Genomic DNA, 118,399 nt, shown 5'->3' with positions numbered 1-118,399 from the left:
ATTTTTCTACAGAGAAACTATAGCCACCGCACTCCCTTAGTCTTAAGAGTTGGGTGATTATAACCACCTTACAGTCATAGAGTTATACAGCCCAGAAACAGACCCTTTAGTCCAAATCATCCATGCTGACCAGATATGTTTAACTGATCAAATCCCATTTGCCAGCATTTGACCAATATCCCCCTCAGCCCTTTCTGATGAAGAGCTTATGCCCAAAATGTTGACTGTCCTGCTCCTCGGATGCTGCCTGACCTGCTGTGCTTTTCCAGTGCCTCATTCTGACTCTTCCTTTTCATATACCAATTCAGATGCTTTTTAAATGTTGTAATTGTACCCACCTCCACCACCTCCTCTAGCAGCTCATTGTATACACCTTCTGCATGAAAATGTTGCCCTTTGGGTTCCTTTTTAAAATTTTTACCTCTCGCATAAACCTATGCCCTCTAGTTTTAGATTCCCCTACCATGGGAAAATGACCTTAGCTATTCACCCTATCTATGCCCCTCATGATTTTATAAACCTCTAAGGTCACCCCTCAGCCTCTCGCACTCCAAGGATAAAAGCCCTAGCCTATTCTGCCTCTCTCTATAGCTCTAACCCTCTAATCCAGGCAACATTCTTGTAAATCATTTCTGAACCCTTTCAAATTTCACAACCTCTTTCCTAAAGTAGAGACACCAGAATTGAATGCAGTATTCCAAAAACAACCAATGTCCTGTGCAACTGCAACATGATGTCCCAAATCCTCTACTCAATGCTCTGACCAATGAAGGCAAATGCCAAATGCCTTCTTCACCACCCCGTTTACCTTTGACTCCACTTTCAGTCTCATTGTTCGGCAACACACCCGAGGGCCTATCGTTAAGTGTATAAGTCCTGCTCTGATTCGCCTTACCGAAATGCAACACCTCCTATTTATCTAAATTAAACTCCCTCTGCCACTCCTCAGCCCATTGGCCCATCTGATCAAGATCCCGTTGTACTCTGAGATAACATTCTTCACTGTACATACCACCACCAATTTTGGTATTCAGCAAGGTTGACTGGAAACAGAATTTTAAATGAAATGGTGCTTTTTTTTCGATTTCCTATATATTTATGACTTTTACCTGATACTTGAATCTCTGTAATCTTTTCCAGGCCTATAATCCTGAGAGCTCCGGAATCCTGCAATTTTGGTTCTTGCACATCCTCCAGTTTGATAATTCCACTCTTTGTGGTCATCCTTTAAACTATATAGGTCCTAAATTCTGAAATTCTTCCCTAGAATATTTTCATTCTCTCTAGTAAGCTTCTCCTTGAAGGCATTCTTTAAAATGTCCTATTTGGTCACATAATATCTTGTTTTCTGCTTGGTGTCAAATTTATTTGATCTCAGTTATGTGAAGTGCCTTGGGATGTTGTACAATGGTAAAGACATTATATAAATACAAGTTATTATTAAAATCTCACAACCATTCTAATATATACAAAAACGTATTCAAAATATACACATGGTGTTACAAATTTTATGTACACTAAACAGACAAAAACCTAAAACATGCTTATAAATTTTGATAATTGAGATAAAAGCAAACATAAAAGTGCATCATGTCCATTAGTTAAACTTACAATTTTCCAATAAATTAAGCATTAATTCCCAATTGTAGTGACTTCCTTTTTTCCATAATTTTTATAGGTCACATTTTTAAATGTGGAAATTGACCCTCTGTAAAGTGGATTCGTGCCCTGAAAATATAATGATACGTTATGAAGTAACAGAAATTTATGTACTTACTTATATCAAGTTAACCCATTATAAGTGAATTCCTCAATTGCCATGGCAGATTGAAAGCACACTTGGTATTTGTGACTTTCTTTTCATTGTCATTTCAACTGATTGTAATGCCATGTCAATGGGAATAATAATCACAAACCTAATCTGAAAGTTACAATTATCCATGTTCATTTAACAACTAATAGCATATTTCCATTCTACCCATAAAAGCTTTATCTATCCTGCTTATTAGTATTACAAAATATGTACTGCATCTCTCTTAATTTCTTAGGCTTTTACATATTTGCTGTCAGTATTAAATTCAAAATGGAAATTAACAGTGAGACATTATATAATTTTAAATGCATACCGTTTGCCACTTAGCTTTTGCTCGTTCTGCTTCAAATTTGGCCACTTCTTTGCGATCATGAATGGATATAAACATCTTCCAGATACTGAGGATAACCAAACCAACCACAAGGATTGCCAAAGATATTCCCAAAACTATCATAATTACATTTGGAGGCAAGGGGCATTCTGTAAAAAGACACAATATTTCAATGTGTGAGAATTGTTAAGATGCAGGATGTTTATTTTTGTGTTGAAGTTGTCATAAAGTGAATGAGAGAAGGCAAAATCGGATGTAATGGTGTTACAGTTAAATAAAGGTAATTGTGAGGGCATGAGAGAGGAACTGACAAAAATAGACTGGAAGCAGAGCCTAGCGGGGAAGACAGTAGAGCAAAAATGGCAGGAGTTTATGGGTATAATTGAGGACACTGTACAGAGGTTCATCCCCAAGAAAAAGATTATCCGGGGAGGGATTAGATAGCCATGGCTGACAAAGGAAGTCAGGAAGTGTATTAAAGAAAAAGAGAAATCCTATAAAGTGGCCAAGAGCAATGGGAAATCAGAAGATTGGGAAGGCTACAAAAACAAACCGAGGATAACAAAGAGAGAAATAAGGAAGGAGAGGATCAAATATGAAGGTAGGCTAGCCAGTAATATTAGAAATTATAGTAAAAGTTTCTTTCAATACATAAGAAACAAACGACAGGCAAAAGTAAACATTGGGCCACTTCAAACTGATGCTGGAAGCCTAGTGATGGAAGATAAGGAAATAGCAGGAGAACTTAACAAGTACTTTCCGTCAGTCTTCACAGTGAAAGACATGAGTAATATCCCAACAATTAAAGAGAGTCAGGGGGCTGAGTTGAATATGGTTGCCATTACAAAAGAGAAAGTGCTAGAAAAGCTCAAAGATCTTAAAAATTTATATATCTCCTGGCCCCGATGGGATACACCCTAGAATTCTGAGAAAGGGGGCTGAGGAAATAGTGGAGGCATTCGTTGAGATCTTTCAAAAGTCACTGGAGTCAGGGAAAGTTCCGGATGATTGGAAGATAACTGTTGTAACCCACTTGTTCAAGAAAGGATCAAGACAAAAGATGGAAAATTATAGGCCAATTCGCCTAACCTCAGTTGTTGGTAAAGTTCTAGAATCTATCATTAAGGATGAGGTTTCTAAATTCTTGGAAGAGCAGAGTCTGATTAGAACAAGTCAACATGGATTTAGTAAGGGGAGGTCGTGTCTGACAAATCTGTTGGAATTCTTTGAAGAGGTGACAAGTAGGTTAGACCAGGGAAACCCAGTGGATGTGGTCTATCTAGACTTCCAAAAGGCCTTTTGATAAGGTGCCACACTGGAGGCTGTTGAGCAAGGTGAGGGCCCATGTTGTTCGAGGTAAGCTACTGGTATGGATTGAGGATTGGCTGTCTGACAGAAGGCAGAGAGTTGGGATAAAAGGTTCTTTTTTGGAATGGCAGCCGGTGACAAGCGGTATCCCGCAGGGTTTAGTGTTGGAGCCACAGCTGTTCACATTATATATCAATGATCTGTATGAAGGGACTGGGGGCATTCTAGCGAAGTTTGTCAATGATACGAAGTTAGGTAGGCAGGCAGGTAGTACTGAGAAAGTGGGGAGGCTGTAGAAGTATCTAGACAGTTTGGGAGAGTGGTCCAGGAAATGGCTGATGGAATTCAATGTGAGCAAATGTGAGGTCTTGCACTTTGGAAAAAAGAATAAAAGCATAGACTACTTTCTAAACGGTGAGAAAATTCGTAAAGCCAAAGTACAAAGGGATCTGGGAGTGCTAGTCGAGGATTCTCTGAAAGTAAACATGCAAGTTGAGTCCGTGATTAAGAAAGCGAATGCGATGTTGTCATTTATCTCAAGAGGGTTGGAATATAAAAGCACGGTTGTGCTACTGAGACTTGATAAAGCTCTGGTTAGGCCTCATTTGGAGTACTGTGTCCAGTTTTGGTCCCCACACCTCAGGAAGGACATACTGGCACTGGAACGTGTCCAGCAGAGATTCACACGGATGATCCCTGAAATGGCTGGACTAACATAAGAGGAACGGCTGAGGATCCTGGGATTGTATCCATTGGAGTTTAGAAGATTAAGGGGAGACTTAATAGAAACTTACAAGGTAATACATGGCTTGGAAAGGGTGGACGCTAGGAAATTGTTTTTGTTAGGCGAGGAGACTAGGACTCGTGGACACAGCCTTAGAATTAGAGGGGTCAATTCAGAACAGAAATGCGGAGACATTCCTTCAGCCAGAGAGTGGTGGGCCTGTGGAATTCATTGCCGCAGTGTGCAGTGGAGGCCGGGACGCTGAATGTCTTCAAGGCAGAGATTGATAGATTCTTGATGTCACAAAGAATTAAGGGCTACGGGGAGAATGCGGGTAAGTGGAGTTGAAATGCCCATCAGCCATGATTGAATGGTGGAGTGGACTCGCTGGGCCGAATGGTCTTCCTTCCACTCCTATGTCTTATGGTCTTAAACATAAGAGTTAATGACAGAGAGTGGGAAATCAAAGTGAAATGAAATGTTGGATGCAGTACACTGTCAACATAATACCAATGTAGTGTAAGTCTTATTGCATCACTTATTACTTAAAGATTATGGTGAATTATTATATGTACTCATGTAAAAGCCAACCCTAGACTGTCAGAATGCCAAAAATGTCAAAACCAAAGTATAATTCAGGAGATGTTAATGTTACTTTGTGTATACATTTTAATAAAAATGAGCACGAGTAAATAAATGTGTAAAACACTTCTATATTTCAGTTTTGCTTTTATTTATTCAAATTTTTAAAGTGCTCAAATTACAGACAGTAATTAATACAAATTATTTTATTGTTGTTTTAATTTAATTCATTATGTTGGGCTTTTTTTAAAATTTGATTTAGGCCCAAATCAAATATGCATATCAACCACATCACCTTTGATCTGAAATCTTGGTCTTAAACATTCACCTTTTACATCTATATATGCAGGCAGGAATTGTCTCTGATAATTAAGGCTGCCAATGCTGGTTATATATGTTTCTGAATCACAATCTCCTGATGTCAATGTCTCCCTCACACTTCTACTTTGGGTAGTCACATCACATGTCTGTTTTCATGGTGCATTCCTGCCATGCCAAAAGTGAAAACATAGACTTTTTGTTTCCGAACTGAATGATTCACAGAATCATCGAATCCCTACGGGGTTGAAGCAGGCCATTCAGCTCATCAAGTCCACACTGATCCTCTGAAGACCATCCCACCCAAACACACCCCCCTACCCTAACCCTGCATTTCCCATGGCTAATCCATTCCGCCTATAAATCCCTGGGTACTAAAGGCAATTTAGCATGGCCAATCCACCTAAACTGCACACCTTTGGCTCGTGGGAGGAAACCAGAGCACCCGGAGGAAACCCAGGTAAACACAAGGAGAATGTCTGTGGTGTTTGCACAGTCACCTAGGGGTGGAATCAAACCCAGGCCCTTGGCGCTGTGGGGCAGCAGTGCCTACCACTGAGCCACCATGCCACTCTATTTTTGACTGTTAGTCATGAAGTCTTTTTTTTCCCCCATATCAGATTTCCTACAAATATGTTTGCACAATATTTTCATTGTTTCTATAACCATTTTCCTGATTGCTCTTAGTAATGTTTTAGACATTAATCTTTTTCTCCTGGAGATGAAAAGGAAATCCTTGAGCCTGAACAATTCTTATAAGAAAATCAGCCTGATTAGTTGAAGAGGTACTTGATCAGGAGAAGAGATGATGTTGATGCGTGTCATAGTTAGGCATTCATTCTCTCAGCAATAAGATTTCCTGAGTGTCAAAAATAGTTGGTACCATTTCTGATTAACATGATTTGCTACCTTTATTCTGAATTTGATTGACAATTCTCTGCTAAAAAGCTATCTGATCCTGGTAATAACTTTGGATAGCCTGTTAATTCTTTAGTCGATGCACTTTACTCATGGGTATCAGATATCCAGATCACTGGGGTGATGGGGCACTATGCACTAATTGTCTATTTTTATACAAACATAGATATAAAGCCTCTGGCAAGAGACTGGGACTTATTTTTCTGTCAGTTCAGGAAACCAGTTAATGTTCCAGTGAATGTTAAGTCATTTATTAATATCTAGAATTAAATTCTAGATTTTGTTTCACATATATACAATTTTATTCCTTCTAATAAATATTTTATTAAAATTGAGTTACAGAATAATATTGTACTGTTTGCTAAATAAGAGAGATTTAAAGGACACCAGCTTGGCAGTACTGTGCAAATGGGAGTTTATTATTTATCTTATGCACACTGCCTTGCATATTTCATGCAAAATAAGCAGGCTTGTCTATGCAAGCTAACTATTTCTCAAGAACAAATGGAGTTGGAATAAAGGTTGAACTGTAAAACATATAATGTTGTAGTACTAGGACCAGAAATTTAAATTGATTTCCTTTATAACTATTGTATTTGATGCCCAACATGAGATCTCACGTTGTTACTGACTGTAATCTGTGGTCTGCAGCATAGCCTTAAAATACAACTTCCTAAATACGGCTGCACTTAACATCACCTGTCCCTTCAAGGCAATAGGTCACTGAAATTAAATAGCATGTTAAAAAATTATGCTTGGAATGTCGGAGTATCCACACCAGACATACAGCTTTTCTATGCCTAATGTATGAAGTACATAGGTTTGAGAGTGGGACATTTTTTTAGAAACAAGAGTGTGGTGCTGGAAAAGCACAGCCGATCAGGCAGCATCAGAGCAGCAGGAAAATCGATGTTTTGGGCAAAAGCCCTTCGTCAGGCTTTTACCCGAAACATCGATTTTCCTGCTCCTCAGATGCTACCTGATCGGCTGTGCTTTTCCAGCACCACACTCTTGGCTCTAGTCTCCAGAATCTGCAGTACTTACTTTCGCCAATTTGTTGGGAAGCCAAGCAGTTGTGTAGAGAATGCAGTATGGTTATGAAATAGAACAGGCAGGTGAGGTAGGAGCTAAAAAATGATTGAGAGGACAAGAGGCACAGATTAAATCAATTGCAAATGTGAATTGCAGATGACACAAAGATAGCAGGAATGTATGTTGTGAAACTAATATAACAAGGATAAAAAAGTACAAACTAGGAAGAAGAATAGTCCATTTAGCCCTTTAAGTCTGCTCCACCATTTATTGGGCCATGGCTGGTCTTCTAATTCAATGCTGTAGTCTGGTTTTCTCCTCTTGATGCTCTTAAAATCTAGAAATTTATCTGTTTCTTTTCAGGATATATTCAGTGATTTAACCTCCATAATTGCAGATTGATGATGGATAAAGTGAATTGGTAAAATTTTAGAAGATGCAGTACAATGTAGGTAAATGTTAAGTTGCTCACTTTCCAGAAACAACAAAAAGGTAGACTACTACTTAAACATTGATCAGCTGCAGAACTCTAAGGTACTGAGGAAACTGGGTGTTCCTGTATATGAGTCATAAATGGTTAGTATGCATACAGCAAGTGATTAAGAAGACTAATGGAATGCTTTACTTTAAAAGAAGAGGACTTGAACAAAAACATAAGGGTGTTCAGTACACAGGGCATTTGTGAGATCACATCTTTATACTGTGTACAGATTATTTAATGAAGGATACAAATGCATTGGAGGTTATTCGGACGAGGTTTACTAGAATATCTGGAATGAGTGGAATAAAAACAAAGTGCTAGAGAAACTCAGCAGGTGTTGTAGCATTTAATATGTTGACATTTCAAGTCCGATATGACACTCCTCTAGAATTGAAATCAGTTGCAAAATGGTAGTTGTTATACTTTCATTAGAGTGAGGGGAACAGGTGGTGCAGAGGCCCTGTGCAAAAGACAAAGAGGGTGCACATTGTGGTGAACAAGAAACAGAGATGCAGTGTGGTTGGGAAAAAGATGGGTCTTCTCTGCTGTGAACAAAGTAAACAAGGTGGATGGGGGGAGAAAAATGTCAGAAAAATGAAGGATAGATACTATGCGAAGTTGTGAGATTCAACATTGAGTTCTAGAGGCTGTAAAGTGCCTCAGAGATGTCATTCCTAAATCTTGTCTTGTGCTTTGTTGGAACATTGCAGCAGCCCAAGACAGAAATTTTGCACAAAGAGGAGAATGGTTTATTGAAATAACAAGCAACTGGGAAGTGTTGGTCATTCCAATAGACAGAGTGGAGGTGTTCTGCAAAACGATCACTCAGGCTGCATTTCATCTCATCAATATAAAGAAGACCATAATGCTAACAGTGAATACTTTAAACTAATGAAAAGGACAAATGAAATGCTTCTTAACTTCAGAGTCTGACTAAATAACATCTGTCCTCAATTTTTCTGACATTTTTCCTTGCCCTTCCCATTCCACTCACTGCCTTATCTTTTCACAGTTCCTTTCTGACTTGATTTTGCATAGTCTTGAACATGGTGGACATCGAAAGGATATTTACTGTTGTGGGTGGGTCCAGAAAAGAAAACATGCTTGAAAACTAGAGCTTGCCCTATTAGGACAGAAATGAGGATGATTTTTTTTTTGCTCGGGTTGTGAGGCTTTGGAACTCTCAGCTTCAGAAGGCAGTGGTGGGAGGGTCACTGAATATTTATAAGGCAGAAGTAGATAGATTCTTATTAGTCAAGACAATCAAAGGTTTTTGCGGATGGATGAGAACATGATATTCTGAACACAAACTAATTAACTATGATTTTATTGAACATCTGAGCAAGTTGAGGGACAGAATGGTCTACATCTGCTGGTCATTCATATGTTTTTAACATTAGAGAGGGATTTGTTAGGTTATTTAAAAAGTGTAGACAGGGGTTCATTATCTGATACCTGCGAATGGTAAGTTTTAGGCCTGTGATAAGTTGAGCTAGTGATTTGCATTTATTAACTAATTGACTGGATAGATATTAAGAGGAAATTGGTGCTTGTAAATCATGTTTTTAATTAGAAACATGGATGAATTGGTGGTGGTAAAACACAATCAGAGGTAGCTAATAGCATCTCTGCACAGAAAAAAAGAAAAATGTCAAGGGAAAACCAGTGGGACTGGTGTGTACAGAAAAAGCGGTATGATTGAGTAGTTCATAAACTTTGTCCATGGACAAATTGTCTTGGTTTCTGTTTCACTAACTGGCCCGGATCCAGACTGACAATGGAGGACTATCTGGGGCAAAAGCACTTATGAAAATGATAAGAATCTTTGGAACTGAAGAAGGGTCAGTGAACTCGAAACATTAACTTTGCTTTCTCGCCACAGATGCCACCAGACCTGCGGAGTTACTCCAGTAATTTCTGTTTTTGTTTCTCACGGATGTTGTCAAGCTTTTTGAGATTTATTGTAACCACATCGAAGCAAGTGGAGAAAATTCAATCCCACTGAAAACACAAAGTGCCAGAGATGACAGCGGGTCATGCAACATCCATGGAGGGAAAGCAAGCAAACGTTTCGAGTCTAGATCACTCTTCTTCAGAGCTGAAGTGTGGAGGGGGCAGCAGTTATGCAATAGTGGGGAGTGGAGGTGGTTGGATTGTTGTGGGAGAAAGAATGTTAATAGTTCAGATTGAGTGATCGGAATGTGAGAAAGGCAGAAAGTGTATCTAAGTGCCCGACTAAGAACATACAGTCTCACTGAAGTGGAGGGAGGATTGAGAGATTGATGGAGAATGTAACAAGCACAGCAAAAAGGAAAGGGTTCACAGTCTGAAGGTGTTGAACTCCATATTGAGCCCCGAAGGTTGTAAATTGCCTAGTTTGAAGATTAGATGTTGTTCCTCCAGTTTATGCTGTGATTCACTGGAGCATAAGACATAGGAGTGGAAGTAAGGCCATTCGGCCCATCAAGTCCACTCCGCCATTCAATCATGGCTGGGCATTTCAACTCCACTTACCCACATTCTCTCCCTGTGTAGTTCCTTGTGACATCAAGAAGCATCTAAGGAACACTACATTATTCTTCAAATCGAACTTAAAAGATTTCTCTACAGGCATTACTTTATATCCACAGATTCAACAAAACACTCGAGCACAGCAATTGTTTATTTACTTAGAAAAGGCAGAGAAGGTTTCAAATGGGAAAAACAAGTGAAACAGATAGAGTTATTTATTTCTGTTTCTTTGTCCATATTCTTTTTCAGATATCAGATCTGGCAGCAGACAGCAAAATTGCTGATGTATTTCAAATGAATGGACAATTTCATGGGTAAGCTGGAATATTGTTTAGCCTTTTTTTTTGTTAGAAATTGGATTTGCGAGTTACATTTGTTGTGTTCACTGTGACTGAGGAGACAATACCCGACAGAAATGTGTGGAAAAATTTGTTTTCCATTCTGTTCCTTGCTAATGTTTGTTGTGATGGTTGATTATTGAGAGAAGTTTTCTTTAAATTGTCATTATTAGTAATTATCAGTACTAGCTTTTGCTCACAATGTGTTAATTAGTATATTCATTGTCTGTTCTCTAGGAGTTTGTTGCTGTTAATCAAGAAGACATTTCAGCTAATCAATGGCAATGGGACTTGGAGAAATGCTGCTTAAATGTGATACAGCATATGACAGATAAAACTTGTACAAAGTGCAGGATTCATATGTTATAATTTGCTATATTTTCATTTTCCAGTGATTTAACATGCAAATATTTTCAGCTCCATACTGGAATGTGACATATGATGTACTCTTAGAGTCATAGAGATGTACAGTATTGAAACAGCTCTTTCGATCCAACTTGTCCATGCCGACTAGATATCCTAAATTAATCTAGTTAAAAATCACACAACACCAGGTTATAGTCCAACAGGCTTAATTGGAAGCAGTGACTTTCAGACCACTGTTCCTTCATCAGATGTTTGTGGAGTACACAATTATAAGATACAGAATTTATAGAATTTATTTGCTATAAATTCTGTGTCTTACAATTGTGTACTCCACAACCACCTGATGAAAGAGCAGCGCTCTGAAAGTTAGTGCTTCCAATTAAACCTGTTGGACCATAATCTGGTGTTGTGTGATTTTTAACTTTGTACACTCCAGTCCAACACCGGCATCTCCTAATCAGAATTTAATCTAGTACCATTTGCCAGCATTTGGCCATATACCTCTAAACCCGAATATTTATCAACTCATGTAGATGCATTTTAAATATTATATTTGTCCCAGCCTCCACCACTTCCTCTGGCAGCTCATTCTTTACACACACCACCCTCGGCATGAAAAAAATTGCCTGAGGGTCCCTTTTAAATCTTTCCCCTCTCACCCTAAACCTATGCCCTCTAGTTCGGGTCTCGCTCACTTACTATCCTCCATCATCACTTGTGCACTTATTTAAATTATCTGCGATTAAATTATCTTCAAAGCAAATCTACGGGAAACTATAAACCCCTAAACCCTCTCCAAGCATCAATTAATATTTAGGATTTTGGCAATTCTCAAAGCAAATTGGGACTGGGGTTTTCAGAAATATTGGGAATATTTGGTAAGAACTTGCAGCTGATCTGATTTGTGAACCATCAATAATAAGATTGTAGGGGCAGAGTTGACCTCCAGTGGTGCAGTGGTAGTGTCCCAACCCCTGAACCAAGAGGCCTGGGTTCAGGACTCACCTGCTTCAGAGGTGTTGAAGTTGATTGGAAAAATAGATTAAATTTAAACAAAAAATAAGAATGTAAATTCCTTTTGTGGCACAGTGGTAGTGCCCCTACCCATGGACAAGGTTCAAGTCCCACCTGCTCCAGCATTGTGTAATAATATCTCTGAACAGGTTGATTTAGAAAAATAGATTACATTTAAAAACAAAATTGCAGATTTGTGTGAGACTAATGAATTAGGAGTGCAGAAGGGTTGAGCTTAGAAAGGGAAAGATTTTTCCAGATATTTTTGTCACATTTTGTATATTTCTCAAATAATAAATATGAATGTCAAGGGATCTCTTTTAAAGCCTTGATTTTTCATGACATAAATCATGAAAATTTGTGCCATAAATGAGCACAACCATAAAACAGCAAAACAAAAATTCAGCTTTATTTCTAGAGTGATAACATTTAAAAGTAGAGAAATTATGCTAAGGCTGTATCAAACCTCGCTTAGATTACCACTGCCACATTGTGCGCTGTTCTAGTTACCATATTTTAAAAAAGATATAGAGGCACTGGAAATAGTGCAGAATTTTGTAGAACTAATATCATAAATTTGTGGGTATAAAGAATTGGCAGCTCCAGCTCTTTGTTCTTGACAAAAATCTAGGGGTGTGACCCTCTTAATAGAGGTATTTTAAAACATGAAAGATTTTGATTGCATACAAACAGAGAGAATGCTTCCTCTTTATGAGGAACAGCATAACCAAGCCATCAACATAAGGCTTGTCACCAAGACATCTAATAGGCAATTTAGAGGGAACATCTTACCTCTAGTTGAAGCTAAGAATGTGGAACCATGCAGAGTATTTGATGTGATTATAAATAGTAAAGATTTATTTGAGGGAAAGCTGGACAAGCTTATGAGGGAGAAGAAAATAGACTGTTGTGATGATAGATTTAGGAAAGGAGATGTGGGAGGTTGTGGTGAAAGGTGGTTTGAATGGAGTTTAAACCGAGGCATGAGTTCTTGGGTCAAATAGCCTATTTCTGTTCCATATATCCAAAGCAATCCAATGTCATCCTGTGACTTGAATATACAACTCTATCCTTCCAGTTAGGTTCTCAAAGATCAATATGCTAGGAAGTACAATAAATTCGGTTGATGGGAGCAGGAAACTTTAAAATATATAGGATACAGTATGGATCCAAAAGTGATGATAAATTGGAGTACTTTTATGTGATTGGAAAGTAGTAACTGTGCAAAGGAGTTCACATATGTACATCCCTAAAAAGCATCTGTACAAAAATAATCTTAGGCTAATGGGTTGTTACTCTCTATATCAAAGAAATTGGATACAAAGGAAAGGAAGTTATGTTTTAAATGTGCAGAGATCATCTGGAGTACTCTATTTAGATCTGGGCATCAAATCTCAGGAAGAATATTTCAGTCTTGGAGGGGGTGCAGCTCAGATTCACCAGAATGACACTCGGATTAAAAGCATTTATTTGAGGACAGGTCATAAAAACTTAGTTGAAAGAAATTTTATTTTATTATAATGTCAAAGATGGCTTCATTGAATCCCTTTAACATTTTAAATGCTTCAATGCATAACCACAGATGAACTACTTGTATTCATGAAAGAAGCCAGAACAAGAGGCCACAACCTTTAAATTAAAGTAAGGTTTTATGAGGGACCTCCCATTTTACGGACAGGGAAGTACAAATCTGGAATACTTTCCCTCCAAAAGACTGTAAATGCTGATGTCGTGAAATTTCGAAGATTGCCATTGACACTGTTTTATTAGACTATAAGATCGTAAGAAATAGGGACAGGAGCCGACTGTTCATCCCTATAATCCCGCTGCACCATTCAATAGGATCATGGCTGATCTAACATTCCTGATGTCCACTCTCCTGCATTTTCCGCATAACCCTTGATTCCCCTATTGATCAAAAATCTATCTGTCCCAGCCTTTTCCTACATAAGGACTCTGTCCCCATAGCTTTCTGTGGCAAGGAGGTCCAGAGACACTCAAGACTCTGAGAGAAGCATTTCCTCCTTGTCTCAGTCTTAAATCGACACTATGCTCTCTGGCCCTATATTCTCCCATGATGGGAAGTATCCTCTTAGTATTTACCCTGTCAAGTCACTTAAGAATCTTATGTCTCAATGAGATCACCTCTCGTTCTTCTAAACTCCAGTGAGTAGTCTCACAAATTGTTTAGCCTTTGCTCATAAGGTAATCCTTCTATAACCAGGGATTGTCCTACTGAATCTTCTCTGAATTGTCTCCAGTAAAATGATGTCCTATTAAATAAGGGGACTAAAATTGCTCACCGCACTCCAGATATGGTCTCACCGCGAACATCTAGTACACTTGCAGTAAGACTTCCTCATGCTTATACTCCACCTCCTTTAAAATAAGGCTCAGCATTCCATTACCATTAGTTAGGTGAGGTTATCAATGGATAAAGATCAAAGTCAGGGAAGTGGAGATAACATGTAACTGGAGTCAATTTAAGGGACTGAATGGCCTGTTGTTCTTAAGTTCCTTATCTGATGGCTCATACTAACTTCATAAAATTCTGTAACAAGTTACATTGTCATCTCCTCACTTGCCAGTTGGGATCAGTAATTCTTTAAAATAATTAATTTTGTTGTCAGCATAATTCTTCATTGGTCCCATCAATGAAATTAAGTTATTTTTGAATGCTCAGTATTTAATTTGAGATACTTAATTTGAAATCAATCAGATTATTCCACAACCTAACAGGTTGCTAAGTTTTGCCTTGCAAATGTGTAGCATCCAGTGATGTGAAAATGAATGAAATAACTCAAGTCAAAGTATTACACAGGTATAAACTCATGTATTATCCAAGCTCACCTGTTTGTTCAAGATCATATAGAAGTGATCTTCCATGTTGATCATTAACAATACGGAATGATATTGTGCAGTCATTGCCACTTTTCAAAGAACAGTAGATTGATTGGTTTTCTTCGAATTCTGTGAAAATAGTTTGAAATATATGAAGTTTCTTTTTAATTTAAATCTGTGAAATCACAACTATTGCGCACTGAAATAACTGCACAGGGGCTGGTATCCCATCACCAAGTCACTCTTTATTTACTTGTACACAGTACGGTGGCTGTGACCGGCCTGCCAACCAGTCAGCTCAGTGTCAGTCCCCTCAACTTCGGAGATTCTGAATTCCTTCTTATTTTTTTAAAATAATTTTATGAAATGGTACAAAATACAAACAGTTAACAATAAATGGTAAGCAGTGGTTCACAAAAGACTATTTACAGGGGAAGGGGCAGCAAGGCCAAACCCCAAACTCCACTGTTGGGAAATGACGGCGAACCTCAAATCCCACTGTAAGTCAGCAAAAAGGAGACAGTAACAAACTCATACAATACAGTCCAATCAAACAAACAATAAACCAGCTATAGAACACAGATACCCCAGGCAACTGAAGAAACCCCCTACACCTCCCATCTTCCGGCCACAAGGCAGCCTGCCTCTCCACCTCTTCCGGCTCTCAGTCCACCCTGATACTCCTGCCGGCTCTCAGTCCACCGTGATACACCTTCTGGCCACCTCCAAAGGCAGCCTGTTTATATATTTTTTAATTTTATTAACCAGCACAAATTATAAGCAAACAGTTAACAGTGAACAGCTGTATACCAGAAACAGCAATTTACAGGGGAAAGGGGCAGTGAAGCCAAACCCCCAAACCCCACCCTACTACCAGTTCACAGGGAAAACAGGGTGAACTTTAAATCCCACCTTATTATATCAAAAAGGAAATAGTAAACACAATTACATACAGAGTTCAGTAAACTGAATAATAAAACCGTGCATACATCACAGACACCCCTGGCAACCCAGCAAACTACCCGTCCCTCTCGGTCTGGCCACAAGGCAGTCCGCCCTGATACCCCTTCCGGCTCTCGGTCCGCCCTGATACCCCTTCCGGCTCTCGGTCCGCCCTGATACAGGTTCCGGCTCTCGGTCTGCCCTGATACACCTTCCAGTCACCTCAAGGGCAGCCCCCATTTATATATTTTTTTCTAATGGAGAGTCCTGGACACTGATCTAGCTCCCTCAGAGCCAGCTCTGAGTCAACAGAACTCCTGTTTTCTTTGTTTTAATTTTCACATTTCCCCCCCCTTTTTTTGTTTTCTCCCCTACACTACTACCTAACAGCAGAAGTACCTTTTGGTCAGCCAGGGCTTCCTGATTGGCCCAGGTTAGCAACCTTAACCAAGGACCTCGTAGTCAACAAAGACCACCTGTTTCAATCACTACACACACTGATCATAATCTTGGATGATTGCATTTGACTTTTCAAAAAAAACCATGTAATATTTCTTCACAACCCAACATTTATAAAATTTCATTTTCTACACAAATGCTTTGTAACAAAGTGTTCTCAACTATGTTTAATTTCAATAATTCCCATGGGTAGTTCATCAGCATTTGCATGTATCAACTTTCTTCAATAAAATTCTATGTCACGTATAACATAAGATGTAGAAGTTGAATTAGGCCATTCTCTTGCCTTATCACTGTAAACCTTGATCCCCTTACTAATCAAGAACCTATCTATCTGTGTTGAAGGCATACAGCTCCACAGTTCTTTGAAAGTAGGTAGATAGGTGGTCAAGAAGGTGTATTGGCATGCTTGCCTTCATCAGGGAGGGCATGCAGGTATACACAACTTTGGAAAAGCCACATTTGGAATATTGCACACAGTTCTAGTTTCCACTCCACCAGAAGGTTGTGAAAATTTTGGAGTACAGAAAAGTAATGGTTTGGAAGGGATTAGCTATGCGGAGAGATTAGAAAACCTTGATTTGTTTTTAGTTAAATGCTGGAGGCTGAGGGGATAACCTGATAAGTTTTAATAAGAGGCATGAATAGTTAGAGTCCTTTTCTCAGAGTAGAAATGTCAATTGAGGGCACATAGGTTAAAGGTAAAAGGGGAAAAGGTTAAAGGATAAGTGAGAAGCAAGAATTTTAAACAGGGATGGTAAGTGTCTGGAATGCATTGCCAGCAAAGATGCTAGAAGCAACATTTAAAAGGCATCTTGACCGGTACATGAATAGGCAGGGAATAGAGGGCTAGACTGTGTGGAGACAAAAGGCTTTATAAAGCTGGCATGTGTTGGCACAGACTTGGTGAACTGAAGGGTCTGTGCTTTACTGGTCTTTGAAAAAAAGATAACAATGACTTGGCCTCCATAGCCTTTTGTGGCAATGTGTTTCACAGATTCATCACCCTCTGGCTCAAGAAATTCCTCCTTATCTCAGTTCTAAAGGGTTGCCCCTTTACTCTGAGGCTGTAACCTTGGGTCCTAGTCTCTCCCCCTAGTGGAAACATCTTCTAGATTAGATTACTTACAGTGTGGAAACAGGCCCTTCGGCCCAACAAGTCCACACCCACCCACAGAAGCGCAACCCACCCATTCCCCTACATTTACCCCTTTACCTAACACTACGGACAATTTAGCATGGCCAATCCACTTGACCTGGGAGCAAACTGGAGCACCCGGAGTAAACCCGGGTAGACACAGGTAGAACATGCAAACTCCACACAGTCAGTCGCCTGGGTCGGGAATTGAACCCGGGTCTCTTGCGCTGTGAGGCAGCAGTGTTAACCACTGTGCCGCCCACTCTACGTCTATTTTAACCAATGTTCTGTAAGTTTCAATAGAATCCCCCATATCCTTCTAAACTCCATCGAGTACAGACCCAGAGTCTTCAATATTATCTCATGACAAGCCATTCATACCAGGGATCATTGTTGTGAACCTCCTTTGGATCCAAGCACAATCTTCCTTAGATAGGGAACCCATAACTGCTCACAATATTCCAAATGTGATCTGACCAGAATCTTATTCTGCCTCAGCAGTTCATTTCTGCTCTTGTATTTTCGCCCTTTTCAAATGAATTCTAACATTCTGGGAGTGCGTATTAACTACTTCAGAAACAATTTTCTTCAGTGCCTAATAGCCCACAATATCCATGATATAATACTGTCTACACTTTGTTCAACTAATATGCCCAGATTATGTTACATTGAATGGATGTTCATACAACCAAATGACTGGGAAACCTTTTGAATAGTCTAGGTGCTGTGATTGTAATGAGGTCAGCCAGTGGACCTCATGAATTCCCTGATTGGGGCTGTTAATCTGGTCCAATCAGGGAGCCCTGGCTGACAGATAGAAACAGATTCTGACCCCGGGCGGGTACCGGGGCGGGCTGTCCTAGAGGTGGTCGAAAGGTGCGTGAGGGCGGACCGAGAACTGGAAGGGGCACGGGGTGGACCGAGAGCCAGAAGGTGGGTAGGGGCGGGCTGCCTTAGAGTGGTCGAAAGGTGGGAAGGGTGGGGGCTTGCTGGGTCTGTATTGTCTGCACTTCTGTATGTAACCGTATTGTTTAATGTACAAATGTCATTGTCACTGTCTTGTTAAATGTGGAACTGGGATTTGAGGGTTGTCCTCATCTCCCTGTAAAATGGTCAAACGGTAGGGTTTGGGGCCTAGCTTTGCTGCTTCTCTCCCTTGTAAATTTGCTGTCTCTTGTACAGCTGTAAATGTTTATTGTAAACTGTTTTGTAATTTGTTTAATAAAATAAAAAAAAAAGAAACAGATTCTGTTCACTCTGAGAGCTGCCTCTGAGGCAGCTGAATCAGTATCATAAAAGGTAAATAAAAGGTGACTTGGTGATGGAATACCGGCATCTATGGAGTTATTTCACCGAACACCCTCTGTGTGGAAAAAAAGGTTTTCCTCCCATCTTCTCTCAGCTGAATGCCTTTACCTTAATCTCTGACACTCTCGTTTTTTTTTATGTTCACTCTGAGAGCTAGCTCTGAGGAAGCTGGATCAGTGTCAAACGCTTTCCATGTGTAAATTGAGGGTGACTAGGTGACAGAATATGGGCCTCTGTAGAGTAACCTCACCAGGCATTTTCAAAATAAAAAAAGGCTAAAATGCTTAAAATGTTTTCATGTCAGAACTTCTGACTGGAAAATAAGCAAAGAATTATAATGTTGAAGTCAAGTTTGTTTTTAACTTGTGTGACTGTCATTCCATTTCAATGAAAGCTCTTTACATCTATTTGATATTTGTTCAATTACAAATTTTGTACAATATTAAATTTATATTGATTTTCTTAAGTTACGGACATTTCAAAACTTTATTCATTAGTCAAAATAATTAAGTTCAACATTTGTCTGTTTAAGCATTGTATTTAATTATCTCCTTTGCTGTTACCATATCAATTCTACTCCTATTTTATCAATGCAAATTCAAACAAAGTACATTTACAATTCTTCAATATTCATAGTCATGTATGAGATGCTCAGTGGGATTGAACATTTATAAAATTAACCTTATGCTTTCTATCATATTCTGTTTCATGAGGAAGTATTTCTTGGTCACAGACCCCTTAACTCTGGGAGTAGATCACGGTCAGTTCATTGGCTTTGCAGCGAAAAAATGAGGGTGAAGGGCCAATGCACTTCAGGGATATATAGGAATCAGTCAGGGAGCTGGGCACATTTTGCTTGGGGATGTGCAGTCATTTCATTTGAGGAGACAGGCCACATCAGTCTGTCTGGTGCAGACTGTCCACACAAACTAAGGTGGGGTGAGGGTTGAGTGAGGCTGTTGTCACAAGCCTGAGCCTTGACAGGTTAGTTTTTGAGATTCAGGGCTGGGGGCTTTGAGGGTAGCAGAATTTATGTGGAGGTGGTGGGAAATATGGCAAAGCATGGCTAGGAAAGGTGTAATGACAGGGGAGCCAGAGTGGGGGGATCATCTACAGTTGGGAGCACTGTACCTTCCAGAGAGTTGTGAAATTTTGGCGGGGTCTACGAATGACCCTCAAGGCATGATCACCTCAGCTGCCAGGGACTAGGTGGGATAGGTAAGCAGGAGGTGGATGGGGATTTGTGACGTGTGAAGCCTGTGGGGTTAACGGGATTGTCTATAAGGAACAGGCCAATAAGTCCTCACAATTGGTTTCCACCTTCCTCTGCCTCCCAATATGTCTTAATGTAATCCCAAACTCCATACGTGAGCATTCTGAGCCTGCTCAGATGTGGAGTTTGTTGACCCTGGAGGTTTGGTTGATTGGCTGTTGGGGTGCTGGAGGAGGGGGGTAGTGCTCTGCCTATGCAATTCAGGCAGTTTGAGTGTATTGTTGCCAGGAGAAATGTGATCCTTCTTGGGTTCCAAAGATAGATCAAAAAAGGCAGGATGGAGATCTAGGGCCAGGCCACTTCCACCATGTCATGAGTGGAAACTGCAGATGGACCTGAATATGGTTCCACCTCTGGCACGATGCCTCCTGTCACTGCTCTTTTGCCTTGTGAAGAGGACAGGTATCTTGCCTTCAGTCCTGAGGATCAATGGAGTTGCTGGAATGCCAACACACATGGCTCTCCAGCCTTACTCTCCATGGCAGCTGCTAATTTCTCCAAGGAGATAAAAGTAAAATTAAATCTGAAATGTAAACATAAATTATTGTAGAAACTCAGCAGGTCTGGCAGCTTCAGTGCTGGAGAAACAGAGTTTATATTTTGAGTCCTGCATGACTTCTTCAGAACTGAAATGAGCTGGAAAATGGTCATTTTTACACATTTTTGTGACAAGAAAGAGCAAGTGGAACAGATGGTGAGTGTGCCCACAGCAAAAGACAAGGACATTAAGAATCGTGGAAAAGGAGACACGGAGGTGTAAAACAGGTGTAAATGTTTGCTGTGAAAAGCAAAAATGTGTTTGCTCTCCCTGATAGCAAAGCCAACAAGGCACAAAGACGACATTGTCCTGAGGAAGGATCAGTGGACTGAAATGTTAACTTTGGTTTCTGTCCACACATTCTGCCAGACCTGCTGAGCCTTTCCAGCAATCTCTGTTTTGTGACAAAAAAAGACACAGCTGAGGGAGGGTGGGGCATGTAAGAAGATGCTATGCAGGCAGATCACATCATACAAAGTGGATCACAATGTTATAGCCACAAAGAAGCTGGAGTGAGAGAGAGAGAGCAACATTAACATTTGAGAGGTCTGTTCAAAAGTCTGGTAACAATGTGGAAGATGCTGTTCTTGAATCTGTTTGTACATGCATTCAAATCTTTATATTTGCTGCCTGATAGAAGAAGGTGGAAGAGAGTACAACTGGGGTGGGAGGGGTCTTTGATTATGTTGGTTGCCTCCTGAGGCAGTGGGAAGTATAGATGAAGTCAATGGATGGAGGGCTGGTTTCTGTGATAAGTTGGGCTATGTTCACAACACTGTAATTTCTTGCGATCTTGGCAGGCCAAGGATAGGAATTGTAGCATGAAGGCAGGGCGGCTTATTCCAGTGGTACACTGAGTGGCCATTCAGTTTCTGTTTGGTTGCATTAAGCTTATATGAAGCTCAACACAAGCTGAAAGTAAGTAAGTACTGAATCTCACCTCATTGATATGCAATTTCCAATCCTCCAATACACAGGATGACTACAGTGATAATTCCCAAGATGAAAGTCAAAGCTAGCACCTGACAGTTGCAGCTTGCCACTTGCTCCTCCAGGTCTCCATCATGGACAGTAATCCTCAACATCTCTGTCACATTCCATGGCCAATGACTGCCTTCATGCCCATCCACAGAGGATGGCATTGGTAGCATTGCATTCTTGTGGCACATTTCTGACCCACTTAGAATCCAATGCTGCACTTTGAAGTGCACCAACACTTTTCACTGCATGCAGGGACAAGTGCCTATCTTGTAGATTAGGCCAAGGTACATCTCAGAGCTCCGCACATGTTCTCTTACTGCTCATTTGCTTTCCATCTGGTTGGAAACTCAAAGCCTTGCCTTATTTTGTGGTTTGCCACACCATCAAGAACATAAAGGCTCTTACTTTGCTATTTAACACAGTTACAAAGCAAGGTAGCTTGTCCTGATAGACAACAGTGATCAATCAAGTGGGTAGACATGTTGTACAGCACTGTGTCATTTCAATGTTACACCAACAACATTTGCTTGCCTCAAATTCTAAGCAGTGTAATTCTCAGTCAGGTCAAGGGTGACAGTCTACTGTGAGAGGGTCCTGACATAGTAAGTCTTGTTGATATTAGTCCAGAGGCTTAGACAGCACATGGGATGGCCATGTCAGGGTGTCCACATCTTTACATTCCAGGGAGTGGACCATGTTCAGTGCATCAGGCTGGTTCAACCAGTCTTGGGATCTGTGGGCAGTCAGTCAGGCAGTTACAGATATCCGTTAGGGGTCTGTTCATTCATTAGTCATGGCTGTTGGTCAGGGGCTGGATAACAGTCAGTTCTGGAGGTCTGTCAATTGAAGGTCAAGGAAGGTTATCAGTATCCACTGCAGTGCTAGGAAAGCTGGGGAATGTAATGGTGGGGTTTGGAGGCAGCTCGCTGGCATGCAGGGTGGGGGGCAACTCAGCATATTAAGGAGGAGGGTATATTGACAGTGGCCACTCCCTGGGCTTCAGTAAAAACATAAAGAACTGTGGATGCCGTAAATTAGAAACTAAAACAGAAGTTGTTCAGCAGGTCTGGCAGAATCTGTGAAGAGAGATCAGTAACGGTTTGGGTTCAGTGACCTTTCCTCAGAATCGATGGTAGCTTGGAAAATATTGGTTTGTATTCAGAAGATAGGGTGGACAGAAGGGGTAGGGAGTAAATGATAGGAAGGGATAGAACCCAAAGAGAGAGAAGAACAATTGGACAATCAAAGGAGCCAATAATGATTTGCCTAGGAGGATGAATAACTGTTAATGGAGACTGTTTGTGGCTAACAATAGACAGCGTGTAATAGCAGAATGTGTGATAACAAGGCCTGATGTGTGGGGTAGGTGGTGAGGGCATGGGGGAGTTCAGGCCCTAAAATTATTGAACTAGATATTGAGTCCGGAGGGCTGCAGGGACCCCAGGTGGGAAATGACATGCTGTTCTTCCAGCTTGCGCTGAGCTTCACTGGAGTACTGCAGCAAGTCTGAGACAGACGTTGGTCAGGGAACATGGTGGTGTGCTAAAGTGGCACACAACTGGAAGCTCAGGGTCCTTTTGGGGGCAGAATGTAGATATTCCACAAAGCAGTCACCCAATCTATGCTTTGTTTCCCCAGTGTAGAGGAGACCACATTGTGAGCAGCGAATGCAGCAGACTGGATTGTGCGTGGTCCAGGTAAAGTGCTGCTTCACCTGGAAGGTATGTTTGGGCCCTTGGATACTGAAGAGGGTGGAAGTAAATGGACAGGTGTTATACCTTTGGCAGTTGCAGAGGAAGGTGCCATGGGGCTGAAGGGGGGTTGTTGGGGGTGAAGCAAGGATATTGGTACAGCGTATGGCACTAATTGGCATGAGTAAGCTATATGCCTGGGTCTCCGAGGTTACAAGATGAACATGCCAATCAACAGGTTGTCTGGGAACACAGGGAAGATCAAATTTGATAGGGCTGACAGGGAAAGCAGGGAAGAACAGAATCTGAAGATGTGAGGGGTCACCCAGAATGACGAGCTGAGCCTGTGATTCACTCTCAGAAGCATGATTGCTGTCATCTTCCATCCTCACCAAAATGCAATTGTGCAATGGAAATGAAACTGGCCGTTGGTGGGTGGAGTGAGTGTTTCATTCTCTGAAGGAGGGAGAGAAATGCACTTTCGTGTGATGTCAGACCCTTTAAAAGGCAAAAACATTGAACAGCTACACAGCACAAGTGAAATATATCCATGAACAAAAAATGGACCTTATACATTGACATACCGAATCAATGAAAAATCATGACCCTCAGCACTCTTGGCCACATTATTCAATATTATAAGTCAATCCCAATAATGGCTGAGGCACAAGCAATATAATACAGCTTGGAAAGATTTCCCTTAATTACCTGAGTAGCAATCTTCATCTGAGTTCCCATAGACTGCAGGAAATGCTCACCATACCTTGAACTATAAAGCAGCTACACTATTATCCTATATACGATGTTGCCTTTCTTAGGTAATGTGAGGAACAGGGGTAGACAAAGCGGTCCTCTTGATTGTTACCACACATATAATGTGGTATGTGTGGAAAAGGCTTGAGCCACCAATGTATAATCAGGGTAATGATGTACAATGCCCATGTACAGCATCCCACTAGACTCTTTGTCAGGACCCTCCATGTCCCAGTGTTTGGAGGGTGCTGTTCCAATGTTATCTGTGTGTGCTTTGACTGCTGTATGATCCCCGATAAATTTCTGGTATCATACACATAGGCTCGACAGATTCCAGTGTCCCCAGTGGATTCAGGCACAGAGATGCTGTGGTTGTCCATGTGGCCACTTCACCAAGGGTTGCGACATGAGGATGAGGAACGGAGCCATAGGAGCCCTCACAACGTAATGTAGATACAGGAGAGCCACAGTCACTCATCTTCCATGGAATGCTGTGCAGAAAGAGGCATCATACTCAGTCACGGGATACAGGTCAGAATGCCATGTCATGACATAGTGCATCTATAATGCAACACCTTAGTCCTCAGGGGCAAACCTGCATGATCAGGTTTCCATGCAGGTTAAGTACTGGTATGGGGCATTGTAACAGTTCAGCCCAGAGAGAGGAGGCTGCTTGATCCTTGGAATCTCTGCTCAAGACAATGTGAAGGTACATTGAGAGTATGGAATGGATGATGTGGATTCTAAAAGTCACAGAGTTGTGTTGAGTAAGAAGATGAGGATGTTCTTCAGGCAGAACAGCAATTTCCCCCAGGTAGGACTTCTCTGTTCCATGGAACTGAGTTGCAGGAATTAGTCTTTCATTACAAATCTTTTGATGTTGCTGAGGCCAAACTCCCCAGTGTAATCCTAATTGGTTAATGCTTTAAAATGTAGTGCACTTCATGCTGTTTAATAAAGGTTAAGGTTGCTAATGGATGGAAACCTTCATAACATCCAATGCTCCATTATTCAATCTTGACAAAGCCTTGTGCTCAGGTGGGTTCTAAATACCAATGGCTAACATAATGGAATGCAGGATTGTGCATATGCTTGCCTACTTTGGATACAAGCATCTGCAGTATTTTTGTCTCTAACCTAGTGTGTATATCCAGCAGACATTGTGTGTGCTAAACCTGAGTCTGCATGGCAGCTGCCAACCCATCTAGGAGGCAGTCAGATGCTTGCATGCCAGAGGCAGCTTGGTACAAATAATGTTCATGGCATGCTCCCATCTTTGCCCAGTGCCTTTGGCTGCCTGCTGCTCCTGCAACTGTTTGTGCAGTTGGATAAATTTGTTCATGCTCTCCTGTCTGGAACTGAGGAGGTGCCAGGCCATTGGCAGTCCTCGAAGTGCCAGCAACCTGGGGCATTTCTTTCTTGAATAGCTGTGGAGATGTGGGATGTGCTTACCAGCATGTACTCCTGACTCTAGTCTACCTAATGTACCCACCGAGGTGTCAGGATCTGAGCTGCAGGGTGAGTGCAGAGGGCACCCTTATTGTTGCATCCTTTGAGGGATCTGTGACTTCTTCCTCAGATGTGGAGGAGGGGGATGATGTCTTGCTTGGCTGCTTTCACTTAAGGTGCAAATTGTACAGATTCTAGTGGTACCTACAGAAGATGAAAGACAACAGACTTGCAAAATATGGGTCGAGGTTCAGGCATGTTCGGAATCCATTCACAGTGCTGGTATTGGATGAACAGCAGAGCACTGCACAATGATTCTTTCTTAGTCACCTGGGCATGGGTGTTGACATCACTGCATGAATGATCTCTGTCTTTGCCTGCTAAGGCAAGGATCCTCTCCTTACAGGGGATAAGCAAACAGATGTTGGCTCTGATGCATCCGACTTGGCCCTATTCTGGGCCATTTTCTCCTGGAATGAGACAAAGGGAGGGATTGAGTGAGATGAAAGTGGAGAGTCCAGCTATTAGTGCAGGTGAAATTAGGGGAACTGTGGTGTAGTGTCCCGATTCAGTGAGAAGGCAGCTCAAGGGACATGCAGGGTAGGTAGCAGGTGGGAGTGGATGCTGGAGTGGGTGACAGTGAATGCTTGCTCTCTGTTCTGAAAATAATGCCATTGTCAGAAATCTGAGGAGAGCCCTGCAGTGGCAAATACTTCCAGTGATGGTGGAATGAAGATAATGTACAAGCAGTGCTATAGAGTTATGGTGCAGAGCTAATGAGGCCAACTTAAGAGAATAGCATGAGAAAGATCATTGGCGTAGGGAGAGAAACCCACAGTGAAACTCTATAAAATTATCATTAGACAATCTCTGGTAAAATGCAACCCTATATTCCATAGGTGGTATTATCTTTCTGGTAGTGTATGCAAACAGTCAACCTACATTTATTTCACAATTGCTATGGCATGGAATGTATACTTTTGAAAGGGCCCCGGATGATGATCAGAAATGTGAACTCTAATGGAGGTCTCTTTAATGTTCCTACCACTTTCTTGGCTGAGATTAATGGCAAGGTGCATCTGCCAAGCACATGTTCTGGTTTCCTTTTTGATTGTCCCTACATCTAGCTTCTTTGGTGTGTTTGGTAAAATGGGAGGCTGAACATTAATGTAGTGAGTTGGAGCATTAACAAGGTGCTTGACAAGTGTTAACCCTTGTTAATAGGCATCATGCCATTGTCTAGTGAGAATCTCACCATATCGCTTGTAAAAGGTGTAAAAGATGGTACAAGATAATCTTGATGTTGAACTGGGCTTCAGTGGACTTTTTATCCAATTCTGCCAGAAATCCCGCCATAGTCCATGATTCTCAGACCCTTTCGAGGTTCTGTCATGAGATTAAAATGAATATTTCCTTATGATCACTGGAAGGTTGAATAAAATATAAATTTATCTCATTTTCATGAAAGGCCATTTTGTATAAAATGATTTGCAATAGATTTGAAAGAGAAGGCGATCCTCTGTCTTGTTTTGTGGTAGCTCTGCATATTTTGACTTGATTCAGTCATACCTCTGCAGAATCAAAAGATTAAAACAGTGAGGTACATCAAACAGTGAACTGAATTCAAGCAAAAACAACTCCAGCTTGTTTTGGTTTTAGTTTTCATTTGAAAGTAGTATTTGTTACCTGCGGTTTGATTGACTGTGGAATCAACTATCATGCATTTTTCTTGGCATTCTTCTACTGATCCACCCATGTTAGAAAGGTAACATTCAACACAGCTCCTGTAAGAGAAATACAATTATGCTCATTAATATTTGCCAGATCTTTGATAAAACATTTATGCTTCCTAAATTTTAGAAATCAACACATTAGTACTGAAGACAATATTCTGGCAACCCTCGCCAAGCTGTTCCAGTACAGTTACAACACTGGTATCTACCTGACAGTGTGGAAAATTGCATGGGTATGCCCTGTACACAAAAAAACAGGACAAATCTAAACAGGCCAATTACCACCCCATCAGTCTGCTCTTGATCATCAGTAAAATGATGGGAGGTGTCATCAACAGTAATATTAAACAGCACCTGCTCAGCAGCGCTCAGTTTGAGTTCTTCTCAGGCCACTCAGCCCCTAACCTCCTTACAGCCTTGGTTCAAATGTGGAAAAAACAGCTGAATTCCAGAGGTGAGGTGAGCTCTTGACATCAAGGCTGCATTTGACCAAGTGTGGCAACAAGGAGCCCTAGCAAAACTGGAATCAATGAGTATCAGGAGCAAACTCTCCACTAGGTGGAGTCATACTTGATACATAGGAAGATGGTTATGGTTGTTGGAGGTCAAACGTCTCAGCTCTAGGACATCTCTGCAACAGTTCCTCAGATTGTGTCCTAGGTTCAACCATCTTCAGCTGTTTCATCAATGATCTTCCTTCCATCATAAACTCACAGTGGGGATGTTTGTCGACGATTGTACAATGTTCAGCACCAAATGAAACTCCTCAGACACTGATGCAGTCCATGTTCATATGCAACAAGGTCTGAACAAAATCCAAGCTTGGACTGACAAGTGGCAAATAACATTCATACCACAAAATACCAAGCTACGACCATCACCATTAAGAGATAAACTAACCACTGACCCTTGACATACAATGATGTCATCATAACTGAATTCCCCCACTATCAACATCTGCATGGTTACTACTGACCAGAAACTCAATTGGACTCAACGCAAACACAATGGCTACAAGAGCAGGTCAGAGGCCAGGAATACTGCAGCAAATAACTCACCTCCTGACATCCCAAAGTGTGTCCATCATCTGCATAGCACAAACCAGGAGTGTGATGGAATACTCCCCACTTGCCTGGATGGGCACAGTTCCAACAACACTCAGGAATCTTGACACATCCAGGAAAAAGCAACCTGCTTGATTGGCACCATACCCAGAGACATCCACTCCCTTCACCACTGATGCTCAGTAGCAGCAGTATGTACTATCTACAAGATGCACTGCAGAAATTTACCAAAGATCCTTAGACAGCACCTTCCATCCCACCACCACTTCCATCTAGATGGACAAGAGCAGCAGATACATGGGAGCACCAGCAGCTGCAGGTTTCCGTCCCAGCCACTCATCATCCTGACTTGGAAAGATATCACCATTCCCTCACTGTCATTGGGCCAAAATCCTGGAATTCCCTTCCTAATGGCATTGTGGGTCAACCTACAGAGGTAAACTGCAATGGTTCAAGAAGGCAACTCACTATCACCTTCTGAAGAGCTCTACCAACAGACAATAAATGCTGGCCAACCAGCCATGCCCACATCCCTCGAGTGAATTTAATAAAGTTTGCACAGTGTAAATGCAAGACAAATGCTCTACACATAAAACTTTTGAAGATGTTTAAAGGCAAGTATTAGGGAAAATATTTGCAAAGTTGATGCTTGACAATCATTATGTTAAAAAGAATGTTTCTTGGAGAAGCCAAAGTATGAATCAAGAAGCATTCCTGGCTTATCCTTTTCAGATGTGAAAACTTTAAAATTCATAGTTTTTTAAAAGAAAGCATTTCATATCACATTGCATAATGAAGGATGTTTTGAAAACAGCGACAGAATCCCTTTGAGATATGCAATCCACATGCAAATTTTCTTTGAGACAAAATGGTGCCAAAGGGTTATTTAAAAAGAAAGAACTGTTGAAAAATAATAGAGAACAAATGACATTCAACTATTTGGGAACAAGGTGTGTTATTTCTAACTGTAGAGGTCTTCTAACTTATTAAAGCATTAAATGGAACCAAAGCTATGATTAATGTTGTTGGAAGAAGTCAGAAAAGTGGTGGAGGGTGCTTGACATAAAGCTTTTCACCCATTATGAGCAGAGAATCCTGGCCCTTGCAGGAGGAGACTGTGACTGCTCCTATGGAGATGCCGAGACATCCAGGTCCTGACAATTGAGTGAGTGTCACTCTTCATTCTACTACAACTCTCACAGTATGCCCTCCTCTGTAAGTCAGTCTCATTCATTACTATACATTTCTATCCAGAGGCCACAACATTGTCTGTCTGTCGCTCTCTCTTGTTTTGCAGGTGCCAGTGGGATGTCTGTAGAGATCCACCTTGCTACACCAGAAACCACGTCTTCAACCTCTGAGGACAAAACTACTGAGGCCTAGAAAAAGCATCGGCAAGGCTGCCTCCTGCACCCCCCATCAGCTCAGGTGCTGACACCCACTGGGACCATTTGCCTTGGAATTATGGAAGCTCAATCTGGGTAGTTTCTCACAGTGACAGGTTTGCAGCTGGCCAAGGAAGAAATGTCACAGGTTGCTCACCCACTTTCTCCCCCAGCCTTCAGGCCCCAATCTTGAAGAATAGTTTGCTGAGTTAACTTCACATGTTAGCAAACCCTTATCCTCCAGAACACCCATTACCCCACATTTTCTTTGGATGGACTGTGGTCCTTTCCAGAATGACCTAACCAGACAGCCTTGGATGAGAAGTGCCCATACCCCAAGTGATGTAAGTGCAGTACATCACCCCAACCACCTGCAACGGAGCCATAGAACTGACCAAAAGCGCAAAGTGCAGAGACACAGCCCCCTGACCAAGAACATCCCAAGTGGACTGTGTCACAACTCCTTGAGTAACAGACGCGTCAATGGGTTTCAGAGAAGATTATTCCCTTGAATCTTTGAGACATGGCTGTTTGCTTGCTGCACATGCCATATGTTTACTGTTAGCACATGGTGAAGGTGTGAGATTAACAAAGCACATTGCCCTGGAGTAAGATGCATGCCCCCTTGACTATTAATTGCTGAACAGCAAAGCACACTGGTTGCATAACTGTGCTGACTGGCATAACAAAACAAGGCAAGGCTCAGATAGTGCTAGGGGAGCAAGTGACCAGCCCTGCTCTAATCCATGAATTGGATGCCTGTCCCTGCATTCAGGATTCCTGCTGAAGCCTTTCAACGCTCGTTGCCAGTGCACCCTGCAATACAAGTCTATTAATATAGAGGGCGCTGCAGTGTTATCAAAGTGCTGTCATGGTTATGAAGGGTTGGCCAGTTTCAGATGCCTATTTCTGTGGATGAGGTGGATGTGGCTAGTACCTGTGGATCATGCCTACAGAATTTATTTGGTCATTAGCAACGTGAAAGTCCTTTAGGGCAAGCAGTGAGTCAAATTACCAAATAACTGCTCTGATTTCCATGTCAACTTTTCTTGATGTCCAGCTTGTTCAGTGTATTTAGTCAGCTGAGATGGGTCATTAGCAAGACAATAATCTCCCTTAACTGGCTGCTGCCTAACACTATGCCTTTTGTCAAACGCGTAAAAGAATGGAGTGAGATGCTTCTGATGTTATGATAGGCCTGCCATAATTAGTATCATCATCTACATCACTCTGATCCCTAGAAGATTCCAGCTTATGTTAAAATGATACTGTCGAACAAATCTGTTGAAAGATCGGATAATTGAGTTGACTTTTTTTTGTTCCCATGAAAACTATATTGCTCCTGTCAGATTTTATTGTACCTGAAGCTTTTCAGTACATTGGAGTACATAAACCTTTAAAACTTTCCTCTTTATGGATGCTTATTTATGTTTAATTCTGTAGTTAGCTTTATTGACTCAATAGTTTTCCATTTTGACTGTACCAATAACCAAAATAAATTCAAACTATATTAGGTTCAACATAAATCATTATTGGTATGCAATTTCTTTGTTAACAAATTTAGTGCTGAATAATAAATATTAAATATAGATACATTTGGTAAAAATAAACAGAAACCTTATTTATTATTACAGCTATGCCATCATACTGATCCATTTTAATAATGAAAATAAACTACTAAATTATTTAATTATGCAATTTAATTTTGTTTAATGAAAGTGGCACCAGTAGGGCAGGTGTGTTGAATACAGCAGTAATCACTCTTGAGAGTTATCAAGTTATTGAATTTAACAAAGGTTAAACCAGATTCCTGTATCATAAATACCAAACATTTTTAATTAACCTCAAAAATACAGTCTGTAAAATCAGAATGGTTGGAAATTCATCAATTGCATATTTTAAAAAGGACCTGGGAATCTAGAATACATGGCACAGTCTCAGGAAAACTGGTCAATCATTTAAGACAAAAATGAGGACAAATTCCTTCACTAAGAGGGCTGTGAATCTTCAGAACCATTTACCTCAGAAGCCCAAGGATGCTTCATGCATGAGTACATTGAAGTCTGAGCTAAAGTTTGTGTCTAGTGAGAAAGAGGTGTCATGACAACAGATTAGCAAGTATCATCGTGAATGGTGGGTAAGTTCAAAGAACCATATGCATTCCTATTCCTATTTCTTATTTACTTTGAAAAAAAAGTGTTGCCTTGAGTTCAGTTACCAAGTTATCAATGTTGTAAGTTTGAAACACAAATGCATTTGTTCATTGACTGTGATTGCAACAGACATTGGTTCACAGTTTGTCTTTGTATGAATAACATATGCTGCCTTGGAAAAGTTCATTCCTCAACAGGGAATGGGAAAATTGGGAGAATCTGTAGCCCTTGTTTTCTGAATTGCTTCCATAACAACTTTACAGAGCAGAGATTTCTCCAAAGCAATGATCAGCGTACTCATAGGCCTTCAAGTCATTGCCTCAATTATTGTTTATAGTTAAATGTGAATACAATGTGTTGACAGCAGTTCATTATCATCCCAGATGCATACCTGGGACATCTAGAAAAGACAGTTAGCCAAGTTCTGAACATATTCACAGGTGAACAAAAGGGACCAGTGTAAGCAGGTCATTACTCTGCTTTTTGTTATTGGTATCATTGCAGTCAACATGTTGACCGGACAAGGGATAATTTAAACTTCATCTTTTTGTTTTGACGTTTTGAAAACTTTCAACACATTTTTCAGTGTCTGATAAGGTCTAATCATCAACTGCATTAGCTTTAGCGAATGAAGGCAGAGGCCTGGGGAGACCACTGATTCCTGAATCAATGATCTGCACAGATTAGTAGGCAAATGTGCATATGGCCATTTAAAACTAAAAATAATAAGTGACCACATATTTGTTGGTGTGATCGATGAGATTTGTCAGATTTGTATGAGTTAAAAGATGACTTAACTCTTGTGAAAGGAATATAGTTCACATGGCAGTCTGGGATCTACATACAAAACCAAGGGATAATTCAAGGCAAGGCCCAGGCGCCATGGAAACTAAGTCTGTGCAGTATGAGTGCTCGAAACCAGAAAGGATACCAAGAGGAATGTCCACAAAAGTACTAAAAGCATGTGCACTGCTATTTCGAAATGTTTTGGGTGTTGTGGGAGCACGTGAAAAAAATGTTTGTATCTGAATGCTCCAATTATGATAAATGTGTCATTTTATGAAATTTTGTTATTTTAAACCTGCAAGTAATGCAAGTAAATAACAACAGAGTTTAAAATGTAATCAGATCCAAGAAGGAATAGAGTTAATGCCACAGAGGTTAGATATCAACAATCCAGAGACTAGAGATTGGTCAGTAACTCTCGGTGAAGAGAAACATTTTACTGAATTTAAGCTGGATACTCATGCAGGAGTTACTATATTGTCTGAGAAGTTAAAATGGTTAAGACAGATCAAGTTAAAACTTCTTTAAAACAGCATTGCCCAAAAGCAAAAGTTTGAAAGCTAAAAGATCAGAACATGACAAGATTTTAAAAAAACAGAAAACAGATAATAATCTGAACCACTTCTATCTTACAGAATCGTTGTCAGCAAGCAAGCATGACTATGTTTAAAGCTGATTGTAAAATAGATAGCATTGCTAAGGGAGACAGCAATACAGAACTTAGAGAATATCATGTGAGATTTTCAGGACAGGGTAAACTGAAAAATGAAAACCATACTACATTGCAGCCCAGTACAACATTAATTTCTCCTTTTACTACAAGAATAATATCACTCACACACACACAAACACAGACTAATGGATAAAGTGCAGGTAGAAATTGAATGGCTGCAACAACAGGGGATAATTACAATGATCATTGTATCCATCAATAGTGTACATTTATGGTAACTGTTCTTAAACCAGATGGGAATATCAGAATCTGCATGAACCTGACACAACTTAATAAGGCTGCAACAAGGGAAATCCATCCAATACCATCACTTGATGAGACTTTAGGTAAAAATTTGTGAAGAGCAGAGTTTCCACATTAGACAAAACAATAGATTCTGCCAGGTAACTTGAGAGCAGGAATTAAGATTGTCAACTACTTTGACAATACCTTTTGGTCAATCCCATTTTAATTAATTGTCATTTGGAATAGCTTGGCAATAATTATTCCAGATGACTATGTTTAGTATACTCCAAGAACATGAAGAAATAATATGCAACAGTGTTATCTTCATGCACAATTCAACAAAGGAGGAATATAATTGGCAAATGAAGCAAGTTCTGAAAATATTCCACGAAGTAGGCATAATATTAAACAGCAAGTCTACATTTGCAAAATCCATGGTTAAATTCTTAATTCACCTGGTGCAAGCCATGGGCATAAAAGTTGAATTTCCTCAAAGCAAGGATATAACACAGCTACAAAGATTTCTAGAAATGGTCAATCAGTTAGGGAAACTCATTAAAAATCTGTTAGCAATCAATGAGTTATTGACAGAATTGTTTACATAAGGCTGAAAATGATTCAGGAATGATGTTTAAATAAATTGTTTCAAAGAAAGTTAAGACTTTGATCAGTTCTTCAAAGACACCAACACACTCCAACTTCCAGTTAATAAAAATAAGAGTGGCTGTTTGACCATCCATATGTTTGGATGCAATGTTGAAACAAGTTGAAGAAGATGGTAAAAGAAAAACAATGTATATTGCTTCAAGGTCTGTAACAGAAGCTGAGAAAAAGTACATTCCATTTGAAACCGAAACCCTGCTGGGAATATCAGTGTGAGAGAAAATTTGGGATTACTGCAATGGGAATAGATTGAAACAGTTCACAAACCATTAACTTCTCTTCTCAATATGAGAAAAGGTTGTGAAGATGTCCTCTTGCAGTTAGCATCCAAAGTGAGATATAACTTGATCACAAAGTACAACCAAGGAAAGTATCAAAGAACAACCGATACTTGATTCTGAGCATGTGTTTAAGAGATAGAAATGCAAGACTTGGTTGATGCTAGAATGGGTGTCCTTACATCCTTAGTACACCCAAGCTTGTTGGCATGAAAGAAAGAATTGCGTCAGATCAATGAAGCTCAAAGGAGGGATGAAGAATGTTTACAGATTAGAGATATTGTTAGAAAGAATAGATAAGATACATCTCTAATAATGCTATACTGAGACAATATTTTGAACAACAAAAATATCTCTTTTATGTTATAGTTGATTTGGTAGTCTTTAGTGAAAGATTAGTAATGCCTAAAGCACTCTGAAGTTTATGGATTTTTGGTAGTCCATAGAATCGTGGGGTGTTGGTCCCATCAGGTTTCATTTTCTGGAATTCCGTCTTGTTTAATTGTCTGGAATTGTGTAATTTTCTTAGGAGATATGTAGCTGAAAATGTGTTGCTGGTTAAAGCGCAGCAGGTCAGGCAGCATCCAAGGAACAGGAAATTCGACATTTCGGGCAAAAGCCCTTCATCAGGAATTTTGCCCGAAATGCCGTATTTCCTGTTCCTTGGATGCTTCCTGACCTGCTGCGCTTTAACCAGCAACACATTTTCAGCTCTGATCTCCAGCATCTGCAGACCTCACTTTTTACTCTTAGGAGATATGTAATTTTGTTTCCTAATTGTGGGGTCGGGTCTAGCGCCACCTTTTGGTATGTGTTGGTGTCTGCGAGTAGTGCATTGGCTTTCTCTATGTAGAAAGACAAACTTCGAAAAACAGAGGAGAACCACCTATACGACGTATTCAAGAAGAACGGATACTCAAAAAACACAGGGTGCAGATTCCTCAAGACCAAACCACGACAAGCAGACAAAACACAGCCAGAAACCCTAACCACCTTACCATATATCAAAGAAGTTTCAGAAATGTCAGCCAGACTACTGAGACCCCTCGGAATCCTAGTAGCACACAAACCCACCAACACTCTCAAACAAAAACTAACAAACTTAAAAGACCCAGTACAAACCCATGGATAAAACCAACGTCATCTATAAAATTCCATGCAAGGACTGCCACAAACACTACGTGGGACAAACAGGAAGAAAGTTAGCCATCAGGATACATGAACACCAGCCAGCCACAAAAAGACACAACCCCCTCTCCCTCATAGCTCTATACACAGATGAAAAAAAACACCATTTCAACTGGGACAGGCTAAGCAAAGACATGCCAGAGAATTCCTAGAGGCCTGGCACTCCAACCACAACTCCATAAACAAGCACATAGATCTAGACGCCATCTATCAATCCCTCAGAAAATGAACAGGAAATGACATCACCACAAACCCCAGGAACCCCATGCAAAAGAAAGATATAAATAGAAAGCAGGAGACAACAGCTTCGCTTCACTTGGAGGTTGCCACTGATGATGTTACCTAACCAGGTAATGAAACATCTGGATAACAAACCTACAGCTCAGCGAGCAAATCTACACCCTAAACCTCAACCTGACTTACAAACCTTCACAAACCTTGTTTACACAGTAAATTAGCATGCAGTGACAAAATCATTGAAAAGAATCAATTAAACACATGATATTCCTGATGTAATGTGTCATTCACAAATGAGAAATTTACAGGTTTAGCCAAGGAATACAACTTCATTCTTTCACGAAGTTTGACTTATTACCCTCAAGCAAGTAGAGAAGCAGAACAAGGAGTCACAATTATTTTAAAAATCCCAGGGTATAATAATAATAATAATGTTACTCTATTAATTGCATTTCGTCACCATTGCAAAATGGATTATTGCTAACAAAATTGTAAACAGGGAGAAGGTTACAAACATATGTTTCCTTCACTGTCCAAAAGATAGAAGCCTTCATATTACCATGAGAGACCATAACCTCATGAGAAATCATGAAGGGGTCCACAAAAGAAAACAAACCAGTAACTTCAATAATTGTCATCAAGCAAGAGTTATCAATTCTTCATCTAGGATGTACGCCCAACAGCTAGGAAGAATTATTATTGAGAAAACAAAATCGCCAAGATTATATTCAGTGGAAACATTACAAGATATTACAAGAAGAAATTGAAGAGCTGTAATATCTTTGAACAGAGAACATTGTTATAACTGATCCTAAAGAAGACAGAGGAACCACTGCAAGTTCTACACATATCAAAGAATGAACACTCAGAGTAAAGGGAAAGTGCACCAGAACATCAAACACAAAACAAAATCCAGAAAAGTTTAAGTTGTGTTATAAAACTGCCACAAAGGCTGCCCCCATGATATTCAAGACTTTGGAAAGAAATAGGTGTATCTGGAGTAATGATGGGACGAATTTTTGGCTCTGAGGTTTTTTGGGGTATTATCTCTGCTAGAGTCAGTGAGATCTCTTACTGTATTTTACCAAATATGCCTCATTAACCACCTACCATGCGCTGATGGTGTTCCTTACATACCGACTCTAATCCCAGCTTGCCACCCACTGTTTACAGAACAACTAATTACTCAGTAGATATCTGCTGAAAGACCAGCATTCCTTGTGCCTGTGCTATCTTAAAAAGGCCATTGTTCACCTGGAATTAGCTGTCCAGAACTATATGCCTAATTCCTGACATTTTCCCCAAATGTTTCAGACAGGAGGAAACGGCATTGTGTTTTGCAGGCAGAAACCTGGAGGTCCTGCTCGATGGGGTGACACACGGCCAAACTCTTCTCTTTCCCCAAGGACCTACAGTGAAGGCCACGACACTAGGCTAAGCCAGCCTCATCTAAGGTTGTCACCCAGGTTAGTATTCTCTCAGGAGAAATGCACAGCACTGTGGGAAGAAGGTCAAGGATCTTCTCCACTCTGCCAGTGTAAGTACCACCATCTTCTCTCTGTTATTTCTCACTCATTCTGTTTCCATTATGTCCATCTCCCACCCAAGGATCATGCTCTGCTACTCTCACTATTGTCTGCAAAATCTTTTCCATTTGCTCTCCACCTACCCCAATCCCCCCAGTACCCAAACCCTCAACACTGACTACTCACTCACTAGGGATACCTAGTGACCTGCACTGACAGTAACAAGCATGCCATCCACTTTCAAGTCCTATAATACCTGTGTCTCTCTCATAAGGAAAATAGCCTACAGTAGGTCAGAAAAAGTCAAGACAGCGTGGGTTGCCCAACATTTGGCTTCTCACCCCTAATATAGACAGCATCCTGATTCTAACCCTGAATGGCTGACTGAACATATCCAAGACCTGAGATTGGTACTAGAGGCTGTCTTGACTTACTGTGCCAGAATCTCCTGAGAAAAGGCTATCCCCTTGACTTGACTGAGGACTGCTGACAACCGTGACAACCTTCCTTCCTATGTGTTTGTCTAAAGTGCAAGGCAAGACAGAAGTAATGTGAACCTGGTACCTGTGGTTGAGATAATAAAGTGAATAAAGGCAAGAAAAAGCAATGCAAGTCAGGAATGCGGTGAGCATCTGGGGAAATTCAGAGTGCATGAGTGCTATGACAGCATTCGTAAGCAAACTGATGTAACGGGTCCAATCCATGAGCAAGGAACGTGTCCCTGAGTGCTTAGTGTTCTTGCTGCAGCATTACAATGGACCAATGGGCTGAGGAGTGACAGATGGAGTTTAATTTAGATAAATGTGAGGTGTGCATTTTGGAAAGACAAATCAGCAAGACTTATACACTGAATGGTAGAGTTCTGGGGAGTGTTGCTGAACAAAGACCTTGGAGTGCAGGTTCATAGTTCCTTGAAAGTGGTGTTGCAAGTAGGTAGGATAGTGAAGGCAGCATTTGATATGCTTTCCTTTATTGGTCAGAGAATTGAGTACAGGAGTTGGAACATCATGTTGCAGCTGTACAGAACATTGGTTAGGCCACTTTTGAATATTGTGTGCAATTCTGGTTTCCCTCCTATCGGAAAGATGTTGTGAAACTTGAAAGGGTTCAGAAAAGCTTTACAAGGATGTTGCCAGGGTTGGACCATTTGAGTTGTGGGAAGAGGCTGAATAGGCTGGGCCTGTTTTCCCTGGAGAGTCGGAGGCTGAGAGGTGACCTTATAGAGGTTTATAAAATCATGAGGGGCATGGATAGGATAAATAGACAAGGTATTTTCCCTGGGGTGGGAGAGTCTAGAACTAGAGGGCATAGGCTTAGGGTGAGAGGGAAGAAGTTTAAAAGGGACCTAAGGAGCAACTTTTTCACGCAGAGGGTGGTTCATGTACAGAATGAGCTGCCAGAGGAAGCGGTGGAAGCTGGTACAATTACAACATTTAAAAGATATCTGGATGGGTACATGAATAGAAAGTGTTTAGAGGGATATGTCCAAGTACTGGCAAATAGGACAGGATTAATTTAGGATATCTGGTCGGCATTGGACTGAAGGGTCTATTTCGTTGCTAAACTATGATTTTATGATAGTTGTTGTGTGCAGCCCAAGGTACAGTAGTGACGTACAGAAGCACCCTATAAATGGATTAGAGATGTGCCATAGGGTTTTTAGGGGCTGGCATATATTGGATGCCAATGTCTATAGATATATGGTAAATGTAGCCAATATCCATGCAGTGCGCCCTGACATGTTCCGTGCCCAATGTCCAACATTGAAGTCTGTCAGAGCAAGATGTAAGCCAAATTCACCAGGTACTCATTCTGACTTCTCTGTTGAGTTTTCTTGACATCTAGCTTGTTCGGCACATTTGGTAAAATAGGAAGCTGAATATTAATGAGATAAGTTGGGTCGTTAATAATGCATTTAACAAGATATAATGCCCCTTTATTGGCAACTTGCTACTGCCTAGCAAAACACTCACCATGCCACGCAGAAGATGGTGCATGATGCTCCTGATGTCAGAATCAGATCTGTTTGATTTCTCAAATTATTCTGGCACAAAAGCTCGAGCTTGCTTTGATATTCAATAAGATCGTGGCTGATCAGGTTGCAACTTAAAATCCTCATTTCTGCTGACCCCTAAAAACCTTTCAAGCGCTTGCTTAACAAGAATATATCCTCCTTTGCCTTAAAAATATTCAAAGACTCTGCATCCACCACCTTTGCGGCAAAAGATGCATAACCCTCTGAAAAAAAATCAACTAAGCTTTGTTTTAAATAGGCAATCTCTATTGTACAACTTTTGTACAGTTCTTGACCTTCTGTTCCAAATTATTTCACAAAAAGAAACATCCTCTGCATATTGACCCTGTGAAGACCATTCATAATCTTACATGTCTCCTTGACTCTTAAAATCTCCAGCAAATATAAGCCTAACCTGTTCAACTTTTCCTCATAAAACAACCCAATCATTCCAAGTATTATTCTGTTAAACCTTCTCTGAGCTGCTTCCATCACATTTACACCCTTCACTAAATGAGGTGAACAACGCTGTGCGCATAGCACTCCAATTGTAGGCCCACAGGTGGTCTGACTAACGGAAGCATAACCTTCCTACTTTTATTCAGGAAGAATTTGTAACTGACACTTTAAAATAGGTTATGGAATACCAGATGTTATTCTTGAGGTGTTTTTTTTTCATAACAAGCTACTGAGATTACCGTTTCGAAGTGCAGGTGTCACCACAAGTTGAACATTTTTCACATTTATCCCCTGAGGATCCTGCATGCGTGCAGACACATTTCCCACAGATACATTCTCCATGGCCACTACATATTGCACCATCTTCAGAAATGCAAAGATCAGTGTTGGCTGTACAATTGCAGTATTCACCACTCCATCCGTGGTGACAGTGACATTCTCCACAATCACACTGCCCATGACCTAGGAAAGAAAAATGACCATTACACATTTGCTGAGATTCAACGTCAGTATTTTACAGGAAGTTATCTATATTTTCGCCACATTATATGTTTAAACATGCAGCACTGGAAATACCAATTAGAAGTCTTCATAGTTATTAATAATGAAACCAAGTATTAATTCAATGGATTGATTTAAACCATGGAGTCATAGACAGAAAAAAAAATACCCAAAGAACAGTAGATGCTGGAAATCAGAACCAAAAGCAGAAATTTCTGGAAATGCTCAGCAGGTTTGACAGTATCTGTGGAAACTTCATAGCATTGACAGCTTGGGTCCAAAGACCTTTCTTCAGAACACAAAGAGGTCATTACCACAGTAAAAGGCCCTTCGATCATCAATTTTGTACCAGTCAAAACAGCCACCTTACTATCACAATCCCATTTTCCAGCACTTGGTTTCTAGCCTTATTTACCTTGACATCACAAATATACATCGAAATATTTCTTACAAATAATAAGGGTTTTTGCTTCTTCTACCCTTAAAAGCAGGAATTCCGAATTCCAAATTCCCACCATCCTTTGGGTGAAAAATGTTTCCTCATAATTCCGCTAAACGTCCTGCCTCATACCTTAAATCTACACACAAGAGTTACTGATTTCCTCCAGTTTCTTCTTGCACCCCCCCCCCCGTCTATACCCCTCATAATTTTGTATATCTTCTTTTTGTAAATATATTTATTTGCAAATTTTTTCAACTTTACAAACATATAAAATTATCGAAAAATACAATCAATAACAAATATCAGTATAATAAAAACAAAATAAACCCCACAAATTACAATACAGCTACTGTCTACAAACCCTAACGTACCCTATAATACAAAACAAACCCTAACACTGTGCGAAGCAACACCAAAAAAAAAGCAAAGCAAAAAAACCCACAAAACACAGAACAGCTATGCTCGGCGCAAAGCTCTTAAACAAAGGAATGGGAGCATTGTATACATACCCATATTAACTCGGGAGACTCCCTCCAGGGCCCAGGGCTTGACAACCTGGTTAGACAAATGCCCTAGTTAGGATAACTAACAAGTCTACATCCAAATAACTCAAGTAGGGCTGCCATGTCGTATAAAAATGGTCTGTTGCGTGGTCCACCATGTTTGTAAAAAAGTTCAAGGGAATGTGCTCCATAATTAATTTCTACCATCCCAGCAGGTTCTCAAACACCCAATTCATCAGAATATTCTTCCATGCACAGTGTGCAAGATTATTAAATAGTTTCTTCCCCTGCCCATCTAAAGATGTACATTCAGTAGACCTAAGAGGAGAGATATCAGGTCTACTTTGACTTCAGTCCTCAATACCCTCGCTATCTCTCCTGCCACAGCGTTCCACTAAAAACGGAGCCTGTGGCATGTCCAGAAGTAATGGGTAAGAGTGCCTACACTTATTTTACACTTGGGGCACACTGAAGATGCCCCTTTTTAAACTTCGCCAGACGGCCTGGTGCCAGATGAGCCCTGCGCAGAACTTTTAACTGTGTAGCGCATGAGCTATTACAGATTGAGATCTTTCGAGTATTCTCCCATATGTTCTCCCATGTTTCAGAAGAGATCGCCACTCCTAACTCTTGTTCCCAGACCTCACATGACTAGTTAATATCCTGCCATGCCCTGCCATTAGCAGGTGATAGAGGGCACTAACTGAAAGGGTGCTTGTGGAACGTAGCAACAACCTCTCTGTATCGGGCTTATAGGGCTTAGTGAGTAGCATAGTCTTATTCTGGATGAAGTCTCTAACCTGAAAAAAACGGAAAAGATCTCTGCTGAGTAACCCGTATTTGTGGCTCAGTTGCTCAAAAGACAGCATTACCTCTCCCTCAAACAAGTCTCCCAAACTAGAAACTCCTCTCACTACTCATAGTTTGAACCCGGAATCCATCATCCCTGGTCGGAACTCTGGCATGTCAACTATAGGCGTTAAGTGGTGAAGTCTTGGATAAACAACCCTCACTCTGATGCATTGGTCTCCATGCCTTGACTGTACTAATGACAATGGGGTTCCGGCAGTGGTCCATAACTGTCCTCACCTTACCCACTAACAACAGGTGAATAAGAGGGCACTTTGCCTGGGAGGCCTCAATATCCAGCCATATTGAGTTTAGATCGTTGCCTACCCAATCGCAGACAAAAGACAGCAGGGAATTCAATTGATACTTTCTAATGTCTTGGAAATCAATGCCTCCTCCTCCTTGATGCAACTGCAATTTAGTGAGTTTGATGAGGGGCCGTCCACGATGCCAGACAAAGGAACCAAACTACCCCATAAGCTTCTGCAGCGTTGACCTGGGAAACATTATAGGGAGCTTATGCATGGGATAAAGCAAATGAGGAAGAACATTCATCTGAATGGGAGATATTCGGCCCAGCCATGAAATTGGAAGAGCCTCCCATCTCTGGAGATCTCGCTTAATATTGTCGAGCAAGTGAGCAAAGTTAGTCCGAAATAACAGATCAAACTTGGGGGTAATAAAAACGCTTAGGTATCGGAACTCTGCCCATGACCACTTCAAAGGGAACTTAGGGCCACCTTCAACTTCTGGCACATCCTTAAGATTCCACAAAGGCATAGCCTCCGATTTTGAAAAGTTAATCTTATATCCTGAAATAGCCCTAAATGAATTGATACATTGTATCAAATAGGGTACGGAGGTCATTGGGTTTGATAAAAACAGAAGGACGTCATCCGCATATGGAGCAATTCTGTGGAGGTTCTGCCAAATGGCCTCTGCCAGCGGCTCTATCACCAACGTAAACAACAATGGTGAGAAGGGGCAGCCTTGTTGACTACCCCAATCAATCCTAAATTACCCAGATTTCACCCCATTGGTCATGACCATGGCCATAGGGTGGCGATATAAAACCTCCACCCACCTAGCAAAGACCCCACCCAACCCGAATTGTTCTAAGACACAAAAAAGATACGGTCATTCCACCCGGTCAAATGCTTTCTCTGCATCTAAGGAAATCACCAACCCCTGAATCGATTGTTGCTGACAAACTTGGACCATATTCAGCAACCTTCTAACATTATTAGAGGACCTACGGCCCCTTATAAAGCCTGTCTGGCCCTCTTTAACAATATAGGGCAATGCTCTTTCCAATCTCAGCGCCAGGATCTTAGACAGAATCTTGAAATCTGAATTTAATTGAGAAATGGACCTGTATGAGATACAATCCTCAGGAACCATCCCCTTCTTAAGAATTAAGGAAATATTAGCTTCTCTCAAAGATGGTGGTAGGCGTTCATGCTTATAGAAGTGATTGTACATCTCCAACATTGGCCCTGACAGAATCCCTATAAACTCTTATAAAACTCACCTGGAAGACCACCAAGGGCCAGGCGCTTTCCCACTCTGAAGTTGCCTAGCTGCCTCCCGTATTTCCTGAACTGTCAAGGGGGCATTAAGGAGAGAGGTCTGTTCCAAGGTTACCCCTGGGAGGTCCAAGTTTTTAAAAAAGGTCTCCATTTTAGCCTTCCTGTCTTCGCAACCTTCAGACCGATACAATTCAGAGTAAAAGCTCCAAAAGGCCTCATTAATCTTTTTAGCGTCGTATGTAAGGACTCAGGCGCTGTCTCTGTTGCAGTAATGGATTGGAGAGCACGCTTTTTCCTAGTCAGGTACACTAAATACTTCCCTGGCCTATCCCCATATTCGAACAGCCTTTGTCAAGCAATAGCAAGTTCTACCTTTGCATTTTGTGTCAGTATTGAATTCAAGGCAGCCCTGAGGGCCGTGATCCGCTGTAGCTTAGTCACCGAAGGCTGCGCAAAATGTGCCACCTCGGCGGCTTTCAACCGCGTCTCAAGTAAACGCTGTTGTTCCTCCTTCTGTCGTTTCCGGCTAGCCAAATAGGAAATAGCTAATCCCCTAGCAAATGCCTTAGCAGTCTCCCACAGCACAGACTGACTACTAGCCATGCCTGAGGTGATAGTCAAGAATTTCTGAAACTCCTTCAAAACGTATTCCACAAATTTGGAATCCTTAAGGAGAAAAGGGTCCAAGCGCCAGTGCTGCAGACCTAGCCCTTCACTCTTGGCCTTAACCTCCAAATACACTGTCATGTGTTCAGAGATAGCTATATTCCCAATTTTACAACCCATAATTGAATCCAGAAGGGCCGAGGGAGCCAGAAAGAGGTCAATCCTCGTGTGACATTTATGTGGGTTTGACAAAAAGGTGAAGTCCCTGCTGGTAGGATGAAGACATCTCCAAATAGCCCCCAGCCCCAAATCCTTGCATAAGTCAACCACCTGCTTGGCCTGCGAAGAAATAGTTGGGGAAGGACAGTAGATGTTTAAAATGCCATATTCCTCCCCATGTATCAGGGCTTTAAATATCACAAACCGTCCCTGCTCATCTTTCACCTGCTCTAATAATGTGAACGGCAGATTTTTCTGGATAAGTACCGCCACTCCCCTACTTTTAGTAGTAAAGGATGAAAAGAATATCCAGTCATAACCCCTCTGTTGTCACTTCAGATGTTTCGCATCATCAAGATGGGTTTCCTGCAACAAAGCGATATCAACCCTTTCCCTCTTAAGGCTAGAAAGCACTTTTTTTCCTTTTAACAGGTGAATGACTTCCCTTAATGTTCCAGGTGTACCATTTAATAAGACACTTAGCCATATTCCCTTTCAGAGACCCTTGAACCTTTTGGAGGGAGAACCCTGCTTACTGAGTATAAGTAAATAAAGACTCATAGAATCGACAAACTTTACATACAAAAACTACTCCATCATAACTATAAACAACCATTACTACCAAAAAAACTACAAAGAAAACCAACTATAAAACCTTGAATGGAAGGCTCTTCCCCCTGCCCATAGGGGGCACTCACCCTACTCATCCCCTCCTTCACTGCTCCTTCAAACCCAGATTGTGCTCCAGCCTTAGGCCGGGGGGAAAAAAAACAAGGAGATGATCCTTCAATCAATAGAAAAAAGACAAAGTCAGGATTAGCACTCCAGCCGCCCCTGGCTTCATGGACCCCAACTTGTGACTAAACGAGAAACAGAACAAACAAAAAGGGGGAGAGACAACAAAGAACTTTCACAAAAATTCCCATCAGAAAATCCAGTTATTAAAAAAAAGGAACAACTTATTCCAAGGTCTTTTTGCCCCTTTCCAAAAAGGAAATTATTAGGGAAAAAGAAAGGAATAAAAAAAAGGAGAAAACATAGGGAAAGATAGAAAAGAGAACAAACATTAACCGTATTCTTCAGGCCAATCCATCTATTTTAAAATGTCCACAATGTTTTTAGTTTTATCCACTGAGTGAAATGTATAAACTGAGTGCTCGTGGCTGAAACGAGGCACTGTGGGGTATCTCATGGAGTACTGGATGTCCAGGTTCCTCAGGCTCTTTTTAAGTTCATTGAAGGACTTCCTCTTTCGAATTAAAGCTGCAGAGAAATCCTGGAAAAACATGATTTTTGATGCCTTGGATCTTTTCTCAAGGATCTCGAAGCTTCTATGACTTTTTGCTCGTCCTTATACGAGCGGAAGTGCACTAGGACCTAGCGGGAACGCTGCACTGGGCCTGACCTGTGCATTGTAACCCAATAAGCCCTTTCAATTTGTAGCCTGCTGGACTCGATGTGAAGGCCCAAAAACTTCATCAGCCAGTTTTCAAAGAAGGCTGCTCACCTTCCTCACCTTCAGGAAGCCCAACAGTTCAGAGATTTATCCTCCGACCTCGATTTTCTAGGTCGTCGATATAGCTTCGCAAGGCCCGCACCTCTCGTTCCAGCACCTGGATCCGACCGAATGAGGACTCCATCGCAGCTTCCAAGGCCTTAGTTCAACCCTCCACCTCCTCCAGCCTCTCCCCAAGGCCCTGAATCTCCTGCTCATGCTTCTGCAGCATGGATGCGATAGGTTGGACCTGGGCACGAATATCCCCACGGATCTTCTCAATCGCAGCCCCAACTTTCAAGCGAAGTCTCTCCATCACCGCAGCCAATTCCTGTGAGTCTGTCAGGTCCCCGGGGGGGTTCAGGAGAGGCTGCTGCAGTCTCTGGTGTGGTAGGTGCTGCAGGGGTGTGTCCTCCCTGCTGCTGTTTGTTTGCTCCTTTACCCTTTGGCATCCTTCCCACTCCCAAATATTGTCAAATATGTGTTCTGTAAGGTTTTAAACTCATACTTCCACCACATAAGTTGGCCAGGGATGGCAAACAATTTTGTATATCTTAACCATTGTGCCATCTCCATCTCCTCTGCTCAAAGGGAAACAACCCCAGTCTACCCAATCCCTCTTCATAACGAAAACTCTCCAGGCCATTCAACATCCTGGTAAATCTCTTTTAAACCTGCTTGTGTGCAATCACATCCCTTTGATAATCGGATTCCAGAACTGCACACAATAATCACACACTGCATAACCAATATTTTATACTGGTGCAGCATAAACTCCCTGCTCCTTAACTCAATGCCTCAGCTAATAAAGTCAAGTATCCCGTATGCTTTCTTAACCATTTTATCTATCTGTCCTGCTACTTTAAGGTGTTCCTGATCCTTGGTGCTTCCAAGGGTCATATAGTTCATCAGGTATTCCCTTGCCTTGTTTGTCCTGTCCTACAGAATCACCTCACATTTCTCAGGGTTGAATTTCATTTACTGTTGACCAACCCATCTGACTACCCTGTATATATTCAACTGTAATCTAAGACTATCCTCCTCGCTATTTATCATTCCACCAATTTTTATATAATCTGCAAATCTACTGGTCCACCCTCATACATTCAAGTCTAAATTGTTTAAATACACCACAAATAGCAAGGGAGGATTCTGGGTAATTCAAGATGGAGAATGGGAAAAATATTTCTGGCTGTAACAGCTGCTCCTTTGTTGAGGTATATTAGGTGTTGGCGGTGATTTCCTCAAATTCCAGGAGCAGCAATTATTGTTTCATATGCTGTTGCATTGTTTGGAACTTCAGAGAAAAAAAAGTCAAACAACAGCACTTTTAAAAGGGAGAGGAACAGACAAAGGAAGCACATGGTTAGGTCAGTGCAAGAGAGAGAGAGAGAGAGAGACAGACAGACAGAAAACCCATACTGCTAACTGACAAAGCAGTGAACCTGCAGAGTTACTGTCTTTGCTGTTTGAATTCATGTATTGCTGGACATCAGAGTGCATCTGGGAAAATTAACCAACAGTGAAATTCACAACTAATCTTGGAGGAACCTGTTTGGGAGAGGTCGCAGCATAGAAACAGATAAGTGACTATATTAAGCATAGCCTTACAGTAAGTCTACAGTAGTGAGTAGAGTGGGTTCCTTCCTGATTATATGTTTTATTGAGAAATGTCTCGATTAAACTTAAAATATAAGCCATTAGTATTCATTTAACGTGGAGCAGTGTTTTGTTGAGGAATAAGACAGTGCTATTTTCTGGGTTTGTAAATTGAAAGAAGCAAAAATGGCCTTTAGTAGAGCAATATGCTCTTCTTGTCAGATGTGGGACATTAGGGAGAGTTTATGGGTTACTGATGATTAAATCTGTAATAAATGCCTTTGGTTGTGAATCCTATCAGATCAAATGGATTGGTTAGAGAGACAGTTAGAGGCAATGAGGAATTTACAAGAGCAAGGGGATGTGATACATGGCAGTTATTTGTTCCTAAGATGATGACGTCAGCTTGTACGAGGGGGCATAACTACAAATTGAGGAGTGATAGATTTAAGACTGATGTCAGAGGCAGGCTCTTCTCTCAGAGAGTGGTAAGGGCATGGGGAATGCCCTACCTGCCAATGTAGTCAACTCAGCCACATTAGGGAGATTTAAACAATCCGTGGATAAGCACACGGATGATGATGGGGTAGTGTAGGGGGACGAACTAAGAATAGTTCACAGGTCGGCGCAACATCGAGGGCCAAAGGACTGTTCTGTGCTGTATTGTTCTATGTTCTATGTTATAGGAAAGGGGAAAAGTCGCAGATAGAGTCACATAGATGTGTTAACTCCAGGAAAGGCAAGAGAGGTAAGTGGTTAGTCCTGGAGTCTTCTGTGGCTATCGCTATTTCAAACTGGTATGCTGTTTTGGAAAATGTAGGGGGTGATGGATTCTCAGGGGAACGTAGCACGAACAGCCATGTTTCTGGTATTGAGACTGCCTCTAATGCAATGAAGGGTACGTCGGCTTCCAAGAGATCAATTGTGTTAGGGAACTCTCTAGTTTGAGGTACAGACAGATGTTTCTGTTGCCAGCAGTAAAAAAAATCAGAATGGTGTATTGCTTTCCTGGTGCCAGGATCAAGGATGTCTTAGAGAGAGTGTGGAAAGTTCTCAAGGGGGACAGGGGCCAGCAGGAGGTCATTATACACATTGGAATCAATGACATAGGAAGGGAAAAGGTTGCGATTCTGAAGGGAAATTACAGAGAGTTAGGCAGGGATTTAAAAAGGAGGTCCTCAAGAGTAATAATATCTGAATTACTCCCGGTGCTACGAGCTAGTGAGGGCAGGAACACATGGCTCTGGAGCTAGTGTGTGGGAGAATGATTCACATTTTTGGATCATTGGAAGCTCTTTTGGAGTAGAAGTAACCTGTACAAGAAGGACAGATTGTACCTAAATTGGAAGGGGAATAATATACTGGCAGGAAGATTTGCTAGAGTTGCTCAGGAGGATTTAAACCAGTAAGGTGTGAGGGTGGGACCCAGACAGATAGTGAGGAAAGACATTAATCTGAGACTGGTACAGTTGAGAATAAAGGCAAGTTAAACAGTCAGGGAAGGCAGGGACAAAGCAGAGAACAAGGTAAGACTGATACATTAAACTGCATTTATTTCAATGCAAGAGGCCTAACAGGGAAGGCAGATGAACTCAAGGCATGATTAGGAACATGGGACTGGAATATCATAGCAATTACAGAAACATGGCTTACAGATGGACAGGACTGGCAGCTTAATGTTCCAGGATACAAATGCTACAGGAAGGCAAAAAGGGAGGCAAGAGAGAGAAGGGGGAGTGGTGTTTTTGATAAGGGATAGCATTACAGCTGTACTGAGGGAGGATATTCCCAGAAATCCATTCAGGGAAGTTATTTGGGTGGAACTGAGAAATAAGAAAGGGATGATCACATTATTGGGATTGTATTATAGACCCCTAATAGTCAGCAGGAAATTGAGAAACAAATTTGCAAGGAGATCTCAGTTACCTGGAAGAATAATGCAGTGATTATGACAGGGGATTTTATCTTTCCAAACAGACTGGGACTGCCATAGTGTTAAGGGTTTAGATGGAGAGGAATTTGTTAAGTGTGAAGAAGAAAATTTTCTGATTCCGTATGTAGATGTACCTACTACAGAAGATGCAAAACTTGACCTACTTTTGGGAAATGAGGCAGGGCAGGTGACTGAGGTGTCAGTGGGGGAGCACTGTGGAGCCAGCGACCATAATTCTATTCGTTTTAAAATCGTGATGGAAAAGGATAGACCAGATCTAAAAGGTGAAGTTCTAAATTGAAGAAAGGCCATGTTTGACGGTATTAGGCAAGAACTTTCAAAAGCTGATTGCGGGCAGATGTTCGCAGGTAATGGGATGGCTGGAAAATGGGAAGCCTTCAGAAATGGGATAACCAGAATCCAGAGAAAGTATATTCCTGTCAGGGTGAAAGGAAAGGCTGGTAGGTATAGTGAATGCTGGATGACTAAAGAAATTGAGGGTTTGGTTAAAAAGAAGAAGGAAGCATATGTCAGGTATAGATTGAGTGAATCCTTAGAAGAGTATAAAGGCAGTAGAAGTATACTTAAGAGGGATATCACGAGGGCAAAAAGGGGTCATGAGACAGCTTTGGCAAATATAGAGTTAAGGAGAATCCAAATTGTTTTTACAAATACATTATGGACAAAAAGATAACTAGGGACAGAATAGGGCCCCTCAAAGATTAGCAAGGCGGCCTTTGTGTGGAGCCGCAGGAGATGGGGGGAAGATACTCAATGAGTTATTTGCATCAGTATTTGCTGTGGAAAAGAACACAGAAGATATAGAATGTAGGGAAATAGATGGTGACATCCTGAAAAATGTCCACATTACAGAGGAGGAAGTGGTGGAAATCTTGAGATGCATAAAAGTGGATAAATTCCTAGGACCTAATCAGATGTACCCTAGAACTCTGTGGGAAGCTAGGGATGTGATTGCTGGGCCTTTTACTGAGATATTTGTCTCATTGATAGTCACATGTGAGGTACCAGTAGACTGCAGGTTGACTAAAGTGGTGTCACTGTTTACAAAAGGTGGTAAGGACAAGCTAGGGAACTATGAGCCTGATATCGGTGGTGGGCAGATTGTTGGAGGGAATCCTAAGGGACAGGATGTACATGTATTTGGAAGGCAAGGAATGATTAGGGGAAGTTAACATAGCTTTGTGCGTGGGAAATCATGTCTCACAAACTTGATTTAGTTTTTTGAAGAAGTAACAAAGATGAGGGCAGAGTGGTAGGTGTGATCTATACGGTCATTTGGTATGTTTTCCTTTATTGGTCAGAGTACTGAGTACAGGAGTTGGGAGGTTATATTGTGTCTGTACAGGTCATTGGGCCACTGTTGGAATATTGTGCGCAATTCTGGTCTCCTTCCTATCGGAAAGATGTTGTGAAACTTGAAAGGGTTCAGAAACGATTTACAAGGATGTTGCCAGGGTTAGAGGATTTGAGCTACAGGGAGAGGTTGAACAGGCTGGGGCTGTTTTTACTGAAGCAGAGGCTGAGGGGTGACCTTATAGAGATTTCTGAAGTCATGAGGGGCATCGATAGGATTAATAGACAAAATCTTTTCCCTGGGATGGGAGAGTCCAGAACTAGAGTGCATAGGCTTAGGGTGAGAGGGGAAAGATATAAAAGAGACCTAAGGGGCAATTTCTTCATGCAGAGGATGGTATGTGTATGGAATGAACTGCCAGAAGAAATGGTGGAGGCGAGTACAGTTGCAACATTTCAAAGGCATCTCGATGGGTATATGAATAGCAAGTGTTTGGAGGGATATGGGCCAGGTGCTGGCAGGTGGGACTGGATTGGGTTGGGATATCTGGTTGGCATGGAGAGGTTGGACCAAAGGGTCTGTTTCCATGCTGTACATCTCTATGACTCTCTGACTCTATGACACCAACAATGATCCCTGCAGAAGCGCACTGGACATGGGCTTCCAATTACAAAAACAGTCCTGCACCATCACCTTCTGCTTTCTGCCACTCAGCCAATTCTGCATCCAAATTACCAAATTTCCATGCATCTTGCTATCAGTTTCCCAAGCAGGACCTTATCATAAGTCTTACTGAAGACCAAATAGACAATGTCGAATGCACTGCCACTTCAAAAAATTCAGTTAGGTTTGTCAGACTCCCTTAACAAACATTACTTCTACGAGGCAAATACAAAGGCATTAAAGAAGAATGTAGCCTTTTATCAACAGTATCTTCCTCTGGTAGCAACTGATCATGGCTATCCAGAGATAGGGTTTTAGCAGTTATATTTCGATTTGTCAGACTTACAAATATTGACCAGATACGTATTCCCCTCGTGGGTTAGTGACAGGTCATACTTTTAAGCTAAGGGTTGTAGACTTAAAATGGACATGAGGAGGAATTACTTCTCTCAAAGGGTTGTGAATCTATGGAATTTACGACCTCAAAATATGGCAGACACCCGGACACTGAATAAATTTAAGGAGGAGATAGCTTTTTAATTCTTAACAGGTTAAAGGATTATGAGGAGTGGGCAGGAAAATGAAGGTTAAGCCAGGATGAGATCGGTCATGCTTGTGCTAAATGGTGGACTAGGCTCGAGGGTTGAATTACCTACTCCTATAATCCTAAATCTTTCCAGCTTAGTTTGACATTTTGCATTTCCTTATCCAACTCAAAGTTACCTTTAAGATTAAATCCATCCTAACAGAATTAAGAATTTTTTTTTCCACTTTCAGATAACAAATATGATCAATGCATTACCTGATATCCGTGTAAGATCCTTTCAGAGTATTTTCATTATTTTCTTACTTTATTTCATAGGTGAAGAGGGATGAACACCTATTTAATGTCTGCAATTACTCCACAAAAATCCATTTTGCTACTTTCCTAAAGGACAAAATAAAATCTCTTCCACATGATCTACTCTTAGCTTAATGACTCAGCAGTCAATCAGGGTGTGGAGGTTAATTGCAGTGACAGTACACTGGCATCTCAACCAACACCTAATATTGTCACTTATTACTTTGCTGATTGAGGGAATTTACTGTATGCAACTTGGCTGACCTATTTCCTGTTTTACAATCGTGAGTACACTTCAAAATTATCTCATTGGCTGTGAAACATTTTGGGATGCTCTGCTCATGAAAGATACTGTATAAAAGCAAGATTTTTCTTTGTTAATGATTAAAGGATGTGGTTGTCTTGCTGCTGAAAAAAGGGAAATAAAATTTCAAATTTGCATTTCTTTGCAAGTGACTAAGAGAAGGAAAGTAATAAAAATGTTCTGTGGTTACATGAAGGCATGATTGAAATTGTAGAAGACAAACAGCAGGAAACAACATCTGAAGGAACGTTTGTATATCAGACTGATGATGGTATCAAAAACAACATACTTTTGGTCTGGATTTCCCAATGTGTTGGAATGATATCAAGGAACAAAATAGTACACTTGATGGATGCAGGCTGAGACTGCATTATTTTATAGAGTTCACTCTCCTGGCGCAGATCCTTGCATGACAGGAATGCATATAAAACATTCAGGCAAAGAGCTCAATGACCTAATTTACAGCATGAATCAGTTTCTAACCATTAAGATCAAAATCAAACGTCAATATCAAATAATACCCAATACCAACTAAATAAGACTGAATGAGTTCTGAAAAATTCAGTTACACACCTGATTGAAATGTATGACTTTAGACATGCTAAGCAGATTTGTCTATCTATAATGGAAAATAGAATTGAAATGAGGACTAAACAAGACTCGTTTTTTAAGAGGTGTAGGAAAATAACACTGCACCGAAACACATTGCAATTGCAAAGGGAAATTGAGCCTAACATTCCTTCTGTGTTCATACATGCTTTATAATTATTCATATGAGTTTTTTTATATGAATTTTGTTTGATTCCAATGATAGCCAATCACTCAGTCTCCAACAATTGAGAAATTCACAAACAAGCATCAGTTCAATGCAAAACAAAATCAACATATGACAATAAAATGTGTGAATTACTAAAATATGGCAAATCACTAAAGAACTAGATAAGAAATCACTTTGTTTAAGAATTTAATTATCAGAAATAGGTTTCAACAAATTGCTACTATTACATTATTTGGGCTTTCAATCATTACATTAACATCTATATTTGAATAATTTAAGTATTCTCTTTGAACTTTCAGAACTTTATAAGGACCTGCATAATAGAAAGAACTTTATAAAGAACATGCAACTTACTGGATAACAGAAGTATGTTTCTGTTGTGCATCAGCCCTGCCATGTCAAGAAATGCCAATGGCTTCACAGATAAAATGAGTCACTATACTTATCAAAATTCCTGATATAAGGTGGACAAGGTCCTTAATCTATACATCAGTCAATGCAAGCATGATTATGGTGGCATTTAGTACAGCTTGCCACCTCCACCATAACTGATACTGAAATTATTTGTCAACGTTATTTTATAGGAAAACACTACATTATTCTACTCTTTTATTAAACAATCTCGCTCAACAGAATAAGATAGACTGAACACCTTGTACAAGATTAAGTCTTATGAATGCAGCATTTGCCTTTATTCACCAGGGAATTGGGTACAAGAGTCAGGATGTCATGTTGCAGCTTGATAAGACTTTGGTTAGGCCACACTGGTTGCCACATTACAGGATGGATGTGAATGCTTTGGAGAGGGTGTAGAATATGGTTTACCAGGATGCTGCCTGGATTAGAGAGTGTGAGCTATAAGGAGAGATTAGAAAAACCACTGTGGCTCAATGGTTAGCACTGCTTCCTCACATTGGCAGGGACCCAGATTCAATTCCTATCTCAGGCAACTGTCTGTGTGGAGTTTGCACATTCTTGCTATGTCTGTGTGGGTTTCCTCTGGGTGCTCCGGTTTCCTTCCACAGTCCAAAGATGTGCAGTTAGGTGAATTGGCCATGCTAAATTGCCCTTAGTGTTAGATGCATTAGTTAAGAGTAAATGTAGGGGAATGGGTCTGGGTGGGTTGCTCTTTGGAGGGTCAGTGTGAACTTGATGGGCCGAAGGGTCTGTTTCCACACTGTAGGGAATCTAATCTTAATAAAAAACATAGGTTGTCTTCTCTGGATTAGCGGAGGCTGAGGGAAGGTAGAAGTCTATAAAATTATGACATGCATAGATAAGGTTGACGGTCAGACTATTTTTCTCAGAGTTGATATATCTAATACTAGGGGGCATGTATTTAAGGTGACGGGGGGTGAGTTCAAAGGAAATGTGAGGGGCAAGTTTTTTTTACATGGACTTTTAGGAGTCTGGAACGTGCTGCCAGGTGGTGGAGGCAGATACAATGGAGATGTTTAAGGAACTTTTGGAAAAGTACATGAATGTGCAAGGAATGGACGGATATGGACCAAAGCCGGCAGATGGGATTAGTTTAATTTGGTGTCATGCTCGGTCCAACATCATGGGTTGAAGGCTTCATTTCAAAGCTGTACTGTTCTATGTTCTATCTATGTAGAGGTTTCTGAAGTGCTAACTTATGTTTATGAATCATTCTTCACAGCTAAATGATAAGTCAGTTCAGGATCATTGATTTCAGGTTAATATTAAGTCTTGAATTTGAGTTTTTTATTTATTGCGAGTTTAGTGACAATTATGATTGTGGTTAAACATGAGAAATAATTGTATAAATGGCAATTTGTTTAAGATAGCTGAATTCAAAGCAAAACTTTACATACCTGCACACTGAAGTCCTTTAAATCTCACACAGGAAAAGTCATCACATTCACAATAGGCACCATATATTCGTCCAAATTCAGAAGGATGACAGACACACTGCCCGCAGTAGCAGTCTCCTCGACCATTGCAGGAAACGTTTTCTGCACTGTGTTTGCAGCTACCTGTGTTTATGTTCTCTTCTGTACATTCACAATGAGGACCTAATCGGCCGACATTGCAAACACATACACCACATTGGAAAGAGCCACTGCCGTTGTTGCATCTTGAGCTATTGTGCTCTGCATTTGATTGGCAGCTGCAGCTACAAGCTGGCTGTATCTCAATCTCTAGGCTGTCTCTGAATCCAAAGGGCTTGATTACGATATGCTTAGGTTCATTCAGACATTCTTCCAATTCTACAGTCACATTGAAAGAGACCTACAGTTAAATAAAAATAATGCATTAATATCTCATTTGTAAATGTGTGTAAATAAGTTATTAGAGGATAGTGTGCAGCCAATCATCTATTACACTGTTTATACATTTATTTTACACATGATGTTCAAATAATCTAGGATTTCTATTTGTTAAAGTTAACTGTAATTATGAATGTTTATTTGTTACCATACAAAAGACTCATGAATGGCATCAGAGAATGTAAAGTCAGGGTCAAGGAGCAGAATGGACACCTAACTGATTGCAAAACAGAATACAGAAAGACATGGTAAAGGGTAATTATTCAGAATGGCAAAAAGTCGAAGGTGGAACACCACAAAGATCAGTATTGGGATCCTTGTTTATAATTTATGTTACCGATTTAGACAATGAAATCAAAATACAATTTCTGAATTTCTAAATGACACCAAATCAGATGGGATAGTTAATGCTACAAGTTACAAGAAGAAATTAATAACCCTGCAAATTGTTCATATAATTACCAAATGACTTTCATCATAAATGTCAGCTAGCATATTTGGCAAGAAACATGAGGATTTAATTTTGTACTTAGAATTTAGGAAGGTCTGGGAGTAAATTACACAAATGAAATGCAGGAAGGAAGCAAATATACTGTAGCTACAAAACTGCTGGAAAGTTGCGAGAGGGATACAAACAGTTTACAGAGAGAATTAAGTAAGTGAGCAAACAGTTGGCAAATGGAGTTTAATGCGGTAAATTGTGAAGTTGTTCATTTTGAAAGGGAGAATAAAGGAGCAGAGGACTATTTAAATGGAGAAAAACTGAAGAAATCTGCAACACAAAGATTGTTGTGCAAAATAGAGAGAGCTAGCAAACAGGTATAGGAGTGACCAGGATGGTTCAGGGAATGTTGGCCCTTATTTCAGTGTATAAAGTCGGCAAGTTTTACTGCAGGCAATAACCACCTCCAAAAGAAACAACCTTACTAGTTCCCCTTGACATGCAATGGTGTCACTGTCACTAAATCAACCGCTATCAACATTCTTGGGGTTACCATTGATCAAAAACTCAATTGGACTAGTCACACAAACACAGTGGTTACAATAGCAGGAACTGCTAGGAAACTGCAGTGAGTAACTCACTTCCTGACTCCCCAGTGTCTATTCAACATCTAGAATCTCAAGTCAGGAGTGTGATGGATGACTCACCACTTGCCTGGATGGGTGCAGCTCCAACAACACTAAAGAAGGTTGACACCATTGAGGTCAAAGCATAGAACATAGAACATAGAACATTACAGCGCAGTACAGGCCCTTCGGCCCTCAATGTTGCGCTGACCAGTCATACCAATCTGAAGCCCATCTAACCTACACTATTCCATATACGTCCATATGCTTGTCCAATGACGACTTAAATGCACTTAAAGTTGGTGAATCTACGACCGTTGCAGGCAAAGCATTCCATACCCTTACTACTCTCTGAATAAAGAAACTACCTCTGACATCTGTCCTATATCTATCACCCCTCAATTTAAAGCTATGCCCCCTCGTGCTTGCCGTCACCATACTTGGAAAAATGCTCTCCCTGTCCACCCTATCTAACCCTCTGATTATCTTATATGTCTCTATTAAGTCACCTCTCAACCTTCTTCTCTCCAAAGAAAACAGCCTCAAGTCCCTCAGCCTTTCCTCTTAAGACCTTCCCTCCATACCAGGCAACATTCTGGTAAATCTCCTCTGAACCCTTTCTAAAGTTTCCACATCCTGTAGTGGTTTTGTTCGCCGAGCTGAGAGTTTTTGTGGCAAACGTTTGAGGGGACGAAACGTTTGCAACAAAAACTTCCAGCTCGGCGAACAGAACCACTACAACAAGCACCCGAGCTACAAATCTTCGCACAAACTTTTCCACATCCTTCTTATAATGCGGTGACCAGAACTGTACACAATACTCCAAGTGCAGCTGCACCAAAGTTTTGTACAGCTGTAGCATAACCTCATGGTTCCAGAACTCGATCCCTCTATTAATAAAAGCTAAAACACTGTATGCCTTCTTAACAACCCTGTCAACCTGGGTGGCAACTTTCAAGGATCTGTGTACCTGGACACCAAGATCTCCCTGTTCATCTACACTACCAAGAATCTTACCATTAACTCATTACTTTGCATTCCGGTTACTCCGACTAAAGTGAATCACCTCACACTTGTCCTCATTAAACTCCATTTGCCACCTTTCAGCCCAGCTTTGCAGCTTATCTATGTCTCTCTGTAACCTACAACATCCTTCGTCACTATCCACAACTCCACCAACCTTAGTTTCGTCTGCAAATTTACTAACCCAGCCTTCTACGCCCTCATCCAGGTTGTTTATAAAAATGACAAACACCAGTGGACCCAACACCAACCCTTGCGGTGCACCAATGGTAACTGGACTCCAGGATGAACATTTCCCATCAACCACCACCTCTGTCTTCTTTCAGCAAGCCAATTACTGATCCAAACTGCTATATCCCCCACAATCTCATTCCTTTGTATTTTGTACAATAGCCTACTGTGGGGAAACTTATCGAACGCCTTGCTGAAATCAATATACACCACATCAACTGGTTTACTCTCATCTACCCCTTTGGTCACCTTCTCAAAGAACTCAATAAAGTTTGTGAGGCACGACCTACCCTTCACAAAACCATGCTGAATATCCCTAATCAAATTATTCTTTTCTAGTTGATTATAAATCCTATCTCTTATATCCTTTTCCAACACTTTACCAACAACTGAAGTAAGGCTCATTGGTCTGTAATTACCAGGGTTGTCTCTACTCCCCTTCTTGAACAGGGGAGCCACATTTGCTATCCTCCAGTCTCTGGCAGTATTCCTGTAGACAATGACGATTTCAAGATAAATGTCAAAGGCTCGGCAATCTCCTCCCTGGCTCCCCAGAGGTTCCTAGGGTAAATCCCATTCGGCCCAGGGAACTTATCTATTTTCACACTCATAGAACATAGAACAAAGCAGTCGGTTTGATTGGCTTCAAATCCACTACCTCCACCACCAATGCTCAGTAGCAGTAGTGTGTAATATCTACCAGATGCACTGCAGGAATTCATCACAGATCCTGAGATGGCAGCTTCTAAACCCATGATCACTTCCATCTAGAAGGACAAGGGCAGTAGATACATGGGAACACCACAACCTGCAAATTCCCCTCCAAGCCACTCACCATCCTGACTTGGAAATATATCACCATTCCTTCACTGTCGCTGGGTGAAACTCCTGGAGTTCTCCCTCAAAGAGCATTGTGGGTCAACATACAGCACGTGGATTGTGTTATTCAAGAAAGCAGCTCACCACCACCTCCTCAAGGACAACTGGGATTGACAATAAATGCTGGCCACACACACACACACGAGTAAATAACAGCAGAAGGTGCTGGTGAGAGCACATCTGGAGTATTATGAACAGTTAAGGACCCCTTATTTAAGGAAAGACATGATTTCATTAGAGGCAATTCATAGAATGTTCCCTGGGATGATCCCTGATATAGACGAAAGTGTGTTGCTGGAAGAGCACAGCAGGTCAGGCAGCATCCGAGGAGCAGAAGAATCGACGTTTCGGGCATAAGCCCTTATCCCCTGATATTGAGGGATAATCTTATGAGCAAAGGCTAAAAAAACTGGAAGTCTACTCATTGTAGTTGAGATAATGAGAATGAGAAGTAATTTCATTGCAAAATAGAGGATTCTTGAAGTCTAAAATGAGAAAAAAATTCTTTTCTTAGAGGGTTGCAAGTCTTTGGAACTATTTGCCCCTGAGAGCTGTGGAGATAGAGTCTTTGTGTATATTTAAGGTTGAATTAGATTCTTGATCAGTTGGGGAATAAAGGGTTAGAGGAAAAGGCAGGAATTTGGGGAAGTTTGATTCAGCCAGGATCCTGTTGAATGATAAAGCAGACTTGAGGAGCTGAATGGCCTACTCTTCCTATTTCTGATGGTCTTATAATCTTAAGTTCTAAATCACTAATAGGAAGAGATGAAATTAACAAGACCTTAAGAAAGAAAACAAAATATTCGGGTTGAATATAATCATAATGAGCCAAATTGAAAAGTAAAATAAAATATGTTAAACTTGTATCAGACCACACCTGGTGTATTGCATATAACTGTCATTGCTATTTGACAATAAATATACAGCTGAGAATGTACAATAAAGATTTACAAGGATATTTTAAGGAGGGTATACCTATCAAAGAAAGATAAACAGGTTGCCTCTTTCAGCTTGTAAAATGAAGGCTAAGGAGTGATCTATCAGAGGTCTTTTAAATTATGTATGGTGAATAGATGAAGCGCTATATTAGTTTTTGGAGCTATGGAAATTTTAAAGATCTTTACAAAACTGGGTGAATCCCAGATAAAGATGTCCCATCTGCATTTTTGACAGAGTAAAAAGTGAGGTCTGCAGATGCTGGAGATCAGAGCTGAAAATGTGTTGCTGGTTAAAGCGCAGCAGGTCAGGCAGCATCCAAGGAACAGGAAATTCGACGTTTCGGGCTTCTGTATCTCCCAGCAGAAGTAAAAGGGCAGTGCTTGAGGAAATAAAGTAACTTTGAGCAATGGCTATTGTTTTCCTTCAGCTTTTTTGTCTTTTTTTCCCCACACTGACCCACTGAATTCTATTTCTAGTTCAATACATGTGACTGAGTGACAGAGGTTGAGTTTCAAGGTATTAAAATCAACACTTTAAAAAAGAATTTTTGACAATCAGACATACAACATTCTGACTTGTTTGCTCAGTTAGGAAAATTAAGGCATACTGTGTCTCCAATGTAGAGATGAGAACATTTTTTCTGTCCTTGGAGGATAGCACCATCTTGACAGATAGCAGTGAAATAGAACCGCACTCCATCAGTATCTCCTGTCACTTCCAGCTCCACCTCTGATCGCAGTTCCTGAAATGGCAGGGAAGATATCAGAGAATCATACACCACAAGGTGTCATTCCACTGTGTCTGCACTAGTTATCTTTTTCATTCTATTTACGTGCCCTATTCCCACATGCTTTACTTTTTTTTTGCGAATACTGGTCTACATTCATTTTTAAATGTGCTATGAATTTTGCTCCATTAACCTCCTCTAACAGGGAATCCCAAATTGGATTGTCCTATCTATTGTGGGGAGGGAAAACTTGGGCAATTTTCCACATTGTCAGGTAAATTCATTGGGGTAACATGTTATTAAATTGAGCCTCTCATGAAGTTTCCTTGCACATCCCAACCACTGTATCTAGTCAATAGAAATTCTCACCAGCAAGATCTTGGCTTAAGTGCAGACTTGCGAGAGTAGACTTTGAATTCAGCTAATTTAAGTTTACTCTTTATCATTGTTTATACAAAAATAATAATATATACACATTGTATTTTTATATCAGCTTACAATACCTGCGTAAAGCATGTAACTTAAGAAGTATTGAGACATGCAAGAATTTATTTTACGTTTCTGTGAAAGACACTGACAATTATTTAAGTGGAGAATCCAACACTATAATCCCTCATTGGTATGCAGGTGGTAGCAACATGTTCGCATTGAATAAACAAGTCTCTCATCCTGCTCATTCCAAGCACAGTGCAGCAGAGGCTTGCACAAACCTGCCACCTCCTTTACCTGCAGACTGTGAATCAGACAATGTTCGAAGCCTGCGGAAACTTCGTCATTGTGGCAAAGGAATATTTGTTTACTTCTCGCATTTATTATACAGTTGCCTACGCAGCACAAACGGGCAGCTCCTTTTGCATTAGTGGCAAAACTTGAAAGTGCACCTGGAAGAAATTTTAACAAGGGCAAACATCCTTACAAAATCTGACCATAGTTGATGAGCCCACAGAAAACCAAGTCAATTTGTGTTGGCAAGATAAAGAGCAAATCTAGAGTTTAATGCATGCTTGAACAAATCTGATCCAGCAGGTGATAGTTTACTGTATATTCAAACTTCAGAATGAAGGGAAAGATTAAGTTTCACTTGATAAATCTTTCAGGAATGTAATTCAAAAGGTAGAAGAATTAGTCTTGAATCTTTTTTACTGCGCTTTATTTGGACTAATCTAAAACACTGAAGTACATCTGAACCAGCTGCACATTCTTCATATTAACTGTAGGATCCAATTTAAGTGTTTATTCCATTCACACCATGTAATTGTTTACTGGAAGTCAGATTTTTCAAAGAGATTGACTCTTTACTCTGAAGTGGCTTAGAAAGTACACTATAGTATATCAAGAACAGACAAATTAGGGATGGGCAATAAATAGAAGCCTTGCCAGTGGCTTTAACATTTTAAGAATCAATTATTGATTGACTGAAAAAGGTTTGTTAAGGTAGTACCAAGGAGACCTCATGATATAATGGGTAAGGAGACAGGAAGGGGATCAGCTGGTGGACACTTAACTGATTACTAGTAATGTTTGACTACAGACTAATGCATTGCCCTTCTGGATCTTTTCCATGAGATTGAGGAAGGTCCAATAATGTCATTCGGATGATGATGCAATCTTTACTGCTGATTCCATCACCTTTCCCATCTATCTGCTCCAACCTCCTCTCACCTTCTCCCTCACCTTCATCTATCTCTTGTTCTCTCAGCTACCTTCCCCACCAACCCCACCCCCCTCCCATTTATCTTTTTTGTTGGATTACTTACAGTGTGAAAACAAGCCCTTCGGTCTAGCATGTCCATACCGACCCGTCGAATCGCAACCCATTCTCCTACATTTCACCCCTTCACCTAACACTACAGGCAATTTAGCCATGTCAATTCATCTTGCACATCTTTGGACTGTGGGAGGAAACCGGAGCACACCCACGCAGACACGGGGAAAATGTGTAAACTCCACACAGTCAGTGGCCTGAGGCGGGAATTGAACACGGGTCTCTGGCACTGTGAGGTAACTGTGCTAACCACTGTGCCACTGTGTTGCTCAGTCCTCCAAACCACGGGCATCATTCCTGGTGAATGTCTTATGCTGGAATCGTTGATTGTACTGCTCCTCAGATGCTGCCTGAACTGCAGTGCTTTTCCAGCACCACACTCTTGATTCTGCAGTCCTCATTTTCTCCTTGCTGACTGATGTGTCACTGCCTCCACTGCTAGCTCCTCCAGTGAAAGCTGACAACAAATACTAAGGCCTCCAATGAGAAACCCAGCTAATTTCAACATTCCTGTGCACCAAAAGGAGTGTTCCTCTGGGCTCCACAAAGAACTCCAGATATTTTCGGCATTTAAACTTCCCTGAGACAGACAGAAATGTTGTCACAGGAACACGGTGGTGTGTTGAAGCTTGCGTCATTTGAATGAACCAAACATAAGTGTTTGGCAAGGCGGTCAGGTGACCACCGTACTCCCTTGCCAACATTTTTGATTCAGGAATTCTACAATGTCCCAGTGAAGCTCAACACAAGTTGGAGAAACGACACCTCATCTTCTTCCGAGGCTCCTTGCAGCCTTAGGACTCAACATTGAGTTTACAATTTCAGAATGTGATCTGCCTCCTCCATGGTTGTTATTTTCCCCTCACACCCCAAGATCCTGCATTGTGTGGGTTGCTCCCTGCGCAGCCAACCCACTTTCAATTATTCACACTTCTCCTTAGCACCCTACATAGCATTTAGCACTCTCTCAACTTCTCATCAGATATCTCTTTGTTTGCTATGCCTTTTTTCTCTTTCTTTCGCTCTCTCTCTCTGGACTCCATCCTTATGTACTCTATTCACTTCCCAAACACCCCCTCCCTATCATCAGTACAAATATCAGCCTTTCACAGCTATCTTCAGTTCTGACAAAAGGTTACTTGACTTGAAATGTTACTGTTTTCTCTCTACAGATGCTGCCAGACCTGCTGTGTTTCACCAGCACTCTCTGCTTTTGTTTCAGATTTGTGGCATCCACATTATTTGTGTTTATTTTAATAAAAGTAGACAGACAGGTGCAGCAAACCATTAGGAAGGTATATTGATCTTCATTGCAAGTGGATTTGAATTCAGAAATCAGGATGTCTTGCTGCAGTTATACAGGACTTTGGTGAGACCATCCCTACCGAAGAGATGATACAGGCAGGTAGAGAGTGCAGTAGAGATTTACTCAATTCATACAGGGATGGTTCTATTGAGTCTGTAATCACTGGTGTTTCAAATAATAAGAGGGGATCTGATTGAAATGTATAAAATTCTAACAGGGATAGACAGTCTAGATACAGCAAGGACATTTCCTCTGATTGGGGAGTCTTGACCGGGGACACGGTCTCAGGATACGGGATAGATCCTCTCGGACTAGGATGAGAAAAATTTCTTCCCTCAAATGCTAGTGAACCTGTGGAATTCTGTATCACAGAAGGCTGTGGAATCTAAGCCACTAAATATTTTCAAGAAGGAAACAGATGGAGTTATTGATTTTAAAGACATCAAGGGGTATAGGAAAGAAGTGGGAATATGACACCTAGATAGAGGACCAGCCATGTTGAATGGTGGAGCAGGCTGGAACTTCCTATTTTGGTCTGGCTCCCATGCTGGTGCTGACATGGATGCTGGCTGTTTAATCCTGATTCACAAAATGTCCCGATATTTATGAAGAAATGAGTAACTAATCATAAATGTTATCATGGTAATTGGTTTTGAGTTTCTCCTTTTCTGTTCAGTGACAAAAATACAAAAATGTACCTTGTAGGCCTTAATAATCAATTGAAGGATATTTCCAGAATCACTTGCGAGTCGCCCCACTGTGGCACCAGGTATCAGTGTTGCATAATTCTATAAGAATGGAACAATTAGGTGAAAATTAATTTTAAAAGCAACAGATGCTCCCATAAAATAAATTGCTGTGTAATTGTAAGTATGCACCTTTATTCCTAAAACTGATAAGGGCAATGATAAAATCTAATAATAATGGAGGGTAACTAATGCAGTCACAGTTTCTGTAAATCAATTGACTTTTGTTGGAAATACTGTAGCTACTTATTTGAACATTTTACCTGTTCTCAAACTCGAATTTAATTTAATGATGTCAACGGACATAGTTTTCTAAATTGTAATGATGTGAAGTGTAACACTGTCAAATCTAGAACTGTTAGGAGTTTTCCAAGTACTTGGAGACTAATGCATATCATGTGCAATATAGTGGTGACTAAAGTGACATAAATATTAAATCAACCGACGACACATTGCAAAATGTAAAAAGGCTACCACCATTAAGCCAGAGAAATACAAGTGAGCAACAAAAACCTTGTTTAAAGCAGCAGTAATTATTATATGTTTTTTCTCGTCAACTAGCAATTCAAATAACAGTACAAATATAAAAAGAGAAATTATATTGAACACTAGATTCCAGTTCTTCAATGCACACAGTGAATATAGAGCGAACGGGAATTAATCTATTTAAGTTAATTGAGTCAATTGTTTCAGTGTGTGTTTCAACATATCTGTAAACATTGTCATGTTCAATTATTCTGTTTAATTATAGGAGCCTGCTTATGATGCTTGTTTGGTTCACACTGAGTGTCGACTCAGAAATGGAAATAAAGCTGTAGAAAGTGCTGGAAGCTGAGCCTTGGAATAAACATTTTAAAGCACTGTGAACAAAAACCTGCTACACAGATAGAACTAGTGTCATCTCTGTATAGATCGGAGATACAAAGTACATAATATCAGTATGTAGTTGATGAAAACGAGTGGGCAGAAAGCTGGAGAGTGTCATCAGTAAATGTTACTTCAGCAATGCAAATAGATTGTGAAACACTGCACTCTCAAAATGGTCGAGGAGAAAGTGAGGACTGCAGATGCTGGAGATCAGAGCTGAAAATGTGTTGCTGGAAAAGCGTAGCAGGTCAGGCAGCAGGTCAGGCTTCCTGAAGAAGGGCTCATGCCCGAAACGTCAATTCTCCTGCTCTTTGGATGCATTCCTGAAGAAGGGCTCATGCCCGAAACGTCAATTCTCCCTCTCTCAAAATGGTAGCAATATAATATTTATCAACTGCAAAAATGGTCCTCACTTTAATGAGGAACATGCTTTAGCTACAACATACATACACAGAAGCCCAACATAATGGAGAATTTCCACTCAGTTGCACTTATCCAAACACATGTATTCATTTGTCTTTTATCAAGTTACTCTTGCTGTTTTGGGGAAGAGTCAGATTATGTATTTACTAAAGCACTCACAATGAGGTGTGATGCTACAGGAACACAAGATCTGTAAACATCTCAAAGGACTACACAAAATAAACAAATAGGATTTCGAGAAGATTTGTAGCTCAGGTTGGGGTTCTGGATGTAGGTTTGCTCGCTGAGCTGGAAGGTTCATTTCCAGACGTTTCGTCACCCTACTGGGTAACATCTTCAGTGGGCCCCCGGCGAAGCACTGCTGATAATTCCTGCTTTCTATTTATATGTTAGGGTTTCTTTGGGTTGCTGCTGTCATTTCCTGTGGTGAAGTCATTTCCTGTTCTTTTTCTCAGATGGTGGTAGTTGGGGTCTAAGTCGATGTCTTTATTGATAGAGTTCCGGTTGGAATCCTATGCTTCTAGGAATTGTCGTGCGTGTCTTTGCTTGGCTTGTCCTAGGATGGATGTGTTGTCACAGTCGAAGTGGTGTCCTTCCCTGTCTGTATGTAAGGATACTAGTGAGATAGGGTCATGTCGTTTTGTGGCTAATTGGTGCTCATGTATCCTGGTGGCTAGTTTTTTGCCTGTTTGTCCAAAATAAAATACCATGCAAGGAATGTAACAAACACTGGACAGTAGCAGATCTTAATGAAAATTAAGATTGAATGGGAGAAAAACTATTTTTATTGGTGAAAGTTGAGGTTATAAGTTAAAACAGGTCCTCAATGTGCCATTCAGCACTGAGCAGTGTTCACTGGTTGAAATCATTCAGTCTGCTGACCAAAATCAATCTTGATGACAGTAAAATTCTGTTAAAGTGTTGTAATCTAAAATAATGTGTTGTGTTTAAGTCAGAAACTTATCGTTGATCTTTAGAATGCTCATGAGAGAAATTACAAACCAGGTCAGATGTCAACTCGTAGATCTAAAAAGAACTTCCAGGAGGGAAAAGGAAAAGGAAATTACCCATGATTCCCTCTTGACAGCCACACTTCCAAATGCAACTTTAAAGAGAGAGCATTTTTCATTTCTTTTAATATAACTTATTAATTTCTCTTTTTCATTGCTCAGTTGCATGAACTACAGGTATCCATTTTTTAAAAGAAAAGAGAAATTTGACGTCAAACAACTGAATTCATAATCAATCAAACAGTTCAGCCATAAAATCAATGGCCCGCCCAGCATACCCGTATCATAGCAGAAGTTGAATTGTAATGGTTCGAGTCCAATTGCATGAACTAGGCTAATATTTCAATATATTGTTGAAAGAGTGTTGCACCATAGGGAAGACCTTTCTAAATTGGGGTCAGGACCCCCAAGTGGGATTCATGAGTTAACATTTTGAATGTGAGATCTGAGGCAGAAATGGCTGCCAAGTAGTTCAGATCAAGTTACAACTGCAGTGCTCCCCCTTTTATGGACCTTTACTCTCACAGATCTCATTGAGAGGATCATGTCAATTTTCAAGCCTCAAAATGGGGACACATTCAGAAAAAGTTGGAGAAGCACTGTTGTAGAGATGTCAGGGTCAAATGAAATGTAAAATAAAGCCGTGTCTACTTCTTCACGTGATATAAATGGTCCTGTGGTTATATTTGAAGGAAAAAAAGGAAGTCCTCTTGATGTCTAGCCAAAATGTATATATCAATCAAAAGAGCAAAATAAATTATTTGGTTTTTTGGTTTTTTGGTTTTTGGATGTAGGTTTACTTGCTGAGCTTGAAGGTTCATTTCCAGATGTTTCATCACCCTACTAGGAAACATCTTCAGTGGGCCTCAGGTGAAACACTGCTGAAAATTCCTGCTTTCTATTTATATTTTAGGGCTTCTTTGAGTTGGTGATGCCATTTCCTGTGGCAAAGTCACTTCCTGTTCCTTTTCACAGGGGTGGTAGATAGGTAGGTTCTCAAAACTCGCTAAAATTATTTGGCTATTTGTCTCATTAGTAAGACTTTTGGGTTGGAAGTTCTGCTACACCAATAAGCTGCTGACCTCCTTGATGTGTTAAAATATTGATAGTTTTCTTCTGGATCCTTTGTTTAATATTTAATTTCTACACGATAAAACAGTGGCCCTGAACAATGTGGGCTATGGTGGGAAATGTGGCAGAATTGTCCAAGAAGTTTAATGAGTACTATATTGGTTTCAGGAGCAATTCACTATATTTTTTTGACTTGGAGGAAGCTTGGTTTACAGTCACAAAAAGAAGTATGACATAGCAGAGAAGATGGTATTGATTACCCTAGCTGAGTAGAGAAGTTCATTGACCTTCTCTGTACAATGCTTTGCATTCCTTTAGATGGCTATAATCCAGAGGGCACCTTGTTCCAGGCTGGCATAATGTGGTGTCATGGTCCCTGTAGTATGAGGACATCCCGTAATTATATCACTGCTTGTAAAGTGCAGCGTTGATTTTCTCCTGTCTACTACGAGGGTAAATGTCAATGAGTGTACAATATAGCCCCAGACTGACAGTGCTAGTCTGGTTGCACAATGGGCTTTTAAAGATGGGGCTGATACCAGAGATGCTGATTACCTCCAGCACTGGTGATTTGTCCTGGGAATTATGAGTTTGGGGAATGGGGCTGGAATTGGATGAGAGGGATACCATAGGGGCGGGATAGTTAGTTAATAAGGCATATTGGTAAAATATGATGAAAGATCTTGCTAGGCCATGCTGTCAACAACTCCAAAAACCCTGACAAATTGACACTAAACTGAAAAGAAGTAAGGTTCAGCCCAGTGTCACACAATTCTTAATAAAACATCAGCTTCAGATGTTCACTTCTGTAATCCTGACCATTGTATTAGGTTTTAGAAGGTTCAATCTTCTTCAGCTTAGTTCCTATTTTTCTGTTACTCAATCACCATCCTAATTCAGCTATACATTTATTGAGGATTTCTACCATTTCTTTCGGCTATTGTGACGTTGCAATGCCCAAGAAACGACACTGCAACAACTGAATTGATTGGCACTCAATTGTTAGGAGAAAGTGAGGACTGCAGATGCTGGAGATCAGAGTCAAGAGTGTGGTGCTGGAAAAGCACAGCGGGTCAGGCAGCATTCAAGGAGCAGGAGAATCGATGTTTTTGGGCATAAGCCCTTCAAATTAATCATATAAAGTAGCCTGTCACCCACTCAGTTGTTTAAATAGTAGCTATCGTTTTAGGTTCTTTTCACAGGGCAGATATTTTTCATGTAGCTTCAATGCTATTATAAATGTAAGAGGCTGCTGGCCTTTATAAAGACTGCATGGTTGTCATATACCAGTATGATTCCAGCCTGTTCATCATGCAATTCAACTGCCAACTTTTTAAATCTGTACTCATTTCTGCTGAGCTTCTACATTGGTAGATATGTCCGGAAAGAAAAAAGGTTTTTAATGTATGAAATAAACAACAGTTATACATAGGAATGTGTCAAAGTCCCATCTCTGTAAGTGGATCACATCTAAGATAAAATTGGAAATTTTGCAGTGCAATAAATGAATCTTGCACACACACTTCAGTATATCTGTTTAAAGAAAAGCGCAGATGTTGTAATTCTATGTTGCATTGTTGGATTCTTAACATTCAGAGGTCAGATTTATTGGGCAGAATTATGGTAAAACAATGACTGCAGATGTTGGAAACCAGATTCTGGATTAGTGGTGCTGGAAGAGCACAGCAGTTCAGGCAGCATCCGAGAAGCAGTAAAATCGACGTTTCGGGCAAAAGCCCTTCATCAGGAATAAAGGCAGTCAGCCTGAGGCGTGGAGAGATAAGCGAGAGGAGTGTGGGGTTGGGGAGAAAGTAGCATAGAGTACAATTAGGTGAGTGGGGGAGGGGATAAAGGTGATAGGTCAGGGAGGAAGGTGGAGTGGTAGGTGGAAAAGAAGGTGGCAGGTAGGACAAGTCCGGACAAGTCACGGGGATAGTGCTGAGCTGGAAGTTTGGAACTAGGGTGAGGTGGAGGCAGAGGAAATGAGGAAACTGTTGAAGTCCACATTGATGCCCTGGAGTTGAAGTGTTCCGAGGTGGAAGATGAGGCATTCTTCCTCCAGGCGTCTGGTGGTGAGGGAGTGGCGGTGAAGGAGGCCCAGGACCTCCATGTCCTCGGCAGAGTGGGAGGGGGAGTTGAAATGTTGGGCCACAGGGCGGTGTGGTTGATTGGTGTGGGTGTCCTGGAGATGTTCCCTAAAGCGCTCAGCTAGGAGGCGTCCAGTCTCCCCAATGCTGAGGAGACCGTATCGGGAGCAACGGATACAATAAATGATATAAGTGGTTGTGCAGGTAAAACTTTGAATGTGGAAGACTCCTTTAGGGCTTTGGATGGAGGTGAGGGAGGAGGTGTGGGTGCAGGTTTTGCAATTCCTGCGGTGGCAGGGGAAGGTGCCAGGATGGGAGGGTGGGTTGTACGGGGGCGTGGACCTGACCAGGTAGTCACAGAGGGAACGGTCTTTGCAGAAGGTGGAAAGGGGTGGGGAGGGAAATATATCCTTGGTGGTGGGGTCTTTTTGGAGGTGGCGGAAATGTCAGTGGATGATTAAGAATTATACTGAGTGAGACCCTCTCTGAAAGAAAGCCGCAGCCACTGCATAGCCTGAAAAAAAGCCCACCTGCAGTTATAATGTGTTGGAGGAAGGATAAAATGTTGGTTACATTAGCTCCACTGAGGGGCAGGAGACCAAACTGACTGAACAGCAGTGCCAGGAGCTTACCAGCGTGCATTGCCAGTTCTACATCCATCATAAGAAAACTCAATGGATCCCTGGAATGTGGTCAGTTCAGGGTATTGGTCAGGGCAAATCTGGCCAAATCAGAGAGGGTTGCTAAGATGTTTGGGGGTTTGGATTCTATAGAGCTGGCAAGCATGAAGGAAAGCAAGAGTACTGTCTTTAGGAGTGGTGCCTCCCCATCCCCACCTGGCCTTGTAATGAAGGTATTTCCTGATGACTGATTTACACATTCCTTGCACTCTTAAAAACTTATTTTTAAAGAAGGAGGCTGTTCAATCCCACCCACCTGCCCAGGCCAACCTTACAATGTTATGGGTAGTGTATTATCAGGGTCAACTGGCTAACAAGCACAATTTACTTTTATATATGACAGGCAGATTGCCAATTTGTAGCATCTACCCACTTACCATATTAGGGCATGCCATCCCTTGGAAACATGTGAAATTCATCCCACAGCATCTTATGAAAGTTTGTCTACCCAGACACCAATAATGTGCTAAAGCTACAATGGCTTAACAGGTGTAAAATCCTTAACTAATTATGTAATCAGCAATTCATAAGATTACTAACCAATGTTTGCACCAATATTGTTTAATTTCAGTCTGATTAATGTAGACTCACCAATATTGTATGCTAGGCTGAAGGCATGTTCTACGACAGTGGGTAATAAATTACCTTGACTAAATAAAAGATAAAATTACATATTACACTGTTTATGATTTATAAAACAGAGATGAGTCACTTTGGAAGTAAGGACTGTTGTCACAGTCTAGGTAAAGCAAAAGCTCTTTGAAAGAAGCTGCATTTGGACGGGTGGTTGTAATTAGATTCAAGGATTAAAGATCAAGGGCCAGACCAGAATATGGTTAGATTTTGTTTACACTGCTCTCACTGCTGTGGATCTGTAAAATAAAAGTTCAAGAGATCTCAGGCATACTGGATATTGAAAAATCAGAGACAGTCTTTTCACATGTATGCTTTTAATTCTGATACTTAAAACACAAGGACAATTTAATACTCCGGTGTTTAGTCTCAGGAAAATGTATCTTCATAGTTTTTAGATATTTGTCAATTCAAATGATTACTGATAAATAAATTCAGATAAACTATCTATTACACATTTGGATTACATTTTAAATGCTCAGCCTTTAACAATTTCTCAGAGATTAAACACAGCAGAGTGGTGGGTACAATGGATTGGGGTACACTAACTGATCACTGTCACAGCCTTGCTTGAATCCAAATTGAACTGTGCCGTTCAATGTCTCTTTCATTAGTTTGTGTGGAGAAGGATATTTGACACCTAAATTTAATCTTTTGTGATTCATAATACAAGTTTTTCCCTCATAAGATATATAGCATTAAATTTGCAATCTCTGAACATCCACAAGATGATTGGTGCAATGGAAATGGCACTCACATCAGTAAACGGGCCTTATTCTGTGCCTGGACCTAAAGCAATTATTGCATGGAACGCAGAAAACTTTATTATGCATTTAACACATCATATGATTTATTGTGATTGGTACAGATTATCAAAATAGAAATGTATTTACTTTCCAAAAGCTAATGCCTATCATCTAAAATGAAAAATGAAATGAAATTAAGCATTAAGAACAATAATTTATTCATTTAGCACTGTTTCATTTACAATTTCTGTACTAGTTTGCAAAAAACTGATCTGGATTTTCTACTCAAATTTCACTGCTACTTCAGTAAACTCAATCTTCAGGAATACCTCTGTTTACCTAAAGCCTTTTTTGATTTACTGTCAAAAATTGGAAAGTGTGGGCAGGTATATCTTAATAAGTGCAAATGACTGAGGGACATCATACAGAGAAGCTTTCATCCCATTATTTTTCCAGAAAATATTGCTTGCAAAAGATATCTTTGCCTTTCATGTGATCGGTTGGATGGGCTGATACGCAGTTTTAAAAGAAAGGTTTATGACTCTCTGGATTAGGCTGTGGCACTCTGTGGCTTGCTGAACAAATCACGTCTGTCTGGTAAATTCAAAGAAGCCTGCATGAACACGAAAAACGTCCTAAGGCTAGAAAGTTGTCTAAAGTCGGGGATACATCCTTCCTGTGTACAACAGTCATGCACAAATCAAAGATTACACTGAATCATCATCAGGGACAAATGATTTGACCCAATTGGTCTCATCCTGTGTTTATAACTCCACATAAGCTTCTTCCAATTCCAATTACCTCTTCCCACCTACCCTCAATATCCTATTCCTTTTTCCTTAACATTTGCAATAAAGCAAGATTTTGTCATCATGGCAACTTCCAACCACTGTATCTATTATTCCATTACACTTCTGATCGGTAGGCATTCAGTGCTACGTTTGTCAAAAAATCCCATGATGATTTCTTATTGTGCAGAGCATTCTTTTTGATTAGACCTTAACTCTGTTTGAAATGCAAATTTATAACTTTGCTTACAGGATTTTGGCCTCCAGAAAATTTCTTTAAATATGTTGCTTATTAACCATTGAAATTTCTTACTTCTTTCAGTTATAATACTGAAGTAGGTTACCTTGTATGTGTTTAGCTGCTTATCTGTCACAGCAAAAATCAGCAAGATGTTGTTTTCCACAAGCTTTTCTATTAGTTGCCCAAGTGAGGGATATTCCTACAAATACAGAGAAAAGAAGCAAAATGAAAATATTTAGGGAATTCATATCACAGCAGAATATTATACAAGCAAACAAACATAATTGTCTGAAAGAGAGTTACTGCTCCATTCAGCAGGTCCTATACAATTGTGATTGAGTGCCGAGCCCATCCAACCACAGCCATGAAATTCCTGGGAAAGGAACAAGACCGAAGTAAATCCCAAGTCAATTAAGAAAACATAGAAAATTTAAGTAGTTTAGATAAAATAAAAGCGTTCAAGAGATCACGCTGTTATAATTTATACTACAGACACTTGCATCTTTCACAAGGTAATTTCTGCCTCAGCGAGGAACTCGTCTACGACTCCATGACTCTAAGTGCCCTGTAGAAATATCAGTAATCAGTGTTCACCACATCAGTTGGCATCAGGTTCTCAGCAATAGAACTTCCAAACTAGTACAACCCTTTATGGAATTTGCAAGTATACCATTTGGTCCTCCTTAAACTATTCATTTGAAGTAATCATCTTAAATAAACAGAAGCAAGTAATGTTTATTTATTAACCTTAATCAAATTGCTCCCAACTCTCTGCTTTTCTGATGTATACAGTTACAACTCATTGTCAGTCATCTGAAAATCTGGCCCAATCTCTTGCAGATTACTAGTTCACCCCTTATTGTTTAAACAGAAGAAGTGACTCCCACATTCCTGGTGTAAGGGAAGGAGAGTTGGGCAGTTAGATCTGGTGAAGGATGAACAGGGCCAAGGAAAGGGGGGCTGAATTTGGTGCAAGGAGAAATGGGGGTCAGGATTGGAGCAGGACAGATGGGGTTCCAGAGCAGGGTTGGGCATTGGGTCCTGGGGATGTCAGGTTGGAGTTTGCAGGGTACAGAGTGATTGTAGGAGGTGTACTTGAGGGTGTGTGAGCTAAGTATGTTGTCAATTTGTTCCTTAGGAGCTAGCTGTGGACAGAGGAGCCTTGATTATCCAGCATTTGATTATCCAGCAAGATCGCAAGGTCCCGATGTTCGGCTAAACTGTGTTAGCCAGCATTCGATTATCCAGAATTCGATTAACCGAATGAAATACTCCCTGCCTGTGTCCTTCGGATAATTGGGGGTCCTCTGTATTTAATAGTCTAACTTCTCATGAGTAACTATGCATTTAATTCCACTGGAACCCTCCAAATTCCCCCGTTTAAATGTATGCAGAGTATGCAATAAAGCAAGATTTCATAATCATGGAAACTTTCAACCCATGTGTCTGTTATTCCATTACACTTCTGACTATAGGCATTCCGGGTATAGAGGAATCGCCCAACAGAATCTTCAATTTTCCAGGCAATTCTTTCAGAGTCTGCTACATTGGGGATTCTACAAGGTCACCATTTACAACTCCTCTGTATGCTGGAATAATGACTGGCCACTGGAAAATCCAGGCCAATGAGTCAGTCAATCAGGAGAATTAATGTGTTTAAACTGGAAATTGATCTTATTGGTCCATTAATTTTCTGGCCCTTCTCTGAACCACAAGACCTTTTCCACCATGGCTTTAGGTTTCAGCCTTAGGTCCCATTTAATTACTCATTTGACATATCACCTTTTAACATTATTATTTGTAAGAAAGCAGTCAATTTCTATTTGTATGATACAAGAATAAATTGTTATTATATAATACAATGATAACCTGCCTTGAACTTAGAAAAAGATCATTGCTTTGGATGAACTGTAGTTATCTCAATAACACTGACCGCAACCAAAACCAATTTGTAGAGAAGACTTCTGATATTCCATTTATTAACCAATTCTTGTCAGCCAGCTTTCTTAACTCAATATAATCTTTTAATTGCTGTTGGGAGTGGGGGAGGGTGAAGGGGTGATGGAGGATCCTGAATGATGTTGCAAATGATGGGTCAGATGAGAAAATATGGTGAGAGCAGAAGAAATGAGATTCACAATGTCAAGCATCATGGTAGCCCACAAACCCACCAACACACCAAAACAGCAGCTAATGAACTTGAAAGACCCTATACAGACAACAAACAAAACTAATGTTATTTACAAAATACCGTGCAAAAACTGTAACAAACACTACAATGGACAAACAGGCAGAAAACTAGCCACGAATATTCATGAACATCAACTGGCCACAAAACAACATGACCCTCTCTCACTAGTAACCTAGGAGGAGGAAGGGCACCACTTCAACTGGGACAACACATCCATTCTAGGACAAACGAAACAGAGGCATGCACGAGAATTCCTAGAAGCATGGCATTCCAAATGGAACTCTATCAACACATCAAGTTAGACCCCATCTAAAAACAGGAAATGACATCACATGAAATGACATTGCCAACCCAAAGAAACCCGAACATATAATAGAAAGCAGGATTTATTATCAGTGCTTTGCCCAGAGGCCCACTGAAGATGTTATCCAGTAGGGTGACGAAACATCCAGAAATATTTCTTCCAGCTCAGTGAGCAAACCTAAATCCAGTCAAGAATAAAATTCTAATTCTGCAACAATTAATTAAATAGCAAGACAAGAATTTCACTAGCAAGGAGTAAGAGGCCTACTTGCATGCTATTAGTACCTAAATTCACCTCACTGAAATGCAATTTCTCATTGTCCTATGCATTAGATGGAGATTAGACAATGATGTGAAACTCAGAGTCGGTACCTGGTGAATCCAGCTTCCCAGTTGCTGCTCTGGGCCTCCAGTTTGGGCAGCAGTCCCAAACATTTCAGCGTTATGCTTCATTAGCAATGACTGTGCCAAGCTCTCTATCATCGATGAAGATTGGCTTTAGACAAGCATCAGCCTCACCACATCATTACGGCACATGTTGAACCCGCATATAGTACAGTTCTGCACTTCAGTTATACACTTTGGAGAGCAATGGTTTCTTTTATTTTAGTGCTGTTTCCAAAACACTTTGCACACAAGAGCAAGTGCCCATTTCAACCATGATACATGTCAAGTCTCCTCTCTTGCTTTTTAGTGCTCAGTCACTTTGCATCTATTTGAGTGCTCAAGGTATCTCTGCCTTGTCTCTCCCTTTTGTGCTTTGACATCGGATTCAGAATTTAAAGACTCTCAGTAATTTTGCCTTGCTTTGCTGTATAGTACAGATACAAAGCTGGGTATCTTGTCATGGTTTTTAGTAGTGGATTAGTCAAGAGGGTGGACATATTGCTATATGCCCTCTACTACATCAATGTCACACCTACAGCTATCAGCTTATGCATCAATCATACTGCATGTGGTACAGCCAAATGGCAATGCCTGGAAGTCTAAGGAGAATAGTCCTCAGTCAAGTCAAAGGAGATAACCTTCAGTCAGGACACAATAAGTCAAGGACATCATCTAATATCAGTCCAGGTGCTTAATTGTGGTCAGTCAGCCACTTAGGATAGTCAGGGTCAGGGTGTTCCATATTACTACAGTCTGTGGAATGGACCATGTTCAGTTCTGCGAGTCCAGTGTGACCAATTTGGGAATTCATGGTCAGTCAGCTGAGGAGCTAGACTGAGATCAGTCATAGGCAAGTTCATTCATCAGTCAGAAGGGGCTCATTAATGATCGTGATAACAGTGGCTTCAATGGGGACAGTGCCACATGATGGCTTGCATGATTCAGCTGTACGGTCAGATCTTAGGGTAATGTTGGGAGCCTAAAGTGTAAATGAAATAAATATATGGGAATGAGTGGAAGCTCAACACTGCAGGCAGTGCAAGTAAGAAAGAGAATTTTTAGATGGCCCTTCATTACCAAGCAGAGTCTGTTACTCCCTCTTTAAAGTATGACCTGTACTGCCTTCCATAGTCATGTGATTCACAAATACATGGAAAATGGCTGTGACCATATCCATTTCAGGTTGTTCTGCTCTAACATGCATTTAGTCAAAGTGAATTTTGACAAATTGGGGATGTTGCTTCTAAAGTATGAACTTTTAAAATGTGTTTTGGCTGTAACATGATTACATCACCAACACATTAAACGTTATTTCTAAAGCACAATTTTTCTATAACGTGAGGTTGTATAAGAACGCATGGGTAAAATAGGTGGGTGTTTTTCATTTCTAAGCACATGGGCTCTACTTATGATGTAAGGCCTTTCAAGGGGTAATGGCATTCATCAGGCACTTTCACAATACAAGTTGAAGTCATTTATAATCATAAGATCCTGCATGTGAAATATATGCAGTAAGCAATTGCGAGAGATGTAAATCCTGGTCATAACCAACTATCATCATGTCTTTGGTCATTATAGATTATCATAGTCACATCTGTGAAGGAGAAATGGTCACACATAACCTTAAATGATCACACATAACCTTAAAAGTGTCGGGTGTGGACCACAATTCATAAAGACCATACAAGCTCTCGTAAGTTTCTCAAGGGCATAGAGCTGACTCCATCTCACCTTGAGCTGTAAGTTTTCACTAACGTTTTCTATATGTAATACAGGCTTTCTTGGATGATGTCGGTGTGGGGTAACAAGGTATCAGAAACCATACAAGACATACAATTCCTACTGTATTTGCATAATGTGACTTGTGAACCATTCACCAGAATAAGATTCCCTATGTCAAAAGTCTATGTAGAGACTTCTACGGCCCACCTTGTTAGATTCCTCCATGTCCCAATCTATGAAGAAGAATGCTAAATAGTAAATTGTGAGTAATGTGAACACTGATCGCTCACACTACTGAGGATTTGTTCTATTTCTGATATTCCTAAAAGGTTCATTGGAAGTATAACTAATACAGCCAGCTAAGGAAGGAGTCATTTTTGCTGCAGTTGCAATGTTATAAAGGTGCAAGAATTAAGGAACGATAAATAAATCATCAAGACCAGGATAATCAGCAACTTCCAGAAGCTGCTGAAGAACCTCCATGTGAAAAGGTCAACGGTATAGGTCTCCTCAGGATGCTGAGGTACTACAGAAGGCTCAGAGTCTATTGCCCTTGATGCCATTTCCTCCAGATGAGCAAGGCACAGTGACCCTGCAGGGAGAAAGTGAGGACTGCAGATGCTGGAGACCAGAGTTGAAAAATGTGGTGCTGGAAAAACACAGCAGGCCAAGCAGCATCCGAGGAGCAGGAGAATTGATGTTTCGGGCATAAGCCTGAAGAAGGCTCCTGTCGATTCTCCTGCTCCTCAGATGCTGCCTGGCCTGCTGTGTTTTTCCAGCACCACATTTTTCAACCACAGTGTCACTGCATATTGCTTAAGTTTTGGGACTGTCACAGAACTATTCCAAGTGCTTCAGCAGGTCCTGTAGCCTGAGGGGTTGTGAACTTGTGACAGATCTCACCTTTGTCTCACTTTTCTGTGATCAGATCAGTGCCTGGGCAGTAGGCACAACCTCCGCCAGGGAAAAGGTAGTATGTCACATCATCACTCACTTAATTAACAGAAAATGGTTTCATTCCATCAATATGCAAGTCATTTGTGATCATCAGTACCACAATTAGAACTCATCATCAAGTACTTTGGAAGTTGCCATGATGCCTATATCCTTGAGAACTCACATGTTCCTTCTTCTTTCCCTTGTCCAGATACCTTGTAAGAATAGTTACTGGGATACAAAAGCATCCCTCTGCAACCATGGCTGATCACTCATTTACACAACCTCCTGAGACCAAGCAAAGACACATCACAGACCAGTCTTCACAAGAGTCATCATAGAACAGATAGTAGATCTGTTGAAGATGAGGTTTTGAGACTTAGATTAGTCTGGAAGGGCCTCAGAGTACACTCCAAATATAGTGTGCTGCATGATCCTCGCATGATGCGCTCTGCATAACTGGAGTAGGCAAAGAAAGGTCATGATGGACAATGAAGTGCTGGAACAGCGGCAGCATTGTTTGGAGGAGGACATTGAGATGGTGGAGCATCCCCTTTAACATGACAGAGTGCTGCAGCATTGGGCATTACAAGCCAGACCGGACTTAATTAGCATTTGGTTCCAACAGATACAAGTTGAGTGCAATGATCACTCATTGACTGCAAATGTTTTGCCACTGGGAAGATAAGCAGTCCCTTTCTGTTCCCAGAGGCAAATGCAGCTTTTGTTTACTTATTCCTTGCTTTGGCCGTCACTGAATAAAAGTGAATGTTTTCAACCATTTGGAGGTTTTCCAGTGTGCGATGCTCCCACATTGATCAATGTGAAGATGTTCGGCAACAGTAGGCATTGGGGAAGAATAGCACTCCCTAAGACAGGGTTCTAACATGGACTGATGCTGAGGACTACTAACCTGTGAAGCATGTTTCTTAAAAAATGATACAGTTAGAAATGTGCACTTGTTTTTGCAATGACATATCAGCCTTGCTACCGCTATGTCCTCAGAACTGTTTTATTGATCCCTTCCCACAAAGTGTTCTGTGAAGGGCAGCTCTTGGCCACAGCGTTTGATCTGGTGCATGGGTGGGCTTTTAAAATGGCACAGGGGTCTTGATTCCCAGGAGGTCCGAGCAGTTGCAGGTACACCCGTTATTGCTGAACACATAAGAGTGCAAGGGGAGTGCCATAGCTAATGGTGCATTGTTAATGAGGCAAGCTGCAGAGAACAGTGAAAGAAATACTTCCTCAAGGTAATGGGAGAAAAGCCCTTCATGTCAATCCCCAATATTGACATTTAGCTGATTTTTCATAAAATTCAGTCCTAGGCATCATTTCCATGTTCACTATTGAAGCATTTTGGGATGTTTTGCTGAATAAATGCAGCACAAAATATGACCAGTTACAAAATACAACCAAAATAGATGGAACATCGAAAATCCTATTCATAATTCATAAATATATTTGAATATGAAACAAATTGGTAAATTCCATCCTAAACTGGAAGAAAATAGACTGTGAGAAATTTGAAGTCAGACCAAAGGACATTTGGGACAGTATAAAATATAGCTCTGATTCATATTTGTTTCCCAGCCTATGACTGTCACAAAACCATAATCAATAATATCTGTGACATAGTAAATGTTGAATGAGTCAGAGTCTGTATTTGTTAAAGGTAGGTCCAGGTTTGCTCTTGAAACATAATAAGTACAGGGTTTGGTAAAATATTTCAACTGTATTTACAAGTTGGAATCCAAATACAGAATTATTGGAACATCTTTAGAGCTTTAAAAGATTCTTTATGACTTTAGCATCAGTATATTTTACTTAAGAATTAAAGATCTATGAGGTGTCTGTCCAAGAAAATTCTTGGCAATCCAATTTTACTTCAGAAAGGGAGCAGCTGCAAGATTGCAATAGGGTTTCATTACTCACATGACAATATAATCAAATATTATACCATCTATTTGTGTGTATGTGGTGTGGTTAGAACTGAACTCAACTGCCTAAGTTTTAAGTCCATGAGTTCCATGAAAACAGATTTATACATCAATGACATATCTAGATTGTCATGATATAGTGAGCAAATGTAAAATGGTATCCTATCAATGCCCAGCTCTTTCTAAGATGTTTGGTGGTTGCCACGAGAAGCATGTCTTCAAGGGAGTGAGCACTATCCTCTTACACCTTGTATATGTTCTATATAGAGATGATATGTTTGCAATACTTCAGTCCACAATTGCATCCAAGCAATATTTTCCCACACTTTAATGAACTTCATTCGGCACTCTGATCTACCATTGAAATGGAGCAAGCAAATGAGCACTCTTTCCTCAATGTGCTAGTTGAAAGCTCTGTCAGAAGGTTCTTTATTATTATCTACTGCAAGCTTATGTTTACTGGTCAATATAGTCATTGGGATTCCTACAGTTCCACACAGCACATGATCACCCTTACTGGCAACCTTGTGAATACAGCCATATTGATCTGCTTACTGTTCAAACTTCATGCTGAGATAAAATGTATCACAACTAGTCTGTCAGATAAAAGGCTATTCTGTACTTGGACCTACCTTTAACAAATACAGACACTATACTTTGTGCAGACTCATGAATGGGCCTATAGTACAACGTTTAACATTGAAATGTACCCAATTTACCTCAGTTTACTTTGAAAAGGGAAAATTACCCAAAAAGTTGAGCAACAAGTGACGTTAGTCATCTTACACTGCTACATTGCATAGGAATGGTGGTCTCCACGAACAGGATTCTACTGTCAAACCAAAAAGATGTTCCATTACATAAACGTAATATATTACGCTATACAAAGTATAAAATAATTAATTCCCTTAACTATGAGAAGCTTGCTGACTGTACTCCATGACCCTGCACTTGCAAAACTCAGAACATACTCTTCAGCATTCGATGTGATTTTGCTCTTGGACAACATTTACTAAATTATCCAGAGTGTGCTAAGAATTACAGGAAATTTATTTGGGAATATTGTTTGGGCTTGCGGTGCATTTCAGTTCTAGATGTTACAATTCTGTTCTGAGCGAGGGTCACTGGACCCAAAACATTAACTCTGATTTACCTCACAGATATTGCCAGACCTGCTGAGCTTTATCAGCAATTTCTGCTTTTGCTCCCTTAAAAATCTGCCAATGTTTCTGTCAATCCAATCAATCTGTTCAATTATGGTTAGTGGACAGGTTAATTGTAAACCTGTCAGTTACGTTGAGTCTAGGAAATATTACGATTACATTGAAAATAGACTATCAATATTCAACTTAAATGATTTAGTTTAAATGCCTATGACTTTCATGGACTTAAAATGGGTTTAACAATAACAAATACAGGGGAACCTCAATTATCTGAACAAGATGGCCGGGCATTATTTCGTTCGGACAATCGATTATTTGGTTAATCGATTAAATGCCTTTCCTCTGGGGCTCGAAGTTTTTAAAAGTCTGCTCCCTATTCAGGAGACTCGCAGCAGCACACAACGTGCAAGACCCTGTGCCCCCAACCCTATCCAACACCATGCCCCCAACCCCGTCCCACAGCGCGCCCCCCAAACCCCTGGCCAACCTCGCCCTCCCAACCACATCCAACACCAACCCCCTCCTGCCACCACCCCCAACCCTGTCCAACACCACCCCCTGCCTGCCCTGCCCCCTCTCCAGGGCAGCCAGACTGCACACCAACAAGACTGTTGCTACTGCAGCTGCCTTTGTGGGGTAAGTCTCCAAATAGCGCGCGTGCACACAACTTTCTACTGCACCTTTTTGACAGGTTCCACCTCTGGCCTGTACAGGACAATGTTGGAGAGATTATCTGGGGAAGAGGGGGTGGGGCTTAGGGTACACCCCTCTGTAGACCTCCAGGGAATGTGTGGGGAGAGAGACAGAGCGGGAGGTCAGTCATTTGGAGACAGTGCCTGTTTAAATCACTATAAACAAAAGATGCAACCACTGTTGGAAACACGCCTTTGATGTAATGTTTCCACCGGGACCTTGAGATCTCCTTCGGATAATCTGATTTTCGGACAATTGGTATTCGGATAATCGAGGTTCCTCTGTACATGGCTGCTGTGATCACCTGACTGGGCTGAGTCAAATTGGCAATCCCATCAGTGAACAACAGTCTAAGCTGAAATTAACTGAGGAGTTATTAAGGGCGCTTAAACCCAGATTGGTATATCCTGCATGATTCACATATTACACAGAGATGAAAGATCATATGTGGAATATTCATCTTGAAAAAATAATGAGCAGACTCAGGAAAATGCAAATTATCGTTTACTCTCAGCTGCTTCTCAGCAGCAGAGACAAAGGAAATTGGATTTGTAAGAAAGAACCTGGATGACACTTTCCCTGTCTGCCTTTCTATTTCTCTCTCTTTCACACACACACACACACACACTTGGACGCATTGTCTTTTTATTCTTACAACCTATTAGGTCTAAAATCAGGATTTGTGTTTGCTTTTATCAGTGCCTGTGCTCAACCAGCTTCTCCTCACTCTCTTTTTAAACATCAATACCTGTGCTGTATATGTTGCGAGGTGTTGACTTTTCTTGTTTGCTTTGCATTTGCTCTCCCCTTCCTTAACTAAGTATAAATTATGCTGTGGAGGTGCCAGTGTTGGACTGGGGTGGACAAAGTTAGGAATCGCACAACACCAGGTTATAATCCAACAGGTTTATTTGAAGCTCGTACTTTCAAAGTTGGATTATAACCTGGTGTTGTGCGATTTTTAAGTTAAGTGTTCCTTTCCTTTACCCAACTACTTTTCTTGCTTTCCATCTCTGCCAATCGTTTACTCCTACACCGCTCCCACCACCCCATCTTCAGAAAATATACCAACTTTTTACAAGATAAAATCAATTCTAAAGAAGGGTCGCTGCTCCCACAACATTAACTCTGCTTTCCATTTGCAGACGCTACCAGACCTGAGTTTTTCCAGCAACTTTTGCTTTTGATTTTCAGCATCTGCAGTTCTTTGGTTTTTTTTACATTAAGCATGAAAGCTGCCTGCTTTAAACAAAAAAAATGCTTTCACTGAAGAGGGTTAAAACAGATTGAACTATGACCCCTTTCTTGTCTGGTTAAAACAGAAAACTGCTCAAAAAATTTTGAGGGATAGTAGAAATGATTACCTGAATTGAGGAAAATTAATGGCAAATGTGTGGCTTATGTTTAACAACCCAAAGTAACATGGAGAAAAATACTTTGTCATAAATTATTAAAAATAAGGATAAATGATAAATAACAGATGCAGAAATAATGCATAAAACACTATTGCACAGTGCTCATACGAAATGCAATAAATGGACTCGGCTTAGGTTCAGCACCCTCTACAGGGGATGGAAATCAATGTGAACAGGACATTCAATTGCATACCTCTTTTCTTTAACAAATCAAACTTAAGGTATTTTTCTTCAAACTGTTCAGTGGTATTGTTGCACACTTCTGAAGAAGATGGAACCTCATAGAATCCCTACAGAGTGGAAACAGGCATTTGGCCCAACTAGCCCACACTGACTTTCCGAAGATTAACCCACCAGACCCATTCCCCTACCCTATTACTCTATAATTCCCCTGACGAATGCACCCAACCTACACACACCTGAACACTTCGGGCAATTTAGCATGGCCAATCCACCTAACCTGCACACCTTAGGACTGTGGAGGGAAACCAGAGCACCCAGAGGAAACCCACGCAGACGCGAGGAGAATGTGCAAACTCCAGAGAGACAGTTCCTCGAAGCTGGAATTACACCCCGGTGCTTGGCACTGTGAGGCAGCAGTGCTAACCACGGAGCCACCATGCCGCCCATGCCTCCTAGCTCAGAGGTGGGGATACTACCACACCAGAAGAGCTCACTGAATTTTTATTTAATCCATTTTTCTAAAGCAATCTGCTCAGACATGTGATTGCACACTCTGGAGTAGATAGAACTTGAACCTGGGCTTCCCAGTCCAGGGTTAGGGACATTACCACTGCACCACAAGAGGGCCCTGAAGAATTTTTTTAATCAGGAAGTGTTTGCTGAAATTGTTAACGCTGTCAATTATTTTACAGAAATTGTAATAAAGAGGGAAAAAGCAAGGTGAGATTAGGAGCAAAATGACAAACAAGAATGAAAAAGTAAAAAGAAAACCATCTTTGTATGTGCAGCTTTCCTGAAGCAATTATTGTTAAGACTGCAGCAGTGTATGACTAAAGTAAATATAGAAATGCTTAATGAACAAGCTGATAAATTTCAAAAAACCTTTAATATTCATGCAAACTAGGTTTCATACCACAACTAAGTATTGTTGGACACCACTTTTTTGTCCATTGAGTTTGAATAAGCACAAAATCTAGTTCATATGCTACAATACATTACAATGTTTTATTGGTTGGAAACTATCAAGAATTGACCTTTCTGAGTTCACACTTAAACATTAGGTATCCTCCGTGTTGTGGTATTTTTTGAATTGAAGAATTCAGGTTTTGGCAAACTACACTGAAAAATGAACATTTATCAAAACTTACAGATTAATTTAATTATCTTTATATACTTCAAACAACAATAAGAGTTGTGTTAAGAACTAACTTTTTCTCGTCTGTTTAGGAACTTGATTTATGGCAATTTAACTTCAGAATTTTTAAACTTTGAACTGGAATCTAGGCAGCCCACAAAATCTTGCTATTTTGCATCCAATCCTTTTGTCTTTCAAAATAAATGATGTTAAATTAAAAGCAAAGTATTTTTAAAAACATTACCATTGCTGTTGACTTTGTATATTTGTTCTCATTGTCTAAGTGGCATTTTCCATCATGAGGTATGACAATCCCAGCCAACTTGCTGTCCATTCCAAAATGTGTATCAGCATCAGTCACAAATACCAACAAGTGCAAGGAATCATTACGCCAACCAATCTTTTCCTAAAATAGAGATTATTTTTAATACAGGTTGTTTTTTGACACTTCACCTATTTGTTCCCTATCTGCATGGCAACGTTTAGTGACACAGCAAAGTAAATTCATGAGGTTAATTTACCTTACAGACAGTTGCTTGTAATATTGCATCAAATCCTCCTTCAGTATCATCGACATTCGCGGAAATTTGCTGTTTTTGAACAACTTCATTAAATTTTGTTGTGTCCTCAGTCAGTGAAAGCATATGTCTATAACCAAATGTGGGCAAACATTCTGTGTCCTGAGTCCTATTTAAAAAAAGATACAATATTTTTCCAGTTCCAAGCAAAATGAAGTTCCAAATATAGCAACACTTGAGTTTGCAAAATATTAAGCACCTCATGAAAAGTTGTGCAGCAGAATTTTAACTTAAAAGAATTTTTGATCAGGAAAGGGTGAATCTTCTAAATAACGATTATGTCCATTTTTATAGCATTATCCTTAATTTTCCAGTAGAAGGCATTTGACATTTTCTCAGGAGGAATATTGACATTAAATTTCTATATTAAAATTCCTATGGTGAAACTACACTTCTGGTATTTAATACAGTTTTGAAAAAAAGAAGTCGGCTAAAGTGAAAAATAAAGAACAATACAACACAGATACAGCCCTTTAGCCCTCTGAGCCTGCACTGACACATTTTGCCCCTCCATATTAAAACTGTCTTCACTTATAGGGTCCGAATATCACTATTCCTTTCCTATTCATGTATTTGTCCAGGTGTTTCTGGAATACTGCTATTGTAGCTAGTTCCACCTCCTCTAGCAATGCACTCCAGGCAGTCACTACCCTTTGTGTAAAAAAAAACTTGCCTTGCATATATTTTCTAAACTTTCCTCCTCACACCTTGAACCATATCCTCTAGTGATCGACCTCTCTACCCTGGGAAAAAGCCTCATGCTTTTCACTCTATCCATGCCACTCATAATCTTATAAACTTCTATCAGGTTGTCCCTCAATCTCCTGCGTTCCAGTGAAAATAAACGCAGTCTATCCAACCTTTCTTCATAGCCAAAATCCCCCATACCAGGCAACTTCCTGGTTAACCTTTTGTGTACCCTCTCCAAAGCATTCACATCCTTCTGGTAGTGTGGTGACCATAATTGTACACAATATTCCAAGAATGGCCTAACTAAAGTTCTGTAAAGCTGCACACCTGGGTGTTATGGTGGAACAGTTGCTCAATGTTGGCACACAGATGCAGCAGACGGGGAGGAAAGTTAATGGTATGCTAGCCTTCATAGAGTGATGATTTGAGTATCAGAGTAAGGATGTGTTGCCTCAGTTATACAGGGATGTGATGAGACCACACCTGAAGTATTGTGTACAATTTTGGTCTCCTAATTGGAGGAAATACGTATCGCTTTTTTTTAATTTCAAAAATATACTTTATTCATAAAATACTTTGATGATCTATACAACTGGGCATGCCGTACATATGTAAACATCCCATTTCTTTGCATACCGAAACAGAGTAATCATTCCTATTTACAGGTCGGTATGATTACATTTTGAGCTGAGGCGCCAGCAGGGCCCAAATGACTGCGTGGGCCCCCTGTTCTTCTTAGGCAGGCAGATGTTACACGGTGGTCTTTCCCCACCGCGCCTTGGCGGCAGCTGCCCCAAGCTTCAGCGCGTCCCTCAACCTTGGAATGTGCCAGTCTGCAACACTCAGTCAGGGTCAACTCCTTCAGCTGGAAGATCAACAGGTTTCAGACTGCCCAGAGAGCATCCTTCACCGAGTTGATGATCCTCCAGGCGCAGTTGATGTTTATCTCAGGGTGCATCCCGCAGAACAGGCCGTAGATAACAGAGTCCCGCATCACGGCACTACTCAGAACGAACCTCGACAAACACCACTGCATTCCTTTCCAGACTTCCTCTGCATAGGCACATTCCAGAAGGAGGTGTGTGACAGTCTCGTCCTCCCCACAGCCGCTTCGAGGGCAGCTTGCAGTGCGGCAGAGATTCCGGGCGTGCATAAAGGATCTCACAGGCAGAGCCTTTCTCACCACTAGCCAAGCCATGTCTTGGTGCTTGTTGGAAAGTTCTGGCGATGAGGCATTCTGCCAAATGGCTTTGACAGTCTGCTCAGGGAACCACTCGACAGGATCCGCCCTCTCCTTTTCCCGAAGGGTCTCAAGGACACTACGTACTGACCACTTCCTGATGGACTTGTGGTCAAAGGTGTTTTTCTTCATAAATTTCTCCACGAAGGACAGGTGGTACGGAACGGTCCAACTACTCGGAGCGTTCTGCGGTAGCGAGGCCAGGCGCATTCTTCGCAACACTGGGGACAGGTAGAACCTAAGTACGTAGCGACACTTGGTGTTTGCGTACCGGGGATCCATGCACAGCTTGATGCAGCCACACCAAAGGTGGCCATCAGGGTGAGGGTGGCATTGGGCATGTTTTTTCCCCCATTGCAGCGGTCTTTGTACATTGTGTCTCTTCGGACCCGGTCCATCTTTGATCTCCACATGAAGTGGAAGATGGCCCGGGTGACTGCAGCGGCACAGGTTCTGGGAATAGGCCAGACCTGTGCCACATATAACAATACTGAGAGTACCTCACACCTGAGAGAAACATTGTCAACAAGATTATTTTAAATTACTTCTTAGCACCCCGAATGGTGTACGCTTGCTGGGTTCCTGAAGAATGTATGAATGTATATTAAAAACAGTATAAATTGCTTACCAGCAGGGATTGGCTAAATCCTTCTGCGTAGTTTTGATAAAAGGAGATACTGGCTTGTCTACGAATGCTCCAAAGCCCAGTTTAAAGTTACTGGTCAGTTTAGCCATCTCTTTGGAGAGAGAGGAGCCCAGTTCTTTAATTCTGTTCAGGTCATCAATCATAGAGGCAGAAAGGTCCATTAGGTAATAGAGATCAACTGGATAATCTTCAAACTGCCGCACATCTGCTCCAAATGTCAGCCGCCTGCCTGTTAGAAGGTTATATGATTAATTCATAAACAAACACCATGTTTGACGTGCTGAATAGATATCAGTAAGAAACATCTAATCGGATGCATGACGTCTACAGGCTTTATGTTTTGATTTCAATTCTTGTTCATTTTGCTCATTAATAATCATGGGTTATCAATTTCAATGAAACTTTGCCACATGAAAAAATTCAACATCTTTATCCTCTAGTTTCCAATACAGTAACATTCTAGATTATAATTTTGTAGTTTATTTTAACTCAGTCTACCTGCACATTGCTACTTGCAGCTTATGGGTATTCAAGGATTTTATTTTTAGAAAGCGGGAATCTGTTTTTTGCTCCTGTTTAATATTGATCCCTTTTTCGGAATGCTTAACCCCCTAAATTTGCTTTGATTTCACTCTTGCAGCAATTTCAAGGCTTTCTGAAGTAGGCATTCCAAGGCTAAAAAGGAATTTATCGCTTGTCCAGAACACCTATACTTATTATTATCTGAAAAGTTGCATTTTCTTTTCACATGCATTGAGGAACACAAGAATATCACTCTTCACTGCGTTTACCTGGTCGCAGGTTAAGTACAAGTTTTTGTGGGGACATTTGTATCCTTTTCCCGTCCCTCTTCGCGCTGGTCAAGCTTAAAGGCTCGCCTTTTACAACTCTAAGGTGGCTGACAGGGGATTCAATAAACTCCGGAGGACATCCTCGCAACGAGAGATTGTCAAGAGTGTCACATCTTCCACCAAAATTTGATTCGTCGCTGAAGTCCTGAGATAAACAATACACATTCAGCGCTTAGATCAACCATGGTAATAAAACTGCTTTCCAAAAATAAAATTGTTCAAGAATTTTGAAATTTATTAACATTCTTAAATATGCCAGTCAGTAATACTAATATCTCCAAACCAACATCGCATTTGAATCTTCAAAATATTCTTAATGCTTTTGAATATCTTTACTATTTTTGAAACAACATACAGCACACATTTTATTCCATCAGCTTGCATTCACTTGTCATGTAATTTGAGAGGAATATTTGTACAAGTTTGTTCAAGACCTTAATTTTCTAAGCCTGAGGCTACTTAAATGAGTTAAGGACACATGTAAAACAACAGATAGGGTTTGAGTTGGTGTAAATTTCCGGTTTGAAACACATATGAAAGCCATATTTTAGGTGCAGATTCACTTTTTAGAATCCCTTGCCTTCAGTATTCTTCTGTACACAGGACGAGCAAACATATATTCAATACCTTCAAACCATCTATAGAATGGATTACTCATTTACTGTACTTCTGACTGCAATTGTCACAAATAAAACGCACAAGTCCAGAGGAAAAGGCTGTGGCTTTAATGGATTAACTATTAACTTCACGGTCAAACTCATGAGTGAGCAGCAGAAACAAAAGCTTTTTACAACACATTTAAAATAAAATAAATGGAGTAAAGATTGCCCTTGGAAGACGTGGCATTCTTTTGAAAAGTGTTTGTTCTACCTCCTGGAAGCACCAACCACACAGCGGCCCAAGCCTCAAACAGTCTTCACAAGTGAGTGCACTTCCAGAAGAGCAGGAACCTGCTAAGGAAAACAATGGAGGAATTAATAATCAGAACCTGAACCGGGGGAATAATGTGTCTGCGCCTTAGGTGAACATGTGACTGATAGCACTGACTGCTAAACGTGAACAAGTAGACGATTAAAAAACAAACTTTATACAATGAGATGATCAAATGAATGAATTAAAATAAGGCTTTTGGAACAGAACCTCCCGCAGAAATCAATGCAATACTCAGGTGCTAATTCATAATCTCGAAGCGAGGAGATGACGGTTACTCACATTAGGTAACGTTATGTAAAATTAAACATTTAATTTCACTGACTGGGCGTTTCACTCAGTATCAGATACCAGGTAATCCTGAAGATCATGGAGCAGATTTGCTTTCACTCCGCGTAAGACAAAAGAAGGTGATTATAAACTCACCTTCTGCACGACTCAGTGTTTTTGCCAGAAGCAGCACGATGGTCACTAGGTTCACTCCCATGTCTCTGGAACTGGGTACACTGTAAACAGATGGAATGGATGAGTTTCAAGGTGAAGAAAGGTTTGAGAAACGCCTGCTACCTGCAGCCTCGCGTTCTCTGGGGGAGGAGCCGCAGACATCGAGTAAGGGCCGTGTTCCCTACCTGGGGAGGTGGAGCAGGCGGCTGCTGACACTTGGAGATTCCCTCAAGTGATGTCACCATGGTGGCCCCGACTCGCCCTTGCTTTCCGCCAGCTTCCTTCTTTCTTTTATGGTAAAGGCGGGTAAGAAGAAAACATATTAGAAAGGTGTAGGACTTACTACCTGGGGAAAGGCAGCGAGCGCTCACCTGGCTCATTGTGAGCTGCCCACTTCCGGCAATTTTCAACTACTCGTGGGTAACATTTTGTTCAGAGGTGACATGCTTCATTGCTGCTAGAACACCTGACATTTCAAAAACTTACACACAAAGTCCTAACCGTTTTGTTTTGACTTTCTAAGTCCTGGATTTCCGAATTAATTGATGGTTCGGTACACCGAACAAAAAGTATATAGACTTACAGGTAATTCTGCAAACATTAGTGTCTATACAAAGGGCCAGAGGGCGCATTGACAAGCCCGAACAATTTTCCCGACTCGGAAGTTACCGGGCCACTGGCATTACCTGAGAGAGGCAAACTTGTTGATAATGGGGGCTTGTCCATGCGAAACACTGAGAACAAGAATTAGGAAAGTTAAAATAAAGATTTTCATCAACGTGAATTAACTGCCATTGGTTAAAAAAATCAAGATTGTTTCCTATAACTCACTCCAATATCCTCATTAAATTGCATTAACTCCCAATTTGCCCATTCTACAATAATAGGACTTAATCAAGTATTGAATTGTTTCTCTTCACAGATGCTGCCTGACTGGTTGAGTATTTCCAGCAGTGTTATTTTCAGATTTGCTCTATTCACAGTATTTTGCTGTTGCACATTTTATTAACTTGTTTGTCTTTCTACACTCTTTTACAATCCTCTGCCTATCACATACTATTGTGTTGTTAGCAGATTTTAAAAACACAGGAACATTAAAAGTAGGAGTAAGAGTAGGACATTAGGCTCATTGAAACTGCTCCACCATTCAATATGATCACAGTAGATCCTGTATCTCAATGCTGTATGCCCACTCTCTCCCCCTACCACTTGACCAATTCAATCTGTAGAAATATATCTACTTCTTTCTTAAATATACTCAATAAATAGGCCTCCACAAACATATGTGGTAAAGAACTCCAATGGTTCACCACCTTCCAAGTTAAGATAGTTTTCCTCATCTCTGTCCTAAATGGCTTACCCTGTCCCTTAAAACTGACATTCTACTTCCAGTACTGAGTCCAAATTATTTACATACTGTGGAACATAATTAGGCTTCAATCTTTCGAACCTTCAACAGTAATGAAGTCCTGAGGCACAGTGCAAAGTGTCCTTGCATCTGAGCTGCAGCAGCCTTAAGGTGCATTCAGAATGTGGCCAAACAGGTCGCTTATCAATTAATCTGTAAATCCTCTGGTATGCCAAAGGCAGATAGTAAGAATGGAAGAATCTCTGGTTAGTTATGCTTGATACTGAACAGTGCTCCTCAAGACTTACCCTCTGGTAATAGACTGGCTTCTTGTTCCAAGGTAGACAAGCAGGAGGCTGGAAGAACACAGCAAGCCAGGCAGCATCAGGAGTGGAGAAGTCAATATTTTGGGTATAACCCTTCTTCAGGACTAGATGTGGGGTTAGGGGGAGCTACAGGTAAAGAGACAGAGGGGGAGATGGGGTAGGCAGAGTAGCAGAATGGTGAGCTCGTGATAGGTGAACACAGGGAGTGGGTATGACCTAGGTGGTCAATGGGAGGGAAGAATTTGGTTGGTAGCTAGAAGGAAGGGTCAGTAGGTGGAATGGAAGGGAAGAGTGGAACCAGGGGATGGGTGGGAAAGTATTTTGAAATTCGAGAACTTAGTGTTTAGTCCTTCGGGCTGTAGGCTGCCCAGGTGAAAGATGAGGTGTTGTTCCTTCAGTTTTTGGTAATGGAGGAGGACAAGGATGGACATGTCGAAGGGGGAGTGGGAATTGAAATGGGCAGTGACCAGGAGGTCAGGCTGGCCATTTCAGGCTTGGTGAAGATGCTCAGCAAAATGGACATCTCGTGTCACTGATGTAGAGGAGACCACATCAAGAGCATTGGATACAGTAGACTAGGTTGGAGGAGATGCAGGTGAACCTCTGTCTCACCTGGAAGGACTGTTTGGAGTGGTGGATGGAGGTGAGGGAGGTGATGTATAGGCAGGTGTTGCATCTTTTTCACTTACAGGGGAAGGTACCGAGGAGGGGTTGAAGGGGTTTGTGGGAAGTGTAGCACAAACCAGGGAGTGGCAAAGGGAATGGTCCTTGTGGAAAGCAGAGAAGGGTGCAGAGAGTAAGATTTTCTGGTGGTCAGGTCCTAATTGGAGTTGGCAGAAGTGTTTGAGGATGACACTTTGGATGTGGAGGCTTGTGGAATGTAAAGTGAGGATAAGGAGGACCTTGTCTTTATTACGTTTGGAGGGGAGTTTTAGAACAGTGAAGTGGGAAATGTGTCAGAGAACTCGCTCACCATTCAAAATCAGCACCCTATATTCGGCCACCTCAACCCATAACACCATAACCTATTACACTGAGGTCTCAAATTTCAAATAACTTTTCCACCCATCCGCCAGCTCCCTATCCAGCCCCACCCCGACCTTCCGTTCCACCCACTGACTCTTCCTTCCAGTTACCAACCAGATTCATCCTTCCAATCGACCAATCAGGTTGTACCCACTACCTGTGTTCACCTATCACTACCTCACCATTCTGCTACACCTCCATCCCACACCATCTTTCTCCTTATTTGTAGCTTCCCCTAACCCCACATTTAGTCCTGAAGAAGGGTTACACCTGAAACGCTGACTTCTCCGTCTCCTGATGCTGCCTGGCTTGCTGTGTTCTTCCAGCCTCCTTTTTGCCTCCTTTGGATTCCAGCCTCTGAGTTTCTTTGTCTCCTTTTCCAAGGAAGAGTAGCCATGGAAACAGCCATAAGAACATTTTTTTTTCTGCTTCCTATTACTAGACAATGAAGAGAACCACAAGGAATATTAATTATCATTGTTGCATCTTGAAAGTGGTTTCTTAGACGGTTTGCTCTTGAGCTAGCATTATTTTAATCTTTTACGTTTTTCTTTATAAGTTTCCAAATGTAAATTTTCTATTGCTGCCAGATAAGGTTTATTTGAAATTAACTAATTTTTACAAAATATTTTACTTATCACTTGTAGCTTCCACTCATCATAGACATCAACCTTCCTGTAACTCCATCTCAAACAACATGGTGTATTATTTACATCAAATGGGCTGCAGCAGTTCAAGAAGGCTGCTTGCCACCATTTTCTCAGGACAATTAGGGATGGAAATAAATGCTGGCCTCTTGTGAATGAATAAGAAAATGGATAAAAACACAGAAGTTGCTGGAAAAGCTCAGTTGGTCTTGACAGCATCTGTGAAGAGAAATCAGAGTTGACATTTCAGGTCTGGTGATCCTTCCCTCGAACTCATTTCTCTTCACAGATGCTGTCAAGACCAACTGAGCTTTTCCAGCAATTTCTGTTTTTGTTTCTAATTTACAGCATCCGCAGTTGTTTTGGTTTCTATTTAAGAAAATGAATATATTCATTTTCATGGGATTTCCTAGTGCAGCTTGGATCCGCAGTCCACTATTGTTGCCTGCACCCATCTCATTTGTTTCTCTATCTTGGAACTAGTCATCCATTGATTTTCACCCTCTGCTCTAACTTCTATTTACTCTCTTCACTAATGTCACTCCAGTACCATCAGACTGTTCTGACCTTCCAAAACACTTTTCTTCATTCTAACCAGTTACCTGTACATTTTCGGTTGGACTTGAGTGCTCAACTTTTATTCATTCCTTACAGTCTGACCAGAGTTTTCCTTTTGCACATGACTTTTTCACAATGCAATCTAACTTCCTGCTCTTCTGTTCTGCAGTTCATACGATGTAAATTAGAAACATCCCATAATACTTAACAGGATGGAGAAACAGAATTCCCTGCCTGATGCTGAATGGTTTATTGCCTGGCAGACTGAAGCTGAGGTTGTCTTGACACAGGAGCAGATAATGTTGATAGTGAAGGAAAGAAAATAAGCAACCACTTGAGCATAGAAAAGCAGAAAAGCCAAAGAACAAAAGCAGAGAAAAAGATCAAATGTTTGTTGAGTAAAGTTGACTAGGGTGAGGTGGTGATATGAGCTTCCTCTCTGAGGTTCTGAAATCTAATCAAGAGACAACTTAGAGTAGAAATCTATAAGCTGGAATTCAAGAAGTGACACTGTTTGGGAAGTACTCATGGTGGTGAAATTAACACTAGTGAAAGCAAATCATGGACAATGGATAAAGGTATCTTGGTGGAACTAGATAACAATTAGTGGGTCTGGGTGACATGTTTATTATCAGAAATGTTTTGCAGGCTGGCTGATGGTTGATTGTAACACAAAACTATCAAAGTTGAGCTTGAAGTTCTAATACCCTGCTGTCTTTTTCTGTGACAAATATAGATATGTTGAATAAGAAAGTAAAATAGAAGGTTTCTCAAGTGAATAATTTCTAATCATGTTTTGTGACTCTTCTCTATAAGGTAAAATATATAAAAGACATTAATTAAGAATTTGTGAAAATAGCCAGGATAGAATTACTTCATTTGAGAAGTAAAGCTAATCAAATGAAGTCACAGTGTTAGAAGCATCTTTTGCCCCATTCTTGCAGTTCTCCAAAACTATGAGGCAGTGGTTACAAGATATGTGCTGTAGACATATGGCTATTTGTTTATTTTCATACAGTTCATGCACAATACAAATTATTATGATTCATACATTTATGACAATTGTGAGATGAAAATATGTTAACACATTTGGAATATTGTTATATATTTCTATGGGAAAGGGAGATTGTGAGCATTCCTTGAAGGTTGACTTCTCTTGACAGATAGAAAGGGAAAGAGAAAGGGGGAGGCATGTGATGTATCAATAGGAGAGAGAGCTAAACCCTAATGATACACTGTCAGGCCTGTACAGTTAATTTCTGTTCGTGAGTTTACATATTTACAATGAGAGTGTGTAATTCAAGAGGCAAAGCAAAAAGAGTGAATATTATAAACCATACTTAAGATTATAGTCAAAATTTTTAAAAATGTGATTGATATCAGAGACTAATGGTGTTCTGACCTAGACGGGAGAAGTGCGCTGTCTTCCTCTATTCCTACTACTCTACACATCACAACATAACTTTAATTTGTTATACTCAGTTCCTAATCTGACCAATCATAAGCTATATTAGAATTAAAATAAAAATATTCATCAAACAGGTTTCTTTAATAAACACTAAATTATTGATTTTTAAAAATAAAATAACCTATTCAATAAATTGACTAATAGAGTTGTAATATGAATATATGCCAAATGAACTGCAGTAGTTCAAGACAGCAGCTCACCATCACCTTCTCAAAGGTAACTAGGGATGGCTAACAAATGTCGGCCTAGCTAGCAACACCCACATCCATTGAATAAATTTTTAAAAAGCAATGGTTATCATCATAACTACCATAAAAAAACATACACAAACACAAATGCATATTTTAGGTAAAGGAAAAACAATTGAGATTTCCCTTTGCAAGGATTGACTTCAGGAAAAAAAAATGGTCAATAAATTTTGTTTTTGAAAACAGAAAAGGATGATGATTGATATACAACAAAGGACTGCAGATGCTAGAAATCTGAAGCACAGAAAATGTTGGAGAAACTCAACAGGTCTGGCAGCATCTGTGGAGAGAGAAACAGGGTTTATGTTTTGAGTCCAGTAACCATCTTCAGAATTTCACAACTCTGTTTCTCTCTATATACAGATGCTAAGAGACCTACTCGGTTTCTCCAACATTCTCTGTTTGTTTCAGATTTCCAGCATCTGTAGTTCTTTGTTTTATATCAATCATGAGGGGAACAAAGGCATGGTAGCTAAATTCAAAGTTAGATATGCAAGTACAGCACAACTTTATTATGATAAGAATTGAAGATCAAAGTAATGTTATTTTACTTTAGTTATACAGGATGTCAGTAAGTCCCCATCATAAATATCATGTGCAGTTTTGTTATCCTTATTTCATGAAGGATCTAAATTGAGATGGTTTGAAGGAGGTTTACTAGATTCATACCTGGAATGAATGGGTTCTCTTATGAGGATAGGTTGGACATGCTGTTTTTTTTCCATTGGAGATTAGAAGAGAGAGGGGTAATTTAACTGAAGTGGATAAGATTCTCAATGGTCTTGACAAGGTGGATGTGGAAAGATGTTACTTCTTGTGGCTAAGTTAAGAATTAAGGGGCACAGTATTAAAATTAAGGGTTAGCCTTCTTGGACCAGGTGAAGGAAAAATATTTTTCTCTGAGAGGGTTGTGTGACTTCAGAGTTCTCTGCTTCAGAAAGTCTCGAAGGTGGGGGCTATGAAATATTTTTAGGACAGAGGAAGGTATATTCTTGTCTGCAATGGAATCAAAGACTGTCAGCAGTAGATGGGAATGAGTAAGTTGAAATACAAGCAGGTCAGCATGATCTTATTGAATTGTGGAATGGGCTCCAGAGGCGCAACGGTTTACTCCTGCTCTTATTTCATATGTTTGGATTTCTCCACAAGCCTGGAAAACATCGTTCAAACGGGACAGCCATAAAACCAAGTCATAATACTAGCCAGGTGTGTAGGAGTAGAGACACTTAGTATACTTGCATATGTCATTAAAATTGGCAACACAGGTAGAAAGTTGAAAAGTGTGGCGCTGGAAAAGCACAGTAGGTCAGGCAGCATCTGAGGAACAGAGAGTCGACATTTCGGGTATAAGCCCTTCATCAGGAATGTGGGGCTATAGAGAGAGCTACTAATAAAACATACACTATTCTAGGTTTCACTGAAATGGCATAGAGAACACGAATAGGGAGATTATGCTGAACGTATATTTGGACACTAATTAGACCTCAGCTGGAGTATTGTATACAATCCTTGATGCCACACTTTATGAAGAGTGTAAATGCAGAGAATCATTGCAGTAGCAATAAATTCTATCTAAATATAAGGACCAATAAAGTTTATCTTGAGTTATTTCACTCTTTATAACTCTTTTTGAATTTGACCAGTGCTAAATGCCAGGATATCAAATGTGGTAGGAGAAAGTGAGGACTGCAGATGCCGGACATCAGAGCTGAAAATGTGTTGCTGGAAAAGCGCAGCAGGTCAGGCAGCATCCAAGGAGCAGGAGAATCGACGTTTCGGGCATGAGCCCTTCTTCAGGAATGAGGAGAGTGTGCCACAAGACTACCGCAAGAAATGCAAAACTTGCGCCAACACTTCCCCCCTTACTTCCCTCCAAGGCCCCAGGGGATCCTTCCATATCCGCCACAAATTCACCTGCACCTCCACACACATCATTTACTGCATCCGCTGCACCCGATGTGGCCTCCTCTATATTGGGGAGACAGGCCGCCTATTTGCGGAACGTTTCAGAGAACACCTCTGGGACACCTGGACCAACCAACCCAACCACCCCGTGGCTCAACACTTCAACTCCCCCTCCCACTCCACCAAGGACATGCAGGTCCTTGGACTCCTCCATTACCAGACCATAGCAACACGACGGCTGGAGGAAGAGCGCCTCATCTTCCGCCTAGGAACCCTCCAACCACAAGGGATGAACTCAGATTTCTCCAGTTTCCTCATTTCCCCTCCCCCGACCTTGTCTCAGTCCCAACCCTCGAACTCAGCACCACCTTCCTAACCTGCAATATTCTTCCTGACCTCTCCACCCCCACCTCCACTCCAGCCTATCACCCTCACCTTAACCTCCTTCCACCTATCGCACTTCCAATGCCCCTCCTCCAAGTTCCTCCACCCTACCTTTTATCTTAGCCTGCTTGGCACACTCTCCTCATTCCTGAAGAAGGGCTCAGGCCCGAAACGTCGATTCTCCTGCTCCTTGGATGCTGCCTGACCTGTTGTGCTTTTCCAGCAACACATTTTCAGCAGTATCAGATGAGGTACACAACATCAAATCAGATTGACACCGATAGAACATAGAACATAGAACATAGAACAGTGCAGTACCGGCCCTTTGGCCCTCGATGTTGCACCGCCCTGTGAAAATAATCTGATGTCCATCTAACCTACACCATTCCATTATTATCCGTATCTATGTCCAATGCCCATTTAAATGCCCTTAACATTGGTGAGTCCACTACTGTTGCAAGATCAGTCTATCCTGATCTTATATTACAGAATAGTCATCATCAAATAATGTCTTCTCCAACTTATTGTGATACACATCATGGAAGTTCAGCTATTTGATCAAAGTTTGCAATTCCAGGCAAAAAAATAAGTTATGTCAAAAGAGAAAAGTTTATCTGTAACAGTAGAGGATATCGTTCCAATGATGCAGTTAAAGCATTTGCCAAGGTCAGTGCAAAGAAATCATACAAAACTGACAAGGAAGTTTCAGGGAGATATGATTGAGGTGCACAAGAATATGACAGTTTGGATAAGGGAGATAAAACAAGAAACATTTTCATTAAAGCCTTTTTCTTTTAGCATCAGCTAAAGTTTGGGCGAGAGATACAAGGGAAATGTGAGAAAGAATTTTTAATGAGCTGGAACTCACTGCATACAATAATGGTGAAACCAGAGACAATCAATTATTTCAACAGGAAACTGGATACGCTTTTAAAGGCAGAGCCAATAAGTGACTGGACTATTCCACAGAGAGTTGACATTGACACAATGGGCCAAATGGCCTCCTGTTGAGTTAATGTCTCTGTGAATGTTTTAGCTTCAGCTAAAACTTGGAGGGAAGAAGGCAAAGAGGAGATCTAATACACACTTTCAAAGTAATGAGCAGTTTTTATAGAATAGACATAAAGAAGCTTTTTCTGATAGTGAAATGATCAAGAACCAAAGGGCACAGATTTAAAGTGATTTCCAAATGTAGCAAGTGTGAAAAAAATGTTTACAAGCAATGAGTTGTTCAGGTCAGGAATACATTGCATGGAAGTGTGGTGGAGGCAGATTAAGTTGAGACATTCAAGGGGGCATTGAGTGATTATGAACAAAAATGGCAGTGATTATTGGAGAGCCAGTAATAACATAATAGGCTGAATGGTCTCTTTCTGTGCAGTAAGAATTCTGTGATTCTCTAAGTTGACAGAAGTCTTGACATCTTTTATTAATCATCTAGTCTTACCTAACATGAATGACTGACAATGCACTTCGGAAAATAAATACGGGATTAACAAAACTTTGGTCGACATAGGTAGAAAGAGGGATAGGGATGTAGGGGGGGATTTCAGGGAGCTTGGGTGGAAGCTGAGAGCTAGAACAAACAGAGTTATTATCTCTAGCGTGTTCCCCTTGCCACGTGATAACCAGGCAAGGAATAGGGAGAGATATCAGCTGAACATGTGGAAGCAAGGATGGTGCAGGAGGGAGAGTTTCAGGTACTTGGGTAATTGGGGGTCATTCTGGGGAAGGTGGAAACAGGACGATCTTCACTTGAACCACGGGGTTCTGATATCCTGGGTGGGAAATTTGCTATTGCTATTCGGGTGGATTTAAACTAGCTTAGCAGGGGGATGGGAACCTGAGGTGTAGTTGCAGTGCACAGGAGGATGACAGTAGGGAGGACAGGGACAGGATTTCACAGTCACAGGAATGTGCTGGCAGACAGCAAGCTGGTTTGAAGTGTGTCTACTTCAATGCCAGAAGTATCCAAAATAAGGTAGGTGCATGGGTAGGTACCTTGGACTTCGATGTTGTGGCCATTTCGGAGACATGGATAGAGCAGGGTGAGGAATGGATGTTGCAGGTTCCATGGTTTAGATCTTTCATTATGAACAGGCAAGGAGGTAAAAGAGGGGAAGGTGTGGCCTTGTTAGTCAAGGATAGTATAAACGGTGGCTGAAAGGACTTTTGATGAGGACTCGTCTACTGAGGTAGTGTGGGCTAAGGTTAGAAGCAGGAGAAGAGAGGTCACACTGCTTGGAGTTTTTTTAAAATTGGCCTCCACAGAGTTCCAGGGAGGTGGAAGAAAGGATTGGCAAAATTATTCTGGGTAGGAATGAAAGGAGCAGGATGGTCATTATGGGGGATTTTAACTTCCCCAACATTGACTGGAAATGCTATAACTCTAGTATGTCAGATGGATCAGTTTTTGTCCAATGTGTACAGGAGGGTTTCCTAACACAGTATGTCGAAGGGCTGACAAGAGGGGAGGCCACACCTGGATGTGGTGCTTGGTAATGAACCAGGCCAGGTGTTTGATATAGTTGTAGGTGACCACTTTGGAGAGAGTGACCATAATTCAGTTACGTTTAGTTTAGCGATGGAAAGGGATAGATACATGGCAAAGGTCAAGAATTATTGATGAAGCAAGGGCAATTATAATGCAATTAGGCAAGACTTAGGATGCATAGAATGGGGTAGCAAAATGCAGGGGATGCAGACAATGGAATGTGAAGCTGGTTTAAGGAACAGATATTGCGTGTCTTTGATAGGTATGTCCCTGTCAGGCAGGGAGGAAGTGATAAGGTAATGAAACTGTGGTTTACTACAGAAATTGCATCTCTTGTTAAGCAGAAGAAGTATGTGTTGATGAGGCAAGATGGTTCAGCTGAGGTGATAGAGAGTTACAGATCAGCTAGGAAGGATTTAAAGAAAGAGTTAAGGAGAGCAAAGAGAGGACACGAGCAGTTTTTAGCAAATACAATAAAGGAGAACAGTAAAGCTTTCTATAGGTATGTGAGGAATAAAAGAATGACTAGGGTAGGAATAGGGCCAGTCAAACACAGAAGTGGGAAGTTGAGTGTGGACCCTGTGGAGATCGGAGAGGTATTAAACGAACATTTCTCATCGGTTTTCACTCAGCAAATGGAGAATATTGTCGAGGAGTAGAATGAGGTACGAGATATTAGACTAGAAAGGATTGAGGTTAATTATGAACAGGTGTTATCAATTCTAGAAGGAGTGAAAGTAGACAAGTCCCCTGAGCTGGATGAGATTTATCTGAGGAAGCTAGGGAGGAGATAGCAGAGCATTTGACTTTGATATTTGAGTCATCGTTGTCTACAGGTTTAGGACCAGAGGACTGGAGGATTGCAAATGTTGTGCCCTTGTTCAAGAAGGGCAGTGGAGACAACTGGTAATTATAGACCAGTAAGCCTTACTTCTAATGTAGGAAAGGTTTTGGAAAGGATTATAAGAGATAAGATTTATAATCATCCAGCAAGCAACAATTTGATTTCAGATAATCAACATGGTTTCGTCAAGGGCACAAACCTCATTGAGAAGGTGATCAAGCATCTACATGAGGGTAGGACAGGTGATGTGGTGTACATGGACTTCAGTAAAGCCTTTGATAAGGTTCTACACGGTAGGCTGTTGGAGAAAATGCAGTGACATGGGATTGACGGTGATTTAGCAGCTTGGATTAGAAACTGGCTTTCTGAAAGAAGGCAATGAGTGGTGGTTGATGGAAAATACTCAGCCTGGAGTCCAGACACTAGTGGTGTGCCACAAGGATCTGTTTTGGGACCACTGCTGTTTGTCATTTTTATAAACGACTTGGATGCAGGCATAGGTGGATGGGTTAGTAAATTTGCAGATGACACTAAACTCAGTGGCCAGTTTGGAAGAATGTTACAGGTTGCAGGGGGGACTTGGATAAACTGCAGAATTGGGCTGAACGGTGGCAAATGGAGTTCAATGCAACTAAATGTGAGGTGATGCACTTTGTGAAGAATAACAGGAAGGCAGAATACCGGGTCAATGGAAAGATTCTTGTACTATGGATGTGCAGAGGGATCTTGGAGTTCATGTACATAGATCCTTGGAAATTGCCACCCAGGTTGATGGTGCTGCTAAGAAGGCATATGGTGTGTTAGGTTTCATTGGTAGAAGGATTGAGTTCCGGAGCCACAATATCATGCTGTAATTATACAAAAAACTAGTGCAGCCACACTTGGAATATTGTGTACAGTTCTGGTTGCCATATTTCAGGAAGGATGTGGAAGCATTGGAAAAGGTGCAGAGGAGATTTACCAGGATGTTGCCTAGTCTGGAAGGAAGGTTTTATGAGGAAAGGCTGAGAGACTTGGGTCTGTTCTCGTTGGAAAAAAGAAGGCTAAGAGGGGACTTGATAGAGACATACAAAATGATTAGAGGATTAGATAGTTAAAAATCACACAACACCAGGTTATAGTCCAACAGGTTTAATTGGAAGCACACTAGCTTTCGGAGTGTCGCTCCTTCATCATTACCACCTGATGAAGGAGCGTCGCTCCGAAAGCTAGTGTGCTTCCAATTAAACCTGTTGGACTATAACCTGGTGTTGTGTGATTTTTAACTTTGTACATCCCAGTCCAACACCGGCATCTCCAAATCAGGATTATATATGGTAGACAGTGAAAGTCTTTTTCCTAGGATGACGATCTCAGCTTGTACAAGGGGGCATAACTGCAAACTGAGGGATGATAGATTTAAGACTGATGCCAGGGGTGGGTTCTTTACTCAGAGAATGGTAAGGACATGGAATGCTCTGCCTACCAATGTAGTTAACTCAGCTACATTAGGGAGATTTAAACAATCCTTGGATAAGCACATGGATGCTGATGGATAGTGTAGGGGGACGAGCTGAGAATAGTTCACAGGTCAGCACAACTTCGAGGGCTGAAGGGCCTGTTTTGTGCTGTATTGTTTTAAAAAAAAAGCCTGCAACTGTAAACTCCACAATATATGACTAAAACTTTTCCAGTCAGGCGTGAGGGAGAAAACAATTGTCTACTTTGAGTATTTTCTCTTCCCATTACAAGACCCACATTTTCAAAGCACATAAATATCATACATTATTTCACCTGAAATTATAGTTTGAACTTCCTGACTAGGATACACTTTATGTAAGATTCTCAGTTTTCTTGAAATTGGCTGAGATTTTTCATGCGCAGGGGGTGAATAAACTGAAAAAATATTAAATCGCCCAAAAATAGTCAGTGAGACCTCTTAAACTGACTGCTATAATTTAGCAGATGGTTAACTCTATTCACTAAGCGGCTGTCTGTGATAAGCATAGATATCTAAAGAGTGAAGGGTTTGATGCTGTTCCAGTGATATATACGACTCCTATTGGTTAGAAAACCAATGGGAACTTCACATTTTTTCTCTGTGAAGGAGGAATGAGGAGAGGGTTTTGATGATGTAATTCAATCTGGCACTTGATAAGGTGTCCATCAAACAAGAGCTCATGATGTAGGGCCTAACGTTTTAGCATGGATTGATGATTCGATTTGGATACTGTGGTGAGGAAGATGGCTTCTCAGCAGAGTGCACTGACAGCTGGATTTCTGGTATTGTGATTGGCTGTACTGTAATGAAGGGAATGTCAGGTTCCAAGTGATCGATAGTATTAGGGGACGGTCTAGTCTGAGGCACAGACAATTGTTTCTGCAGCCGTCAGTGAGACATCAGGATGGTGTGTTGCCTCCCTGGTGCCAGGGTAAAGGATGTCTTGGAGCGGGTGCAGAATATTGTGAAAGGGAAGAGTGACTTGCAGGAGGTTGTTGTGCATATTGGTACCAACGGCACATGTAGGGAAAGGGATGAAGTTCTGCAGAGAATTTTTTTTTTATTTAGATTTCAGATTGTTTAGATCTGGATTAAATTATGTCAAATACAAAGTTCATTGACGATTCTAACGTATTCTGGTCATTGTTTCCTGAATGTTCTTTGACAAGAATATTAGTAATTATGCTATCCTGAAAGGAGATCTTTAGTGCATCCATCATCTTTTCTCTCTTGTAGGTCCTCGAGGGCGGTAATATCTGGACTATTACCAGTGCCACGTTCTAGTGAGAGGAGGAATAGGAGGATGCAGCAGATGAATGCATGGCTGAAGATCTGGTATGGGGGCAAGGATTTGCATTTTTGGACCATTAGGATCTCTTCAGGGTAGAAATGACCTGTATGAGAGGGATGGGTTCCACCTGAATTGGAAGCTTGCAGGCAGATTCGTGAGTGCTCGTTGTGAGGCTTTAAACTGGTAAGTTGGTGGGTGGGGGAGGGGTGGTGCTGGTGGTGGTGGTATGGAAACTAAAGTGGTCGTGAGAAAAGAGAAAAGGTTGAAGCTGGTACAGTAGATAAGGGAAGCAAGTCAAATAGTCAAGAAAGACAAAAGCTTGACAGAGAATGAGATAAGGAGGAAGTGAGGACTGCAGATCCTGGAGAGTCAGTCAAAAGTGTGGCACTGGAAAAGTACAGCAGGGTCAGGCAGTGTCTGAGGAGTAGAAGAGTTGATGTTTTGGGCATAAGCTCTTCATCAGGAATGTGTGGGGTGGGCAAGGAAGCTGAGAGAGGTAGACCTGACAGATTAAACTGCATTTATTTCAATGCAAGAAGCCTGCCAGATAAGGCAGATGAACTCAGGGCATGGTTGGATACATGGGACTAGGATACAATTGCTATTACAGGATAGCAGGTCAGGATTGTCAGCTTAATGTTCCAGGATATAATTGCTATAGGAAGGGCAGAAAGGGGGTCAAAAGAAAGGAGGGGGAGTGGTGTTTTTGGTTAGGGATAACATTACAGCTATACTTAGGGACGATATTCCTGGGAGTTATATCCAGTGAAGTTATATGGGTGGAACTGAGAAATAAGGAAGGGCTGGTCACCTTGTTGGGATTGTATATAGACCCCCCAATAGTCAGTGGAAAATTGAGAAGCAAATATGAAGGGAGATCCCAGATAACTTTAAGAATATTTGGGTGGTAATGGTAGGGGATTTTAACTTTTCAAATACAGACTGGGACTGTATAGTGTTAAAGGCTTGGATGGGGAGGAAGTAGGTAAAGAAAACTTTCTCATTTAACATGCAGATGCACCTACTACAGAAGGAGGAATACGTGACCTGTTGAGAAATAAGGCAGGGCAAGTGGGGGAGCACTTTAGACAAGTGAGCCGAGATTTAAAATAGTTATGGAGAAGGTTTGAATTGCTTTAAAAAAAACTCTAAATTGGAGTGAGGAACTTTCAAAAGTTGATGGGAGAGGCTATTCATAGGTAAAGGGATGGTTGGGAAGTGGGAGGACTTTAAGAATGAGATAACGAGAGTTCGGAAATAGTATGTTACTGTTAGTGTAAAGGGCAAGGCTGGTAGGTGTGGGGGAAGACTGGATGACTAGAGAAATGGAGGCTCTGCTCACGAAAAAGCAGGAGGCATGTGTCAGGTATTAGAAGGCTGATTTTGAGTGAATCCTTAGAGGAGTATGGAAAGGCAGTACGGACAAGGGAGAAATCAGGAGGGCAAAAAGAGAACATGAGATAACTTTGGCAAATAGAGTTAAGGAGAATCCACTACAAATACGTTCAGGACAAAAGAGTAACTGATGAAAATATAGGGCCCCTTAAAGATCAACCTGACCATCCATGGGTGGAATATGATAAGATACTAAACAAATATTTTGCGTCAGTATTTACTGTGGAGAAGGACATGGAAGCCAAGGAGCTTGGGGAAATAAATAGTGATGTCTTGAAAAGAGTTCATATTTCAAAAGAGGAGGTACTGGATGTCTTAAGACACATAATGGTAAATAAATGTCCGGAACCTGATCAAATACTTTCCAGAACTTTGTAGGAAGCTATGGAAGAGATTACTGGGCCACCTGCTGACATATTTGCATCATCAACATCCACAGGTGAGGTGCTAGAAGGCTGAAAGTTGGCTAATGTGGTGCCGTTGTTTAGAAAAGCCTGTAAGGGAAAGCCAGTGAACTATAGACTGGCGAGTCTTACGTCAGTGGTGGGTAAGTTGTTAGAGGGGATTCTAAGGACAGAATTCATATGTATTTGGAAAGGCAAGGAGTCATTAGGGATAGTGAATAAAAACTGAAAGAACTGCAGATGCTGTAAATCAGAAACAAAAGCAGAAATCGCTGCGAAGGCTCAGCAGGTCTGGCAGGATCTGTGGCGAGAAATCGGGGTTAATGTTTTGGATCGAGTCCTAAGGAAGGTTACTCAACCCAAAACATTAACTCTGATTTCCTTCCACAGATGCTGCCAGACCTGCTAAACATTTCTAGTAATTTCTGTTATTGTTAGGGATAGTGAACATGGCTTTGTGCGTGATAAATCATGTCTCACTAACTTGATTGAGCTTTTTGAAGAAGTGACAGGAAGATCGATGAAGGCAGAGCAGTAGATATTGCCTATATTGACTTCAGCAAAGCATTCAACAGGGTTCCACATGGTAGACTGGTTAACAAGGTTAGATGACATGGGATCCAGGGGGAGCGAGCTAATTGGATACAAAATTGGTTTGAAGGTAGGAGACAGAGGGTTGCTTTTTGAACTGGAGGCCTGTGACCAGCAGTGTGCCACAAGGATTGGTGCTGGGTCTACTCTTTTTGTCATTTATATAAATGATTTGGATGTGAATATAGGAGGCATGGTTAGTAAGTTTGCAGACAACATCAAAATTGGAGGTGTGGTGGACAGTGAAGAAGATTACCTCAGAGTAAAATAGGACCTTGATCAGGTGGGCTAATGAACCGAGGAGTGGCAGGTGGACTTTAATATATATAAATGTGAGGTGTTGTAATTTGGTAAGGCAAAGCAGGGCAGGACTTATGCAGTTAATGGTAGGGACATGGGGACTGTTGCCGAACAGAAGCCGAGAGGTACAGATGCATAGTTCTTTGAAAGTGGAATCGCAGGTAGACAGGATGGTGAAGAATACTTTTGGCACTCTTCGCTTCATGTGTCAGAACAATGAGTATAGGAGTTGGGATGTCATATCGTGGCTGTACAGAACATTGGTGAGGCCACTTTTAGAATACTGTGTACAATTCTGGTCACCCTTCTACAGGAAGGATGATGTTAAACTTGAGAGGGTGCAAAAAGATTTACAAGGATGTTGCTGTGTTATAGGGAGGGGCTAAATAGGCAAGAGTTTTATTCCCTGCAGCATTGAGATTGAGGGGTGATCGTAAAGAGGTTTATAAAATGACATGGGTCATGGATGGGGTGAAAAGTCAAGGTCTTTTTTCCTGGTCTAAGGGATTCCAAAAATAGAGGGCATATGTTTAAGTGGGGATAGATTTTACAAGGATCTGAAGGGTAACCTTTTCATGCAAAGGGTGGTGAGTGTACGGAAAGAGCTGCCAAAGGAAGTGGTGTAGGTGGGTACAATTACAACATTTAACAGGCATCTGGATGGACATATGAATAGGAAAGGCATACAGGCATATGGGCCAAATGGTGGAAAATGGGACTAGATCAGATTGGGATGTTGGGGCTGTTTTCCCTGGAGCGTCGGAGGTTGAGGGGTGATCTTGTAGAGGTTTACAGAATTATGAGGACATGGATAAGATAAATAGACAAAGTCTTTTCCCTGGGGTGGGGGAGTCCAGACCTAGAGGACATAGATTTAGTGTGAAAGGGGAAAGATATAAAAGGGAGCTAGGAATTTGTGTTGCAGATGTTTCATCCCCTGTCTTGGTGACATCCTCAGTGCTTGGGAGCCTCCTGTGAAGCGCTTCTGTGATCTTTCCTCTGGCATTTGTAGTGATTTGTATCTGCTGCTTCCGGTCGTCAGTTCCAGCTGTCCGCTGCAGTGGTCAGTATATTGGGTCCAGGTCGATGTGCTTATTGATTGAATCTGTGGACGAATGCCATGCCTCTAGGAATTCCCTGGCTGTTCTCTGCTTGGCTTGTCTATAATAGCAGTGTTGTCCCAGTCGAATTCATGTTGCTTGTCATCTGAGTGTGTGGCTACTAGGGATAGCTGGTCATGTCGTTTCGTGGCTAGTTGGTGTTCATGGATGCGGATCGTTAGCTGTCTTCCTGTTTGTCCTATGTCATGTTTTGTGCAGTCCTTGCCTGGGATCTTGTACACAACATTGGTTTACTCATGCTGGGTATCAGGTCCTTCGTCCTGGTGAGTTGTTGTCTGAGAGTGGCTGTTGGTTTGTGTGCTGTTACGAGTCCTAGTGGTCGCAGTAGTCTGGCTGTCAGTTCAGAAATGCTCTTGATGTATGGTAGTGTGGCTAGTCCTTTGGGTTGCGGCGTGTCCTCATTCCGTTGTCTTTCTCTTAGGCATCTGTTGATAAAATTGTGCGGGTATCCGTTTTTGGCAAATACCTTGTATAGGTGTTCTTCTTCATCTTTTTGCAGTTCTGGTGTACTGCAGTGTGTTGTGGCCCTTTTGAATAGTGTCTTGATGCAACTACTTTTGTGTGTGTTGGAGTGGTTGCTTTCGTAGTTTAGGACTTGGTCTGTGTGTGTGGCTTTCCTGTATACATTTGTAGTGAATTCTCCGTTCGGTGTTTTCTGTACCATCACGTCTAGGAATGGGAGTTGATTGTCCTTTTCTTCCTCTTTAGTGAATCGGATTCCTGTGAGTGTGGCATTGATGATCCGGTGTGTGTTCTGTGTTTTTAATGATTACAAAGGTATCATCTACATATCTGACCAGAGTTTAGGTTGAATTTGCGGTAAGACTGTTTGTTCTAACCTTTGCATTACCGCTTCTGCTATGAGTCCAGAGATGGGAGAGCCCATGGATGTGCCGTTGATTTGTTCATATATTTGGTTGTTGAATGTGAAGTGTGTTGTGAGGCACAGGTCCAGTAGTTTGAGTATGCCGTCTTTGTTGATAGGTTCAACGTCCTGTTGTCTGTTCTGTATGTCCAGCAGGTTGGCTATTGTTTCTCTGGCCAGGGTTTTGTCGATAGAGGTGAACAGTGCTGTTACATCGAACCAGACCATGGTTTCTTCCTTGTCTATGTGTATATTTCTGATGATGTCCAAGAATTCCTGTGGTGATTGTACAGAGTGTCTGGATCCGCTGATCAGGTGTTTCAGTTTCTGCTGTAGTTCTTTAGCCAGTTTGTGTGATGGTGTCCCTGGTAGTGATACTATGGGTCTGAGTGGGATATCTGGTTTGGCACTTTCAGTAGTCCATAGAATCTGGGGGTGTTGTTGCTTTCAGGTTTCATTCTCTGTAGGTCAAACCTGGTTATCTGTCTGTTTTTTTGTAAGTTCCTCAGTGTGTCGTTTATCCTATTGGTGAGCTGTGGGGTGGGGATCAAACTCCCTCTTTTGGTAGGTGTTGGTATCTGCAAGTAGTTGTTGCGCTTTTTGGATGTAGTCTGCTTTGTTCAGGGTGCCAATATACCGGCCACTGCAGCGGACAGCTGGAACTGACAACCGGAAGCGGCAGATACAAATCACTATTAATGCAGGAGGAAACATCACAGAAGCGCTTCACAGGAGGCTCCCAAGCACTGAGGATGTCACCTAGACAGGGGACGAAACGTCTGCAACACAAATTCCCAGCTCGGCGAACAGAACCACAACAACGAGCACCCGAGCTACAAATCTTCTCACAAACTTTGATATAAAAGGGACCTAAGCAGCAATATTTTCACGCAGAGGGTGGTACATGTATGGAATGAGCTGTCAGAGGATGTGGTGGAGGATGGTACAATTGCAACATTTAAGAGGCATTTAGATGAGTATATGAATAGGAAGGGTTTGGAGGGATATGGGCCGGGTACTGGCAGGTGGGACTAGATTGGGTTGGGTTATCTGGTCGGCATGGACGGGTTGGACCGAAAGGTCTGTTTCCTTGCTATGTTGGGTCAGCGCGGACAAGTTGGAGTAAAGGATCTGTTTCTGTGCTGTGTGACTCTATAATTCTATGTAACATCTGAAACAGGCAGAACAAATCATACTGCAGTGTCAATTATCATTGAATCTTGCTGGACCATTGGCTCCAGCTCCCTATTTCTCATTGTAACAGGAATAACTGAACTTATAAGTACAAGTTAGGAGCGAAGTAGACTATTCCGCTCTAGAAGCCTGCTCCACCATTCAAGAAGATTATTGGCTTGTGTTTCAAATTTCATATTACCATCCTTTGCTAACAAGAATTTATCCTCTTTAAAAAGTTAATCACCTCTGCCATCTTCTGAGGCAGACAACTCTGAAGTCACACAACCTCGATGACAAAACATGTCCCCACATCTCTGCCCTAAAGGGCAACCCTTAATTTTAGTCAGTCAAACCACCCTTTGTTCTTCTGAAGTCCAGTGAAAACAAGCCCTGTCCAATTCCCTCAAGACAAGCAACTTATTCCAGGTGTCAATGTAGTAAATCGCTTCCCACTAATTCCAATACATTTATAACTTCCCTAAATAAAAAAAAACAAAACTGCACACAATACTCAAGATGTGCTCTCACCCATGTCCTGTATAACTGAATCATTACATCTTTAATTTCATGTAAATCCATCTTTTAATAAAGCATTCCACTAGCCTTCATAATAACTTGCTATACCTGCAATAATCGTTATTAACTCATGCACTAATTCGCCTGGATCTCTCTTTATGGTGTAAGTTATTGTTTATTATAAGTTAAGCACTCCCCGCTCTCAAAAGCCAAGGAGGTCCAAAGTCAAGCAGCTGTGCCAGCTCAAAACTTGCAAAAATTATGCTGATGAGCTTTTGACAGCAAGGATGTTTGTAAGTCACCAAAAGTCCTAGAATGTGAAGTAGCTGTCATCATCACATGCCTGTACTGCAGTGAGACCTGGTCTGTATATCAGCAACACATTACAGAATAAGAGAAATACTACAAGCACTGGCTTTCATCACATTCACTGCATTTATTGGAGGACCATTCAACAAAAGCTTGTTCAATTTTCCACTTCTCCAAGTTAAATCTACAAGCATTCAGGTGAAATCCTTGCAAGACTGATCACTGTATCTGATGGTTATAAAGCATCACCCCTGCTGTGATCCTGATTTCTGAAAAAAACACAAGCTGGGGAAGATGAAGGAAACACAACAGAGCATCTCTGAAGTTTTTCTTCAGGCATGGCAACCTTGACATTAATAATTGGAACAAACTTGCCACCATTTTTTCAAATTGGTGACAATCTATCCATAAACTGCATCATGCTTTGAGTCCAAAGGCATTAATGATGAGGCACAGTGGCAACAAAGAATGTCCCGTTTACCCAAACTGCAGGTCAAGAATTAGTCTATTAACTCATGTGGACGCCTATTGCAGGAACCTGCAACCCTGGAAAAGATGTCACCTTCAAATCGAGAGGCAGCTCCAGTTAACAGACATGGTCTATTTCCACCTCCAATTGAACTCCTGACTCTCTACCTGCCTCGACTCATGTACTGCTGAAACCTTCATTCATGTCTCTGCTTTCTCTCAACTTGACCATTCAAAATCCCCTCTGACAATCAAAAACTCCTCTACCTTATTTGCACCAAATCTCACTTATGAATCACCCTTATTCTAGCTGACAAACATTGGCTCCAGGTAGAGGAACACTTTTATTTTAAAACTCTTACTCTTGTGAGAATCCCCTCCAAGGCTTTGCTCCTATCTATCTCTGTAATCTAACCTGGCCCCACAACCATCCAAATTATTTGCATTCCTTTCATTCTGGCCTCTTGAACATCTCTCACATTAATCATTCCAGTGAGCCATGATCTCAGCTGCCAAGGCATTCTGAAATTGGTTGTCTCAGCCTCTTCAACCAAGTTTTAAGCCAGCTGCTATAATATCAAGTTGAAGATGTAGCTAACATACGTACAAGTTGTTGTTGTCTCATCTGAACAATAGCACTTCCAACAATCTAGTTTTTCTTTCCAACTACACGTTAAGTACCAGCATGATAGTAGGTTCAGTCCCTCGAAAGTAAGTGAACCTGTAGGTGAACAACTGTGTACTCCACAACGACCTGATGAAGGATCTTCCAATTAAAGCTGTTGGACTATAACCTGGTGTTGTGTGATTTTTAACAAAGAACTGAGGCAAGTTGGCACTTGACAATACAATCAAAAACAATTATGTAAATGTCACAAATGTACTGAATGAAATAAAACCACAAACATAATTTAGGATAACTTTATAAGACCATAAGATATAGAGGCAGAATTAGCCCATCGATTCTTCACCACCATTCGATCATGGGTGATATGTTTCTCAACCCATTCTCTTGGCCTCCCCCTTAACCCTTAATCCCCTCATTAATCAAGAATCTATCAATCACTGTCTTAAATACACTCAATAACTTGGTCTCCACAGCTCTCTGAAACTTATTCAACACCTCAATTCCTCCTCATTCACAGTTCTCAAGGATCTGAGGCTGTGTCCTTGGTTCCTGTCCCTCTTACTGATGGAATCATATTCTCCACATCCACTCTGTTCAGGCCTCTCATGTATTCTTATTCTCAACCTTCTAAACTCCATCGAGTACAGACCAGTGTCCTCCACAGCTCCTCATATGACAAAACCTTCATCTCCAGGATGTATACCTCCTGTGGATCCCCTCCAAGGTCAGCACAGCCTACTTTACGTATGGGGCCCAAAATTGCTCACAATATTCCAAATGCAGTCTGACTAGAGCCTTATATGGCCTCAGCAGTACATCTCTGTTCTTGTATTTTAGACTTTTCAAAATAAATGCTAACATTGCATTGTTCCTTCCGAACTTCCAACTGAACCTGTTAGCCTTGAAAGAATCCAGACTAGGAGTTCTAAGTCCCTTGGTGCTTCAGATTTCTGAAACCTTTCCCCATTTAGAAAGTAGTCTATGCATCTTTTTCTTCCTACCAAAGTATGTTATCTCACAATTTCCCACATTGTATTCCATCTGCCACTTCCTTGCTCACTCCCTTAGCCTGTCCAGCTCCTTTTGCAGCCTTCCCCCTTCCTCAAACTACCTAGCCTTCCACCAATCTTTGTGTCATCCACAAACAACAGCAACAAGGCCCTCAGTTCCTTTGTCCAGATCGTTATTATACACTGTGAATAGTTGTGGTCCTAACACTGACCCCTGCCAAACTCCACTAGTCACTGACTGCTATCCTGAGAAAGATCCCTTTATCCCTACTCTCTCCCAGTCAGCCAATTCTCTACCCTACCAAGTACCTTGCCCCAACACCATGAGTTGTTATCTTATTCAGCAGTCTCGTGTGCAGCATCTTGTCAAGGCCTTCTGGAAGTCCAAATAGATCATGTCCACTGATTTTCTATATCTAATTTGCTTATTACCTCCTCAAAGAATTCTAAAAGATTGTCAGGCGTCAATTCTACTTGACAAAGCCATGCTGACTCAGCTCCATTTTACGACTTACTTCCAAGGACTCCTCAATCTCATCCTTAATAATGGATTCTAAAAGCTCACCAACAATTGAAGTCAGGCTAAATGGCCTGGAATTTCCTGTCTTCTGCCTCCCTTCTTTCTTAAACAAGGTTATGACATTAGCCACTTTTCATCTTCTGGAATCCTTCCTAACACCAGTGTTTCATGAAAGATCACTCACCAATGCCTTCACAATCTCCTCAACTATTTCCTTCAGTAATCTGGGGTGTTATCCATCTGGCCTGGGTGATTTGTCCACTTTCAGACCACTCAGCTTCCACAGCATCTTCTCCTTAGTGATGGTCACTGCACTCCCCTCTGTCCCCTGAGTCTCTTGAAGTACTGGTATGCTGCTAGTGTCTTCCACCATGAAGATTAATGCAAAGTATCAATTCAGTTCCTTTGTCATTTCTTTGTCCCCCTTATCTACTTCTCTAGCCTCATTTTCCAGCAGTGTACTGTTTATTTTTACCTCTCTTATACTTACTTTACTCATATAAAACATAAGCTCAATCATATGGGGTAGAGGTGGCGCTTCTATGGCAACAAATGAGAATCCAGATGGTGTGCTGCCTCCTTGGTGCTAGGGTCCTGGGTGTCTTGGAGTGGTTGCAGGACATTCTGGAGGGAGAGGGCGAACAGCCAGTGGTCGTGGTGCACATTGGTACTGACACAGGTTTACAAAAAAAGGATAAGGTCCAAAAATCAGAATATAGAGAACACAGAAGAAAGTTGAAATGTTAGACTGCCAAAGTAGTTATCTCAGGGTTACTACCATTGCCATGAGCTAGTCAGAGTAGAAACAACAGGATATACAGGATGTATATGTGGCTGAAAAGTTGCTGTGAGGGGGATAGTTTCAGATTCATAGGGAATTGGTACCTGTACAAACTGGATGGGCTACACCAGAGCAGGATTAGGACTGATGTCCTTGGGGGTAAGCGGTAGTTGGTAGAGTGGTTGGGGAGGATTTAGACTAGTGTGGTTGGGGTTGGGAACCAGAGGTGTAGAACAGTAGATGCAGGAGTTGAGGGAGGAGGTAGAAGCCATGGTAAACATGACTAAAAACAATAACAGACAGGGAAACGCTGCTGAAAAGAGCAGTTGAGGTGGTCTGAAATGCATGTGTTTCAATGCAAGAAGTAAAATAGGCAAGGTGGGATGAACTTAGAGCTTTGGTTAGTACTTGGAATTATGACTTTATTGGAATTATGGAGACTTGGCTGAAAGAAGGACATGACTGGCAGCTGTATGTCCCAGGATTCAGATGTTTCAGGTATGATAGAAGGGGATGTAAAAGAGATGGAAATGTTGCATTACTGGTAAAGGAGTGTCTCACAGCTGTGCTGAGGAGGATACATCAGAGGACCCATGCAGCGAAGAAATATAGATAGAACTTAGGAGTAGGAAAGGTGAAATCACAATGCTTGGGGTATACTATAGGCCTCCCAACAGCCAGCGGGAGATAGAGGAGAAAGTATGTAGACAGAGTTTGGAAAGATGTAAAAACAGCAGGATTGTGAGGTGATTTCAACTTACCCTATATTGACTGGAAATCACCTCATGCTAGGGGCTTGGATGAGGCAGAATTTGCAAGGACCATTCAGGAAGGTTTCTTGGCACAGTATGTGAACAGTCAAACCAGGGTAGGGATTATACGGGACCTAATTTTGGGAAATAAGCCCTGCCAGGTGAAGGAAGTTTTCATGGGGGAGCATTACGAGAGTAATGACCATAATATTGTGAGTTTTGAGATACTCATGGATAGGGATAATAGCAATCCTTGGGTGAAGGTGTTAAATTGGGGGAAGGTAAATTGCAACAATATTAGGCAGAATGTTGATTGGAGGCAATTGTTTGCAGGTAAATCCATATTGGACACGTGGTAGCATTTCAAATGTCATTTGATAAGCGTTCAGGCACCTTCCTGTGAGAATGATGGATAGGTATGGCAAGTTACGTGAACCTTGGATGACAAGGGATGGTATGACCTTGGTCAAAAAGAAAAAGGAAGCATATATGATGTCTAAGAGAATGGGAAACCCTTGAAGTATATAAGGAAAGTAGGAAAGAACTAGAACAAGGAATTAGAAGGGCGAAAAGGTGTCATGAAAAGTCGCAAACATGATTAAGGAGAATCCCAAGGCTTTTTATGCATATATAAAAAGCAAAAGGGTTGCCAGGAAAAGGGTTGGCCTGCTCAAGAACAAAGGATGGAATCTATGTGAGGAGCCAATCGAGGTAGGTGAGATCCTAAGTGAATACTTTGTGTCGTTATTTACCAAAGAGCCCCCAGTGGAGAATTGGTGGAGAATGATCTAAGGGAAGGGAGTTTGAATTTCTAAACCAAGTTGCTGTTAATGTAAAAGAGATGTATGTTTTAAAAGATATTAAGCTAGATAAGGGTTGTGACTAGTGATGTTCCGCAGGGATCTGCTGTTTGAGTTATATATAAAGTATTTGGAGGAAAACATGGTTGGTCTAATTAGTAAGCTTATGGACAATACAAAGATTGGTGGAGTTGCAGATAGTGAAGAGGATTGTCAGATGACACAGCAAGATCTAAATCAGATGGAGGCATGGACAGAAAAATGGCAGATGGAATTTAATCTGGACAAATGTAAGGTGATGCATTTGGAAGTTCAAGTACAGGTGGAAATTATACAGTGAATGGCAGAGCCCTTAGGGGTATTGATATGCAGAGGGATCTGGGTATGCAAGTCCACAGGTCACTGAAGGTGGCAATGCAGGTAGATAATGTAGTAAAAAAGGCATGTGGCGTGTTTGCCTTCATTGGAATGGGCATTGAGTATAAGGATAGTCAAGTTATGCTGCAGCTTTATAGAACTTTACTCAATTGTAATACCATTACATCCGATGTCAACTTCTCCCTCTCAAATTGCAGAGTGAATTCTATTATATTATATTATGGTCACTGCCCCCGAGCGATTCCTTCACCTTAAGCTCCCGAATGAAGTCTGCCTCATTATACATCACTAAATTTAGAAATGCCTGTTCCCTAGAGGCTATACCACAAGCTGCTCCAAAAGAAATCATTTCATCGATATTCCATGAATTCCTTTTTGGGATTCACTATCAACCTGATTTTGCGAGTCCACCTGCATATTGAAGTTCCTCATAATAGTATTTCTTCCATGTCTTTTGTATTTCCTGATTTATTTTCTGCCCCACATTCTGACTATTGTACCCACATAGATACCCACCTTCCAACTCCATATCATTTCTTGCTATCAATTTAATTTCATTTCTCACTAACAAGCCAACCCTGCCCTTTCTGCCCATCTGTCTGTTTTTTTTTGATCGGATGAATATACTTGGATATTTAATTCCTAGACCTGATCTCCTTACAACTACTTTCTGTGATATTCACAACATCATATCCACAAATTTCAATCTGTTTTAAAGCTAGCAATATTGATTCAAATTGACATATGTTGGATGTCAGCCAGTTTGAGGTATGTTACTTATCAGTGACAGGAAGAAAGGATAGAATCATATTGGCAAAAGAATTTTCAAGATAATTGCCACTGAGCACCATTGGGCTCATGTGCCACATAAAGGTTTGATAACAAAACCTTACACATTTCTATTCTGTTAAAATGATTAAATTTCAGAAAATGTGAAAATTTCATTTGGAAAAATAAACATTATCATGAATGGTGCTGCTGTTCTGTAACAAAAATCCATTGATTAATTAATACTCTTTGAAGAATAAACTTCATTCTTCTCTCTGTGAAGCCAGACCACACATTTTGGTTCAATTTTAATGCTCTCAGAGCAACCAGCAATGGACAATAAATAGTGCTGCAACAGCTTCATTAACACCCCAAATACTAGAAAAAATAACTTTTCATTCATGGGACACTTCCTTTAATTCTTTGCTTGCACATTCCCCCTGTCCCTGGCACTTCTTTATTTGTGTAGTCATCCTGCCATAACCTCCTGCCATTAACCTTTCTGAAGTCTTTAGGCTGGCACCTTGTCAAATGCCTTTTGAAGGCTCCAGAAAATCTCAGTAGCAGTTACACTGAACATACTTATCTAAAGCCTACTTAATCAGTCAATGAACTCTTTGGCAAATAAGCTTATAATAAGGGCATATTCAAAATATCTGCTCAAAAGCAACTTCAGAAAATATGTGATAAATACTGACACAGATTTCAAATACTTATTTGAATATTTTGGCTGCTTTTCAGTTGGAACTGCTAAAATCAACTCATGAGACTTGAATAATATAAATTATAATAGAAAATATATTTTTTTTACTAGGTTACTTTGAATTTTCATTTGTCTCTGTTCATTATCCTTATTCATTCTCTCAACTGAAAGAACACAGGTTGGGGGGAATCTGTAACTGTGTAAATTGTGCAAAGCTGTTTTGAAAGAGATGGTTCAGTGCTTGAAACATTTTTCTCATTCCACATTATTACATTTCAGGGAGGATAACATGGTGTGTCAGCATCTAGGTAAACACACTCCCCACTTCTCAGCTTGCTTGATCTATTATATATACAATGTTCCTTAGCTCTTGAGAAAGCATGGTGATCAAATCAGATACAAACTTACCATGTATACACTTAAAACAAAACTTAGATTGCCGTTGTTAGGGAATTTCCAAACAGAAAAATTAGACAACAACTTTCGATATCGTCAGGCTTTTTAGAGTCTCCAAGTCAAAAAGACACATTACATACCTTGCAGGTTCTTCATAGGGATCCTCCACACGCCAGAACAACCTGACTGACCATGATGGGTTCTGTGGGTGGAAATGGTCAACTGAGCATGCTCTTAAAAAATGTTTCCATTATGACATCACAAGTTGGCAAAACAGGTAGCCTTTTACTCCTCCTTTGTGAAAATGTAGGTGTTACATTTCAAATTTTGTTTCGTTTTGATCTGCAATTAATCATACCAACCTCCCCTAATATTGCTAACAAAACTCAGATTTTGTAAGACTT

General features: G+C 40.9%; 1 protein-coding gene across 4 annotated transcripts; it reads right to left on the bottom strand.

Annotated features, from left to right (window-relative positions):
- Positions 1–1,481: 1,481 nt before the first annotated feature.
- Positions 1,482–118,188, bottom strand: itgb6 (integrin, beta 6). 4 transcript variants are annotated; one of them, XM_060827198.1, is made up of 18 exons: positions 118,136–118,181; positions 90,782–90,829; positions 90,281–90,383; positions 90,078–90,157; positions 89,592–89,674; positions 88,662–88,866; positions 87,853–88,099; positions 85,238–85,403; positions 84,961–85,122; positions 72,755–72,850; positions 64,058–64,147; positions 60,169–60,303; positions 54,966–55,383; positions 39,793–40,015; positions 26,796–26,893; positions 14,587–14,706; positions 2,127–2,293; positions 1,482–1,728 (listed from the first exon to the last, which is right to left on the bottom strand). In XM_060827198.1, exons 4-18 carry the CDS (start codon positions 90,136–90,138, stop codon positions 1,633–1,635), a joined length of 2,367 nt encoding a protein of 788 aa, XP_060683181.1. In that variant the 5' UTR covers positions 90,139–90,157; positions 90,281–90,383; positions 90,782–90,829; positions 118,136–118,181; the 3' UTR covers positions 1,482–1,632. The 4 variants fall into 4 exon arrangements, with proteins under 4 accessions (XP_060683181.1, XP_060683183.1, XP_060683182.1 ...); XM_060827200.1 differs by having other exon boundaries at positions 89,592–89,671; XM_060827199.1 differs by lacking the exon at positions 90,782–90,829 and having other exon boundaries at positions 118,136–118,188.
- Between the last annotated feature and the right edge of the window lie 211 nt (positions 118,189–118,399).

Source organism: Hemiscyllium ocellatum, chromosome 7 (genome assembly GCF_020745735.1).
Source record: "Hemiscyllium ocellatum isolate sHemOce1 chromosome 7, sHemOce1.pat.X.cur, whole genome shotgun sequence".
In the NCBI taxonomy this organism is placed as follows: Eukaryota; Metazoa; Chordata; class Chondrichthyes; order Orectolobiformes; family Hemiscylliidae; genus Hemiscyllium; species Hemiscyllium ocellatum.
Note: the sequence above shows the minus strand (reverse complement) of the source record. Positions and strands in the feature narration are given on the sequence as shown.

What these genes read in the sequence shown, in the direction of transcription:
- itgb6 (XM_060827199.1), bottom strand. Translation starts at nt 90,138, where the DNA reads ATGGGAGTGAACCTAGTGACCATCGTGCTGCTTCTGGCAAAAACACTG. An exon ending in AACACTGAGTCGTGCAGAAG is followed by an intron (nt 89,675 to 90,077) that starts GTGAGTTTATAA and finishes TGTTTTCCTTAG; the next exon opens with CAGGTTCCTGCTCTTCTGGA. An exon ending in ATACAAAGTCAACAGCAATG is followed by an intron (nt 72,851 to 84,960) that starts GTAATGTTTTTA and finishes CTGTATTTGTAG; the next exon opens with GAATATCCCTCACTTGGGCA.